A 138,222-nucleotide genomic window follows, 5' to 3' on the forward strand; every position below is an offset into this window, starting at 1 on the left:
GCTCCTGTATGCTTTAGATTTCTCGCTTTTTCCTAGTCAATCTCTCATTACTCTAATCCCCTGTTATAGTTAATAATTCTTTATATTAAACTTTATCTGTTCACATTATTGTCTTCTGATTAGACCCTGACTGGTACGCCCTGATCAGCCACTCTAGCTGGGTTCCCAGCCATGTGAAACGAGACTGTTTTGGACCTCACAGACATCCTAGCACCCCAAACAACATCACATAAAGTAGAGGAACTTCCCCTTAGCCCACAGAATCATAAGGAATGGGAAAACAGGTTTCCTTGCTATCTGAACACAGGGCATTCCTATGAAACATTTCATAAGCTGATATGACATTAAGGAAGAAGTGTCTACCATTAATTTATGTGGAAAAATTTTGTGAGCACCCCAGACTCAAAAATATAGCCCCTCTTAGGCTTTTCTGCTACCTTAGGACACATCTTGCTAAGAGCGCACAAAATAAATCAAGATAAAGCACAGATGCTTTATCAGAACAGACACAGTTCAAAAAGCCGTGGCAGCTTGATGTTGAGATGCTGAGTGTAGTTCCCAGGGAAGAAGCTTGGGGGCGCCACTCTCCCAGCTGGGCTGTGCGCTGCCTCTGTAACAGCTGGCTGCAAAACAGATGCTGAATGCTATATTTGCTTTTCACCTCTTTTTGTAAAAGGGAAAATCCGCTTTGGATTTCTTTCAATCAGTGAAAACAGGTAATACGGTCTATGTCGTTTGTAAAAGTGAAGAGTTGGAACGACAGTTTCAAAAAGCAGAGGATACCTGTATTGTTTTAAGCCTCTAAATTTTGGAGTGGTTTGTTACAAGCAATAAATATCTCACTACAGGGCGCCTGGGTGGCTCAGTTGGTTGGGCGACTGCCTTCGGCTCAGGTCATGATCCTAGAGTCCTGGGATCGAGTCCCGCATCGGGCTCCCTGCTCGGCAGGGAGTCTGCTTCTCCCTCTGACCCTCCTCCCTCTCATGCTCTCTGTCTCTCATTCTCTCTCTCTCAAATAAATAAATAAAATCTTTAAAAAAATTAAAAAAATAAAAAAATCTCACTACAACCTAGTAGGTGTTGTTATTCCATTTACAGATGAAAAAGCTAAAGCTGAGTGAGGATTAGTGACTTGCCCCATTACAGAGGAAGTAAATGGCTGAACCAGCATTCAAACATAGGTTTGTATTAACAACACCCTTTTAAATACAGAATCTCACTTAGGGAGCCAGAAGGGACCTTAGGAATATTATCCAACCTCCTTCACTCTATAGCCGAAGAAACTGAAGCTCAGACCGTGGAAGGAGTTTGCCCTACGTCACACATCTGGGAAATGGCAGGGTCAGGACTCTGAATTAGAAGCCTACTCCCGACTTTAAGCCCAATGCCCTTCCTCTCCCCCCAGTTGCTTGTCTCACACTCCTTCCTTCCATTCTCATCTTCATACATTTCCTCATGCTCTTTCCTCTCCAGGAATGCCCTTGGGGGACAAAATCATCCTGGTCCAGAATGCCTACAGCATATTTGGTCTTTTCTAGAGATATGTTTTGTTGTCACAATTGGGGGGGCGGTGCCCTTGGCATCTGGTGGGCAGAGGCCCGTGATGCAGCTAAGCATCCTGCAACGCACAGGACAGCCCCCAACAAAGAATGCTCCAGCCCAAAATGTCAATACAGTTGAAGCTGAGACACCTTGGTCTAGAGAAATCCATGACCCCACAAGATCCCCTGCATCCATAGGTTCTTTTTTATTTTCTCAAGGCTGAGGTTGCTCAAGGCCAGAGGGGCAGCACCCACTGAAGTGGTCGTAACTCAGTGCATGGGGAGGTTCCTGAGGAAATCTCTGGCAGGGAGCTCCTGTCACGGGACATCCCCGGCATTTTCAAGACTCTGAGTCACCAGGTTTGATAAGCTACAATTAGTTTATTGGAAACACAGAGTGAAACAAAGGCAAAGAAACAGACTGGCAGCGGAGACATGGGCTTTGTCGAAGCCTCTGCCGGCAGCCCTGGAAAGAGGTGCTCTTCCCTCCCACGGCTCATGGCCCTCACAGAGTTTCAGGAAAGCCACCATCAGCATTCCCCACCTCCATTCCACAGGTTCAGGCACACTGGCGGGTTACCAGGAAGTGCAGACAGCGGGATTCTGGGGCCCGCCCTGTCCCTGCAAGCCTGGGTGAAGGGGTCAGGCAGGACACGTGAATCCAGCGGGAAAAAACCAGAAGGCAGAAGAAAGGATGAATCCTGAAGACAGCAAAGCCACTACTAGGAAAGGCTACGGAGAGAGGCCAAGGCGCCGCCCCAACCTCTCCAGGGCTCAGGGCGCCCAGGGGGGATGGCCCACGGAGGGAGCGGGTAGGGAGGTCGCGCAGAGTGCGCACATCTGGCCACCGGCTCTCGGGGTGGGGTGGGGGGGGCCGGCGGCTGGCGGTCGTGGGGCGGCGTTGGCGGGGCGCTCGGGATGCGGGAGGTCCTGGCTGGAGGGTGACGGGGATGCGCGCTGGCAGCGGCCGGCGGCCCCCTAGCACTTCTGACAGCTCCGGCTGCTGGCCGGGGCGCACGAGCTGGTGCCCACCACCATGTTGTCGCTACAGGGGGCGCTGCAGACTCTGCTGGTGACAGCAGGGGCAGCACCGGAGGCGCAGAGATCACCACAGACGACGCCCCCGCGGGAGCTGCTGACGCCTGAATGGGGCACAGAACACATCAGGCTCGGCCACAGCGGGCGGCGGGGGGGGGGGGGGGGGGGGGGCGGGGGCTCAGCGAAACCGGCCCTCCCCCAGGACGTGCCCCCGCCCCCACCTGGAGAAGGGGGAGCCTCGCCCTACTTACACACATTCACGGCGCCGACGCCCTCACTCAGCCTGTTGGGAAAGGAAAAGAGACAGAGGTCGGTGCCGCAGGCCAGCCTCCGGCCCCCGCGGCCAGGGCGAAAGCGAGGACTGTGCCCTCCTCCTGGACACTCGCTGAGGGGAAGGGGCGGGAAATGGGCCCATCTGGAAGCCGTAGCCCAGCCCCCGCGTGGGCTCTGGAGACAGAAGGCACGATGTGTCTGGTAGCCCTCCTTAGCCCTGCAACCTCAGATTTGCCCTGCCTCCCTTGGCCTCCCTCCTCCTGGGAATATCTTAACCAGATCCCCTGTGAGCGTGGAATCCATGGCCCATGTAGGTGCTTAGTGCCTGCCACATGGCTCACAGTTCACACATGCTGGTTTCGATCTACTTGTACACGCATTTCAGGGGCCGCAGATTTGACTTCCTAAATCTGGCCCGATTGGTGGTCTCTGGAACCTGGGCTTCAGGAAGGCAGACGTTTCCGTCTTGTCTTTTCCCCACTGCAGAGTGGACAGTGCCTACAACAATGTTTGGCTCCATAAATTACTGTTGGCGAAATTGAATGGGATTTTAGAACCCATTTAGAACAGGTTCAGAGACTGTCTACACAAGTTCCCTCATTTGACAAATGGAGACACTGAGGCCCAGAGAGAGGAAATAACCAGTGATAGAGGCAGGGCTACGATTCAGGGCCCCTAACTCCACGCAGCCCTCATCTCCTTCCCACACAACACATTTCCTTAAGGGAAACAAATGGGAGTCCCTCTCATAGCACCGTGGCAAAGGGTTGACAACATCAGCTTCAGACATGAGGAGAATCCGCAGCCCACCACGTACTCAGCCCATGCCCAGGGTTCACAGGGAACCCACACCAAAGCTTCTGAGCTCACCCCAGGGGCCCAATGCGGCAGAGGGATGGGCTGCTCAGTTTCCAGTGCTATCTCCAGGCTTCTCTTGAACTTCCAAACTCAGTCTTGAAAGATTCTTCATTCTGGAAGTCTCCACTAATGAAACTCCCCAGGCCCAGTGAGCCACGGGGCCTCTGAGCTCTCCAAAGCAATTACTTGAGATTGTGGCAAGTCTCACCATGGGACCACTTTGATTCCAGCTATCAAACCCGTGTCCCCATCTCCCCACTGCACAGCATGCTCCCAGGGGCTCCCTCTGCCTCCTCACACTGCACTTGCTTCTGCTTGAGAGCGGGGGCCTGGCTATACACCAGAAGAGGGAGGCTCGGGGAGTGAACACCTGACCAACCCAGGGGCAACATTCTGGGAGTGATGTCCTCATAGGAGATGAGCAGCTGCCCTCCAGTCATAGGAAGGCTGAATGGTGAATGGGTCTTCCCTGCCATGTCCAAAACTAGCAATAAGCAAAAATGCTAGAACAGGACACAGCTGCCTCAAGGGACAAGTCCCTGCTGTCTGTCCCCCCTCGGTCCTACCTGCTGCGATGGAAGACCACTTAGGGGGACCCACTGTAGTTGGAATATATAACAGTGAGTTGATAAAATCCCCTGTGGCGGTGGTCATTATGGGATAAATATAAACTGCCAGGGTGGGGCCCAGGGCCAGGCTTGAGAGGAGAGCTAGAGCCTGGGTTATGTGCAACAAGGGCCAGGAAGGGAAAAGCACTTCCAAGGGAAGGTGGCTACAAGCCCAGGCTAGGGTTCTCAGGAACAACAATCCCTATGGCCTGACTCCTGGCTCTTGCGGGAGCAGATTTGCAAAAGGTTCCAATCCCATTTTAGCACATAGGTGGGCATGACTGACTCATAGAGGGCTAGAAACATACCAAAAGGACTTACTCATTACCTGTAAATGGAGGATGGGGAGATTTGGAAATGGGAGTCCAGTGATGCCAGGAGGCACATGGCACGCTGGGAACCCAGGCAAGGCTGGGAGAGAAAATAGGCTACAGTACCCACCTCTGCTCCTCGCCCTCCAGCAGCCGCCTGTAGGTGGCGATCTCGATGTCCAGGCCCAGCTTGGAGTTCATCACCTCCTGGTACTCCTTGACCAGGCAAGCCATGTCCTGCTTGGCCTTCTGCAGGGCGGCCTCCAGCTCAGCCAGCTTGCAGCGGGCATCGCTCAGAGCCGCCTCGCCCTGCTGCTCAGCCTGGGTCACTGCAGCCTCCAGCTTGGAGTTCTAGGGGCCCAGAGGAGAACAAGGTATGTTATGGTCCTGGGTTTCTCTGTCCATTTCCTGGGTGTGTCCAGTCTCTTCCCTCCCCCAGCTGGAAACACCCCAAGAACAGACCTCTCCCCTTCATCAGCTGAGTCTCCTCCAAGGGACCATAGCTAAGGACTCTAGTCATGCAGATGGGCTAGAGCATGAATGGTGAGATCCACTGAGGACACACACTGCCTGTGTGACCCTGGGGAGGCCCCAGGCAACACTTACCTGGCACTTGGCATTCTCAACCTCAGCGGTCAGCCTCTGGATCATGCGGTTGAGCTCATTGATCTCCTCCTTGGTGCGGCGCAGGGTCTCCCCATGCCGGATCACCGTGGCCTTCATCTCCTCACACTGGGGGGAAGCAGACATGCCCCTGAGGCTCAAGATGCAGTGTCCCACCCACTCAGACACCACAGATGATTGGTAAGTTGTACAGTGCTCAGCCTGTGCAACCATACGTGGCAGCCCTGCCCAGCCACTATAACCTGAGAGCTGTCTGCCCTTCTGTTACCATTCAAGGGATCGGAATCCCCAGACAAAAGAAACCTTGTTATTATATACCTGGATTCCCTGCCACTGCCATGTCTAGGAGGCAGGTGTCCTCCGCCCCTCACCTTGCTGCGGTACCAAGACTCGGCCTCAGCCCGGCTGCGGCTGGCGATGTCGTCATACTGAGCCTTGATCTCGGCCACAATGCTGTCCATGTTCAGGTCCCGGCTGTTGTCCATCTTGACGATGACCGAGGTGTCTGAGATGTGGGCATTGAGAACACGGATCTCCTGCAGACGGTGGGGGGTGGGAGGATGGAAGGATCTTGTTTACACCCCAGCCTCGTCCACCACAGTGTGGACCCAATCTTCTCAGCCCTTCCCTGGTCTCCAGGCTCTGCTCACATGACAGCCTCATGGATTGCAGCCCCAGCCCAAATCCCTGGCCAACTCCAGTCCTAGGCCAAAGCCCCCTCTTCCAGGCTGGCTGCCAGTTTTCTGCCTGGACCACGGCCCCTCACCTCCTCATACAGGCGCCGCAGGAAGTCGATCTCCTCAGTCAGGGCCTCCGCGTTGGCCTCCAGGTCTGACTTGCGGAGGTAGGCACAGTCCACATCCTGGAAAAGTGGGAGTCTTTGAGCGAAGAGGACCCATGGTGGTCATCACCCCAAGCTCCTCTCCCTTCTCCCCCATCCTTGGAGGCCAGGGGAAAGGATTCCCAGTGTTCCTATTCCCATCCCATCTTCATCTCTTCTGGCCTGCCCAGGATGGGCTTCACAACCTCCTGCTCTTCTGGGAAAAAACCCCTTTGTGCCTGGAGATGGGCCACCAGCCTCTCACTCCTCTTATGATTCCAGCTCTCCTTTGTAGCCTCCTTAATCCAAGAAGCCCATCAGACAGACTCCCTGCTTGGCCACCTTGACCCCTCCCCGGTCCCCCCGGCAGTCCTCCCAGACTCCACCTGGCCACTCCGGATTCTGCTCCATCCTCCCCACACCCTGGGGCTGCACCCCTCCTTTTTGTCAGACTTCCCACAACGTTAGACAGGATACTGTCCCTCCATAGAGAGCCTGCAGTTGCTCTGCCTCCCTGGGACCCCCGCAGGAGACCACCACTTCCGAAGCAGAGCAGGACATCCAGAGGTCAGCCCAGCCATCCACCTGCCCCAGGGCAGGGTGTTAGTGGACACTGCAAGGTTATCACCCTTCATCAGCGACCTGAATGAGCCTTTCATGACCTGATTTCTGGGATTTCCCATCTCGATGTGGCCAGGTCATGTACCCCACACTGAGGTTGAGACCCTCTGGGTCTCCCCAGGAAGAGTCTGTCATTCCAGGATCCCTGATGTCTGTGCTTCTGATCCCACATTACTCACCTTCTTCAGAGCCACAAATTCATTCTCAGCTGTTGCTCTCAGAGAAACTTCCTCCTCATACCTGAGGCAGAAGAGGACAGAGAGGGAGGTCAGGGAAGGGCAATATTAGGAACCTCCCAGCAGCCGGGACCCCAGCAGCTCTGCTGGATCTTTTCTTTCTGGCTGGATCTGGAACGTGTCTGGGATTCTCTCCCCACTTTGAATTGAGGGGTCCGGAGAGCCTATGTTCTGGGACCTCATAGCCCCATTCCCAAAGCTGCTGTGAGGTCCCCTCAGGAAGAAAATAAGGACACAGCACGCAGCCCTGGGCTAGGATTGCAGAGCAACCCCCCCTCCCCTGGGTGTCCATCCTAGCTCAGGCTGGGGGCCTATGCCACCCATCAACAACCAGCACTCAGCACCCTGGGCAGTGGGTCACCCAGAGCCCCAGAACCCATCACCCCAAGGTGCTACAGGTGGGAACTGAGAGGTCAGCGGGAGAAGGCCTGAAGCCAGCAGAAGTCCCCTCTCCCCGCCCACCGGGCCCAGGGGACAGCCTCCGAGAAGAGAAGGCCAAAGTAGGAGAGATATGTGTGCTGGGGGAGTCCCAGGCTTGGGCTCAGGCAGGCCACTGGGCACCAGTGGCACAGATGAGAAGATCCTACTGCACACGGCACCCCCCGCCCCGGCCTGCATGGCCTCTTGCCCTTCTGGGAAATTCCTCTCAAGTCTAATCCAATGGGCTCTAAGTCAAGTCCATTTCCTGTGCCCAGCGTCACTCCCGGCCGCACTCACTTCTTCTTGTAGCCCTCCAGCACCTCCTGCACGTGGTTGAGCTCCGAGGCCAGCCTCCCGCTGTCGGCCTCCACGCACTCGGCCTCCCGCCTCAGGGTCTCGATGTAGCCCTCGAACAGGGGCTCCAGGTTGCTCTCGCAGCACTTGCGGTTCTGGTAGAACTGCCACTTGGTCTCCAGCAGCTTGTTCTGCTGCTCCAGGAAGCGCACCTGCGTTCAGGGTGTGAGGAGGGGGTCAGATGGCTCCTGGTGTCCCCAAACCAGTTTGGGGTGGGGCTGGTTGCTTTAGGGTAAACTCCCAAGCCTGTAGCTCAGCAGAGATTTGGCAGAGAGGGGCAGTGGGAGACAAGGTGACTTCTGGCTTTCCTGACTGTCATCTGTGTCTGGAGTTTCCAATTTAGGGATGGGAGCCAGGGTTGGGAAAGGTCAGTCCCTGCTCTCAGGGACATTGACTTATCCAGACCTGGTGAGTCCAGGTGGCATGTGGTGTGGGGCCAGCTAGAGGTCTCTATTTTGCCTCTGACCTGGTGCCCAGCCTAGGTCCTGAGCATGGGCGGGGTACAGGAAGGCTGTGGTCTAGGACACCCACCCATAGGATGGCCCTGTGGTCCTCTTCCTATTTCTTATGTGCATTCTTGTGTCTGCGTGCATGGACTGCCCTCTTGCTCTGGCATGCCAGTTCCAAGCCTGTCCTTGTCTCTCTGTGGGGACCTGCCTGCCTGGACGGAGGTTGCATGTGATAGCCACACTATCAAATCAGGAGCCTCTGCTCTATAGACTCATGTCTTTGGTCCACGAGTGCCCTGGGTGTGCGTCCATGTCCTGCATCAGACTGGGAGCTCCCCTGGACCACATCTCCTGTCTTCAGTGCCTAGCCCAGGAACCGAAGGCTCCGGAAGGGTGTGCTCAAGGACACCCACCTTGTCGATGAAGGCAGCGAACCTGCTGTTGAGGCCCTTGATCTGCTCCTTCTCCTCGTGCTTCACGCACTGCGCATTGGGGTCGATCTCCAGGTTGAGGGGCGTGAGGAGGCTCTCGTTGACCGACACGCTGGTGATGCAGGGTGGGCTGGGCCCGCACACGCCGCCGGAGCGGTAGCCGAAGCTGCGGCCGCAGGAGCCGGCGCGGAAGGCCCCGCAGACGCTGCGGCTGCCGAAGCCCCCGGTGAGGCCGCGGTAGCAGGAGACGCCGCGGTAGGGGGCGGCCGTGATGCAGCAGCGGCCGGGCCGGGGCCCGCAGGCCGACATGCAGCTAAAGACAGGGCCAGCACAGTAAGATCCACAAGTCATGGTCCTTCTTGGGGGCAAGGGAAGCTCTGAGGAGGGAGACGTACTAATGGAGGGTACAGTGGTTGAAGTGTTTGTGTCTTGGACATCTTTGGGCCTTTTATATATGCGGGGAGCCTAATGCGTCCATGGGTTAGAAGCAATTAGATGTCTTTATTGGCTTGGGTTGTTTAGCTGCCTTGGCTCCTCCCTTAATGTGCTTAATTGGGGGCCAGATGTGGCCAAATGTTTATGGCCTTTTACCCCAAACTGCACAACTGTTTATCTTCAAAAGGCCAGCTCACCTCCCCCACACGCTCCCCATACCTCCCCATACACATTTGGTGGAACTCAGGGATTGGAGGATGGGGAGCAATGACTCAAATTAGAATGGAGGAAGGAGAAAGGCGGGGCTACGACTCCAGTACTGCCCCATTTGAAGACGTCTGTGCTGCTGTCCGTGGTGCTGATCAAACCGGCCTTGGGATACTGGGAGAATATGAGATCAATAGAAAATTATTTAAAACGGGGTGCGCTTGGTGGTTTCCCTCACATCATTAGCCCATTTCTCCACCACCAAAGCCCCAACACCCCCACACTTGCCCAAAACCCTCACCCACACCTATCAACATATTCCGTCTCTATGACTCTGTCTCTCTCCCTCCCCCCCCACCCCCACCCCCGTTCTCACACACACACACACACACACACACAGTGCATTCACATACTGGCCTTCCCACCCACAATCTCACACACACACACTCACCTTCTCATGTGCATTCTCACCTACCTCGATTTGCACACAGACCAGTCTGTAAGCCAACTTACATCATCCTGGCCAGCGTATGCTGAGAAGAGGCATTCCCTTCCTCAGACTCTTCGGGCCTAAGGGGGCACACAGTGGCTCACTGGCTTCAGGAATGCCCAACTATTTCCAACAAGGCCCCAAGAAAAGAAAGCATGTCTGGATTTCACCTCAAACTTCCATTTTCCTCCAGGGCCCAGAAAGCCTGGAGTAGACACTACTGCTATGAGTCTGTATTGCATTTGGCTCAGAATATAATAGAATAAATCTATATAGAGCCATGAGGAGGACATCCAGCCCCCTCCCACCACCTCCCCCTGCTTCAGATCTGTGCTGCTTCCTTTGCTATACCAACCCTACAATGCCCTTCCCTTTACAGCAGTTTATCAGTAATGTTGGCAGATGTCAAAACAGATCCATATTGGTGTGTTCCCCCTGTAGTGTGTATAGTGTGGACCTTGAACTCAGAAAGGCTGGATGGGAACCAAGGCTCTGCCATGAGTAGCTCTGTGTGATCTGAGGGCAAGGCACTTCATTCCTCTGGGAAGTATGTTAAGTCTTTCCTTCCAGTGCTGCCTGGGAAATTTACAGAGATGTCCACATGCTCAGTAAACTCAGTGCAGCACAGTGCAGATGTGCTTTATTAAAATCATTAAGAAGCTGGAGGCTCTGGGGCAGCATTTTTTCAGAGTTCACATTGTGGCCCACTAATAGAGGCAAACAGAATTTTTTAAAGATTTTATTTATTTATTTGAGAGAGAGAGCATGTGAGAGAGAGCACAAGCAAGGGGGAGAGGTAGAGGGAGAAGCAGACTCCCCACTGAGCAGGGAGCCTAAATGCTGGACTTGATCCCAGGACCCTGGGATCATGACCTGAACTGAAGGCAGATGCTTAACCGACTGAACCACCCAGGTGCCCAGAAGAGAACAGAATTTTAATGAAATAGACTAGAACAAAATCAAGCAGAGTAGAATAGAAAATATCAGAGTGCATTATATGTAGTAAAAATAACATTTCATCTTCTTTTTGCTTCAATTGTATGTGGTGTGTATGTGTGTACTTTGTCACCACACAAAATTATTTCTTAGTATGATTGGAAATAAAAAAATTTTAAATACTTAAAAAAGTTAAGTTTAACTTAAAAAAGTTAAATACACAGCATATCAGTTAAGAACACAGACCCAGGGTGCCTGGGTGGCTCAGTTGGTTAAGCAACTGCCTTCGGCTCAGGTCATGATCCTGGAGTCCTGGGATCGAGTCCTGCATCGGGCTCCCTGCTCGGCGGGGAGTCTGCTTCTCCCTCTGACCCTCCTCCCTCTCGTGCTCTCTGTCTCTCATTCTCTCTCGCAAATAAATAAATAAAATCTTTAAAAAAAAAAAAAAAAAAGAACACAGACCCAGATTCCAAACTGCCTAGTTTCAAAGTCCAGCCCTGCCACTTTCTAGCTATGTAATCTCAGATAATTACTTAACCTCTCTGTACCTCATGTCATGATTTATAAAATGAGGATAATAGTATCCACCTCATAAAGTTGTTGTAAGGATTAAAAGAATTAATCCTCGTAAAGCACTTAGAACAGAGCCTGACACACTCTAATTATGTAATCATATTAGTAGTTGTTATTGCTGCTAATGCTGCTGCTGTAGATATACCAGTAGGTTTGATGGAATATACCTACCCACATTCTTAAACCACCTATGTAAAATTCCCATTAATGGTGTCTATCTTAAAGGACTAGTAAAAGGATTAAATTAAAGAATACCATGGATAATGCTTAACACAGCACCTGGCACATAGCAAGTGCTCAGTAAATGTTATGTACTATTATTCTGCCACGGGGTCAGTCCAAGGAACAGGGAGGACCTGAGACCTTTCGCCATGGTTACTTCTTTTATCCTGGAAAAGAACGCAAAATCAAATGCCACTCCTTCAATCCCTACTCTAGCCCAACTGCCCCCAGGAAGCCCCAGTGATAATTTCTCCTCTTAGGCAAAGGGAAAATGTCACCAGTCCTTGAGCAACTACACTACTGGATGAAAAGAGAAGCTTGGACAGTCCAAAAAGTCTGTTATCTGTTAATAATTCATAAATTTGGGGTGCCTGGGTGGCTCAGTCTTTAAGCGTCTGCCTTGTGCTCAGGTCATGATCCCAAGGTTCTGGGATCAAGCCCTGCGTCGGGCTCCCTGCTCCTCAGGAAGCCTGCTTCTCCCTCTTCCACTCCCCCTGCTTGTGTTCCCTCTCTCGCTGTGTCTCTGTCAAATAAATAAATAAAATCTTTTAAAAAGTAATTTATAAATTTGTATGTCTTCTTTGGCCTTAACAGACCACCAGAAATCCTCAACTACAAATCAATGACGTACTCACTTATCTTGCTTTTTGCCTGATCCTAAAACCTCCTGATTGGTCAGTAGCCCAAGGATACCATGAAGTTGAAGGTGGGGGATATGACATCCATCCAGGTACAATGGAACTCCAAAGAGAGCAAGAAAAGTCAGATTTTCACTACAGCTGGACAGATGGAAGTTGGAGTTGAGGAAAACTTCCCCGGAGAGCCGGTAGTCATTGTTTCTTAAAGGAACTTGCATTATGTCTCCCATTTAGGGAAGCTTTATATAAAAGAGAAAAATTATTCTGGAGTGGCCACCATGTTTATAGAAACAGGGTGAACAAAAAACCTTCAGATCTGGGGTTACTACCTCTTCTATTAGCCTAAGTAGACCTTGGTTCAAGGGACACCTGGAAAGAAGGGGCAAATCTGGTGGTTTTAACATTTGGAAGCTCTTGTTCAAGCCTCCTTTCAGTTCATCCTTCTCCTGTGAAGAATGTTATAAGGCAGATTTCCCCAAATGGATGGTGGGTTAGATGAAATAACATCTTGTTGGAGAATTCAGTGATTCTGTGATGGCTATGTCCCTGCCATATGCTGAAGCCTGTCTTCATTTTAGAAAAAGGGAGGAAGACACTAAGAGGAGGAAGGAGACATGGATTCATGGATTGGACAGCCCTGCCCAATCTGACAGGGAAAACAGACCCACATTCATGACAAAGACCAGAAGTCTGAGAGGGCTGCTTTTCAGCTATATCATCAGATGCTCAGGAATGCAGTGCCTACTGTCAGTGCCCATTCTGGGGCAATGTAGAATGCAACTAATCTGATGGGAAAGGTAAGAAAGACTCCCTGGAAAGGGTGAGAACAGACGTCAGTAAGGAGGTAGGTGGGCAGTGTTGGTGAAAAGTGTGCATGGAGGTATTTCAGAAAGTGGACAGTAGGGAAACCTGAGCACCCTTGCAGGAGAGGCCGGGATTGTGAGACGCTGTGATAGTGGAGAACCATTTGAGGCAGAGACCTCAGAAGCAGGGAGTACTATCTCTGGGATTCTGCTTCAATGCTATAGGGTGGGAGGCAGCCTGTGGGCTCTACATCTGAGGGTACCCAAACATCTGCACACCAGGCTTGCAGGTATCCAAAGGGCTGTGCCCTTTCTAACCTTGTAGCTCATGCTTTCTGTTCACAGAAAGCAGATGCAGGCCAGGTTTCAGTGAGGGGAATTGAGGGGTGAAGGAGGGGCTATTTACATAACACTCAGGCTGTTGATGAGGGAGCTGACCCTAGGCCAGCCAACAAGCAGGACAGCTAGATTCATGAGTTGAGAGGCCCAAGTCAGAGTCCTGCCTCCTCAGCCTAAACGGCCTGGGACAGTGGCCAATTATCCATGAGAATTCACCAGAGGAAGGAGGGGCCAAAGGCCTTTGTGGGTAGCCTGGGGGAATGGGATGAAGACTGACTCAGAAGCTCTGCCCTTGGTGAGGTCCATCCCATTAACCAGGCTGAACCCCTGCACCTCCTCCAGCCTGTGAGGGTTCATTGCTCTAAAGCTGAAGCCAAGGTCGCCCACCTCTTCAGATATGTCCATACCTTGCCCTCAGTGCTGCATTCCCTCCCCCATCAACTTCCTCCTCCTCTGCTCTTCCACCCCTGCAGTGTCCCCCCACCATTCTCCCATGGGTCTTCTCATTTTTCCTCCACTGTCCTCCACTTCCCTCCCATTCCCTCCATCTCCCCCAATCTCCCCTCCCTCCCATTCTCTTTGCCCCTCCCCCAGATGGTCTTTGTCCTTTAAAAAGTAGCTCTAGAGAGTAATAGTCTAAGACCAAGCATCTTCTCTCCTCTTTTCCCTAGAAATCTACCTCCCATCCACTTCTTTTTTTCCTTCCCCAATCCTACCCTCAGTTTCTGCTTTCCCCATGGCCTTCGAGATTCTTGCCCTTGTTGGCTGGCTTTCCCTACCACTGCCATCATCATTCAGGTCAATGACTTCACTTTGGTCAAGGACACATCTACTCACTTCATCCCTCCTTCAGGCCCCAGCCAGGAATGTCTCCCTACCCAGGCCCCACTCCCAGGAATGGCTCCCCTCTGGTCTGCTTCATCTGATCCCCACCCTATCCTACCAGAAAGCTTTGCACAATTAACTACCAACCTTTGATGGCTCCATTACTCAGCACTTAATATATAGTTGGTATTCATTTCATTCATTCAACAAGTATTTATTGAGCACCTACTATGTGCCAAGCCCTTGGAATATATCCATGAACCAAACATTTGTGTTCATTGGTGTTTTGTGAGGTTTGCATTTTTGTTCACGATCTAGGTGTGTGTGTCCAGCTTTTCTCTTAGAACTAGATGCTTACCACAAACAAGGGTGAGCTCTCCTCCATCTTCTGGTCCTGAACCCTGACAGCACTATAAAGGGCCATGAAGAGTATGGTTGGGGGGGTGGGGAGGGGAAGCCAGCTTTGCCACTAACTACACAACCTAGGCAAAACTCTTAACCTTCTAAGTCTCAGTGTCCTCATCTGACACCTGCTTCAGAGGATAATTGTAAAAATTAAATTCATTAATGCATGGTGGGCAATTAGCATAGTGTCTAGTATGAAGTAAGATGAACATCAAGAGATGTTATGTTTTTTAAATTTGGAAGAATACTCATAAAATGGTTTTCTACACTGAGCATATACTACTTGCATAATTTTTTTAAATAACCACACACCCTAGAAAAACTCTTGCACAAATATACCTGAAGACACAGAAAAGAATGTTCATGGCAGCTCTGTTCATAATACAAACTCTAGAAACAACCATGAGACCATCAGGGTGGAGAGATAAATAAATTGTGGCACATTCACACAATGAGTACAATTCACTGTGAAAATGAACATTAATGCAGCTACAGGAAGCAACACTGAACAAAATAGACTAGACACAAAAGAATACACACAATATAATTCCATTTACATGAACTTCAAAAACTGGAAAACTAGGGGCACCTGGGTAGCTCAATCAGTTAAGCATCTGCTTTCCCCTCAGATCATGATTCCGGGGTCCTGGGATGGACTCCTCTGGGCTCCCTGCTTAGCAGGGAGCCTGCTTCTCTCTCTCTCCCTCTGCTATTCCCCCCGCTTGTGCTCTCTCACTGCTTCTCTCTGTCAAATAAGTAAATAAAATCTTTTTTAAAAAACTGGAAAACTAATAATTTATGTTTTAGGGATGCATACATTGGTTCTAAAACTGCAAAGAAAAGCAAGGGAATGAGCCAACACAAAATCCCAGAGAGGGGCTGTCCCTAGGCCAGAAAGGGGGTACAATCAGAATGAGGCTCATAGTAAGCGCCTAAGTTACACTATGTGTTCTTTCTTCTTATAGGTGGTAGGTACACCACCTATAAATTCGTTTGTGTGGGAACATATCTCACAATTTTACCTTCTATAAAATTCGTATTGCCAGAGCAAAGACTACAGTGGGGATCTATCCAAACTTCTTCCCTCCTCTCTTCCCCCTCCCCCCACCACAAGTCTTTTTACTCCAAGAAAACATACAGATTAAATGTCCTTTTCGGTCTTCAAAAATTATCAGCGATTAGTAAGGCTTGACGTTTAACAAAATGGTGTCACATTTGAATTTTTTAATATCTTGTCTCTTTAAATTGCTTCTTGTTTCTTTAAAATTGCTGAGGAAGGGCCAGCCATTAGTAATTAGCTCATGATTTATGCATGTCATTTTTATAAGGAGTTACACTGGTGGAGAAGGTAACACATGTGTGAGATGTACCTTGACTCACAGCGCTTCTCCTCAGGACACCAGCCAGCTGGCTTGCTAGGAGCACTGGGGCTCAATTGTGGGCAGTGCCCAGAACTGTGATGAGGATATAAAGGGTCTCGGAAGTGCTGGCCCAGCTCCCCAAACACATAAAGTGACAGCAGGTGCCACACCCCCCTCTGGATAGCCAGATGGCTGACACAGTCCATGAGCCCATGTTTGTCCTGTCACAAGGCCTCACCCCTGAATGTTTTGCACAGACAGGCCCACCCCGAGCCCTGATCTGCTCTCCTACCTTCTCTTTTCCCATCCACCGCACCCCCTTCCTCCCTCCCTAAGCCGCCCTACCTGCTTTGCCCCTAAGACACAGTAGTCACAGGAGACTGCCAGGAGCATCGTTTCACACTTCTCTTTTCTTCTCTTTCATTTAATGCAAATCTCTGTACTTCATGAGCTAATTTTTCTAGACCTGTTCTATTGGAGTGGGGTGCTTCATGGGTAAGAAGAACACAGTACCATCTGTCAAGACACTTACAGTACATCAGAGATGTACAAATAATCTTTAAAAAAATTTTTTTTAACTGCTTTTTTCTGTCCCTCCCTTCAATTCTCAGCCACAGCATCTTTTACAGATCTCCAGCCCCAGCCTCACACTGCCCCTGGGCTACACTCCCACCCCCATTGGCCCCTCCCGGTTCTAACCATCCCAACTCCCTGTGACTCTGTCCAGCTTCCTTAGACTGATTTCCCAAGCCAGAAATCCACAGCTACCCCTCCTAAACAACTTTCTCTACCCTCTTGAAATTTTCCAGAGATTGGGAAATCCAGGTGTTTTCATAGCTTGCAGGTGAGAAAGCATTGCATCTCCTGGGCTCCATTACTTACTAGCTAGGAGACATTAGGCAAGTTACTTAACCTCACTGAACCTCAGTTTCCTTATCTGTAAAATGGGGATGATGATACATACTTCATATGGTTGATGGAAGAATTAGAGATTGTTTATGGCATGTATGATATCATATAGTAGGTGGCAAAAAAAAAGAAAAGAAAGTATCTTCTTATCAAAATAGGACCTATGTTTTACTACAGTATTCTTTCTAATTATAAAAGGGAAATGTGTGCAAGTGATCTGATTTAGCATCACAGATGATAGAACAAGCTGATAATTTTGCTTCTTGGGGTGATACAATAAGAGTTATATAGCACTGTTTATGAACTATTCTGTCCAAAAAAGTTTCAGTTGAACCCAGTCAAGCCTCCAGACCAGCCCAATTCAGTAGATGCTGCTGTGATGGTGGAAATGTTCTATATCTGCTCTGTCCACTAAGTTAGTCAGTTGTTGCGTGGCCATGTGGCTCATGCAACTGGGGAACTCCAGTTTGCATTTATTTAATTTTAACCAATTTAAATTAAATAGCTACACATGTCTATAGGCTATCACATGAACAGCCCAACTCGAGAGTTAACTTCCAGTTTAAAATACAAGGGACAGAGCCACAAGTTAAGTCACATAAAACCAGTTTTTTAAAAAAATCTTAAAACTATTAGGAAAATTGAAAATGGAATGGCTAGTAAATGATTCTTTGGAAATATTAGTTTTCATGAACGTGCAGTGGTATGGTCCCAATTTCTGTACGTGTCATACTTTCTGTAACTGTCAAATAGGCAGGCAGGGATGGCACCGTGTTAACCGCTGTTCAATCCAAGTAACTAAGGGGAACATCTCAGGGTGTTTGTTATGCTATGCTTTCAGCTTTTCTATATGTTTGGAAATGCTCATAATGAAAGTTGAAAAAGACAAAAAACACAGATATTTAATAATCTGCTGGCTGCTGGCTTGATAGAAGAAACAGGATATATTTCAGGAGCCCACTGGACAGATGGAGATGGGGAAATGCAGATTTGTGTTACAGTAGCACCTCAGCCACTACTGAGATGGAAACTTCTAGACGTTATTTGTTAACACCTCAGTCTTTCCTGGGTCCCCTCCCAGCTACCCCTGACACACACACAGGTCCCCTGCTTCTCCGGTCTTCCTTCGCCTCTCCTCCCCTGGACCCCTTCCTAAATCCCCTGCCCTGCCCTTCTCTCCCCAATCTCCTCAGATGACTGCATGCCTTGCTAGGAGGGCACTTTGAAGATGAAACATGCTGAGTCCCCCTACAGCCCAGAGGTTGGCATCCTATACACAGAGGAGGGTGCGGGCCACTCCACCATTATTAAAGCACATTCTAAAGAGGTGCTGGACTCAACTAACCGCCCAAGCCCATAAAGAACAAATTGACCCAACTGCACAGCCAAGCCCTTCAGATCTGAGCATAAATAGGACTGGGGCACCTTGCAGAGCACATTGGAGTTTCCACAAGACTCCAGACCTCATCCCTGTACTCCACAACCCCGAACCTCCAGAAGCACCATGACCTGCGGATCGGGATTCTGCGGACGCGCCTTCAGCTGCATGTCGGCCTGCGGGCCCCGGCCCGGCCGCTGCTGCATCACGGCCGCCCCCTACCGCGGCGTCTCCTGCTACCGCGGCCTCACCGGGGGCTTCGGCAGCCGCAGCGTCTGCGGGGCCTTCCGCGCCGGCTCCTGCGGCCGCAGCTTCGGCTACCGCTCCGGCGGCGTGTGCGGGCCCAGCCCACCCTGCATCACCAGCGTGTCGGTCAACGAGAGCCTCCTCACGCCCCTCAACCTGGAGATCGACCCCAATGCGCAGTGCGTGAAGCACGAGGAGAAGGAGCAGATCAAGGGCCTCAACAGCAGGTTCGCTGCCTTCATCGACAAGGTGGGTGTCCTTGAGCACACCCTTCCGGAGCCTTCGGTTCCTGGGCTAGGCACTGAAGACAGGAGATGTGGTCCAGGGGAGCTCCCAGTCTGATGCAGGACATGGACGCACACCCAGGGCACTCGTGGACCAAAGACATGAGTCTATAGAGCAGAGGCTCCTGATTTGATAGTGTGGCTATCACATGCAACCTCCGTCCAGGCAGGCAGGTCCCTACAGAGAGACAAGGACAGGCTTGGAACTGGCATGCCAGAGCAAGAGGGCAGTCCGTGCACGCAGACACAAGAATGCACATAAGAAATAGGAGGAGGACCACAGGGCCACCCTAGGGGTGGGTGTCCTAGACCACAGCCTTCCTGTACCCCGCCCACGCTCAGGACCTAGGCTGGGCACCAGGTCAGAGGCAAAATAGAGACCTCTAGCTGGCCCCACACCACATGCCACCTGGACTCACCAGGTCTGGATAAGTCAATGTCCCTGAGAGCAGGGACTGACCTTTCCCAACCCTGGCTCCCATCCCTAAATTGGAAACTCCAGACACAGATGACAGTCAGGAAAGCCAGAAGTCACCTTGTCTCCCACTGCCCCTCTCTGCCAAATCTCTGCTGAGCTACAGGCTTGGGAGTTTACCCTAAAGCAACCAGCCCCACCCCAAACTGGTTTGGGGACACCAGGAGCCATCTGACCCCCTCCTCACACCCTGAACGCAGGTGCGCTTCCTGGAGCAGCAGAACAAGCTGCTGGAGACCAAGTGGCAGTTCTACCAGAACCGCAAGTGCTGCGAGAGCAACCTGGAGCCCCTGTTCGAGGGCTACATCGAGACCCTGAGGCGGGAGGCCGAGTGCGTGGAGGCCGACAGCGGGAGGCTGGCCTCGGAGCTCAACCACGTGCAGGAGGTGCTGGAGGGCTACAAGAAGAAGTGAGTGCGGCCGGGAGGATAGTCTCAGAAAGGAAAGAGGATTAAGCCAAAGCAGGATAGATTCGGGTTAGACCGCAAGAGGAACTTTCCAATAGGAAGAAGACAGTGACAGGAAGCCTGTGAGGACAAATGCTCTGGGAGTTCACACATTGGAGAGAGGGGAGCTGCTCAGCTACCTCGTCCTTATGTGTTGGTTTCATTAATTCATCAAACGTTTATTGACATCTACTCTGTTCCAGGTGCTATGCTAGGCCCTGAGGTGGGATGGGGAGGGCGGAGGGGGACACCAGAACTCGTATGGGCTTCCTGCCCCCCAGGGAGTTACAATCCAAAAACAGAAGGCCTACAAAAATGTGCACGGCACCCCCCAACCCCAGTCACCACCCACATCAGGAATGAGAACCCCTGAAACTGGAAGAGCACTGGGTGACAGGTTGGATGAGTGCCCAGAAGAAAGGGATGGACAACACACTTTTTGATTCTATGCCTACCTCCCAAAGATCCAGTTCCTGGAATGTGTTTGTCTGGGCCTTCATTCTCTTTTTTCTCTTCAAATCCCAGCCTATTAAAATTCTAGCCACTGAACCTTGTGCCCTTTATCTCCAGATATGAAGAGGAGGTGGCACTAAGGGCCACCGCTGAGAATGAATTTGTGGCCCTGAAGAAGGTGAGTGACCCCGGAATACTTGTCCCCCAACTCAGAAAGCAGGGCAGAGGCAGGAGGGAGTGATCTGTAATTCAGAGAGGCTGAGCAACTTCCCCAGAATCACATAGAGCAGCCCCCCCACCCCACCATGCCCCAGTCCTCCCGGGGTGGCCCCCCACATCGGGGTACACCGCCTGCTTCAAGCAGGGCACTCTCGTCTTCCATCCGAGGTAACTCCCATCTGGCCGATGGCCTCCCATCTCCTTCTGCCCTGTGCCTGCCAGAGAGTGGGCATTCCGAACTACTGTGAGTGAGAGTGCCCGTGAATGCTAGGGGGTGGCCGCATCCTCAGGCCGGCAGCAGCTGTGGAAGGCTGGCTGAACAGTACTGTTTTTCCTCACCCCTTAGCCTTGATCCGCCACAAATGCTATCACATGGACCCCCCCACATCCTTCCCACCATCTCCATAGGAGGAAGACAGGGGTTACCGGAAGGAAACTGAGGCACAGAGGTCAAGGGTCTTGTCCTGAGTTGCCCTGGCTTAGAAGGGGCAGAATTGATCCCTGAGACGTCTTCTTCTGACCACAGATCTAGATTGCTTTCCCTGAGGTGGGAAGGAGGGCTGGGGCATCATTAGAATGGACCCATTTTGCACCAGAGCTTGAGTTTCCGTGATAGTGCAAGGTGTGGATTCTGGAGCAATCATCCGCGTAGGTACCAGAGGAAGTGCCTGGAAACCCCACGGTCCCCCTCCCTTACCCAAACCTGCTCCTGACCCCTCTGACTGTATAAGGGATTCCACGAATGCCACGATTCCAGGCATTAGGATGAGCAGCTAAGGAGGGTCTCCACGGAGTTTGCCCAGCCCGGTGGGGGCCCTCCCAGGTGGGGAGAGCTCTGTGTGGCCTTCCCAATGAGACACCGTGCCCCCTTCTCCCCTTCAGAATGTGGACTGTGCCTACCTCCGCAAGTCAGACCTGGAGGCCAACGCGGAGGCCCTGACTGAGGAGATCGACTTCCTGCGGCGCCTGTATGAGGAGGTGAGGGGCCGTGGTCCAGGCAGAAAACTGGCAGCCAACCTGGAAGAGGGGGCTTTGGCCTAGGACTGGAGTTGGCCAGGGATTTGGGTTGGGGCTGCAGTCCATGAGGCTGTCATGTGAGCAGGGGCTGGAGACCAGGGAAGGGCTGAGAAGATTGGGTCCACACTGTGGTGGATGAGGCCGGGGTGTAAACAAGATCCTTCCATCCTCCCACCCCCCACCGTCTGCAGGAGATCCGTGTTCTCAATGCCCACATCTCAGACACCTCGGTCATCGTCAAGATGGACAACAGCCGGGACCTGAACATGGACAGCATTGTGGCCGAGATCAAGGCTCAGTACGACGATATCGCCAGCCGCAGCCGGGCTGAGGCCGAGTCCTGGTACCGCAGCAAGGTGAGGGGCGGAGGACACCTGCCTCCTTAACGTGGCAGTGGGAGAGAAGGCAGGCATTTAATAACAGGGTGTCTTTTGTTTGGAAATTTTGACCCCTAAGATGGTAACAGAAGGGCAGACAGCTCTCAGGTTATAGTGGCTGGGCAGGGCTGCCACGTATGGTTGCACAGGCTGAGCACTGTACAACCTACCAATCATCTGTGGTGTCTGAATGGGTGGGAAACTGCCTCTTGAGCCTCAGGGGCATGTCTACTTCCTCCCAGTGTGAGGAGATGAAGGCCACGGTGATCCGGCATGGGGAGACCCTGCGCCGCACCAAGGAGGAGATCAATGAGCTCAACCGCATGATCCAGAGGCTGACCGCTGAGGTTGAGAATGCCAAGTGCCAGGTAAGTGTTGCCTGGGGCCTCCCCAGGGTCACACAGGCAGTGTGTGTCCTCAGTGGATCTCACCATTCATGCTCCAGCCCATTTGCATGACTAAAGTCCTTGGTTGTGGACCCTCGAGGGCACCTGGCTCATGATGGGAGAGGGCTGTTCTTGGGGTGTTCCCAGCTGGGGAGGGGAGAGACTGGACACACCCAGGAAATGGACAGAGAAACCCAGGACCATAACATACCTTGTTCTCCTCTGGGCCCCCAGAACTCCAAGCTGGAGGCCGCAGTGACCCAGGCTGAGCAGCAGGGCGAGGCGGCTCTGAGCGATGCCCGCTGCAAGCTGGCTGAGCTGGAGGCCGCCCTGCAGAAGGCCAAGCAGGACATGGCTTGCCTGGTCAAGGAGTACCAGGAGGTGATGAACTCCAAGCTGGGCCTGGACATCGAGATCGCCACCTACAGGCGGCTGCTGGAGGGCGAAGAACAGAGGTGGGGCCCAACCCAGCCTGGCTCTGAGCTGCTCATTCCTGCCCCTTGAATAAACAGCACCCTTTCTCCTGGGTCAGGAAGGAGGCCCAGGGATCTAGGACAGCCTCTCATTCATCATTTTGGGGGAGGGGGTAGCTTGGGAGGGCTGTTCTCTCAGACCCTCTGCTTTTACCCTGACCACTTATGGACCCCACCCCCAGGGATTTGGGGAGCTCTATCTGCAACTCTGGCCGAATCACTCATGTTGCCTTTTTCTTTTTCCCCCTCAGACTATGTGAAGGCGTTGGCGCAGTGAATGTCTGTGAGTAACACAGCCCCCGTGTGCATTTATTCCCTTCTAGAAGGAATGGCAGAGTTTGGAGGGGGGGCTTCCCCTGAAAGCTAAATGGGGCTGGCATCAGAGCCGGAGGGATTTGGGGTCAGAGAGCAGGAAAGACAGCAGCTTTGGAACTAGATGGACCTAGTGTTTTAAGTAAAGATTCTCCGGACTTTGAATACACAGAGCTCAGGGCCTGGGGAGGGGCGTCCTCGGGGAAGCTGATGATCCACCCCCCCAGAATTTTGACTGAGCCTTTGGGGTTCGCAGGTGTCAGCAGCTCCCGGGGCGGGGTCGTCTGTGGGGACCTCTGCGTGTCCGGCTCCCGGCCGGTGACCGGCAGCGTGTGCGGCGCCCCCTGCAGCGGGAACCTGGCCGTGAGCACGGGCATGTGCGCCCCCTGCGCCCCGAGCACGCCCTGCGCCCCCTGCAACTCCGTCACGTCTTGCGGCCTGGGCACCGGCGGTGTGGGCTCCTGCGGCATCAGCTCCTGCGGCGTGGGCTCCTGCACCAGCAGCTGCCGCAGATGCTAGACACCCAAGCTCAAGCGGCGGGCCTCGTGTCTCTCCCACCCAGCCTCCAGGTGGAGCAAGCTCTCGACTACTTCTCTGGCACTTTGAAAGGTCTGTCCCACTCCCAGCCTCTCACATCTGTGTGTGATCCCTTCCTCCTCAGTTCTGCTGCCCGCGCTGGGAAAGGCTACCCCTAAAAAGAAGTCCCCTTGATGCCCATAGGAAGGGGGCTCAGGGGCCGGAGGGCCAGGATAAGGGCCCAACCTGCGCTGCCCTGGGTGATGGCTGTACCCCATCCCCCCAATATTCCCCTTCCATCTCTGCCGTGTTCATCTCTGTCTTGATCTGTGTTTCCAATAAATCAATGTAGCCAACTCTGAGCCTTGTCTGCACCTCTGTAATCCACAAGGGTCCTGATATGGGAAGGTCCCCAGAGTTACATGGAGCAGAAAAAGGTCTAGTCTGGGGTCTCCAGCACAGTCCTCTGTCCCTGGGCTCACAGCAGTTTCAGATTGAGCCAAGGGTTGTGCTAGGCCTCTACACGATGTAATTTTATGCACACAACTGTCATGATCTTATCCACCATGATACATCTTGCAGATGAAGAAGCCAGAGATGCTCAGTAACTGGGCCAATGCCCCACAAGTTTCAGTATCTGGCTGGTGTTTGAACCCTGTATGCACCACTCATGGTCATTTCACTAGCCCACAATTGCCTCCCCGAAAACATCCTGTGCATATCTGTAAACTGATGGATAACGAAAATTAGATTCACCAGCCACTCAAAGCTTAAGGAAACACCACTCATTGCTTTGCTGTGGAAGACTCATGCCTGAGCAATTTATGAGAATTCCTTAAAGGGTAAATACATGAACACTATTTAAACTTTCAAAAAACCTTTGATGTGGCTACTTTTTTTTCTTTTAATGAGGTCCTTTTTTTTTTTTAAGATTTTATTTATTTATTTGACAGAGAGACAGCGAGAGAGGGAACACAAGCAGGGATAGTGGGAGAGGGAGAAGCAAGCTTCCCGTGGAGCAGGGAGCCTGATGCGGGGCTCGATCCCAGGACCCTGGGATCATGACCTGAGCTGAAGGCAGACGCTTAAGCGACTGAGCCACCCAGGCACCCCAAAATGGAGTCCTTTTGGGGTTTGGAGACCCGCCATAGCTGATAAATTACCTCCAAAATAGGAAACAGCACGTAGCAAGAAGATGATGTGGCACAGAGGTGAGCACATAGACTCTGGAGCCAGATTACCTGGGTCTGAAAATGGGCTCTGTTCCTTCCTGGCTGAGTGACCTTGGGCAATTTACTTGTCCTCTCTGTGCCTCCATTTCCACATCTCTAAAGTGAGAATGATAAGAGAGCACCTACCTCCTAGGGCAGATAGGAGGACTAGGAATTTCATACACGTAACATGCTTAGACAATTCCACAAAATAACCACAATATGCACTTGCAATTAGCAGTGTACTTTTGCAGAATATAAGGTGGAAATCCCTCTAAGGGACAAGGCCATGGCCAGCCTCCCATGAGCATCTGTAAACTGATCACATTTACACATTTATATCATATTATACTTACATCTGTGATCAGAGATAGCAAACAGAGAAATCTCCACATCTTCTGGAGCCATTGAGCTCCTTCATGCAGAGAACTGTTGCCCCCTTGACACTGACGAGGCTCTTACAAGGAGCAAAGAAAGTGGGGAGATGGCCCCTCAGCTTCATGATGGGCAAAGACAAGTCCCTGAATATACATTTGTACTGCAGGGTCAATTTCTAAACTTCCAGGCCCAGACCCAGAAAATGGTAACAGAAATCTAAGTCCCCATCCCTCAGGCCAGTAGAAATAAACAAGAATGTTGAGAGACCAGAAGCGAGTGGTCTGAAAAGAACTCACTGTTTTAAGGGAGAAGATCAATCCAAGGCCTCCCATCCACCACTATGGCCCCTCTCCCCTCCTGATGGAATTCTGAGCAGGGCAGAATTCTAGAAGAGTTCCGGAGTGTGCAATTGTTCCAACGAGCCCTCCGTGCTGTGACACCATAGAGCTCAGAAGCAGGCCATCGGGAGTCTAGACCTGAGGCCCAAACCCCAGCTCCGTCACTCTATCCCTCAGTTCAGAAGCCACCCGCAACTCCAGTCCCAACGAAATTCTCAACTCTGCCAGCTGACCCCTCCCTTCCTCTCCCACGGGTCTCATCAGCCCAGCTGGGCCCTAATGACCTGCCAAACTTACTCTCAGCCTCCCTCCAGCTCTAACTTTCAGCTTTGTCCTACTCCAAGAGCACAGTCCTCACCTCCCTCTGGTTCCCACTCCTGGACAGGCTCAGGAAGAGAAGCAAGAGTGAATGAATCAAGCACATAATACTCATGATGCCGAATGGTGAAAAAAAATGGAACACCTCACTGTGTGACCTTTAACAAGTCACCTCCCACCTCTGGACCTCCGTGCATTCCCTAGTGAAATAAAATGTTTAGATAAGATGGTTGCTAAGGCCCTTTGCCAATTTAAAGCTCTGTTAGTCTTCAGAAGAGGTAGGACAGGACTAGGAGCTAGAGGAAAGTGGGGCGTCCGTGCGGTTGTGCTGGGCGCATGCCGTCTGTACCTTGATTCCGCATAGCTTACTGTGGGCAGCTGTGAGTAGAACAGTATGATTGACAACTCTGGGCATCTGTGTGGCAGCGTGTGTGTGTGTGTGTGTGTGTGTGACTGTGAGCCTTTCTAGATGTGTCTTTGTGTGTGTGAATGTGCGTATGCCTGTATGTATGGGCCGAAGAGGTGAGTTTTATGGGTGCATGTGGATAGGACTGCAGTGGGAGCGCGCAGGTGGACTCGTGCTGGTGGGGGAGGAGGGGGTGATCCCAGATGGAGAACTGGACTAAGGCGGAGTGGTAAGGGAGGTGCCGCCAATTATCACACTGGGGAGGTGCCCCAGAGGTGCCAGATCGAGCCAGTGGGTTCCCCTAGCTCCCCTCCTGCCCTGTAGACACCCTAGTTCCACCTGGGGCAGCAAGAGACCAGCCGGCTTTAGACTTATACTGCCTTCTGTAAAGGTGCCCAGAGCCCAGTACATGAGATACGAATTACATTTAAGTAATTCCTAGTATGTTTTAAGCACTTTACATATAGCAATATATTTTTCCACACAACCCTGTGACAGGTACATTTGTATTTTACAGGTAAATCATGGTGCAGAGAGGTCAAGTAGGGAGGAAAACTAAAAGGGATAAATGAATCTTCACCAGTTAGATTTGGGGAGGGCAGGACTGAGGTTCAGAAACAGGCAGCGTGTGGCCGGGATAACAGCAAGACTGGGAACAGAATCCAGACCCTTCTTTCCTTCCTCCAGGCTGGCCTGGCTGATACACTGCAGTTGGAATTACATCAGGTAGGATTGCAGTTAGATTCATCAAGAGACTCCTGAGGGGTTTCCGTGAGGTGAGACACATTAATGGTGGAAGAACGACCCAGTGCATCCAAAGACAGAGTGGACCAAACATAGAGCCTTGTTCGACCTGTTCATAACTACCATGTGGCAGGCCCTGGTGATGGGTGACCGGAACAGTCACTGGCCTTGAGGGGTTCATATGGAGATGCCCACACAGCTAAGTTACATCTGTCATGCTTCTGGGCTATTAAGCGTAAGGCAGGCATGAGGAGCCAACAGAAGACTGACCCCTAGTGGTCCCCCTTCTCCTGAGATGCGATGACTCAACGGTTGACAATCCGCCTCCCTTCAGAAGTCACCTCCACTAACAAAGCTTCTAAATAGGCTGGTAAACGACTCTATAAATGCACCAGACAGTTCTTTCCCGCCCCAGCATGGAATGTGGCCCGTGGCCAAGGGAGCCACTCAGAGAATCGGTCCCCAAACCGCAAACATGCAATGCAAGACACGCAAGCCTGACCTGGCAGCCCTTGGGATCCGAAGGGACATCAGGCTTGGGATTTGAGACGGGAAAACGTGAGCAGCCAGTCGTCGGTGATGTAGGCTGCAGAACGCTTACTATAAATCCTGCCAAGAGCTGCTGGTGATATTTCCTTCAGCACTTCCCTTGACCTGATCAGCACAGCAGCTGGGAAAACCTGACCTTGAAAAGCATGGACTATCATTACCTCTTGGCAAAATGCAGGGAACATGGAGCCCAACTGAGAAATCTCGCAGAGGGGCGGTTCTGCTTTCAGGCAGTGACTTTGCACCGCGAGTGTGGTAAGAATGTTGACCGTTGGTGTCGGTCCGTGTTGACCAAATGGGACTCGAGTGGGTCCACGTCCCCTACCCCTCAGGTTGGGAGGCAGCCTTCCAGCCAAGTTTCGGTCTCATTCCTCTTGCATGAGACTGCTCTGTTTACCCAGGAAGGGGGCCCTTTGGAGACCTGTTTTCTGGGCGAGGACCCAGGAGAACAGAGCAGACACCTGGCCCTACTGTACCTTAAAAGGTAAAGCCAGGGCCTCTGGCCAGTGACGCACCTTAACCCCACCCAGGGACAGAGAAAGCAGAAACCATTGTTCCCAGATGTGCTGATGATGTAACCCTTTGTGCAACAGAAAAGAATGTGAGCTCACCGAATGGAAGCTTCTCGTGGGCCTATGGGGAAAAGAAAGAGCCCAGAAACACAGCCCTTCTCTGGCCACCCCAGCCCCCAAACTGGCCTATCTTCTGCCCGCCCCCGCCCCCCCCCCCCCCCCAGAGTCCAGTTGCCTTGTGAAAACTCAGAGCAAACTACACCTTAGACCTAGAAGTAAGAGGCAGAGCTGGAACCCTCCATCTGATTCCAAAGACACGCCCTCCTTCACCAAGGTAATGTTGTTCCCAGCCTGCCATCAGGTCACTGGTTAGACTAGACCCCGGGCCTGGGCCACCCAATATTCATATCCCCCAGCCCCAATCTGCGAGGGCCATCTTCCCCAGGGCCCGTGCCCAAGGGCCCTTGCCAGGGCAGTAGAGAACGGTTCATCCTCATCCCCATCTCACGCCATTCTCTCTTGGGCTGCTTTCCCAGTTTCTGGCCTGCCTCCCTTCCAGAACCAGGGTGCCTTGCTCACTCGGCACTACACCTGACCCTCAGAGGCCATTCTGTAAGTGTCCATAGAGCCAGTGTGTGGATGAATGAAGGCAGTGCTCCACAGAGGGGCGCTGAGGCTGGGAATAGAATTAACCCCTTCTTTCACTTTCCCCAGGGACCCACAGTTGCCCACCCCTACCACCACCAACCCTTAGGATCTTGGTTCTGGGATATCACTGCCAACTGAAGTCTCGTGGACCCACACGCCACAAGGGGAGGGTCGCTTCCTGGTAGTGTCCCCTCCTTTTCTCCCCTCCCTGCAAACCCCCTCCAGCTTCCTCTGTGCTCTGGACACAGCTTGAGGAATCCAGACACAAACAACCCCAGGGGGCTCAGTCCACTGAAGAACTTTTTTATTGCAAAGGAGGAGTCTCAGGGAAAGAGGAGTGGGGGGCAGGTCAGAGGAGCAGGGTACTGTGTCCAGGTAAGCCACCAGGCCTCCCCCGGTGGCACAGCGTCCCGGCTACCTTCACCCAGGGGACAGGGCAGTCACCACCCAGTAAGCGAGATTCCAAACTTTACGCTCCGGGGTGGGGTGGGGTGGGGCGGGGGGAGCAAGAAGGAAAGATGAAGTGAGGGCCAGCTCCGTGGGAGGGGGCGTCTGAGGTACATGGTCAAGTCCTTGGGGCAGGAACTAGGGGTCTCTGACTTCTCCGGAGCTGGGCGGGAACCTTCAACATCCGCGGGCGCCGCCGCAGCCGAAGCCGCCGAGGCAGCCGGGGGAGCCGCAGAGCGCGCAGCCGCCGCCAGGGGCGCTCGTCTCCAGGGCGCTGGAGCCCGCGCCGGGAGGCGGCAGGCGGGCGGGGCCCGAGGCTGAGCCGAGCCCGCAGGGTGGAGCGCTGCCCAGGGCTGAGAGGACAGTGGCTGTCTGAGAGAGCCGCTCCGCCCCGGAAGGCAGACAGACTCCTCCCGCAGAGGGCAGATGCAAAGACCCTCCTCCCCGCCCCAGACAGATGCAAACTCCCCAAAGTAATGATACACAGACCCCTTCCCCCAGGAAACAGACTCAAGAATGCCCCCTCCCTGGAGTCGGACACACAGATTCTCCCCACGCGAGAATGAAACAGTCTCTTCCACAAGGACAGACCCCACAGAACCTCCTCCCACACCCCAGGACAAACCAACAGAACCTCCCCAAAAAGGACAGACCACAAGACATCCTCCCCGACACACACCCAAAGAATTACCCCCACGAGAAGAAACAGTCCCCCCAAAAAAGGGAGACACAGTGGAAGCAGAGCCCTTCTCCCTTCCCAAAAGACTACACCCAAAGGAGAGGGGATAAGATTTGACTCCTCTAACCCAACCTAGGTCTATTATTTACTTACAGAAGCTCCCTGCCCCAAATCCCAGACCAAGCCTGCAGGGGAGAAGGAGGAAGCAGGTGAGTGAATATACCTCCTGGGTATAATAATCCCCATTCTCCAAAACAAAACTCTCCTGGCTTTCCCCCACAGGCAGAGATCTGTCTGTCATGCATGCTCCTGGTTCTCTCAGATCCCCACAGCCCTTTTGCATCAGACTCCTCTGGACCTTAAACTCAATCCTTCCTCCTTAAACTCAAATAGCTCAGTTTTATTGATGACTTCCTGGAGGAGTTTCTCAAGAAGGCTAAAGAGCTATGCTTTCTTTGGCCTAAGTTTAGCCTTTTAAAGGGGGCATTTTAAAGGACACCACAGAGGAAATAGCTCAACTATCTGAAGAGTACTGGTCAAGCCTCACCCGGGCACTTTCTACCTGTGTGTCCTTGAAGGGGTCCTTTACCCTGAGACTCAGTTTCCCCATCTGTAAAATGGGATTGACAGCACCTCCCTCCCGGGGGTGTTGTGGGATTGAAAGGAAAGAATAAATGCAGCCTGCCTGTTGCAGGGTGGGCTCCCTTTCCCTCCCCTCGGCCTGGGGTACCCAGCTGGAGCTAACAGCCCTTGGATCTCTACTGTCTAAGGTTAAAAGCCAGGCCCTACCTATTCCCATAAACCCTGCCTTCCCCAGGCCTGGGGGAGAAGGGCAGAACCGAGGAGAAGGCCCTCTACATGGGGGACCTTATTTCCCCCTGGCTGGGCCTTGGTCCCTGCAGCTGTCTCGATGGACAGAGTGACCCCAGCTCTCTGCCCCTGAAGGTGAATGACTTCACAAGTTGTCCCATCGCACGTGCCAAAGGTGCTCATCGGCTGGAACGTTTTGTCTAAAGGGCCTCAAGCTGGTGGGGAGAAACTGGCTCCAGGAGAACAAGTCCCTGGATACCCAGATCATCTCTCCCCGCCCCTCTCCAGCTGGTGAGGACCCAGATAGTGACCTCCCTGCACCCCCTGCACCCCTCACCATGTGCACATCCAAGGCACCGCCCAGCCCTCACCTGCTCTCCTCGCCCTCCAGCAGCTTGCGGTAGGTGGCGATCTCAAAGTCCAGGCCCAGCTTGACGATCATGAGATCCTGGTACTCGCGCAGCTGGCGCACCATGTCGCGCTTGGCTCGCTGCAGGGCGGCCTCCAGCCAGGCCAGCTTGCCCTGGGCACTGTCCGAGGCACCCCCCTCCTGCTGAGCTCGTGGCTCCGTGGCTCTGTCTAGTTCACAGGGCTGGGGGCAAAGGGAAGACCACGGACAGGACATCTTTGGCTCCCACCCTCCCCCACTTCAAGGATCCAGACCTTTCTCAGAGGGCCAGTGAGGGAGTAGAGATCATTGTAAGGAAAGAGCCTGCCTGTTCCAAAAAATATGGTGTGTGTCTGCTCAGCTCCCAAGATGGAGACTTGGGGCCAGCCCAGGCTGGCTGAGAGAGAGCCTGTCACATCCAGTATGTGACTCTTCTAATAGGAGCTACGATCCAGGGAGCATCAAATGCCCCTGAGCACATCATGCTGGGATTATTGTTCCATCAGGAAAATTAACTGGAAGAATATCCTTTCCTCACAGGAAACCAGCATCTGTAGTCTCTGTGGAAATACAACGATGATGAGGATGATGATGGTGATGATGATGATAAACGCTTGCCTTGTGAGGTGTGCTTGCTGCTTAGGAAACTGGGGTAAGAGGGGTGGGTATCAACACAGCTGAGGCGGGCAGGAGACTGAACCATGACAGGGACACCAAATCACTGTGCCACCCCCTGGAACCTGAACAGCTTGCTCCTCCTCATAGCCATCAGTTCCTAAAGAAGAGCGAAGCCCTCCGAGCCTGAGACACTTGTACCTGCAGAAAGCAGGAAAAAAAACAGGGAGCAGATGCCCTTTCCTCTACAGGTAGAACATGAGCCTGGGGGCTCACCAGGGCAGCTGGGAGGAAAGAGAGGAGGTTGAGGCAGAGAAGTAGGGAGAAAGAAAGCATTCATGTAGGAACCTCTCCTTTCTAAGGCCTAGAGCCTGAGCTGCAAATCTGAATGCCTGCAGAGGCCTGGCTGGAGGCATCAAAAGGTAAAGGCCAAATGTCAGCTATATATCAATAGTATGAAGTTCCAGAAAGAAGTATGCACATTCTCATTCTCCTGCAATCACCGGGACCCCTTGCACGTTGTCAGTCTCTCACTTCTCTAACTTAGAGACATGGGTCAGGTGCATTTTGTCTTCCACAAGGATAACAGGGCCGGCCAAGATGATGATCAATGGCAAAGAGCCCTCCACTTCTGTATCAAAGGATGCAACGTGGGGCGGTGGGGTCTGGGGCCCACAAAAGGAGCGCGGCCCTGTGTGAAGGCGACAGAGAAGACAGAGGCCTCTCTTCTCTAGCCAAATGTTGCCAAATCTGCACATTTTTAAAGAGAACCCAGAAAACTGGATTTCTAGGTAAAATCTTGCAATTTCTAAAGGTGAGCTCAAGTTTAATGCTACGTAGGACAAACATAACACACAGATAGCAAAAATGCACATATACATAAAAAGTGATTTGCAAACAAGCATACATAGTTATACATATTTACCTACATGTTAATTACTTGCCCACACGAAAGACAGAGAGTCCTAGGCAAATGCAGCATGATGTACACATACAGCCACGCTTCCGTTTGCTCAGACACTCACAAGGAGAAACTCTATCCATCTATTCCAGAGGAGGGGGGGTGACCAGTCTAGTTGTCACATGATAATGGACACTCTCCCACCATTCCTCCCTCACTGGTGCGCCCCCCACGCAGCCACCCCTCACCTGACTCTTAGCGCTGTCCACCTCCGCAGTCAGCCGCTGGATGGCCTGGTTAAGCCTGTTCAGCTCCTCCTTACTGTGCCTCAGGCTCTGCCTGGGTTTCTGCACGGTCTCCTGTACCTCCTCACACTGTGGGGTGGAGGCAGCCCAGAACAGGGGAGGGTCAGGGAGATGAGGAGAGCCAACAAGGCCCTACATTGGGCTCCCTACTTGGCGGGAAGCCTGCTTCTCCCTCTCCCACTCCCCTGCTTGTGTTCCCTCTCTCGCTGTGTCTCTCTCTGTCAAACAAATAAATAAAATCTTTAAAAAAAATACTTTTAAAAATCTAAGAATGGGGGGCACCTGGGTGGCTCAGTCGTGAAGCGTCTGCCTTCGGCTCAGGTCATGATCCCAGGGTCTTGGGATCGAGCCCCGCATGGGGCTCCCTGCACAGCAGGAAGCCCGCTTCTCCCTCTCCCACTCCCCCTGCTTGTGTTCCCTCTCTCGCTGTGTCTCTCTCTGTCAAATAAATAAATACAATCTTAAAAAAAAAAAAAACTAAGAATAAGAAGAAACTTCCTTAATTTGATGAATGCTATTAATCAGTGACAGGGATCCTGATTCCAGTTCCTTCCCCAAAGCAAGGCCACTGTGGTGGGAGTGCTGTCTGCAAGGGACAAAACCAGGGGGCCTTTCCCCTTCCTGCACCTTGTCTCCACATGCCAGTCCGTAACCAGCCTGGGCTTGGGAGGACACACGGTGCCTTATATCGTTCAAGGTCTTTTACCTCCACCATCTCACCGGGGCTCATGACCACCTATGAATTAGGCCAGGTGGATGTCACTGTCTCCATTATCTTTCCTTGGGCGAGCTGAGGCTCACTACCTCTACCATGTGAGGAAGTAGGGACCTGGCGGGCCACGAGCGACCCTGCCAGCCAGTAGCTGAGCTGGACTGCATCTGAAGCCCGTGCTCTTTGCTCTACACTCGGAGGAACATAAAGTCACACACACTCTTTAACCCAGAGAACAGACACTGTTCACACCAGCCCAGTGCAAATTGCTTTCCAGGGCAGATGGGGTGTGGGAAATGGATATGAACAATCAGCGAAACATCATCTCCTGCCTATCTCTGCCCTCGTCCCACAGCCCACCCTTTCCTGCTTCCATTCCCAAAAGCTGCAGACACAGCAGACAAGCGTGTGCCTGGCTGGGTCCAACAGATCTGGGCAGAGTCTGAGACCCCCTTATCCCATGTGTCCCAGCACGCCACGTGGACAAGTCTCACCATGATGAAGAGAGCTGTAGTCTCCGCCAAGCCTCCAGTGAGCACCTAAGCCCAGCTCCAGCCCAAGCAGCTCCCAGAATCCTTGCCGCTGAGGACATAGCCTCTCCTTCCTGGGGGCTTTGTGACCTCACCTTATTATAACTGCAGAGTTCTGACAGGGGCTGGAAGGGGCAGTTCTGTCAGCCTGGGTGGGAGAGTAGAGGTCCCTGGGCTGGAATGGACCTTGAAGGAAGGAGGAGGAGAAGGAAGGAAGGGTCCTTCAGGTGGAGGAAATGTGTGGAGCCAAGGAGTTTGGGCATATGGAGTTAGAAATAGGGAGCCACAGAAGGTGCTCAAGCAGACCACCACCTTGGTATGCGATGAGGAAGACCTATCTGATAGCAGTGGGAAGGGAGAGAGATAGACTGGGCCTGGGGTTCCAGTTCCAAGACTAGGTGGAAAATTCTGGGTAGGATGATGCCTCCTAAACTGAAGGAGTAACCAGGACCCAGAGAGCACAAGCTGAGCAGCATTGTCTTTTTGTTTCATAAACTTTTCATTCATGCAAAAGAGGATATATAACATACATTGAATGATTTAAATTGCAGCAGTAATAAAACAAATCCTTGTGTACCCATCCATACCTTCGAAGCCCCATGTGGGACTCTTCCTAATTACAGCATCCTCTGTCCCTAACCCCATCCAATCTCCAAAGTAGCCACGATCCTGGGGTTTTGTATTAAGCATTCCTCACCTGTTCTTTATTATCGTGTGCATATGAATCCCTAAGCAATTGTTTACTTCTGCCTAACTTTAAACTTTTATAAAAATAGAATTACACTGTTTCTATGACTTGCTTTTCCCTCCCCAACATTCTGTTTGTGAGATTTTGATGCATGTAGCGTTATTTATTTTTCACTGCTGTAAAGTATCCCAGCGTGTGATTATGTCTCCATTCTCCTACGGGTATACATGTGTATACTTTTGTTTTTGTGCTAATAAAACTGGTAGGAACTTTTAGGTACCTATCTGCTGCTATGCTTTGACAAGAGGTAGTTTAGGGTACTGGCTGTCAAACCATCTTTTAACCACACTCAAAATAAGAAATATATTTTATATCGTGAATCTGTACCTACATACATATTCACACACATAAGCGGAAATAAGTTTCATGAAGAACTTCTCACTCCTACTGTGTACGATGCACTCTGACCCCCGACCATTCACCTTAACATTGAATTTATGGCCTTATGTTTTAGGTAAGATTTTCTGTTTAGGTTTGTTGGTTTTATCTTTAGGTTTTCAATTGGGCCTTCCGTTGAGGTTTCATGTCTTATAAATAGTATATTGATTTTATTATGTATTTAATAATACAATGAAAATGAATACCCATGAGCCCACTTATGAGCACAAGAACCAAATGTTAGTAGTAACTTACATGTGCCTGCACACTCCGTCCCCCGCTTGTCCCCCATTCCTTCTTGCTCTAGGGGCGACCACTTCCTTGAATTTGTGTCATCATGCCCTTGCTTTCTTTTCTTCTAGTTATATCACACACATGCATATATCCGAAAAAAAAATTTTTTTCAGTTTTCCTTGTTTGGTTGGGTTTCATTTTTTGTTTTTTTAAAGGATATTACTTACAAAGGGACTTGCTTTTTTTTTTTTTTTTAATACTATGGAACAAGGAGTCCTCCACTAGGATTCATAGCATCCTATTACGTAAATACACAACACTTTATGTAACTCTATTATTGTTTTGTTTTGTTTTGTTTTCTCTTATAAAGATGGTGCTATGAATATTTTTCTGAATGACCCCTGATGGACATAGGTGAGGATTTCTTTGTGATGCACATGTAGGACTGCCATTTCTGGATCAAATGTTCAATATTACAAGACAAAAATTATTTTCCAAAGCTGTTGTAATAACGATTTACACTTTGATCAGATTCATATCTTTTCTGACACATCTTAATTTTCAACAATGAAATGATACAAACAGTCTTATTTTTGGTTTTGCTTTGCATTTTCATGATTCTTATCTAAGCTGAATATCCCTTTAAATGTTTATTATCTGTATGGATTTCCTTTTCTTTTGCCCATTTTTTCTTTTGGGTTTTTTTGCCTTATTTTTATTAGATTCTAAGTGCTTTTATATTTCTATATAAGCTTCTATTTCTAGATATTACACTTTGTCACTTATATGTATTACGAATATCACCTTCAAGTTTATGGTTTGTCTTTTCAATTTGTGCATATTTAATAAACAAAAGTTCTTAATTTTAATGTGTAATTTTCCCACCTTTTCCTTCATATTAAACATTCAGTGTGCCTTGCATAAAAATCCTTCCTTATCCTAAGTGGCTCAGTTGGTTGAGCGTCCGTCTTCCTCTCGGTCATGATCCTGGGGTCCTGGGATTGAGCCCCGCATTGGGCTCCTTGCTCAGCGGGACATCTGCTTCTCCCTCTCCTTCTGCCTGTCCCCGTGCTCATGCTCTCGTGCTCGCTCTCTCTCTCAAATGAATAAATAAAAAAAATCTTAAAAAAAAATCTTTCCTTATACCAAGGTCAGAAAGACATTCACCACCTTTTACTTCCAAAAATTTTAAAGTTTTGCATTTGACATTTATAATCTGAATTTACCTGGGATTGATTTTGTATATAACAGAAGACAGGAATCCAGTTCTGTTTTTTTTTTTCCTCATGTGTTTAGCCAATGCATAGTCCCTTCTTTACTACTGATCTGCAATATCACTGCTGTTGCATATCAAAGATATTGCTATAGATATATAAAGTATATATATAACTTTATATAGTACATGTAACTTTAGTTATATATGTGTGTATATATATACATATATATATATATATATTTTTTTTTTTTTTAAGGAGTATGCTTAAAAGAATAAATATGCCCAACACAGGGCTCAAACTCATGACCCTGCGATCAAGACCTGAGCTGAGGTCAAGAGTCACTCAACTGGGGCGCCTGGGTGGCTCAGTCATTAAGCGTCTGCCTTTGGCTCAGGTCATGATCCCAGGATCCTGGGATCGAGCCCCCCATCAGGCTTCCTGCTCTGCGGGAAGCCTGCTTCTCCCTCTCCCACTGCCCCTGCTTGTGTTCCCTCTCTCGCTGTGTCTCTGTCAAATAAATAAATAAAATCTTTAAAAAAAAAAAAGTCACTCAACTGACTGAGCCACCCAGGGACCCTGTTATATATTATATTTACACATAGTTAGCATATTTAATATATTTATATAATATATACACACAAGAACAGACAAATTGATCAATGGAACAAACTAGAGAGCCCCTAAATTGATATATATTATGTATTTTGTATATATGAAACATATATGTTTATAATATATGCATAATATGTTTTATATATAATGTATGTTGTATTATATATCATAATAAAACTATTATACATAAAACATCTAATATGTATATAATATATATGCTATGTTTTTATATATATATTATATGTCAATTAAAGGGTTCTCTAGTTTGTTCCATTGGTCAATTTCTCTATTCTTTCATGGATACTACATTGAATTAATAGCTTTATAATTATCTCTGAAAGGGCAAATATTCATTCTTTATTATCCTATTTATTCTTATTTATTTATTTATTTATTTATTTATTTATTTATTTATTTGAGAGAGAGAATGAGATAGAGCATGAGAGGGGGGAGGGTCAGAGGGAGAAGCAGACTCCCTGCTGAGCAGGGAGCCCGATGTGGGACTCGATCCCAGGACTCCAGGATCATGACCTGAGCCGAAGGCAGTCACTTAACCAACTGAGCCACCCAGGCGCCCTATTTATTCTTTTATAGTGCCTTGACCATTCTTGATTGCTATTCTTCACCATAAACTTTAGAATCAACTTGTTAAGATTTAGGTACATCCTTATTTGGAATTTGATTGTAGTTGCATTGACCTTGTAAATCAGTTTAAGGAAAATTAATATTTTTATGATAATGAAGCTTCCCATCTATGAATATGATCTAACTCCTCATTTAGTTAGCACTGCTTTGTTATCTTTCATTTCACATAATGTTTATATTTCTCTAGATATAGGTCTTTCACATATTTTCTAGACTGGGTTTTTAAGTCATTTTATTAATTTTTATTAGCTTTGTTGAGATAAAATATACATACAATAAAATGTATACATCAGTATACAGTTTGACACGTTTTGACAAATGCATGCCCCATTTAACCACAACCGAATGAAAGTATAGAACATTTCCATCATCTCAGAAAGTTCCCCGATGTCCCTTTGCTGCCCATCTCCCCACCCCATCCCAGATAACCACTGATCTAATTTCCACCCCCGTAGGTTAGTATTGCCACTTCTAGAACTTCGTAGGAATAGAAACATTCAGTATGTGCTCTTTTGTGTCTGACTTGTTCACTCAGCTCATCCATGTCATTTCATGAATCAGTAGGTCATTCTTTTGAATGTCTGGGTCATATTCTGTTGTATAAATATATCTCAGTTTTGTTTGTCCATTCACGTGTTATTTCCAGTTGGGGGCTATTCTAAATGAAGCCCCTATGAAATTCATGTACCAGTCTCTATGTAAACCTATTTTTCATTTCTTTTGAATAAATAACAAAGAGTGGAATTGCTTTGCCATTTGGTAGTATACATTTAACTTGATAAGAAATTGCCAAACTGTTTGCCGAGGTGACTGTACCATTTTACCCTCCGTGAAAGCTCCAACTGCTCCACACTTAATGTTAGCCTTCTCCTGGGTGTTGGGTTTTTCTCATAGCAGATTTCCCTGATGACTAGCTCCCATGTGCTCATTGGCCCTTAACACATCTTCTTTTGTAAAGTGTTGATTGATATCTTTTGCCCCATTTCACTGAATTGTTTGTCTTCTGTTATCGAGGGGTTAGTTTTTAACATAAACATTTCATGTAATTATTATATAATTGGATTTGAGTCAGCCATCTTGTTTTTTGTTTCTCACTTGTCTCAGGTGGGTTTTTTGGGTCCTCTATTGTTCTTTTCTGCTTTCTTTTGAGTTCATCAAATACTTTTAAATATTTACTATTATTTATTCTACTGAAATATCTCTTTTGGGGGGTGCCCAGGTGGCTCAGTTGGTTGAGTGTCTGCCTTCAGCTCAGGTCATGATCCCAGAGTCCTGGGATGAACCCTGCATCGGGCTTCCTGCTGGACAGGGAGTCTGCTTCTCCCTCTGCCCCTCCCCCTTCCCCTGCTCATGCTCTCTCTCTCTCTCTCTCTCTCTCCCCCACTCTCTCTCTCTCAAATAAATAAAATCTTTTTAAAAAAATAAAATTTTTTAAACATTTTATTTTTATTTATGATAATAAATATTTGTTTTTAGCGGTTGTTTTAGAACTAAAACTATACATCCTTAATTATCAAAGTCTATTTGGAGTTAATACTGTGCTACTCCACACTTCACAATAGTGTGTTCATTGACCCGCCTCCCCACCATCTGTGTCATCGTTGCCAGATCTTTTACTTCTATGTACATTATAAACAATATCATTATTTTTGCTTCTAACAGCCAGTTGTCTTCTTGGGCACTACAAGGTTCTTGGATCCGTAAATTGCTGTTTTCCACCAAGTATTCCTTCAAATACTTTCCCACATCATTCTCACCCTTTTCATTCTGGAACCCTGAATATGCATATGCTAGATTATTTGATACCGTCCCACAGGTCTCCAAGGCTCTGTTACTTTTTCTTCGATCTTTTTTTCTCTGTTGTTCGGATTGGAAAATTTCTATTCATCTGTCTTTAGTATACAGACCCTACCCCTGACATCTTCAGTCTTTCGTTAAGCCCATCCATTGAACTTTTCATTTCAATGATTGTACTTTGCAATTCTGGAATTTCCATTTTGTTCCTCCTTCTAACTTGCCATACCTTTTTGCTAGCTCAATGATGCATTTAAATATATTTTTAAGTATATTTTTCAGAACCTTAAGTGACTAATGACAAAAGGGTTTTTCAGAGGTCCTAGTCTGACATTTTGCAAGAAAAGAAGTTCCCAGTGGCATTTTTCAAAGGAAAAAATAGGCAGGGTTCTGTGACTCATTGGGTGGGGAAAATGATATCAAAGGGTTTGAAGCTGGAATATTAGAAAGAACTGGTAGAAAGAGGGAAAGCTGACGAATGGGCATCAGTACAGGGGAAAATGACGAGGTGATTTCAAGGCATTTTGAATTCCAAATATCAGTGCAACATTCAAGTGGAGATGCCCTGTGGGAAATTGGAAACCTTAGAGATGAATTCATTTATTCTCTTAACATCGATCAGTACCCACTACAAGGCAACAGTGGGCCAGACACTTCCTGACACTGGAGCATTCCCTCTGGAGTCCTGAGCCATCAGAACACCTCTCCTCAATGTCCCCAGCCTTGACACTCACTTAAATAAATAGCTGTCATGGCCTTAGCAGCCCCCACCACATTGAATGCCCTCCTGGAGATCCCACCCTTTCCAGGACCAAAATAACGGACAGAAAGATTGAAAGCATGACAAGAACCATGTGACTTTATTTTAAGCGCCGACAGCAGGGAGGGAAGGAAGATCGGGGAAGGGAAGGGAAGGGAAGAGCAAGAGTTCGGGGAAGGGCAAGGTTGAGGGATGGGGGCTGAGGGACTGTCCTCTTCATGAGTCAAGCGGCCCAGATTCCTCCAACAGAATATATCCATGTGCCTCTCCTCCCAATAACCTTCCTCGGCCTGAGGAAGACAGGAGACAAGGAGGGAGACTCCCACACAACAAGAAATGAGAAGTGGAAGGCACGGAAGACGGGCCAGGGTGAGACCAAGCGGTTACACCCCACCACCACGGTTGGGTTGGGCAGAGGGCCAGCCGGGATCCTCAGGGAGGGTGAGAGCGCTGGGGGCCTGGTGTTTCATCAAGCCCAGCCAGCTTGACACTTCTTACAGCTGCGGCCACAAGCTCCTATCCCACAGTATCTGATGCCACCGGAACGGATGGATGACTGAGAGGTCCCCACATACAACTCCGCCCGAGAGCTGCTCACACCCCACTGGCACAGGGATAATAACAAACCCAAACCTTTGGTGGGGGTGGGGACCTGGTTCCAAAGAGCTCCCCACCACCACTTAGAACCCCCTCCCTACCAGCCAAGAGCACCTAGGTGGATGGGATGGCTCCTGCTCATCCACGTCTCCAACGATAAGTAAAGCCAACATGAGCTTCCCTGTGGCCTGTCCCCCAGACTCCCACCCTTTACTGGAAGGGAGTCCATCTTGTGGTTTAATCTCAATCCCTTCTTAATCTCTTCTTCTATCACTGACTTCAGGAAGACCTCCCTGGGGACAACCAAGCTGATGAAACACCTACTTTAGTCCAGAAAATATTTGACATCTTCAACGTGGACAAGTGTGCTTGGACAGGGAGAGAATGCGAGCTTCCTAACAATGGGAAAGTAAGACTTCCATTCCAACAGGCGTGGTGTGAGGAATTAGTCCACTCACGACCTGTCATCCAGCCCCGTCATCATCACTGTGGGGCAGGAAATGAAGGAAACCCCTTCTCCCTGGGTCTCTCCACCCTCAGAGCTAAAACGTTCTTCCCACTGTCTAACTGCAGTGTCTCCCTCCAGAGCCAGATTCAGAGCACTTGCTGCCCTCACACCACCTGATGTAGGAGAGACAAGGTAAGCGTTAGGTGTGGGCACAGAAGTAATGTGGTCACCAGCTCGGAACCCAGTCACCCAAGGAATCATTCAAGATTCCCCAGAAGGTCAGAGGAGAAGGCCTGGGGTGCAGCAGCCCCAAAGGCTCAGCATCTCTCCAACCCTGTCCCAAAAGACCATAGGGGGCAGGCTCTCCCAGATCCCTCTGAGAAATGGGACCCTCCAAATGCAGTAGGCCACAGAGACCCCTCTACCTGTCCCCAGGAATCCAGCTCCGGATTGCCGCCCCACCCACACCGATGGGCTAGCTGGTCGGGAGCAATCCAGTCTCCCTGAGCTGTTTCATCTCTCCAATACAGTAAGAGAATCTTCTGTTTGCCCTCTCTGTTTGAGGCCTCCTTTTCTCCTGCTTTCTAACCAATGGTGTTCTGGAACCAATTCACAGAGCCTGTTTTGCACATTTCTAGCCCACCCTCCATGAAGTCGCAGTCGGCCATGACAGAAGAGTTTACACACTGAAGTTGGCAAGTACTGTAAATAGGGGTGTTTTCTTCCTCTGAGAGCCGGTTCTTAAACATTTATCAGCCAGCCACTGTCCCAAGAGGCATGTTAGAAATCAGGCAGTGGACCTCAGCTAAAATTCTTCTCCTTAGCCTCTCAGGGCTGGCAGGGGCCCTGAAGGTTTCCAAGATGGCAGCAGAAGAAGAAACAGGTGCTCGAGAAGTCCGGGAGCAAACAACGGATCAGGCCTATGCTGCGCTGCCCCCAGCAGCCCTGGCTGCACCCACCTGTGCTCCTCGCCCTCCAGCAGCCGCCTGTAGGTGGCGATCTCGATGTCCAGGCCCAGCTTGGAGTTCATCACCTCCTGGTACTCTTTGAGCAGGCAGGCCATGTCCTGCTTGGCCTTCTGCAGGGCGGCCTCCAGCTCAGCCAGCTTGCAGCGGGCATCGCTCAGAGCCGCCTCGCCCTGCTGCTCAGCCTGGGTCACTGCGGCCTCCAGCTTGGAGTTCTGGGGGCCCAGAGGAGAACAAGGTGGGTTATTGTCCTGAGTCTCTCTGTCCATTTCCTGGATGTGTCCAGTCTCTCCCCTCCCCCAGCTGGGGACACCCCAAGAACAGACCTCTCCCCTTCATCAGCTGAGTCTCCCCCAGGGACCACAACCAGGGACGAGGTCAGGCAAATGGGCTGGAGCATGAATGGTGAGATCCAATGGGGACACACATTGCCTGTATTACCCTGGAGAGGCCGCAGGTGACCCTTACCTGGCACTTGGCACTCTCAACCTCAGCGGTCAGCCTCTGGATCATGCGGTTGAGCTCATTGATCTCCTCCTTGGTGCAGCGCAGGGTCTCCCCGTGCTGGATCATCATGTCACCGTAGCCTTCATCTCCTCACACTAGCCAGGGTGGGGGGGGAGAGGAGGGGAGCAGAGATGGTTCTGAGGCTCAGGATGCAGTTTCCCACCCACTCAGACACCACAGATGATTGGTAAGTTGTACAGTGCTCAGCCTGTGCGACCATACGTGGCAGCCCTGCCCAGCCACTGTAACCTGAGAGCTGTCTGCCCTTCTGTTACCATCCTAGGGATCAGAATCCCCAGACAAAAGAGGCCTTGTTAATATATGCCTGGCATCCTTCCCACTGTCATATCTAGGAGGCAGGTGTCCTGTGCCTCTCACCTTGCTGAGGTACCAGCTTTTGGCTTCAGCCTGACTGCATCTGGCAATGTCATCATAGTTAGCCCAGATCTCAGTCACAGTGCAGCCCATGTTCAGGTCCTGGCTGATATCCACCTTGATGATGACTAAGGTGTCTGAGATGTGGGCGTGGATGACCCACCTGTCCTGTGGGGCCAACAGCCATTCACGTCACCTATACCATCCAGAGCCAGGTAGAACACTGCTCACATTCCTCCTTCACACACACACACATACCACAGAGCCACCATTTCCAAAGCCCTCACGCCTGCAGACCCCTCTGTCCGTTTCCTCTGTACAAAGGCTGGCCTGGGACAGAGTGAACAGGGATGACTAATGTCCTCCCGGCCAGTGCTCACCTCCTCACACATGGCGTTCAGGAAGCCCATCTCCTCCACCAGCCCATGGACATTGGCCTCCAGGTCTCCCTCGAGCACATAGGCACCATTACCCTTCTGGAAACAATGTGTAGGCAGTTCCTAGTGAGATTTTCCAGGGCCCTACCTCCCCCAGTCCAACCCTAGAAAATCTCCAATCCCATTCCGTGCCTGCAAAGCAGGTCAGAGGCAAAGATCCAGAAGCTGAGGGGTGGAGAACTAAGTTCTCCCTTCTGCTCTAGCAAAACACAGTATGAGACTTTGGGAAGTTCTTTTCTCTCTCTGGGCCTCTCTGTAAAGGAAGATCCAGAGAATTCCTGCCTTGGGGATCTCCCTGGGTGTGAGGAGGAAAATGTCCTTCCATGGGTGGAAATAAAATATGAACATGTTAACTAAAGGAGGGAGTACTGGATGCCCCCGAGGGCGGCCACAGGCAGACCCACTCACTTGCTTGATTCTGACAAGCTCATTCTCTGCTGTGGTCCCCAAAGTGACCCCTTCTTCATACCTCCACAGGGAAAGGGCTTTGGAACGAGAGAAATTATCAGAGATTTGGCTAGGAATGCAAGGGAGGAGAGACCACCCAACATGACCTATCACACCCCTCCCCCGGGATGTCTGAAATATGCCTCTCACCCACATCCCTAATAGTACATTTCTCTAACTTAAATAAGCATTACTCATTTTAAAGATCCTGGTTTTTTTATTACTCTAATAAGCTGATTGCCTGAGCTTAGATCTGGGAAAGTGGGTGGAAACAGCAACAGGATCCAGTGAGTGTGAAGAGTGGAGCAGAGGCGGTGTCTTTTCTTTGCAGCCCTGGTCCCTGGTCACCTGGGGCCTCCCCAGGGTAATACAGGCAGTGTGTGTCCGCAGTGGATCTCACCATTCATGCTCCAGCCCATTTGCCTGACCATCGTCCCTGGTTGTGGTCCCTGGGGGAGACTCAGCTGATGAAGGGGAGAGGTCTGTTCTTGGGGTGTCCCCAGCTGGGGGAGGGGAGAGACTGGACACATCCAGGAAATGGACAGAGATACCCAGGACCATAACACACCTTGTTCTCCTCTGGGCCCCCAGAACTCCAAGCTGGAGGCCGCAGTGACCCAGGCTGAGCAGCAGGGCGAGGCGGCTCTGAGCGATGCCCGCTGCAAGCTGGCTGAGCTGGAGGCCGCCCTGCAGAAGGCCAAGCAGGACATGGCCTGCCTGCTCAAGGAGTACCAGGAGGTGATGAACTCCAAGCTGGGCCTGGACATCGAGGTCGCCACCTACAGGCGGCTGCTGGAGGGTGAAGAACAGAGGTGGGGCCCAAATCTGTGGGAAGAGTATCTCTTCAATTTCCGGAAACTGTGCTTTGAGCCAGGCGCATATTTGCATGTCGTTTGCATGTCATTTGCATGTCGCTTGCATGGAGGAGGGAATTTGCAAGGGTTGCTCTCCCCAACTAATTTTTGTCTCTTTGCTCTCCCTACAAGGTTGTGTGAGGGCACTGGTGCTGAAAATGTCTGTAAGTAATCTGTACTGTAGGTTCTGAAATAAGGGCTTGGGGTTCCTGGTGGGCAGGAGAGCCAGATGGCAAATATTTCAGGCTTGTGAGCCACCTAGCCTCTGTCTCAACTACTGGACTCTGTCACTGTAATGTGAAAGCTACAGCCATAAGCAACACCTAAGGAGTACGTATGGCTTGGTTCCAATGCAATTTTATTTACAAATACAGGAGGCCAGCACAGGCTATCTTTGGAAACCCTGAAAGGAAGGGGGTGGGTGGGCAGTGAGTGATTGTAAGTTAGATAACTATTTATGATTACAAGTTAAATAGCTATTTCTGCCTATAGGGAGGACCCGGGCGAAGAGTTTATCAAGGATGCTTGAGGCCAGAGGGCAGGAAGGAGTGCGGGGTGGGGGTGGGGCGGAATGAGGGTGTCTGGAGGGAAGGGAGGAATAGAAATGGAGGGAAGGAGCTCTGGGCTAGAGAAGGGGGTGCTGACCAGGAGGCAGGGAACTAAGCCCTGTTCTCCTCCTGCAGGTGTCAGCAGTTCCCGGGGCGGGGTGGTCTGCGGGGACCTCTGCGTGTCCGGCTCGCGGCCGGTGACCGGCAGCGTGTGCAGCGTCCCCTGCAGCGGGAACGTGGCGGTGAGCACGGGCATGTGCGCGCCCTGCGGCCGGAGGTGCAGCGGCAGCTCCTCGGTGCGGTTCGCGTAGCACCTCCCGCTCGGTCAGCACACCGCTCTCCCAGTGAACAGTCCCTGCCTCCGGAGGTGGGGCCCGGAGCAACCGAAGTCCCTGGGCTCGAAGCGGAAGGGCTCGGAGAACCAGCCGGCCCACCTGCACAAACTGCAGCCTTATCGTCCTGCATCTCCTCCGCCTTCCCCCCGCCCTTGCTCTTCGCGGTTTCTTCGGGGGAGGCCCGGGCTCCCCGCCCAGCTGGCAGCTGCGCTCGTCCTTCCCCCGGCCCAGGAGGCTGCCTGCCCGGATCCCTGCGGCCCTGCGGGGAGATCCCATTCTGACTCAGGCTGCTCGGGGGCCTGGCCTGGCAGAGACCTGTGGCTTCTTTTTTTTTTTTTTTTTTTTTTTTTTAAAGATTTTATTTATTTATTTGACAGAGAGAGACAGCGAGAGCAGGAACACAAGCAGGGGGAGTGGGAGCGGGAGAAGCAGGCTCCCCGCTGAGCAGGAAGCCCGATGTGGGGCTCGATCCCGGGACCCCAGGATCATGACCTGAGCCGAAGGCAGACGCTTAACGACTGAGCCACCCAGGCGCCCGAGACCTGTGGCTTCTAAGGGACAGACTGGCCCGGGGCCTCGGCTGTGCACGGCCCTGGGGGGTGTGGCCGTGCTGCTATCCCGCAGGCCCTCCCCTGCCTCCCAAACCCTCGCAATGACTGAGGCTGCAGCTCCACGGGGACATCTTTCGGTGGCTGGCTCGGCTCCCTCTCCCTCGTGCTTAGTGCTTGGTCTCCACGGTTCCAATAAAGCTCATGGGTCATATATAATGTGCTCAGAAAATCTCCCATTTGTGCCTCCACGTGGACTTCCAGTCCAGTTTTTGCCCCTCGGAGGCTGACAGAGAAGGCGTTTGCAGCCACACGTCCTCGTCCTCGCAGCAAGGAATGCACTCTGGCAGCCCAGAACCTGGGGGTAGGGGAGTGTGCGAACAGCCCTCCCACTCCCTCAGCGGGAGAGGACTTCAGTGCCCCCTCCGTGGCAGAGCCCCAGCCCTGGGAGGAGGCCAAGGCCTCACACAGGCTACGAGCCATGCCTCTTGAATCACCACCAGCACCATGTCACCAACGTGCTTTCCCAAGCTCCTGCACAGATGGCTCTTCAGTATTCAGAACATACCCAATCCTAAGGCCCCTTCCTTCCCCAGCCCTCTCCACCCAGCTGATGAAGCCAGGATACCAGGTACCAGGCTGGGCCTCACCCAGGCTTCAGAAAGGCTGCTTTATTGGAAGCTATTCTGACATTTTTCAGACTGCCAGGCAGTCTCGGGAGCAAGGATGGAAGTCCTCCTGTGACTGCCAAGGCAGGGGGGTGGGGGGGTCTCCACACACCGGGGCTCATTTTCGTATGCTCCTATGGGTGGCAGCTGAGGTCCTGCTGGAATAGGACCTGAAGGTCCCAGGCCCGCCGCTCGAGAAGCTCAGGGCATTGCTGCCCATGGTTCCTCCAAAGGCCACCCGGCTGCCACCTCCACCAGTGGAGTTCACCACAGCTAGGAGAAAAGGGAGGAGGGTTCCATCAGCACAAGGCCCATCACCTGAGGCCCCAGTCTTTCACTCCACCCCACTCTCCTGCTGTGCCTGCCCCTCTCCCTCCCCGCTGCCTCCCCTCCCCACCAGCCTCCTGGGGCCAGCCCACCCCCCACCCCCCCCCACCCCTCCACCCCACTCCCCCCCGCCAGAAAGAGCCTGGGGCAGCTGTGGGGGTTGCAGCACAGATATGTCCTGCCTCACTCTGCCCTCTTGCACGGCTCCCCTGGGCCCTTGAGCCTGACTTGCTGGGAGCTCTGGGGCACCTGCTAAAAGCTGGTGAGGGAAAGAAGCTCCTGGTCCAGACAAGGCCAGGTCCTCAAGCCAGTGTGCCATCCTGCAGACCCAGCCTAGTCTGGACAGCACAGGAGATGGGCCACAGCCAAGGACTTACAGATGTTCACAGCTCCCACTCCATCTCCAGCCAACCTGGGGGGCAGAGGAGAGACCTGTGAGCAGCTCTTTCCTCAGAGCTGGAGGAAGCAGTCCCAGGGCCCCCTCCACCCAGGAGCCAGCAAGACTGGTATTCCTTCCTCTATCCCCACACCTTAGTCCTCCTTCAGCCTTGTTGCAAAATAAGGGGGAGCGAGAGGAGTTCACGTAGGCCCTCCTACCTACTGGCCATGTGACCTTGGGCAACATCTCAAAGCCTCCATTTCCTCACCTGACTTAGTCCTCGCCTCACAGAGTTGTTTGTGAGGGCTGAATAATATCATTTATCTAGAGCCCTGGGTGCACAGGATCTGATGAATGGTAGCCGTGATTATTTATGAAGACAGCTGCCTCCCCTAACCAAATCATAAAACCCTCAAAGTGGGCTGTAGCTTATTGATTCTTGGATCTCTGGCCCCTAGCATGAGGTCTGGCATGTAGCAATTATTCTGTATGTACTGAAATAATTCACGAATTGTTGCTTTCGTGAATGCAGCTTAAGGCTGGGACTGAGGAGGGAGCAGAAGGTAGTCGGGGTGGCTTTAAGCAGCCCTACCGGAAATAAAGCCATGGGAGACAGTTGGGCGTATTTGTTTTGTGACTCACAGCTCCATTGTCACTAAGCCCTTGGCCTTGGGGTTGAGTTTACTCTGCCATGGGGAGCGGAGACCTCACTTTGGTAGATCGAGTGAGGGGAGCCCAGCTGGCCTCATCAGCCCCAAGTTCAGGAAGAGGGCAGAGCGAAGGACAAGGGCAAGAGATAGATATGCTAGGAAGCTTCCAGGCCCCTTGTTCCACGGGCCCCTGGGAGTGCTGGGAGTCACTGGAAGTTGTGGGTGGGGAGGGAAGCCAGGGTGCAGTCAGGTAGCAATTCCATGTAACAATTTCTGGTGCCATGCCGAGGAAGAGACCTGAACATCTAAAGCTCTGGTGTGGAGTGTGATTTTTCTCTTCTCATCCTAAGTAAATATTTGTTTTTGTGCCTAATTTTATATTCGTAACTCTACTTTGTAACCCCAAATTGCATGAGCTTCTAAGACCACAAATCCTAGACCTGCCCCTGGGACAGGTGGAGGGGTTATGGGATCAAAAACAAGGAGTCCATCTCCATGTCCCCTAAGAGGTGGAGAGGGGACAGTTGCCTCTCAGAGAACCGGGATCTAAGCCCCAATGATGACAATCTACACTGAGATTAGGCTTTCAGACAGAATGTTTCCATTCTCTGTGCGACCTTGGGCATGCCACTTGCCATCCCTGAGCTTCACCCTGCTCAGCCGCCCATGGGAGGAAGTGGATCCGGCCCCATTCTATGCATCCCCAGCTCTGGTTCTATGAGGAAAAAAAGCCCAGGGTATGTGTTCCCAAGAGAGCGTGGCCCCCGCACCCATGGTGGCAGAGGGTGCAGAGAGGCATCGTGGCTGGGACAGTTGGGCTCTGGGGCCGCCCTGTGCCCCAGATCAGCTGCTCTCTCTTCCCAGGGGCCTTTGGTATTCAATTCCTCTTCCCATAAAGACCAGATGCCAACCCAGGCAGGGATGGGTCAACTGCAGTGGCAGAGACCCATCTTCCTCTCCTTCCCCAACTCCTATCCTGCGGCTATGTGTCTTCTCTCCCTCCTCCCTGCATCCAGGCACTCTGCCCTAGCACTCCCTCGTTCCCCAATTCCTTCCTGTCCACGCCATCCTCCAGCCTGTCTCCCCATACCCTCAGGAAAAATGCTCCCCAAAGAAAAAGTTCTGTAGACATTCAGCATTTTACAAATGCACGTGAGTGGTCTCTAGGTGTTCCCTTTACACATGTTTGGTGTCCTCAGACCATGCGCAAGCTCCCCGAGGACAGAAGCACGTCTTCCATATTCTCTGTCTCCGAGCTGGGTCCCAACAAGCCAAGCCCTGATGAGTCCTACCACCAAGCCTTGGCCCACACTTTCCCTCTCACCCTCTCCAAACCCTAACCTTCGCCCAGGGCACAAGTCTAAAGCCTGGCAAATTGTCTGAATGAATCAACCAACCCATCCAGGTGAGAATGAAGGCCCAACTTCATGGACATAGGTTCCATGTCTTTCATGAAGAATTCCTATAACACCAACCCAGCCCAGCCTGCTCTCTGGCCGCAGGTATGCAAATTACCTGTGGGACCTCCCCACATTCGGTCAATATCATGTGACTTACCACTGAGTGATGTGGGAGAAGCAGCCTGGCATCATGAAAGATCCCTGGACCAGGAATCAGCAGAGCTTGACTGCACACTGGCCCCTCAATTCATAAAACTGAACCACAGTTTCCCCTCTGTAAACTAAGCAACAATACCTGACCTGCTTACCTGAATATATTGTGAGGATCAAATAAGGTGACCCTGCCCACACATGAAGGGGACATTTTTATCTTCAACTTTCCCATTGAGCTTTACACCACATGGTCTTTCCTACTAGAAGGGCATCTCATCAAGAGCAAAGAAGCGAGCATCATTTACCCTCCCTACACTTTCCATCCCTGGTGCCTTGCAGAAGAGAGGCCACAGAAAATGTCTGTAGATGGATGAATGTCAAGCCCCAGGCCCCACCAAGCCCCAGAAGGATCCCCTTCCTGGCTTCTGTGTCCTCACCAGCTCTCCTCGCCCTCCAGCAGCTTGCGGTAGGTGGCGATCTCGATGTCCAGGGCCAACTTGACGTTCATGAGCTCCTGGTACTCGCGCAGCTGCCGGGCCATGTCCTGCTTGGCTCGCTGCAGGGCGGCCTCCAGCTCCTCCTGCTTGGCATGTGCATCCTTCAGGGCCAGCTCCCCACGTTCTTCGGCCTCGGCAATGGCAGCCTCCAACTTGGCACGCTGTGGGCAGTAGTGATGACTGTGAGCTGGGGGGCAGGCCTTACCAGTCATTGCCTTCCTGCTTCCCCATCCTGCAGCGAGCACCTGGGCAACTTGCTCACGGTGGTTTCACTGGCACCAGTCTATTCCCCCAGCACCAGGGAATCCCCAAAGGTTCAAAACATGGGCTCTGATAGCCAATGCCTAGGCTCTCATACTGGCTCCACCACTTACTAGCCACGTGGTCTTGGACACATCAACCCTTCCAAAGTCTCCTCTCTTCTAAAACAGCAATAGTCACAGTGTCTGCCTCATCGGGATACTGCAGGGATTAGATGAGGTAATACACAAGTCCCTGGCCAGTGTCTAGCACACAGTAAGTGCTCAATAAATGCTATTATAATTGCTATTCTTTTTTTTGTCAACCACCAATCTGTTCTCTGTTTCTAGGAGTTCTGTTTTTTTAGATTTCACCTATAATGGGTGCCTGGGTGGCTCAGGTGGTTAAGCATCTGCCTAAGCATCTGCCTTCGGCTCAGGTCATGATCCCAGGGTCCTAGGATCGAGCTCCGCATGGGGCTCCTGGCTCAGCGGGGAGCCTGCTTCTCCCTCTCCCTCTCCCTCTGCTTCTCCCCCTGCTCATGCTCTCTCTCTATCTATCTCAAATGAATAAATAAAATCTTTAAAAAAAAAAAGATTCCACCTATAAGCATACAATATTTGTCTTTCTCTGTCTCTGACGTATTTCACTCAGCATAAATGCCCTCAAGGTTTGTGTTGTCACAAATGGCAAGATTTCTTCTTTTTGATGGCTGAGTAATATTCTATTTTATGGCTGAATAATATTATATTATATTATATTATATTATATTATATTATATTATATTATATTATATTATATTATATATATAATCACATTTTCTTTACTAATTCATCCACTAATGGATACTTTGTTTCCATGTCTTGGCTATTGTAAACAATGCTGCAATGAACATGGAGATGCAGAGATCTCTTTGAGATGGTAATTTTATTTCCTTCAGGGCGCCTGGGTGGCTCAGTTGGTTAAGCGACTGCCTTCGGCTCAGGTCATGATCCTGGAGTCCCGGGATCGAGTCCCACATCTGGCTCCCTGCTCAGCAGGGAGTCTGCTTCTCCCTCTCCCGCTCCCCCCTCTTGTGCTCTCTCTCTCTCAAATAAATAAATAAAATGTTTTAAAAAATAAAAAAAATAAATTTTATTTCCTTCAGATATATAGAAATTGAATTGTTGGATTCTATGGTGGTTCTATTTTTAATGTTCTGAGGACCCTCCCTACCGTTTTCCACAGTGGCTGCACCAGTTTGCGTTCCCACAGAAAGTACACAGGGCTCCCTTTCTCCACATCCCCGCCAACACTTGTTATCGCTTGTTATAATCACTATAATTAGTAAATGCGATTATAATTTTCTAATGCCCATCCCGCCCCCCCCAGGCCCCAGCCGGAAGAGATCCAAAGCCATGGGATCTTAGTTGAGTCCCCAAATTTTGGGCAGCTGACAAGAACAAAAACCATCTTCAAAACAGGCCCAGAACAGGGGACTTGGAGCAGAGAGATACTGCTTGGAACCCCCAGCCTCAAAATGTGTGACCAGCAGCCCCCTGGTTTGGGCCGGGTTGGTCAGATTCACGATGGACCTGAGCCGGGGCTGCCACTTCCTGCCCACCAGGAGCATTCCTTCTATCTGTGCCCCATCCGCACACCAGGAACCTATCTAGCCCTGGGCCTCCTGCTGTTGGGCTCTGCGAGCTACCACTCCCACCCCTGCCCAGCACTCCCCCTTCCTTCTCACCAGCCGCTCTCCGTCCTCAGACCCTTCCCTGTTCCAGGTGTGCTCTGCCTCTCTACCAGCCCTCCTAATCCTTCAGAAGGCCCCTCGCGTGCCCTCTGCCCCTCGTCCACCTGCCGGTCCCCTTCCCTATCACACTGGTGCCCCCTCGGCACTGCCTCATCCCACTGCCCCGGGGCCCCCCCATGGCGGTGGACACCCCAACTCTGGGGCCTGCTCCGCCCCGTTGTACAAGAGGAGAAGCAGATGTGGCAGAAGCAGCAGGGTCTGGGAAACCACCATTCAGGATTCTGTGCCTCCCCTCCCGGCCTGGAAGCTGCCTCGCGGCACCACCGGGACTCATAGCCCCGCCTCCGCGCCAGGAGGCAGCTTCCACCCTTATGTAAAGTGGCCTGCGGGGCTCCAAGGGAGGACATTCTGGGTAAGTCACCCCCACATCCCATCCCCCCAGCTCATCTGGAGCTTAGCCCTCTGAAGCTGCAGCACTGGTTACCTGCCCTCCCTCCCCACTGCAGACACCTGCTCTGGCTGGCTGCCCCGGCCCTCCCCACACCTCGGCCAGGGCCTGTCCCCCTGCCAGCGACACAGCACATCCTCCCAACAGTCCGTCATCGTCATCGGAGGCCCATGCCCCACCACGTGCCGGGTGCCGAGAAGGAGCGGTGAGTCAGACAGATGGGGACCGGCTCCCAAGGCATTATTTGGATTTCAGCAGGGGTGGGGGACGGCCAACCACTTAATAAGCCAGAAAACTTCAGACAGTGATAGATGCTTCCAGAAAGTTCAGACACCCTGCTGACCGAGTGGTTGGAGAAGCCATCTCTGAAAAGGGGACTCGTGTCCAAAATCCCAGGGATGACAAAGGGGCAGCCATGTGCTGAGCTGGGAGAACCACATTCCAGATGGAGGGAACACCAGGCGCAAAGGCTCTGAAGCATGAACGTGCCTGGCAGATCCAAGATACCGGAAGCAGGCTAGTGAGGCCAGAGCACAGTGAGATGCAGCGGTGGGAGGTGAAGGACGGGGCCTTATGAGCCACCGTAAGGGTTTCTGCTGGCCTCTGTCCCCCCAATCCCCACAGACTGTAAGCTCCCAGGTACAGCATATTGCACCCAGAGCGAGGTGCAAGGACAGTGCTCAGTACGAGTTTGGTAATGATTGGTGGTTTTTCTCACGCTGGCCAGGCTGAGGCTCCCTCCCCAGGCTGTATGCCCAACTACGACTCCTCTCCTCCCTTTGGCCTGAGCCAGGACCTGGCCAAGAACATTCTGTCCTGGAGATCTCACAAGTGGGCCCACGAGACTGAGCTGCACCAGCCTCAGCCTGGGAGAGCCTCGGGCTCCTCATTCTCAGATGGCTGCCCTTCACGGGCCCCAAGAAACAGGGAGGAGGAAGCGGGGGGGAGGGGGCTTTCTCCCACCTGGTTCTTGATGTTGTCAATCTCAGCCTGCAGCCTCTGGATGGCACGGTTCATCTCTGCGATCTCGTTCCGTGTATTATGGAGGTCGTCCCCATGCTTCCCAGCCTGCGCCTGGAGGGTCTCAAACTAGAGGGGCCACACAGAGAAGTAAGACAGGGGATGGTCAACCATTACAGGGGACTCATCCCTCACCCCCTCCGAGGAAGGCCCAAGGTTCTGAGTGATGAGCCCTCCTAGCTTATCTTCCCAGGAAGCGACAGTCTGACTCCCAGCAATCTTCACCCACTGCCGGCAAGCCAGACTATTGGGCAGTGGGGTACAGCTGGGGTTTGCTTTCCTCCCAGTCAGGACAGGGAGGGCCAGGATGGCTCCCTAGGGCCCATCCCCATTGATCCTGGGGCTCTGCTCATTCCCATCCTGTCCCAAGTGCTGGAGAATCACTAGAAGTCTGAAATCTTCACCTGTTAAACAACCCCCTAGTAAAAACACACTTGTTGAAAACATCAGCACCACCCATTTCACAGATGGGAAGAATGAGCTCTGGAGAATGGAAGGCACTGCTCAAGGATCACACGGCAAGTCTGAACCCACGTCTCCTTGCTGGCATATCTGTGTTCTCACCCCGTGTACCATGGATGACTCCTTATCTCTGCAGAGACCTCCCTCTGCTGCTTTTAAGCCCTGCCTCAGGCTCCCTCCCCCAGAACACTAGTTTACCCCAGCTCCTTCAGCACCTGCACAGTCAGCTGCCCTTCCTCCACATGGCACGTAATGATCAAACCTCCCTGGTCTGGAGGCCTAGGACCCAGGATCTAGTCCCTAACTCTTCCATCTACTAGCTGTGTAGACTTAGGCACATTACTTAACCTCTCTGTGCTTTGGGCGCCTCCACCCTGTCAGCCCATCTGGCTGGGATCTCTCCCTGGGGAGGGACCTGGCCTTCACCTCTTCTTCACCTCTTCTGTGGGCCTCGGAGAGCACCACAGACTTAACCACTGGTGCCTGTCAGAACAGCGGGACCCAAGCCCTAAAGGCTTGAGACAGAGTGAGGAGTCAGGGCAGCTCCCACCAAGGACCCTGCCAGGAAGAAAAAAGGGCCCTCCGCAGCCTCACACCTTGGTCTGGTACATGGTCTCGGCCTCGGCCCGGCTGCGGTTGGCCATCTCCTCGTACTGGGCCTTGACCTCGGCGATGATGCCGTCCAGGTCCAGGGAGCGCCTGTTGTCCATGGACAGGACCACTGACGTGTCCGAGATCTGGGACTGTAGTTCTGCCAACTCCTGCAAGGATGGGACAGAACGTCAGGACTTGGGGCGTGACCCATCTCCGTTCCCACACCCATCCTGGGACCCTCTTCACACTAGGGGAAGAAAAAGGGAGAAGAGGTCAGAGTGAGCGTGAGTCACCAGAAGGCAAGGGGACACAGACCCAGCACCTGCTTAACAGTCCGCCCGCCCCCGGAAGCCCAGGGAGGTTAGCAGCTTCATTAGCAACTTCTCAAGAAAAGAGTCTGGTGGGATTACAGCAGATAAAGAAGTGACAGAGTGTGGGGGACTGTGATGGCCCCGTCTGTGAGCTCTGCTGGGGCAGGAGCTCGGCTGCGAAGCGCATCACTAGGGGGTGGGTGGGTCAAATAAAATATCCCACCCCAGGATGGAACTCTCTGCAGCCTTTAAAACTGATGATACAGCTGTATTTATAACCATGGTACACCATTACATAAAAAAACATGATCCTACTTTTACTAAAATACATATTACTATATCTGTATGTGTATACGCACAGTAAGAGTTTGAAAAGGTAGATACCAAGGTGATAAGAGCACATGTAAGAGACCTGTTTTCAATTTTATGCTGTACTCAATTTTCTGGATTTTTGGCAATGAGTATGTGTTTCTTTCATAATGAGAGGGAAATAATTAAGTATACATATACATATGCACACACACATATATATACATAGACCTACATATATATAACGTGCGACAGACATATAAAGACCCACACAGAGATTAGAATGCCCGAAGTAAACCTCAAGGAGCCTGCCCCTAAAATTAACACACGTGGAAATTCACTGAGGGGCTCATGGAGGCTGGAGGTTCAGAGGAAAGCTAGACAAAAAGGAACTGAGAACTGGCCTGTAATTAGCCTCATATATAACAGTGTCGCAGACCAGCGCTGCCAGATGACTGGCTGTCCTATCTTCCGCTGAAGGCCAGAGACTAACACTGATAGGAGTGGAGAGGGTTTTAAATCCCCCGGAGAAAAAAGAGGTAAAATCCCCAGCTAAGGCAAGAGGGAGAGATGAGACCGCAGGGGCAGACAGAGTGGCCTTTTGCTGGGCGGCCACGTATCTGGTCCCTCTGGCTATAAACTCCCAGACACTCTCTCCTGACTCGGGCCCCCCTGGCCACCGCACCCAGCCTACCTCTTAACTCTGTAACAGCCCAGGATCCCTAGACATCCTCCTGGTTCCTTTCAACCCCTCCGAACACCCCTCCTAAAAAATGGTCATCCCATGTCTCTGGAAGGCCAAACCTGGCTAACCCCACCCTGCTCTGCTACCCTCAGCTCCTCCTAGACTGCTTGCCCACCACGGATTCCTGAGTCCAGAAAGGATAAAGAACAGGATAAGTGCATGCACACACATTCACCCAGGCTGGCCCAGACACAGGGGGTTAACCAGATGGCCCCTTTGTTAGGACATGGAAGACATGACATGTCTCCCACACCCAGGGTCCTCACCGTCTCATAGAAGGTCTTGAAGAAGTTGATCTCCTCATTCAGGGCATCCACCTTCACCTCTAACTCCACCTTGCTCATGTAGGCGGCGTCCACATCCTGAGGGGTGGTGGCAAGAAGGGGTAGAGACATCGTGGCCTCAGTACACAGAATATTTAGCAGGGATGGGAGCCAAACAGCACTGTCCAACCCCCAGGGTCAAACACCAGGGCCCTACCAAGAGACATGCCATTTCTCCAGGCTGCCTGACCTGGCCACGGTAGCAAGTTTCCTCCACTGGGCCCTCCGAAGCTGCGTGATAGGCATCATTTCCATGCATCCCCAGGAACACAGCTGCCTACCCAGCACTGGTAGCCCAAGCAGCCTGTAGCCCCAAACCTAGCACTTTCCTGGTTCCTAAAGGCTTTGGTGGTCTGGACACAACCCTGGCTCAACCACCTACAAGCTATGTGACCCTGAACAAGTCACTTCAACTCCGTGAGCCTCAACTTCTGATGAAGGAGGAGAGCAGAAAATCATTCCGACTGTAGGATAAGGCTCTCAGAGATGGAAGATCTTCAGCCTACGTGTTTAACATGCAGCTTAGTGACGGCAATGCAGGTGGGCCATGGAGAACAGCACAGGCCCAGGGGGCATCAGGGCCCTTCTAGCCATACATGCCTGTGTTCAAACTTGTGTGGACAGGGTCTGCTTTTAGGCATCCTCGAAGCACCTAAATCTCTAAGGGCCCAGCACTCTGGGGCAGGTTGCTGTCATGTGGACGGGCCTAGAACCCTGAGCTGCTCAGTGAGTGTACTGAATCAGAATCCTAAATCAAGCCCCATTAAGATACTCCTAAGGCCTTCTAACCTCGGCTTGCACATCTCCAGGGACAGGGAGATCGCTCTGCCTCAGGCCCATCCCCTTCATTCAGCACATACTTCAGCCCTGCCGGGTGCCAACCCTTGCCTGTCATGAAACGTTCTAACGGTGATAGAGCACTCCCGTATTTGGGTTGAAATCTCCCTTTCTAGCCTCCATCTTTTGATCTGAATTCTAGTGCCCCCAGGCCAAAAGCAAGTCCAGTGACTCACCAGATGCGCACATACACACAGGACAGGCTGTGCTATGAGGTTTCCAGATCTCTCCTTTTCCAAGCCCCTCATTCCCAGACCAGACTTTGGCCACAGGTCCCTACCGGCTGCTCAGGTGCGAGGGCCACGTCCCCCTGTCCTACACATTTTCAGATGATCCCCCCCGCACCTGGCCTAGACACCTGGCCCTCACCTTTTTCAGCACCACGAACTCATTCTCAGCAGCCGTGCGACGGTTAATTTCATCTTCATACCTGCAGTAGAGGGAGGGTGCATGGTGTGGGTGAGGCTCTGCCTCCATGCCCCCTCCTACCCAGGGGTGAGAATCTGCCCCGCATCAGCTTCCCCCCTCCTTACTGACACACCTGGAAAAGTGGGGATCAGCTATGAAACCAAACGTCCCTGACTTTCCCTTGTGGCTATTCCTAAGGCTGGGAGTCTTGGCATGGGATGAAAGGTGGGAGAGCAGGGAATGTACATGAATTAAAGGACAAAAGCTGCATCTACTGGGAGGGAGAAAGCAAATACTAATAACCAAGCTTAGGGACCACTTCAAATAGGGCCCGCACTGTTATGTGCTTTCCACGAATTAACTCACCTAATCCTCTCGATGATCCTATAACAATGGTACCATGCTTCGCGGGAAAGGAACAGAGGCACAGAGAAGCAGATAATCTGTCCAGTCACTACGCTGCTAAGCGGCAAAGCCCAGACTTCAAGCCTGGCAGTCTGACCCCAGGCCCACGCCTTAACCACTACTTAATCCCACCCCCTGAGGGTGAAGAAGGAGCCTGAAGCAGAGCAATCAGGAATAGGGTGCAGCAAGTCCTGGAAGAACCAGGCCCCAGCTGGGTGGTCTGGTCCCATCTCTACTCCCACAGCCCCCACCCCCCGCCAAGTCCCTTTTTCTCCCAAGGAGCCAGTCCCACTTATAGGAGGACACTGGCGATGCAGGGCACAGAGCAAGGAAACCCTTGGGCCTGACCCAGTATTTATTTGGGAACTTTTTTTAAAAAAGTGTTAGAAACAGGAACTCAGTAGCACCCACAGGCTGGAGGAGGGCAGCAGGGCAACTATGGTGGGGAGCACGAAGTTCCTGCAGGCAGAGCCCCTCGAGGAGGAGGCCAGACTCACAAGGGCCCATGCCCTCAGGTCCTATAGAATAGTTACAGAACCATCCTGAAGGCCACCTCTCCATCCCTGCCCTCGCAGCATGCTGCTGAGCCCAGAGAATGCACAGACAGGAGCTCACTGGGCAGCGGCACCCAGGACCCTTCCAGGTGCCCCTTCCAGGCCTCCCTCAACCCCAGCCTGGCTCTGCAGGGAAGTGCTCTACGGGGGGGGGGGGAGTGTGTGAGCACACACAGGCACACGCACATGACAACAGAGGCTCACTGGTTGCCCAGAGCCTACTCCGTCCTGCACCTGTCTGTTCCCACCTGCTGGGGGATTATCCTGTTGACTGTTGCTCTAGGGAAGTAGGGGAGTGGGTACTCTCCACAGAGGCCTTTTTGTTTGTTCTACCTGCAGTCAGAGCCAGTGTCCCTGTGTGGCTTTAGTCATCCACCTCCAGGGCAGAGCACAGAACTCACTTGCTACTCCCAGGACTCCTGGGCAAGCCTGCTGGGGTGGGGCCTAGGCCAAGACTCAGGCTTCGGTTTCTCTTCAATGGGAAAAGAGACCTCAGTGGGGCCCTCAAAGGCCTGTCCTTCCAACCCCAGTCTTCCAGGCCCCTACACTTCCTGCCCTGGTTCCTGCGCTGGCCAGAGCCCCCCCTCAGCCTCGGCAACCCTCCATGGCCCACCACACATGATCCCTCTCTCTCCTTGCTTCTTTCTGTCCCAGGCCGGCTCTGTATCTCCTCCTGGGAGTCAGGGGTCCAACATTCCAGTCCCAGCTCTCCCAGCAACCTGCCATGTGATATCCCTCAGGACCTCGAATCTCTCTGGTCTCTAACTCCTCACCTGAACAGAGGGGCTGTTTTAGAATAATCTGTGAGGGCTGTGCAAGTTCTGAAGCTCATCTGTCATAGGACACCTTCTGCCCTACCCTCTCCTGGGGCCTTGGTGAGGCACCCAAAGGGAACAGTGCAGGTGAGGGCTAGGTGGGGATATTTTCCTGGCAAAGTCAGGTGACAGGACTTGGAAATACCTCCCAGGGACAAAGAAGGGAGAGAAGAGACAGGGAATGTGTGGGTCAAGGCCTTCCGTTTGGGGGTTACTGTACCGAGCAGCTGCACCCTCTGACCCCTAGCCCCAGAGGGGGCCTGCCAAGGATCAGCTGACAGGGGGCGCATGCACCCAGGGTGCCAGCGCCGCCCCCCCCCCCCCCAGGTCTCACGAGGGTCAGTACTTGTTCTTGAAGTCTTCCACCACGTCCTGCATGTTCCGCCGCTCCGCCTCCAGGCGGCCTCCATCCAGCTGCAGTCCCTCAAGCTGCCTCCGCAGGCCAGCAATGTAGGCCTCGAAGATGCTGGGGACACAGCTGCTCTTGGCCGACTTCTGCTCCTGCAGCAGGGCCCACTTGGTCTCCAGCAGTTTGTTCTGCTGCTCCAGGAACCGCACCTAAGAGGGGAACAGAGGAGGAAACTCCTGAGGGGCAGCCCGTGCCACCCACACTGGGGTTGGGAGCGTCTCCAGCTCCCCGCCACCCAGCGTAGCCCATGCTCCCACTGGCTGTTCCCCCAACCCGGACCCGGCCCTTGGTCCCCTCCTCCAGGAAGCCCACGCTGAACCAGCCTCTCCTCCAGGACTCTCTGTCTTGAGTGCCTTACCCTGTGACCCAGGAGTCAGATCTGCCCGGTCGCCAAGGTGTCTCCTGCCTCCTATGTTCCCCATCACATTACAGATGATCTTCTCTACCTCCCTCTCCCCCTCCCTGTCTGTCCTGGGCCTCCCCTCTCTGTATCCTCCCTCTGCTGCCCCTTTCTTCCAAGGTCTCAGGACAGGGTGCTAAAATAAGCAACTATTATCTGCTCGGTCTGGGGCCCAAAAGGCTCCTTGGATGCATCCAATATGACTGGGAGTAGGAAATAGCCCTCCTCAGAACTAGCAACTCGAAGCAGCAGGGCCTGGGGGCTGCAGACTGTAAGAGCAGCTCAGCACCAGGGGCAGACCCTGGGCCTGGGGAGGCTTCGGCAGAATCTTAAGGATTTGTAAGGTCTGAATGATGAAGGAGAGGGCATGCGGGGCTGGAGAAGCAGAGAGCTACACCAAGGCAGGAGAGGGAAGGTCTGGTCTAACAGTCTAACACCCCCAAGGGAGGAGGTCCTGGCCAGAGGGGCCCAGCTGGACTAGCCCCTAGTTCCTGGTCCAGCCCTACTTTGCTCCCCTCCTAGACCCACCAGTCAAGTCAGCCCCTCTCCCTCCAACCCCTTTCCCTCCCCCACTCCCTCCCTGACCCCTGTGGGACCCAAACAACCAAGAAAAACCTCCTCCCAAGTGACCCTTTCCCAGAGCCCCTTAGGGCTCCTTCCCTGGGCGCAAATGGGCTATCTCCAAGGGCAGGTAGAACCTCACCTCCCACCACCAAAGGGAGGCTGGAGGACCAGGTCGGTGGGCAGGTGTGGCAGGGAGCCTCCCTCCCTCCCTCCAGCCCTTTATTTTCAGCATCTGCCATAGCATAAGCAGTGGGAGGAGGGAGGGAGGAGATCCTCAGCTGGGAACAGTGTGTCATCCCTACTCCGTCTCTCACCCCACGCAGCCCCCTCTCAGAGAAACTCCTGGCCCTGGCCTCTGGAGCTCCCAACCTGAATGCGCTCGAGAAACGCAGCCCACTCCCAGACACAACCTGCGGGGTCAGCCGGACGGACTCAAGCACACCTCCTGGGAGGAAAAAGGGCGATCTGGTCAGCTCGCTGGAAGAGGGCATTTGGAGCCCGAAGGGGAACAATGGTCACAGGGTTCATGAGGAGGAAGGTTCCCGGTCCCGGCGATAGGAGAAGGCACCAGACCTCCCAGCGCCTGGCCCGCACGCAGTCAGGGCAGGTGGCTGCTGTGGCCCGAAGCGTGGCGTGGGGCAGGCTGCGGGGCTCACCTTGTCGATGAAGGAGGCAAACTTGTTGTTGAGGGTCTTGATCTGGTCGCGCTCCTCCTGGCGCACCTGCTGGATGGACGGGTCGATGTCCACCCGCAGCGGGGCCAGCAGGCTCGGATTGATGGTGACCTCGCGGATGCCGGCGCCCACGGGGCCCCCGTAAGCGGAGCGCACGGCCACGCGCGGCCGCGAGGCGCCCAGGCCGTACAGGCTGCGGCTGCTGAAGCCCCCGGGGCGCACGGAGCTCAGGTGCCCCTGCGAGCCGCGCCCGGGGAGGGCGGAGGAGCGCGAGCCGAAGACCTGGGAGCTTAAGTGGATGGACATGCTGGCTGGACCGGGTTGGACCTAGCGGCGGGCGCGACAGTGCCGAACTCGCTGACCTCCGCCGGCCGCCGCCGCTTTTATCCGCTAGGCGCGGGCCGATCCCCTTATTTGGGTAGGGGCGGGGCTGGCCGCCGGCCACCCTTCTCTGCTCGCTGGGGCTCCTCCCCAGGCCAGGCTTCCGCTCTGCGCGCCCAGGACGGGCTTTGCGGCCCAAGCGGAAAGTCCCGAGTGGGGAGGAGGGCCGTAGTCACCCAGCGCCCGGGATAGGAGCTGACAGCGAGCGGTGGGAGACGGCCATCTGAGCAGATGTGAAACAGGTTCAGTCTGGGAAGGCTTCCGGGTGGAGGCTTCAGAAAGAGTCCTGCAGCCAGAGCAGAGAGATCGAGTGATGAAAGACTGGGGGAGAAGGGGAACAAAAAAGTTCTAGTCCAGGAGTCAGCACCCAGCCCCCTTCCCCAAGCATTCCAGAAAGGCATTCCCAGACAGCCTCCTTCCCCCACGTCCAGTTCCTCCTTGAGAGATCAGCTCAGTTCTTGAGTAATCTGACCCCACGTGGCCTGGCCTAGCTGGTTTCCCTGGCCACTACACCTCATTCCCATATAGAAACTCAGCCAAGTGGGGCATGACCCCTCTTCTGGCCCCTCTCCTCACTCCAGGGGGCATCTGAAGCCCAGAAGCCATGTGTGAATCGTTGCTTTGGGTTCGCGCTTCCCCTCCCCCTAACACACTTTCCTATCCACTTATTTTATTTGTCCCTGTAGAGGCAGGGGACACCTGCGTGTCCTTGGGACACTTTGCGGATGTCTGCACACTTCTGTGTGGACACACCTGCAGGCCACTGGGCTTCGCTGTGTGCTCACCCGAGACACGTGTGTGCATGTCTGTGAACCTTCTTGCACAGGTGGGGGTCTTGTACTCAGTGTGTGGCGGGGTGTCCATGGATACACAGCTGCACACTTTTGGATGCAGGTCTGTGAGCCTGCTTGTATTTACACTCAAACACTCCTCCCCATCTTCCACTGCTGCCATTTTCCTGCGGAAAGGTCCCCAGCTCTCATCGTGTCGCCCACCAAACAAGTCCCAGCAGTCTCGAACCCAGCCCAAGAGGGGGAGAAACCGTGCTGGAACAGGGAGCACCAGACAGAGACAGCTCACCACCCAGCTTCACTTCCCAGGAGCCTCCAGCCACGCTTGCCACGCCCTTGGCCTCTGCCAGGCCCTGCCCCCCATTCTCCCCAGACCCTTTTTGGTTAGAGGGGCCACCTAGAGAGCCTTTGGAAAAGACAGTTGACAGGCCTGCTGCCACCTTTAGCCTACCTCCAGCCCCGCATGAGCTGGCCGGCTTGTCACCTCAGACCAAGCCCTCGGGGACATCCTGGGTGGTGGAGGGTGGGGATGGAATGTTCTTCCTGGTTTTCATTTCAGTTAGATAAGAAGGCCTTCCCCTGAGACTAAGGGAGCCGCAGCCCCTGTTCAGTGACCTCCATGCAGGCCCATATCCCTGGCCCTCCCTCTCTCTGTACTGGTGTGGGACAGCTCAGGCCAGAGGCAGAGGGGTGCCTGAGGAGACCTTCAGTGGTCTCTGCTGTAGGCTGTGTGTGGGTGGGTGTGGGTGGGTGTGTGGGTGGGAGAGAGAGGGGGAGAGAGATTGAGATTTTACCTGGAATTCTCAGTTGTAATTTAAAGAGCACACAAGAGTTCCTGGCCTTGTGATATTTGCAGGCATGGGGATCCCACTCCTCCCCAGCCCCCACCCCAAGCAGGCTGAAGAGACCAACTGTTTAATTTCCACACATACATACATGCACACTCACACGCCTACATACCACATCACTCACATATATTCACACACACATGCACCCACATACACACATGCACACATACCCCATGGCTCGCACAAACACACACACACACTCCAACTTCCTTACCCCTCAGGGCACATCCTCAACTCTCTCCTACCACCTGCCATACCAGCCCCCTACCTCTCAACCCCCACAGCCCCACCCGTGTTCTGCGGCTGGACCCTCCTTCCCCCTCCCACCTGTAGCCTCCACAGGATCTGTGACCCCCCCCCCAACACTTCCACTTCTCCCCTAGAGCCTGGCCTGAGAGATCTTGGACAGAACACTGCTGGTGACCTGCCTTGTGACCGTGGACAAGTCACTGCCCCTCCGTGGGCATGGTTTCTTCACCAGAGATGAAATCCCTGGGTTCCATGGGGAGAGGGAGCTGGGAGGACATTGCAAAGAAGAAAAGATCTTCAGGCTTGCCAGGCCTCAGCCCCCTCTCGAGTGGCATTTCCCCGTTGCAGGGCCTGCCCAGTATCCACCCCTCAGCCTCCCCACCCCCTCCCTGAAACATTCCTGGCAGCTCCAGCCCCGCCCACCCCTCTCCTCCTATCTCTGCATCTACGGCCAACAGCACGGCCCACTCGGTGCCAGGCCACTCACACACACACCCTCTGGAGGGCTTCACGAGGAGCTGTCGACACCGAGAGAGGCCTCGGATCACATTCCTACCTGCAGGGTGCTCGGCACAGTGGGTCATCTCAACTCCATCTGCCACCCCAGCCCGTGCCTCTGCTGGCCTCACAGAGACCCCCTTAAGGCATTCTGGGCAGAATCTTCTGATAAGATCATCCTCAGCGCCTTTCCTAGTTGTCCCCTTACTGCTCAGAGGCTCACCCCTATCTCTGTAGTGTTCAGTCACACACACACACACACACACACACACACCCAAGCACACATTCGGTGACCCTCCGGCTCCCAGCCTGGCTTCACACTGTGCCCTCTGGACCCCAGCGAGAAACCAGCAAGCAGCCTGGCCTCATGAAACCTGTGAAGACACAGTGGTCCTGCAGCCCCTGCAGGGGGAACGGGCTGCTCCCCTCCGGAGAGTGGGGGAAGATAGTCTTTGGCTTCCCCACTGCACTTTAGAGCCATGACTCGTTGTCCATCCCATGAAAACACAGCCTCTGATTCCTAAAAAAGAAAAAAAAAGCATGATCTGTTTTCAGTATCTTAGAATTCAAATGTTTGTTATTATAACAAAAAGCATTTCACATTTCTGCATGGAATGTAATACTTTTTTTTTTATGTCAAATAATGAAAGACAAGAAAGCAACATAAATGACAGCCAGCAGGCTGCTCTCCTGAATACACGAACCCCTAAGCAAAAGACAAATGATGTAGCAGGAAAGTGGGCAACAGACAGAGATAATAAGAGCTAGCATGCTTCCAGAGTACTTACTCTGCAGGTGCCCGGCCCTGTCCTAAGCACACGGCCTCCGTGAGCCCGGGCAGCTCCCACCACAGCTCTTTGGCACAGCGTGATCATCCCCATCTTAAGGAAGGAGACAGAGGCACAACAAATTTAAGTAAATGGCCCAAGGTCACACAACTAGGATGTCAAAAATCCAGGATTTGAACTTTGGCAGTTTGAGCCACTAGATTGCCTACAAAAAAAGAAAGAAAGAAAATCAAATAGCAAATATGAAAAAAAATGTTCAACCTAACTCAAAGAAATACAACAAGGGGCGCCTGGGTGGCTTAGTCAGTTAAGCGTCTGACTCTTGGTTTCTGCTCAGGTCATGATCTCAGAGTCGTAGGATCGAGGCCCGCCTTGCGTCGAGCTCTAAGCTCAGCAGAGTGTATGCTTAAGGATCCTCTCTCTCTCCCTCTCCCTCTGCCCCTCCCTTGATTGCATGTTCTCTCCCTTTTTCTCTCTCAAATAAATAAATTTTTAAAAAATATTACATACATTCAAGGGGTGCTATCTATTGAAAAAAATGAAAATAAAATCCTTTCTATACTGATTGAGTTTTTGCCTTTATATATTTATTGTACAAATCACTGCTATTTTTTAAAACCCAAGAGGCTCACGCCATCCAACTACACCACATTTACCCCCTCCCCTGTGGCTGGTCCCTGCCAGGCCCAGAGTCGCCTCCTGACCTCCTAGTCACTCCCTCACACTCGCCAGGGACTCTGACACCTGGTTGTGGGGGCTCCTCTCCAGCCTGGCACCTCGACTCTCCAGACAGATAACCTGCCCAGCATCTTAGCCTGACCGTTCCTTAACTCCTCAATTCCAGTGACCCTCACATCCATCCCTTTCCTCTTGTCTCTGCCCATGGCCATGCTCTAGAACCTAATCTGCTCCATCTCTGGAGTGTCAAACTCTGGTCTCACACTATGGGGCTGGTCATAACTGTCCCACTCAGCAGATGGGTTCTTCACCTGCACCAGCATCCCCAGGCCTGAACCCCATTATTCTGTTTTCTCCCTGCCTGCTACGCTCCTTCTTTCTTTCCAGCTTGGACCCCTCGGACTCCTCATCTTTGAGCTCTTACCTTTCAATATCCTCCACCTAGACAAACCCCCAGCCTGGCTCAACCTAAATGCTGAACTCCACTTGAGTTCCGAACTGCAGACCTCGGTGAAGACCGTACCCTCAAGATGTGGTGTCATACCCGTTCACAATCCCCAGGCTCAGCTGCATCCTCTCTGACTGGGCTCCTCTCTCTACCTTTGGTTACCAGGCTTTTCCAATCCTCCTACTTGCTATGGCAAAGCTTCTCAGCTCTCTCCCTGTGCTCCACCCTACCCCCTCCACCCTCACCTTCAACAAAGTCACATAGCATTCTTCTTCACTGAGAAAATCAGGCCGTCTGCTAAAAACTCCTTACCGTCCCTCCTCCACCCAGACTTACCTCCGTACCCACCTTTCTCATCCTCCCTCCAGGCTCTGAGGACAGACGGTCTCTCCCCCAGGACACCAGCCTCCCTCAACACCTCAGATAGAGCATTCCATTCACCGGTCCCTACTTCTTCATACTGTCACCTTCTCTTTCTCCTCCCCCTCTGACTGCCTTCCCATTTGTCTGCATTCACTTCACTGGAGCTGTGGGGTCACCAGCCACATGTTAGCGGGCAGAGGTTCGAATGGGGCGAGGAAGTAGAAACAGTGAGTGCCAACTACAATTTCTCATGAAGTTTGGCAGTAAGAGAAAGCAAGGTGGGAAGTTAGCTTGCCTGGGAAGCAAGCTAAAGGAGAGGATGTTTATAGGTTGGAGAGACTTGAGCGTGCGAGTTGGTGGAGGAAAAGAAGATAGACCATAAGGAGAGAGGTTAAATATGAGGGTGTGGGAGGAGCTAATTAATGGGGCGGGGGGTGCTGGCTTTAAAAGTCCAGGTGAGACCAGCCTTGGTGCAGAGGAGAAACACCTCTGTGTGGCAGGAAGGAGCTAAGGATGGATAAGGATATAGATACTTAAAGGTGGGCGGAGGAGGCTAGTCCAGAGAAGTTTCTACAGACTTTGAGAATGGCTATTTCTGTTAAACGTCTTGTAGGGTTGTTCTGTCCAAATTCTCTACACCTGATCACCCTATGCATGTACTTTCTCTGGTCTCCGTCTGAATGACAATTACTCCCCCTAAAAGAGATCAGCGGTCTCAGGGGAAACCATGCAATACCAGGGTGGTGATCTGGTTTCACTTGGACTGTCACTTCTTCCTAGCTGCACGACCTTGTTGCTAACCTCTGTGGGACTCTGCTTCTTCTTCTGTAAAGTGGGAAATTAAGAATGTCTGTCTCATGGGTTCTTTTAAGTAGCAAAGAAGATCATGTTATAAAATGTACTTAAGGAGTCAGTAAACGGGAGTTGTTGCTGATGTTGAAGTTACTGTGACCGACGAGCTTTGGGACATCTGCCACCTCTTGGCGATTCCTATCCTCTCTTTTCTGGTAAGAGCCTAAGGAGACTAGGACTTGAGACACTGCCTCTCTTGATTTGTCCTTCATTTGATGACTCTGTGAAAATGGGGGTGTCTGCGGGGTCTTACATTCATTCTGGTGGTGCCACCACTGCACCCTGCTCCCATCCTCCATCCCCAGGGTTCTGCGCTCTCCTCCCTGCACACCGGCAATCTTCACCCACCTTCTGGTACATCCATTTCCCGTGTTCCTGCTGAATTTTCTAGGCTTGTGGAACCAGATATGCAAAAAATGGTTCCCCTACTTCATGCTGAGGTGCTCCGTGATGTACAACCAGCAGATGGCCAGCAAGAAGCAGGAGCTCTTCAGCAACCTGCAGGACTTCGTGGGCCCCTCCGGGAAACTCTCCCTGCTGGAGATAGGCTGCGGCACCGGGGCCAACTTCAAGTTCTACCCACCCGGATGCAGCGTGACCTGTAGTGACCCCAACCCCAACTTTGAGAAGTTCTTGATCAAGAGCGTGGCGGAAAACCGACACCTGCAGTTCGAGCGCTTCGTGGTGGCTGCCGGGGAGAACATGCCTCAGGTGGCCGATGGCTCCATGGACGTGGTGGTCTGCACCCTGGTGCTGTGCTCCGTGGAGAGCCAGGAGCGCATCCTCCAGGAGGTGCGCAGAGTGCTGAGGCCGGTGAGTGAGGGGTTGTGAGGAGAGACCCATCTTCACTGCGTGCTCAGCTGGACACCTGTGGGCTTCAGGCACAGTTCCCACGAGGGGTGACCTTATACAGGTCCATTCACTTGTTCCTTTAACCACTTATATATTCAATAAACATTTGGATGGTGCGCCTGGGTGGCTCAGTCGGTTAAGCATAGATTTTACTATGATTTCTACAGATTTTACTAGATTTCTTGCTCTCCACTATTTCACATTCTCTGTGTCTACTCATATCTTTCTGCTCCAGTCATGATCTCGAGGCCCTGGGATAGAGGCCCACATCGGGCTCCCTGCTCAGCAGGGAGTCTGCTTCTCCCTCTCCCAGTCCCCCTGTTTGTGCTCTCTCTCTCTGTCAAATAAATAAAATCTTAAAAAAAAAAAAAGATTTGGAGAATGTTGACTATGTGCAGCAACCCAGTATGTCTGGGGTGATCACTTCATCTCAGGGAGGTCAAATGACTTGCACAAAAGTGCATAGCTCACAGAAATGTCAGAGACACAACTAAACTTTGGGCACCTTAACCTCTAGGTCAAGAACTAGGCCAGAGATGTCACTGCGCCACTGCTCTGGTGACTTCCAACCCGGTGTCTTCTAAGTCCCATCACAGAGTTCAGTCTCCTAAAGATGAAAACAGTGAACCCCCCGCAGGGCAGGCCAGAACATTGCCCTTCTCCAACAAATGAGGACCTGTAAGTACACAGATAGCCATCTGTATTTATGGCGCATGCTCAGTTTCTACTGTGGGGCCTCAGGAATTATCTGCATGCCATTCTCTGGGCTTTTTTTTCTAGTTAGTCATTATTCATTTGTGGAAGAATGAAAAATTACCCTGGAAAAGAAAGGAGGAATTGAGGAAAGTATCTCCAGAGACATGGCATGACCTTGCACCTAAGAACACTATTAATTTTTCACTGTTTCTTATTCCATTGTCTTTAATTTTAAAGGCAATTGATCAATGCATCCCCCACAGTTCAAAAGAATTGAATAATCAAAGAACATAGAGGGGAAAAATGCAAATTCTCCCTTAGTTTCCTAAAGCCCTCTCCCCCAACCTGTCCCTTAGGTCGCTACTATTAATGGGTATCCTTCCAAACTTTTTTTTAGATTTTCTTTTTTAAATACTTTCCTAGTATTTGGAAGTTTGTCTATCTATCTCAAGTTTACTAACAGTTACTGTTATATTTCCAGTTATATTTCAACCTGTATTTCACTATCAACACACCAAAATTATGTAGTTCAATGACCTCCCTCAACTTAGAGCAGACATTTAACACTTTCCTTCCCAATCCTCATCCCCTCTTTCCTCACCATCGCATCAATCTCTCCATCCCATAGCCTAGGTTTGGTCAACCTGTAACTTTAGTTTCAACCTATTACTGAGGATTTTCCCCCTTGGGTTCTGTTTCAAAGATCTTTTCTAATTTATAACATAGCTTAGAATCTATTTATCATCATCCATCTATTTGCTACAGATTTTACTAGATTTCTTGCTCTCCACTATTTCACATTCTCTGTGTCTACTCATATCTTGAGGTGTTTTTGTGTTTTTTAAAATTTAATTTTCACTTGTCTTAACCATCTTCTTGAATCATTTCTTAAGAAATGGTTCATGGAGACTTCCTTGAAGATCTGAAAATGTCTGTCTCCTCCCTCACACTTCAGAATATTTTGGCCAAGATTCGTAGATCTGAGTCCTTTCCCCAGAAGCGGTGGGCACCGTTCCACATTCCTGGAGCTTTTCAAGTTGTAAGTGGTAGTCTAATTCTCTTTCTCTGTCCTTTTCAGGTCACCTGTTTTTGTGGTTTATTGTTTTTATGCCTGGATTTTTTTTTTTTAGGATTTTCACTTTTTCTTTTTCTTTCTTTTTTTTTTTAAGTTCTGAAACTTCACCAGCATATGATGAGGTATATAGTTTGTTTTTATTAATCTTGGTAGGCATTCAAAGAACTGTTTTTATGTTAATACCCAAGCCTTTAGCTCAGAGAAGTTTTCTTGTCCTGTTTCTTTCTCGACTAGTCCTTCTCTTTTCTCTTCTCTTCTTCTGGAACAACTGTTATCCAGATGTAAGATCTCCTAGCTTTGGCATCCTTGTATTCATCTTTTCACTCAAAATTTCCATGTCTTTACACTTTTGTCCTGTGTTGCAAGGTAGTTCCTCCATTTGATCTCCTGGAAGACTTCCTCTGTTATTCAGCAGTGTTTGTTCTACTTTTTCTTTTTTTTTTAAGATTTTATTTATTTATTTGAGAGAGAGAGTATGTGTGTGCTTGCATGTGAACCTGAGCGGGAGAGGGGCAGAGGCAGAGGGAGAAGCAGGCTTCCCGCTGAGCAGGGAGCCCCACTCAGGACTTGATCCCAGGACCCCAACCCTGGGATCATGACCTGAGCTGAAGGCAGACGCTTAACCCACTGAACCACCCAGGAGCCCCTGTTCTACTCTTCATTTTCCCTATTGAATTTTAAATTCAGGATTCTTTTTTAATCGCCAAAACCTCTTTCTTATTCCCAGATCATTCATGGCAATATGTGGTTGAATCCTCATAGAAGTCCTTCTGTTGGGGCACATTGGTTTTCAGTTCTACCTTACTTGTTCCCATACATTTTCCCCAGTAGGAGGCACTGGTTCTGATTGTTCACATTGGTGTCCTCCCTTCAGGCTGCTGTGAGGGTGGGTAGACAGGACTCCCTTGCCTGAAAAATGGAGAGAGCTTCTAGGCTCTTTGGGGGCTCCGGGCATGAACAGTTCTGTCCCAGCTCAGGCAAACAGAGTGGGATCTCTCTAGGGCGACCATTGTCAGTAGGTTTAAGGGGCTTCCCTCCAGATGTTGCAAAGTGGCCAGGGCTGAGTCCTTTCCTTGCCTTGAGGGAGTGGATCTACCCACTCAGGTGCAGGGGCCGGGGGGGGGGGGGGGGTGGCGGCGCATCTCTTGGCCCTGCTTAACAAACAAGCTTCCCTGGGCCTTTGGTTCCAGGGTTGAAAGCTCTCTCTGTGCAGCACTCTTCTTTCTCACAGCTGGCTCGACATTCAATTTATTTGGGTTAATTAGTGTGTTAAAAAAAAACAACCAATTCTCCTCCAGTGCATCTCCTTTACCACTCACACAGAACCCTTCCCTTATGACACTTCCAGTCACCAGTGTGGGGGGTTTTCCCCATACCAAGCAATTCTGTGACACCAGCTGGGTGTCCTACACAACTTAACTCAATTTTGACACTAGACTGGAGATGGTGTCAGATCCCACAGGTTTAAGGGCTCAGTCCTACAAGTCTGTCCCACTTCAGAAATCTAAGTTTCCCATGACCCCCTCCTTGGATTCAGTTAATTTGCTAAAGTGGCTCACAGAACTCAGAGAAACACTTATGTTTACCAGTTTATTAAAGGATATGGTAAAGAATACGTATGAACGGGGCGCGTGGGTGGCTCAGTCGTGAAGCGTCTGCCTTTGGCTCAGGTCATGATCCCGGGGTCCTGGGATCGAGCCCCACATCGGGCTCCTGCTTGGCGGAAAGCCTGCTTCTCCCTCTCCCACTCCCCCTGCTTGTGTTCCCTCTCTTGTTGTCTTTCTCTGTCAAATAAATAAATAAAATCTTTAAAAAAAAAAAAAAGAATACGTATGAACAGCAAGATAAGACAAAGGGCAAAGTCTGGGAAGGTCCTGAGTCCAGGAGCTTCTGTCCCCATAGAGTTGGGGTATGTTACCCTCTCAGTACGTGGATATGTTCATTAACCTGGGAGTTCCCCAAAACCCCTACTATTGGGATTTTATGGAGGCTTCCTCACGTAGGCACGATCAATTATTAACTCCATTTCCAGCCCCTCTCCCCTCTCTGGAGGATGGAGGTGGGGCTGAAAATTCCAAGTTTCTAATCATGGCTTAGTCCGTGACCGGCCCCCATCCAGGAGCCATCGAGGAGCCCATCCAAAATCGCCTCAATAGAATAAAAGATGCTCCTAGTGCTCTTATCACTTAGGAATTTACAAGGGTTTTAGGAGTCCTGTGTCAGGGACAGGGTCAAAGACCAAATATTAGAAGAAGAGATGCTCTTAATGTTCTTGTCACTTAGGAATTTACAAGGGTTTTAGGAGTTCTGTGCTGGAAACTGGGGGCAGAGACCAATGTACACTTTTTTTTTTTATTATCTCACAGTTAGTTACAAGTTGTTCTACTTTCTAGCTTCCAGAAGTGTTCTACGATCATCTCCATTGCTGTTTTCTTTGTCTTATGGATAATCAGTTCTGCTATACCATAACATACGCATTCCTAAAAATCACCACACTATGCAAAAGCATGCAATACAACCACAGGGCTTATGGAGGAAAAAATCGGGTTGGGGCACAATACTTAAGAACTTCATCAGTGACACATTAAAAAAAAATAGAAACCTAATGAAAAAGGTAGCACAGTTTTACGCATATTAAACAGTTAAGAAGTTCATAATGACTACCATAAATTAGGCATTTTATCTGGCAAAAGACTAAGTTTGCTTGTGGACATGGGCATCGGATGGGTCACAGCTTGTCAGTTACCGTGAAGTTACTGTGAGTTACTGGCAGGAGGAGGGTGATCTGAAGTCCAGGGAAGGGTGGTACCACCTGGTATGGAGGGGTGGCAGCAGTAGGTGTTAAGGTGTTAGAGTTGTGTGCATTTTGTGTATGCCTCCATGACTCGGTGAGACTGGGTGCAGTTTTCTTCATTCACCCATGTTCTTGACGGACAAAACTGTGCATAAGGAAATGCGAAATTCACACTATGCACAGATTGATCCATAATATATCAATTGTGTGGAAACCAACTCTCATTTTCAAAACAACCGACTGTATTTGTATCTAAATAAATTATTAAAATAAACAAACTTCACTGCAGTTTTATGGATTTCAGAAGGGAGTGGAGTTAAATATGTGTGTCCCATCTGCCAGATTTCACTGGAAGCTGTCATTTTTTTTTTTTTTACCTGAGTGTCGCCCACAAGTAGACAGTGAGATCTTCGAGGCTAAGGACTGGTGACTCTCTCTGCATCTCCCTGCTGGCCGGCACCGCATCTGACCTTTATTTGGTGCTCACTAATGTTTATTAAAGAGTTGAAATGAAAGTTGTTGTGGAACCGGATCATGCATCAGACACAAAATATGTGTGGACATTTATGAAGACAGAGTATTTTAAATAGATTCCCATCTCCAGGAGATGCCGGTGACTTCAAGGAACATACAGCCGCCAGCCGGCCCAGCTGGAATTTCTCCCGTCCACAGTGGCCCAGCCCAGCTAGACACGGCCTATTTGAAACCTGACAAGAGAGCCCCAGAATGCCCCTGAAGAGGCTGCCTTCCCTCAGCCAACGTGGCAGCCCCCGTGGGCGCACTGGCCCAGCAGCGCTCTCTTCCCCATATCTGCATCACCCTGACATAGGGAGAGAGCGTGGAGGCACCCCACCAGCCTCTGCGTGCCAGGGCTCAAGGCCTGCCCTCTGGCAGCCAGGCTCCGATAAGGAGACAACAGTCAGGCCAGCTATCTGAGCGGAGAATTGTTAACTAGGCAAAGAGTGTTAACTGGGCCCCTGAAAGGGTAAAAAGAGAACCCTCTTATGTGCCAGGCCTGGCACGGGCGGAGGTAGCTGCCATCACCAGGTCTGAGGGAGCAAAGAAAAGAGATTAGAACTATTAACTCTTAGGAACTCAGGGGAGGGGCCCCGGGGACCACAGGCAGGCCTCTGAGGTGGAGGCTCTGAGCGACCCCCAGCTTCTAGCCGGGCCCTGGGAGCCTGGGGCCCAGACCTCCGACAGGGGGCGCTGGCTGGTTCACTGGCACTGGTATCCCCGGCGGGAGGGCACGATGAAGCCAAGTCTCCAAGTGTTGGGAAGACTGCCAGCTGGATTCAGCTGCTGCTGCAGGAAGGCACTGTGGAGGCCAGGGTGAAGGCTGTTGTAGGGCCAAGCTCCCGCGAAAAGCCAGTCGGTGGGGAGGGGGAGCCCACAGAAAGCAAACACCTTGCGGGCCCCTTCTGGTGCCCCCTATTGGCAGAAGCTAACAGAGCCTGCTGGCAAAGCCCGTCCCAACCCCACAGCACAGAGCCGAGTATGTAAGTGAGGGTCTGGCGCTCAGACCCAGCAACAGGGCTCTCACACCGTCAGCTGGGAATCCCATCCGCCCCACACCATTTCTCCTGAGCTGGCAAAAGCAGCCCATGACTTTGGTATCTGAGCCCCACCTCACCTCTCAGCCTCTCGGTGAGAACCTCACTGGCACGGCCCCTGAAACAATCGGCTGTAGTCTTGGATTGAATTAATTAAGACACCTTGGTGTTGGATTTCTAGCTGAGCTGTATAATAAAAATTTCTTGGTATCTTCCATTCTTGCCATCATTCCTGATATACAGCTGGTACCCCTGAGATGTTTCTTGAATAAAGCCAAAGGTATTCACATGTGTGCTCATTAAATCAAGATGCTTTTTTTGCCTATTAAAGTATTGGCTATCTTTTGAAATAATAATATGTCAATGTTGTTTGAGTGTGGCATTCAAATTAGGTCAACCCGTTAGAAAACAATTAGCGGGGGCGCCTGGGTGGCTCAGTTGGTTAAGCAACTGCCTTGGTTTCGGCTCAGGTCATGATCTGGGGTTCCTAGGACCGAGCCCCCATCTGACTCCATGCTCAGCCGGGAGTCTACTTCTCTCCCTCTCCTTCTGCCCCTCCCCCTGCTCGTGTGCCCTCTCTCTAAAATAAATAAACCTTTTAAAAAAAATAGAAAACGATTAGTGAAAAACCGTATCTATGAAGATGTTCATCATTGTTTATATATTGTTTATATAGCCTGAGAGAGGGCGAGAGGGAGGGAGGAAGCAGCCCACAGATTCTACAATAGGGGAGTAGTTGAGTAAGTTATGAAACAGTCCCTCATGAGTATAAAATGCCTGCATTTAAAATCAGTTACGCAAATAGTGCTGTACTATGGACAAAAATACTTAACTTTCAGAGAGAGTGGATAGAGAGACACCTGGGTTCCAGTCCTAGAAGGGTCACTTTGCACTGTCTCCCTGAGCCTTGATTTCTTTATCTCTAATATCAGAAAAATAGCTACTTCGCAAGATTACATTAAGGATTAAATGAGACAGAGAAAACAACCCATGCAGAGCCTGGCACACACTAGGGTATTTCATACGTAGTGAATGTTTTTCTTATTGCCTTCGGTAAACATGCAGGATGGGAAGGTATAGCGTTTCAGTTCTAATTATATTTAAAAGAAAACTGAAAACTGAAAGGAAATACGCTGAAGTCCTAAACAATGGTTGTATTCGAGTGGTAAAATTATAGATAACTTTTCTCTTTCTGTTTCCCAACTATTAACCATGCAGTTTGGCACTTTAAAAACGGCAAAATATATATCACTTTTAAGGACAGGTGTTGAACAAAACCTTCCAAAGATCAGAACAAGTCATAATTTATTAGCCAGTAAAAAAGTTCAACGTGTTGCCTGCCTACCTGCCTGCCTTTCTTCCTGCACAATTCAGTCCCCACGCTATTAGATGGGGGAAGCAGGCATCCAGGCCAGGGTGCGGTAGGGGGTTTCCTCTCCCAACACGGAAGACGGCATTTCTGCTGGGGACAGTGGCTGCGAGGGGAGATTGGTTATACACACAGGGATGATGCAAGGGGAAAACCAGAATGAACTGTGTGGTACTGAAATTGAGATTGAAGGTGTAAGTGTGGACTCGTGGCCTTCAAGATTGACAGGTAGATGAAAATACATAGACTTAAGCCATGTCTGTGTATATACATACACACATAGACCTATATGTACATATATTCCTTAACTCTCTCCACTGATGATGTTTTAGATTCTATAAAATATTACATTTACTTGATATATCATGTATTTCCACTAAAAGTCTCTTTATTTCTACATTGTCCACTACCTGAACAGATTTTAGAATCACTGGTCTGGAACGTTGGTCTAGAGTATTGGAGCCTGAAGGCAACACTCTTTCCTGTCTTAAGGGTCCAAAAATCACTGGCAAGATTTCAGAAGCTATCAGCCCAGATCGTGGTTTCTAAATACCATTCCTCCCAAAAGGAACCAAAGTTCCTTGGAGAAATGGCTAATTCCGGTGCTGGCGCAAAGATACCACAAGATGAGTCAGGATCATCTTGTTCCAGAAAGTTAGGAAGCATTTCAAGAATGGAGGAGGTACGTCAAAAGAACACCAAAGCCAGCTTAAAGAAGCACCCACGGACCAAAGCTGGGACTATCTGAGCATCAAAATAAATGAATAAAATAGGAATCCCTGAATCTATACTAATATAAATAAATAAATGAATAAATAAGCATGAAGAGAAACAATTTTTTTCCATACAGAAGATGCTAAACTAACAGATGTAGAAGTAATCATGGATTCGGCAGACATCATAGTAATAATTAAGCCAGAAACATCAGCGATTTTAGAACTAGCAGGAGGTTTAATGAGGTTCGAGACATGTACACAGCCTCAAAGTATCTCTCCACAACATCATTTTAATTACAAAGAGGGAAAAAAGTAATTTACAGTGGTGGAAGCTGGAAGATACTATCTGAATCGAGTCATCAAGTGAAGATCACCAGAAACGGGACAAATTGAAATCTCACACTGCGTGATAAGATGCAGTCACTTCTGTGATATCCCTGCCGAAAATGCATAACCCAAGTCTAATCACGATGAGACATCGGACAAGCCGAAACTGAGGGACATTCTACAAAATCACTGGCTTATCATCCTCAGAAGTGCCAAGGTCATAAAAATCAAGACTGAGGAACTGCTCCAGACTGAAGGGGACCAAGAAGATTGACAACCAAATGCACTGGTGCATGATTCTGAATGGAGTCCTTTTGCTATAAAGGACATTATTGGGCAACTGGTAAAACTTGAATGGGGTCTCAGTGTTAGATGGCAGTAATGTATCCATGTTAATCTCCTGATTTTGATGGCCATCATGTGACTAAGTGAGAGAGAGAATGTCCTTGTTTGTAGAAGATACACACTAAAGTATTTGGAGGTAAGGAGGCATCAGGTCAGCAACTAACTCTCAAATGGTCAGAAAAAAAAAGTTCTTGGTACTATTCTTACCATTTTTCCATACATTAGAAATGATTCAAAAGAAAGCAAATCCAAAAAGTTTATTTCAGCTGTGGCCAAAAGCTCTGACTCTGTCTTTATCTCACTAAAAACAAAAGCTGTAGCCAGTTTGGTCAGCCAAACCTGTTCATCCTGATGGTCTGGAACAGGCTGTCAGGTGTGGGCTGGGCAAACAGCTCTCTGTCCAGAGGATCAGACTGGAGGCTGGGAGGGGGAGGGCTGGAATGGCAGCTTGGGCCGTGGCTTACGCAAGGAACCTCAGCATTGAGCATTCAGGAGGACATTAGAAGCTATGGCCTCTAGGGCTTGGGATAGGAGGAGAAGCAAGCCAGTGTTCCTTCCACACCCCACTAGGACCAAGGTCATCCTATCGGGCCCCAAAGGCTCAGAGAAGGGGGAACCCAGGGAAGAGAAGGGGAGAGGGTGAGGGAGAGTGAAGAGAGAATATAACCTTTGATTTCTGGTATTGTCATACTGTTGACACATCAGTATGTATTTAATCCACAGAGTCATCAAATTCTGTTGTCCTTGGACCTCCATGCCATTTCCCTGGGCTGTGTCCCCAGCAGGAACAGGCAGGGGCCCTGCTGGTGCAGTAGCCAGAGAAGCCAGAAGAGGGCTGCTGGGAGCAGGGATTCTAGCCACTAGTCACTGAGGGTTTACGAGGTTTGTTTCCACCCAGCAAAACTGCTGCTTCATTTTTTTGCATATTTTAACAGTTCTGCAAATTTCATAAATGGGAACGCTCAGTGAACGATTTTTTTCTGCCTGTGTGTGTTTCAGTTGACTTTCTTCATGTCAGGGTGGCAGGGATAAGTCGAATCACTAACCGCTTCCCTCCATTTTTCCACCTGCAAAGGCTGTCTGAGGCACCTCATCCTAAATCCTATCATGTATGTGAATGCCTAGAATGGTGTGTTTAGTTACTGAGAGATGGATAAGCCATAGTTAGCTGTCCTAAGAAACCAGTAAGTTCTGGCTCCGGAGATAAGAAGCCAGGCATTAGTGGATACAACTAGCGTGGCTAAAATATTGACTACTGCAAGGAACGGAGACCCTCCTCCCCACCATGCCCTCCCCACGGGGTGCTGTCCGTTGTGCTGAATGGTCAGTTTGCAGCCACAAGGAAAGATTGACCCCTTGCTTAGAGTCAAGAGTATAGGAGAGGGGCGCCTGGGTGGCTCAGTCGTTAAGCGTCTGCCTTCGGCTCAGGTCATGATCCCAGGGTCCTGGGATCCAGCCCCGCATCGGGCTCCCTGCTCCGCGGGAAGCCTGCTTCTCCCTCTCCCACTCCCGCTGCTTGTGTTCCCTCTCTCGCTGTCTCTCTCTCTGTCAAATAAAAATCTTAAAAAAAAAAAAAAAGAGTATAGGAGAGTGAGCTGAAAGTAGGGTTTTCCCATCTTAGATACCCACTAAAGCCTGGAGAAAGCTCATCTGGGCCCTGATTGGAAACTGCTAGAATCTAGATAAAGAAGAGAGGCTCTCAGGGAACTAAGATGGGGCTCCAGATCCGGGGAGCTGGATTTGGGAGCTCTGAGGGAGGTAAGGGAGTCCTCAGGGTTTGCTCTGCCCCAGGGCTAGAGGTCCTGTAGCAATAGCCACAGCCATGAGCACAACGCCTTCTAGGGCATGGCCAGGCCCTTTTCAAACTGTTCTATCTGAAAAGCATCTACATATCACAGAGCCTGAGTCAACAACACCTTCAGCCCACAGAGCTGGGGGGTGCTCCGTTCCGCCCCAGGGCCTTGCCTACCCAGCCCCTGAGATCCAGTTACTGGCAACGGACATCACATCCGATCGTGATAAGGTCGCAGCCAGGCGCGTGTCTCTTCCTGCCTGGGTCCAGCATCTGTCCCCAGTGTGAACTTTCTCCTCCCCAACCTGGTCTTGACTCATGCTTCCAGAATGGGAACTCGGGGATTCCTGCTGCCCAGCAGGAGCTGACTCATTGCTGGTCCAGGGGTAGCTGTGGAAGGGGCTCAGGGCAGCCGACAGCGATCAGGGAGGAGACACCTCTCATTTCCTGAGCACATACCATAGGTCACACTGCCACATTTCATTAGTATAACGATGGGGGGCAGGGATTTGCCCCTTTTTGGACAAGAAGAAAGTGAGTTTCTGGGGCACCTGGGTGGCTCAGTAGTTAAGCATCTGCCTTCATCTCAGGTCGTGATCCCAGGGTCCTAGGACCGAGCCCCACATCGGGCTCCCTGCTCGTCAGCAGGAAGCCTGCTTCTCCCTCTCCCACTCCCCCTGTTTGTATTCCCTCTCTTGCTGTCTCTCTCTCTGTCAAATAAATAAATAAAATCTTTTTTAAAAAAGGAGGAGGGTTCCTGTGTGGCTTGTTGGGCATCTGCCTTCGGCTCAGGTCATGGTCCCAGGGTCCTGGGATCGAGCCCCACATCGGGCTCCCTGCTCGGCAGGAAGCCTGCTTCTCCTGCTCTCACTCCCCCTGCTTGTGTTCCCTCTCTTGCTGTGTCTTTCTGTCAAATAAATAAATAAAATCTTTAAAAAAAAGAAGAAGAAGAAAGTAAGTTTCAGAAAGGATCATGCAGAAGTGAATTCAAAGGCCAATCTCTCAGCACTAAGCAACACAGCCACCCACTTAGCCTCAGGGGATGGGACTCCCTGGGGCAACACCCCTGGGAGCTGCCATTCGCTCTTCGTTCCTTAGCCAGCATCTGTGCGGGGCTTCCTGCCCTCTGCTGCGTGGCTACTCAGTCCCTGAGGGCAGCCTGCACAAGGCCCACCTAGCTCTCCTGGAGGAGCCACGCTTGGCTGGTGAAGGGGGCACCAAGACAGAGATTGGTATACCCCTCCTTGCTGGCTCACTGCTCCGGTGGTCGGGGAGGGGGTCTCCGGCTGGGACTGGAGCGTCAGTTGGGCAGTGTGGCCCTACACCCAGCAGGTGCTTCAAGGCAGGGGATGTGCTTGCTTTCCCCTGGCCTTGGCCTCAGCCTGCGGAGGGTGGGCAGCCTCCTCTCGTTCCTATGGCTTCAGGTGCCTGAGTGATGTCAGGCGTGGGACTCACTGAGTCTGGGGACCGGTTGGAGGCTGAGGCATTTCTTTCTTTTTTTTTTTTTTAATTTTATTTATTCATTTGAGAGAGAGCACGAGAGGGGGGAGGGTCAGAGGGAGAAGCAGACTCCCCGCCGAGCAGGGAGCCCGATGCGGGACTCGATCCAGGGACTCCAGGACCATGACCTGAGCTGAAGGCAGTCGCTTAACCAACTGAGCCACGCAGGCGCCCTGAGGCATTTCTTTAAAAGCTTATAAATCACTACTTCCCCTTTCAGCCCAGCCCTCCCCCTGGCCTGGGAGGACTCATCTCCACATACACAAAGACAGCTTCCCCCAGGCCCCCCAGGCTGCTCACACATGTGCTCACGGAACCAAATGGCCACCCTCCTGGCCCCCACACCACAGTGAAAACACATGTACCCATCAGCCTAAGTCCCACAGGCAGGCCCGTGTGACACGCAGGTGTTGGCGGTGAGCAGCCCTCTCCCTCCTTCACACATACACTCATGTGTCTTCTTGCTGTTCCTTGCTCACCGGTGTCCCCAGGCAGAGATGAGATCCCACTGGGCAGTGCCCTCAAGCTCCTGCAGGCACCCACAGAAACGTGTGCCTTTCCACTATTGAACATGCTCTCGAGTGTACACACTCATAAGTAGACAAGGGGCTTACGGGCAAAGCTCCGCAGAGCCCACATTCCACTCCCACACTGCAGTGTGCGCTCCAGACTCGCACACAGATAGCAGGCGGGACGTACACACCCGAATCCCACTACCCACCGGACACACACATGCATGCATGAATGACTGCGCACCGTTCCCATACCCACTTGCATCCTAGACATACAGGTGTGGCCTTGGGGGTGCCTGGGGTGAGAACGGGAGCAGGGAGGGACCCGAAGCTGGCAGGAAGCCACCATCCCCAGCCCGGCCTCCAGGGGCTCCGGAGAGTGAGACCTGGTCTCAGCCGAGCCCTCCCTCCGGCAGGCCTAAGGCAGCAGGCGGCTGGCTGGGCTTCAGGAGGAGACAGACATTCTGGAGAGAAGACAGCCAGACTCCCTGTCTTAGGTTGGCTGACCTCCTGCCAAGATGAGCTCCAAGAGGGGAGAATAGGCAGCTTGAACTTGGGAAGGGGAGAGTCAGAGTTGGGGCAAATGAGTAGAAGAGAACCTGAGGGAACAGGGAGGAGATGAGAAAGGGAAGATGAGGAGGTACTGAGGGGGACAGAGAAGCCAGGGGAGGGACGAGGGGAAGAAGGAGAAGAGAGAAATTAAGAGAGCTAGAAAGGAAACCATAGGGAGAGAAGTAAAGGAGGGGACTAGGAGAGAAGAGGAGGGAGAAAAAAAAAAGTGGAACGAGGATTCACAGAGATGGTGCAAGGAGCCTGAGAGAGTGCCTTTTCCAGAACCAGGAGCCCCTCGTGGGGGTCCTCCCTTTCCCCTCTCCTGGGCTAGACAGACTAGACCACCCTCCACCTTGCCCCACTGGCCTCTATGCCCCGGGGGCTGCATGCTCCCTCAGCACCTTGGCCAGCCCACAGGAGGGGGGCCGGGGTGCTGGGCCAGAGCATCTTTTGACCCCACTCACTCAGCTGCTCCCCCAGGGTACGGAGAAAGCTGGGACCCCTAAGATGGAGCTGGAAGTTCTTACTGCCTGAACCCACCCCTGCCCCACTGCAGGTGGGCCTTTTTTCCTCCTATTCCCGGTTCTGTAGAGTAGAAGACAAGCAGTAAAATGCAAAGATTTGGAGACTTTCAGAGCTAGGCGAGTCCAGGTTCCTCACTCTTTCATGCCTAAACCATCACCCCATCTTCCCTGCCCTCCCAGCCCTGGGGGCCTGGGTAATGAGAGAGCAGCTCAGGTCCCAGAGGGGAGAAGGAGGCCTTGGCCGGGACCGTGTTCACTGTTCTTCACCCTAAACGCTCCCCCAGAACCCCTGTCCTCCAGCCCCTCCCAGAGCACTCCAAGAGCTCGGTCATCATGCCCAGAGCCCACCTCGAGCCATTTTATGGCTAATGGGGAACTGTATGGCCATGGGCTCTGCCCCTCCCCCTTTCTGTACCCTGGAACCAGGCCCAGGTAGAGAAACAGTGCTTTTAATTGGATACTCCAGGTGGCAGGGAGAAAGGGGTTGCACTCTCCATCTCTCAGATGAGAACACTGAGGTTCTGAGAAGCAGCATGTCTGATCTAAGGCCCTGTGGAGCAGACCAGCCTTTGAGGCCTACAGCGAAGAGGTGGTGTAGCCAAGGCCACGGTCAGGACACTGGCTTACTCTTCCTCCTCTTCTGCCCCCTGCCTCAGCCCTCCCCTCCATCAGAGCCTGACTCAGCCCCTGCCCCATCCCACCCACACACCTGCCTGGGCTCCAAGCCCCCTTCCAGGGGAGTCCTACTCCACCCATGCCTCCCACCTGGGCAGGCCCATCTCAGCTCCCCGTTCCAGATTCATACCCACTCCACAATCATCCCACCCCCTTCATCGCTCCCTCTTCCATGACCACCCCATCCTTCCCCAGTCCCAGAGCACGGCAGCCCTTGTGTCTGACCACATCTCCGCCCTACCTAAAAAGCCTTCAATGGCTCCCACCTCCCCTTGAGACATAGTGTACATTCCTCAGTGTGTGCATTTTACGTAATAGCCCGCGTAATTTTCTGGCCTTATCTGCACCCACTCCCGCCCAACACCCCCAGTGCCCTCCAGCCACACAACTGCTCTCAGGCCCCTGGCTCAGTCTGCAGAGCTCGGCTACACCTGACTCCTCACCACCATCCTGGGCAGTTCAAGGGCAGCCCTCAGAGCTCCTAGAGCCCTCCGAATGCCTGTCTGAATCCCCCTCTAGGCAGGTCGAACTCCTCAATCTTTGCCCAGTGACTATCCTCAGCACCTGGCACACCGCTCAGCACCTAGTAGGTGTTTTATAAATATTGTCTAATAATGGTTAGACTCTATTCCAGTGATGGTGTGTCTGGCTCCCCTCTCCGCCAGTACAGACCAAGAAGATGCTCGGCGGGTAGGGTAATTGGCAACCAGTCTCCCTTCAGCCCCCCACCCCATGTTCCCTCTCTGGGCACCGAGCCCGCCCCTCCTCACGGGCTTCACAACTGGTGCAGGCCCACCACCAGTGCCTGAGGCCCTGAGCCCTATACCCGGGAGAGCTGACTCAACAGCCCAGCAAGAAAGTTGGGGGCACACCTTGTCAACATCAAGCTCCCTTCGTACCTTAATCCCCTGGGACACTACAATGGGTGGCCAAGGGGGCCTGAGACTCCCCTCCCACCACCTGGCTGCAGGTCTCTGGGCCTCTGCAGAGCCCCCTAGGGGCCTGAAAGGGTAACATCACCTTCTTCTCAAGAGCTCTGCCTTCCTTCACTTCCTGCTGGAGCAGGGAGATGAGGCATGTGGGTCCTGCCCTTGGGAAGCTTCCAAAGTGAGGAATGAGGCTGTCACCCTGGGCCCAGACAGACCCAGGGACAACACCAGGCCAAGATGCAGGCGGACATGGCATTTGGATGATGACAGCCCACAGTTCTAATGGCTACTCCTCATTAAGCACTTACTAAGTACAAGACTCCAAGCTAAGCAATTTATAGATGTTTTCGCACTTAATCCTTCCCACAAGTCTCTGGTGCAGGCATAATCCTTATTTTTGTAGACTGGAAAAGGAAGCTCAGAGAGAGCTAGGAATCTGTGAGGCATCACAGAGTGGGAGAACCGAAATTCAAATCCAGATCTGCCAATTCCAAAGCCTAGGTGCCCTTCTGACCCCATTTCATGGCCACCCCAAACCCGAGGTGGGGGTTTCCTTAAAAGCCTCAAGGACTCCTCACTGTCAATAGCAGAACGTGTCCCAGCTGAGGTGCCCCACAACCCAGCCCCTGTTTGCCTTCCCACCTTCACCCCCACCCACACCCACCACACCTCAGATTTCATTCTAGACGTTCTCCAAGTCAGGCCCTCTGAGCTTGCTTCTGCTGTTCACTCAGGCTCAAATGCCTGTCCCATTTTACAGATGAGAAAACAGAGGATTAAGAATTTGAAGTACCTAGCCCAAGGTCACACAGTTGGTTAAAACCCAGGTCATTAGAGCATCAAGTAATAAAGCATTAATTTGTGTCACAGACAATTAGGGAATGGGAAGTAGCAGGATGTGCTGCTCGTGTTGCCAAAGAAAGTAGAGGAGAGAGATTCGGTGAATTCCAGAGCAGAGGGCAAATTCCAGAGCTCAGGGCACCTGGCTAAACTTTGAGGAATGGCAGGATTTGGATGGGCTAACTTGAGAGAGAAAAGTGTAAGAAAAATACAGAGACAAGAGAAAAAAGAGAGGGAGTGGAAAGTGTGTCAACATTAGGGAGGCAGTCGCCTGGGTGGCTCAGTCAGTTAAGCGTCTGCCCTCAGCTCAGGTCACGACCCCAGGGTCCCGGAATTGAGTCCTGAGTCTGGCTCCCTGCTCAGCGTGGAGCCTGCTTCTCCTGCCTGCCACTACCCCTGCTTGTGTTCTCTCTCTCTCTCTCTTTCTCTGACAAATAAATAAAATCTTAAAAGAAAAAAAAATAGGGAGGCAGTGTGACATGGGGAAGGCGCTGTGACATGGGGGCCAGGAGACTTAATGTGTCCCGAGGATTACTATGTGATGTTGGAAGAGGCCTTTCCCTCTCTGGGGGATGCCCTCTCTGTAAATGAAAGCCCGAGGAGACCTGGTGGTCTCTGGAGTCCCACCAGGCCCCGACATCCTAGGATTTTGACTGTGTATGTTGCTACTGGAACTCAAAACCCAAGGTTTAACCCCAGACTCACTGATGTGGGGCACAGACTTGGGTTCCAAGAGCAGGCAGGCGCAACATGGCACCTGACGGGACACAGCTGAGGGTTGGCCCCATACACACCAGGAAGGACCCAGGGTTCCCTCTTTTCCACGCATCCATGCTAGAAGTATGTTTGGGCTCACCACAGTGGGTCCAGTCCTGAAACAGTGGTGAATGAGGTCAAGGTGGAATTGTGGGCTCATGGGGAAAGAATGGGCTATGCCCACCAGTAGCTACAAGCCTTGCCCCAGTTCCTCCTCAGGAAAGGGAAGGAAGTGGGCGTCCTTGGAGAAGGGGCAGAGAAAACTTTCTGGGAGTAAGGGTGGGGGTGTCAGGACTAGAATAAGTGGTCTGCCAAGTTGGAGGACATTTGGGGAACAAAAATGGTCCCCAATTAAGACAGCACTGCTCCCAAAGAGAGACTACATTCCAAACCACCCTCCCTTGGTGTCTGCGACACAACACAGGATGCCGCTGGGGGACTCAAAGCCAGCCAGGCCAGAAAGGGCTTCACTAGAGACTGTGGACACGTGCACACACACACATCTGCACTAAGACCCCCAGATCAGGTCACCCATCTCCCCACCTCCAAACTGAGCCGGTCAAACCTCTCTCGCCCTCCAGAGGACATGCCCATCGTGTGCCAGTGACATGGCCCTGAAGTCAGAAGGTCTTGCCGCCCCGCCTTGCTCCCTCTTGCTGCAGTTCTGATGTGATGCTTCCTTTCTGACTCAAGAAGCGCCAAACAGAAACAGGCCCACCCGCCTCTGCGTGGCTGACTCCCGCTGTCTGGAATGTGAATTCACCTCTTATCTTTCCTGCCTGTTTGACCTCCAACTCTTGCCCTCAAGAACGCTGTCTTATTCACCACTGAACGCTCAGTGAAGGAATGAGTGAGCACTTGGGAGCCCAACTCACTGGATCCTCATGATGGATCAAAAAGCTGGAGACTCGGGTGCAAGTACCAGCTCCCCCATGTACCGGCTGTGAAACCTTAGTCTGAGTTTCCATGTTCTACAACGTCATGGTGAAGACTATGTAACTGTCTGCAGAGTGCTTAGCACAGAGCCCCAAGTAAGCACAGAATAAGCCTTCGATGAAGAGTGTTACCCTTATTATTGACATGTATCCTTAAATGGAACTCTTCCTTCCTTTGTCCCACTTGCCCATCTCTTGAATGGAAAGTCCTTCTTGAAGTCTAATCTCAAGCCTTCATGACATGGCACAAGCCAGCGTTCCGCTTGTGTTAGAATCTGTGGACTGAGGCGGACCAGATGAGGCTGGCTGCTTAGAGAAGGCACCTCCCTGGAAGGGGGTGGGGCCAGGAGGGAGATTACAGAGGCGCCGGGCCCAGGGCTCCGCCATGCACCTGCCACGGCTCCAGTGAAGATGAGAAACCTGCCACTTACCCCACCCCATGATCTCATGGCTGTGCTTGCCAGGGCCTGGCTCAAGGAGCAGGTGCTGATGGCAGGGCCTGGGCACAGAGCCCAAGGACAAGAAGGCGGGAAGTCTGCGAGGGACAACAACAGAGCTGTCTCCAAAGGGCTCAGATGCAAGGTCCCTCTGGCCTCCGTGTGCCGCCTTTGGCCAGTGACCCTCCGGGCTCCTCCTCCCAGGGGCCCACCCGCTGCCCAATCCTCAGGAACAATGGATAAGGGGAAGAGAGGCTCCCTCTTCTTCCCCAAGGGTCAGTCTCTCCTTTGGCATCTCATTCAGCTCCTCTCTGCTCCAAACTGTTGGCCTCGGGCAGGATGCCACTGTTTTAAAGCTCGGAGTTTGTTGGGTGGGAGACGGATGGCCAAATCCTGTCATTCCTGAGGCTGCTGCAGGCACGCATCTAAATGCCAGTTTATCAAGTGGCCTTGCAGCCCCAAATAGATGTGTCTGTCCCAGTCTCACGTCGTAGCTGGAGGTGAGCACAGAGCAAGAGTCAACCTCAGTCCCCACGTTCTCCCGTGTCTTGATCCTCAGCCACTCCTTTCCCGGCCCACCCCGAATGCACCTCCCCAGAGCTCCCCTCCACCCACCACGAGATCCACAAAATCCACAGCTGGGGTCAAGAGATTCCTCCACCCAGCCCTGGTTGGATAGGCTGCAGCTTGCAGAATATAGCATGGGGAAACCCGGTGCTGAGCTCAGCCTCGGCCCTCCTGCTCCCAGGGGTGAAGAGTCATCAGGGGCCTGGACCCTCCGGGGCTCCATCTGCCTCTCCATTCAAAGGTGAAGCCCTCAGCCTGGACCCAGAGCTCTGTCCCTCGAGGTGCTCTTTCCGCTCCCCACCTCACTTCCATCTCAGCCAGGCTCCCTACAAATCCTCCCTTTCCCCACCAGGGAGCTCCTATCCAACCCTAGGGAAGCCCCGAAAACCACAGCGGTGCTCTTCCTCAAACCCTGGCTCTGTCCTTATCCCCACCCCCACACACAGTCCATCCTCCTCTCCCCACTCCTGCCCTCCAAGTCCCTCTCTGTAAAGGAAGGGGGTAAACTGAGGCCCCTCCCGCTCAGGAGCTCTGTGAACCTGGGGTTTCTCTCCACTGCCCCAGGCCCAGGCTCAGCCCTGAAACAGCCGAGCATGGAGACAGGCTGACTGTGGGTCTGCTGTCTTCCCATTAGCCCCCTGGCCCCTTGAGAAGGAGGCAGCAGGCCTGATTAGCAGCCGCGGCACTTCTCAGAATCCCTGTCAGCCTCCCCAGAGGCTCCACACTCCTCCCGCATCTCTCTCCCCAGATATCCCAAGAGAAGATATCTGGACGGACTACAGGCCAAACTGGGCCAAACTCCTGGAGAGAGGACCTGCCTCGAGGCCACCCTGTCTTCCCATGTCATTTCCAAGTGGCACCAAGTGGGCCGGGCAGGCATGTGGCTGGACGATCCCCACCCAGGAGTCAGGGCAGATTCCCAGGGGAGCAGGTCACGAGCCAAGGCTCTGGGGCACGGCTCCTAGGAACTGGCTGGTTCCGGAATGCTTGCAGCTGCTGCTGAGGTATGAGGTGCATGCTGCTCCCCCTGCCTACCCGCACCCCAAGGAAAGCCTTGTCCCTCCCCAGCCTGGTTCGCACACACCCCCACCCCTCTCTGGGAAGCTTTCTCCAGCCAACCCCACCCAGCTCTTACCACCGCTTATTCCGCGTCCCCTTGCCACTTAGATCCAGAGTTTTCCCTGTATTCAGTTGCCCTTGGTTTATGTGTTGCTTTGCAAATGTTCTCATAAAGCTTCATATTCCACAGTCATCACTAGTGTGAGTCCTTCTCTCTGTTAATTAAGCCCATTTTGCTGGGATATTAGTCCCTGCCCTTAAAAGTGCCAAGAAGACTCTGGAATCTAAGTCACATCTCTCTTCCTACATTTTTTTCCTCTTGATAATCAAGCAATCTCACCAACGAAATTCTCAAAAATAAGCAGCTTCTCCCCACGTCCAAGTTCTTGCCTTGGTTGCCAGAGAGACCCCAGACAAGGTGGTATCAGGGCAGGAATCTCTGGGGAGTACCTGGCGGAGGTCAGCTTTTCCTCAAGGGAAGCTTCTCCCTCTGGAGCACTGCAAAGCCTTCAGAGTTCCCTCTTCCTGGCTTCTGGAGCCAGGCATTATTTACGTGCTCTGGACCTTAGTTCCCCCATCTATTTAATGGGCACAATAATAAGAACACTTGAAAAGGTTAGTAAAGACTGGAGCTGATATTCGTAAAGCCGCCTGCAACAGGCACTGTCGCATCCCCATTTTGCAGAGGACCACGGTGCAAGTCACCTCAAGGTCACATAGCCAGTTGAGGGGGTGCATTCATTAACCCGGAAAACCTTCAGTGAGTCCCCACTGAGCCCGGCAGAGTACTAAGCTCATCTGCTTATCTAGATAAACTTACAGCGGGAGGAGACAGACCTGGTGGGAACCATGGAGGATGAAGCAGGCTCGAAGCTCACAGAGAGTATGAAGGAACAGGCTGTGGGCTCACAGAAAGCCACCAGCAGCCCCTCCCCAGCTCCCCTATCCAGTCCCAAAGGCTATTGAGTTTCATTTCAGTCCTAAGAGACGGATCAGTGGGGTCAGCAAACGAGGCTTCAGCGCTGGGACGCCACACGGGGTGGTTTGCCCTGGACCCTGTGAACTCCTGGGCCATCCAGACGCCCTCACTGTCCAGGGGAGGCCCCGGGGCAGAGCCTCTTGGGCACAGCGGGGCCCGCTCAGTGGCCATCTGCCTTTACAGAAGCGAGGAGGGGCTGGGGGTCTGAAGGGGGAAAAGCCGGCTCTGGTCTATGGGAGCTGATACAGGCCGGGCTGCTGGGGTTCCAGGGCACCTTGTGGGGAGGGGCAGCAGGTGCCTCCCAGCCCTGCCGGAGACGGAGACGGAGGGCAGGGCGCAGAGCTGGAGCTGCCCGCCCAGGAATGCCATCCGCCAGCGGCCGGGATTCCCAGCCTACACTGGGCACCCCAAGGGCTGCGGGGGAGGGGGGGGCTGTGCTCCTCCCCGCCCCCTCTGACACCCAGTGGGAAATGTGTTGAGCTCGTCAACATCTCTCTGGCCACAAGCTGAGTGCTCCCGTGGCTCCTAAATGATGGGGCAGAAGCCAGGTCATTAGACAGCGGAGACTGTCATTAGTATGGGTGATGCCACCGCCGCACAGACGGTGACAAACAGTCATTAGTGGCTGTGTCACGGGGCTGGGGCAATGTTGGCGGTGTGCAGGGAGCCGGGCTGGGGGGGCACACGCTTGCACATGCACACGCTCACACCCACAGACAGTGAGGAGATACACTCACGCAGTCACGTGGGGGTGAGCAGACACACATCCGCACACCTGCGTAGTTACACACTTAAACGTTCACACACTCCCAGAGGGGCCTAGGTAGGCAAACTGGCGTGATTCCAGCTGGCACGTTTACAAGGGATGTGAATAGACACACGCTGCCACACCTGCACGCTCACACGGGGACACCTGGGTGCGACTGCACACTTCCCTGCTCACTCGTTTATGTGGGCGTGCAAACAGATACACACTCTCATATGTTCACACTCATGTACGGGAACATGAGTGGACACACTTGCACACGCACATGCTCACACACTCACATAGAGGTGATACACTCACACATCCACACTCTCACGGGGGCATAAGAGACACATGTTCTCACACTCACACAGCCGCACAATCATTCATACACACAAGGTGTGAGGAGACACGCACACCCCTAGGGGCATGGGGAGGCCTACTCACACACTCACACATTCATACAGGGGTGTGTGTGGACACACATTCACACACTTGCACACTCACATGTTCACACACACACACACACACAGGTGAAGAGACACACTGCCCAGGGGGGCCCACAGGATCTGAGATGCCCCCACACACACACGCCAGAGGGGCAGGGCCCTAGATCCTCCTACAACCAGGTACCCAAATACACAGATATCTCCCCACTGCCTTGAGAGGAACACACAAGCCATCAGGGGCCCCAGGAGAGACTCTCAGACACCCCCTCCCATCTCCCCCACCCCCCGCTTCAAAGGACCAACACCCAGGATGGAGAAACCGGGCAAAGCGCAGAGGCAGACAGGCTATGTGTGCCCTAAGGGAGGGGCCAGGGTTGTTTTAACACTGTAGGCCCCCACACCCCAGCCCTAATGGCTAGCAATGCCCTGCCTCACTTGAACCCTCCAGGAAAGGGGCTACCTTGGGCATGTTTCCAAGAACTCCTGAGCCCCACGGTAGGGGACACGCAGGAAGGGGAGGCTGGGATCCAAGGAGGAGGAGAGCTCCTATAGGGGAACCTCCGGAGGAGATCTTTGTCCCAGTTCCGACTCCCCTACCACCCTCTTCCTCAATAGTTTTCTGTGTGCAAGCCGTGGGCCCAGCTTCCAGCTCTGAACCTGAGGGCAGGGATGGGAGGGCAGAGAGGCAGTCTCGAATGGTGGGCAGAGCTTACTCATCAGACGTGGATGGTGGAAGGGAGCCGAGTGGAGGCTGAGTCCAGGGTTCAGATCTTAGCTCTGCCCCTATTTGGGCATGTTGGTTTCCTGTCACCGCTGTAACTAATGGCATGGCCGTGAACTTAATGGTTCCAACCAACAGAATTTCATTATCTTACAGTTTGAAGGTCAGAATTCCAAAACAGGTCTCAATGGGCTTAAAATCAAGGTGCCAGCAGAGTTGCGCCCCTTTGGAAGGTATTAAACAAAGAGTCATTCCCTCATTTCTCCCAGCCTCCATCACCAAAGCCCCCCATCACATGGCCCTCCAACACGAAAGCAGTGGCCAGATGAGGCTGTCCCATAGCGTCGCCCTTCTGCCCCTCTCTTCACATTTAAAGGACCCTTGTGAGGACCTGGGGCCCACCTAGATAATTCCGGATAATCTCCCCACCTCAAGATCCTTAACTTCATCACATCAGCAAAGTCCTGACAGGCTTGAGGATTAGGACAACGACCTTTGAGGGCATGCACTATGCTGTCTACCACACTGGGGGATCTTGGACAAGTCATTTCACCTCCCAGAGCCCCAGCATCTTCAACCGTGATCTGGAAATCACTCCTACCACATGGGTGGTCATGGGGATTTAGAAGGCCACATGACCAGGAAGGACTGTGCCTCACTGGGGGAGGTAGGGACGGAGAGCGCCAGGTCAACAACACTACCTTCTCCCTTTTGGGCTTCCTGAGGACAAAGGACTCAGCATGCTGCAGGAGAAAGGTGGCTGAAGGGCCGCAGAGGCTAGTGAGGGGGTGTCTGTGGGCTTGGGCAGGGGCTGACATTTGGAGCAAGGACCGGGAGGAGCTGCGGGTGTCTATGAGGGTCCCCGGATCTGGGAGGCCAAATGGAGGGAAGACCATGAGGGGAGCCACCCCATGAGGCTGGGGGCACACACACCAGCTGTGACCTGAGCTAAGGAAGCAGGGTGGGGCTGGGCCTGCTGCACCTGCTTGTTCCTGCCTTCCTGTCCCTCATCTGCTACCATCTGTTTGCAGGGCCCCCGGGGCCAGCGGATGGGCAGGAGCCCCAACCCAGGCTGCTATTACCCTGTTAAGTGCAGACGGCAGAACGATGACCCAGGAAGATAAACCCCACATAGAGGAATCGCCCGCTGAAAAACACTCATTAGTCCCCAAATTTGCCCAGTGCTGTTTGCCCGCTTGGGAGGGAGACAGCAATGGCATCTCAGAGAGGAGCTGAGGTCATCGGATTCCCACTGGCCGCCCTGCTCCAACCAGTGGCCCAGGCTGGGGGCTGTGTCCAGAATTCCCCCACCTCCACCGCCCCCCCCCACCCCCGACCCCACCGGCACCTCACTGGCTCAGCCCTACACCCTGCTCCCTCTGCTCCTCTACCCACCCTCCCTTCCCCTCTCTAGCCATGCTACCCCAGCTCTTCCCAGCAGCAACCCCCCCACCCCGCGCTCCTCCCAGCTCCCGCCACAACCTCAGGGTTTAACCCAGAGACTCCCATCGGCAGGAGGAAGCCTGGGCTGGGGGCTGCGCGTTTGGAGGCAGAAGATCTGAGTGCAAATCCCACAGCCCTGCAAGCAGGCAGTGCAGAGATGGCCAGCCCACTGAGTAGCATCAGGGAGACAAAATCGGGTCACCTGTGTGAGTGCTTTCTGTAAGCCCGAGTACAATTGGAGTTACGGGGGCATCTGGAAGGACTTCGCCCTCCTTGCTCCCTGAGACACAGCAGCCCGGGCTGGCCTCAGGTCAGCTTTTCATGGACCGTTGCTTTAGAGACTCCCCACATCTACCTGCCTCAGAAGATCCCCAACAGGTGCTAGAGAAGGACACAGAAGGATGGGTAGGGGGAGGACCCAGCGGCGGGCACATGGTAGGTCCCGATAAATAGGTGCTGAGTACGTCAAGTGCAACCACTAAGCTCCCACTGAATGCCAGGCACCGTGCTCAGCGCGGGGGAGACAAAGATGGATGAACCAGAACCATCATAGCTCAAGCTTCAGTTCTCTGAGAGCCCCACAGCTCTGAGGACCCCTGGATGAGGGGGCATCCCTGCTACGGGGCGGCGTGCAGGCGGGTGGCTAGCCGTCCGGCCGCAGCTGCCCAGGGCTGGCAGGCCTCCGGCAGCTGGTTCAGTGCCCAGCACCACGGCGGGCTGCTGCCATCCTGGCAGGCTCCCAGAGGCCGGGCGCCGATCACTCGATAGCAGAATATGGTTTCGGTCTATTATCAGAGCAGATAAAGGGAGCCACTGAAGCTTGGGGAGCAGCCTGGGCTTACAAATGAGCATCTCCAGATGCCCTACCACTCCCCCATCCTGCCTTTGTCAGCCACCCCAGCCTTCCAGTCCCTCTTTGTTCCTCTCTAAAAGCAGCCCCAGGGAGGGGGACACCTCCTAAATAGCTGTGTGTGGTGCCAGGAAGGGCAGGCTGAGGAGGCTGGAACCAGCCGGGCAGCAGGCCTGGAGGCAGGGGCTAAACAGGAAGATTCCAGAGTTCACAAGGCACTGGCCCCGGGGAGGCAGCGGGGGCCCCAGAGTGGGGGGAGAACAGCCAAGTCACCACCCTGCCTCCTTTGTCTTTGTATTGGCCCCACAGCTCAGCACAGCCACAGGCGATGGGCAAGGCACGCCGGAGAGATGCGGGACGCAGTTCCTGAGTGAAGGCACAGACAGGCGGGGGCAGACAGGGTGGGGGGCTTTCTTCCGGTGACCAGGCCTGGGCTGGGGGGGTGGAGGGACTCGAAGGAGAGGAAATAGGGCTCCAGAGCTTGTCTAGTGGGAGAGGGAAGAAACCTTTGCCCAAGTGAGCCAGAGAAACAAGTGCGAAATAAGAGAAGGCACGCTGGGCATTCGTTCAACAGCTATTTCTTGCACACCTACTACACACCACTGATGAAAGCACAGTGGACAAAGTCCCGCCATCCAGAAGGCTGCTTTTGAGAGGTCTCCGGCTCAGAGGACAAGTGAGGGGGCTATTGGGGAAGACTTCCCGTGGGGAGGGAGCTGCCTGGGTGGCGGCGGGAGGCTCCGAGCAGATAGAGGGCTGTTGGAAGAAACTGTCCTCAGGGGTGGAAGGGCCAGACACAGTGGGTGGCAGAGTGAGGGGAGGCCACCAAGACCCCTGTTGCTGGGGGCAGCAGGCGGCAGGTGACAGGGCAGGGTTCTTCCCAGGGAACCAAGGGGCCCCTTAGCCCTCCCCGGGAGGCGGTGAGCCACGGAAGAAGCAGGGCCCTCCCACCAGCTTCCCTTTGTGCAATTCTTCTTCCCGCTCCTCTCCACCCAGAAGCAGGCCCGGCAACCATGCCGAAATGCCACTAACATGAACCCAGCACCCACACAGCCAGACACGGGCTGGGGTTCCCCAGGCAGGCCAGGCCTCCCCTCCCTCGGGACCAGGGGAACCTAGGGCCATGCATCCCACCCTCAGACCCTACAGCGAGGGCAGGGCTGGGGAGCTTATGGCTTCATCCCTGCTCTTCCCCAAAGCATGTCTGACCAAACCCGAGGCCTATTAGAGCTTCTGCCAGCTTAGGCAGGCTGCTTTCTGCCTCTTTCTTTTGCGGGGAGGACCATCGATCTTCTCGCCCACCTAAGGCATTCGGCCTGACAGGAGGGCATCAGAGTTTCTACCCAGGGCTGAGTGGGAACCGAAGGGACAGGAAGCCAGGCATCTGGGAGTCAGCCCATGGTGGGATGTGGGACACCCCAGGCAGAGAACCCAACGTGAACCCATGAACCCATGCGCCCATCCCAGTCAGCCCAGCTCAGCCTGGCAAGGAGGCAGCCAGATCCTGGAGAACAGGGGCTCCGGAACCAGCTTCCAGAAATGGTCATCGAGCCGCCACTATTTGCCAGGCACTGGGACACCGAGGGGACAAAACCACCACACACTTCCTGTGCTCACAGAGCTTGGCAGGGGAAGCAGGGACAAATAAACAACCAACAACAAATAATTACAAATTGGGTTAAGTGCTATGAAGACAGGAAAGTGTAATTAGCCTATGCTCACCTCTCCCTGGCCCCCGAGGCCTGCCCTCATTATAGAATACCCACACCTCTGTCTGATCTCTCCAGCACACTGCTAACTGAAAACCTCGCTTCACCCAGCAGAGCGAGGGAGTTGACAACAGTTTGAGGAACATTTGTTGAACAAAACGGGAGGGGAAAAAAACCTTTTAATTAAAAAAACAGCCATCGTCCACGTAGCTTATACAAGCGAATTTGAGAGCCCCTGAGGCCCAGAGAGGCCAAACATGTGGCCCCAAGCCACACAGCTGGCGAGTGACGGAACCCAGACCAGAAACCAGGTCTCCCGTGCCCAGGTTCAGGGCTCCGCCACCACCGTGCGGCCCTGCTAGCGTCTCCTGAACCCCTTCCCGGCCTGAAGGAATCTGCAGCCTCCTGGCCCATTCAGATGCCTACTGGCAGGGCAGCGCCGTCCAGTAGCATCATACTCGAGGATAGAAATGTTCCACACCTGCGCTCTCCAACACGGACTCATGGCATCACTCAGCAGGTTCTGGGGAAATGGGGCCAGGGTGGTGGGGGTGGAACTTGGCAGGGGCTGTGGGGAGAAGGAGGGCAGGAAGGAGATGAGACACAAAGAAGAAGGGCAGTAGGGGCAAAGGATCTTGTTTGATGTCCCAAGGAATCTTCTAGACTTTAGCCCATCATCCACAGGGAGCCACTGAAAGACTTCATGCAAAGTAATGAAATGCCCTGAACGCAGCCTCCCTGGGCCCCCAAGGCGGTCACTTGCTCCTCTGAGCTTCGTGGCACCTCTGGAACTCCAGTAATAGTGGCTGTTGTCATTGCCACCATCCCCGACGCCATCCCTTATGCCACAGCTCTTGCTGCTATCTCAGCCTGAAACAGCCTTCCCTCCCCTCCTGGACAGCTCTTCCCCTCCCTTCAAGTCTTGGCTCCCTGCCCCCTCTGGGAAGGTATCCCAGACACCCTCACACGGGTCAGGGTCTCTCCCGGGTCTCTGTAGCCTGCCTGGGGTGTGAAGGAGGCGTAAACAGGCATTGTTTTAATTTCTCCATCCTTGCTGTTAGGTCCCCTTTCTTGGCCCTTGCCCCTCCCAAATCTACTCGCAGCTCCCCAACCCCCAGCTCTGGAGCCCTCAGAAATCCTTTGCGCAGAGCCTAGGTCATCCCATTCCCGAGACCTGCCACGGGGCAGGGCCTCCCTCCTGCAGCCTCGGGACAGGCCCGCTCAAAGGGACAGTCCAGAGAAAGGAGGTCGGAGTTTCTAGCCTCATCAGGCAAGAGGGCCCTGACTCAGTGCACAAAGATGTGGATGTGCCTTTGGGAGAGAGGAAGAGACACCAACAGGAACCTGAGCAGGCTCATCTGGGAAGTCTTCCTGGAGGAGTGACCTCGCCTTCCCACCAGGCCACGGAGTGAAACGAAGATTCTTCCCTGCACAGAAAGTCCCTGCCTGTCTCCCCAAGAGCCACATCCCGCCCCAGAGCCCCAGCTGGGCTAAGATGTGTTCACTGGGACATTCATCCAGCAACTATGCATTGCTATTCTGAGTTATTCCAAGCCTGTTGGCTCTAAGGGCCAGGCCTCGGGCCAAACGGGGAGCAAAGCATAGAGCAGAAACTGAAACTGTGACACACGATGCCATCCCCATAAGGCCACCTAGCCAGCCTGTGTGGACCAACTCAGACACCTCTCCTCCCCAGGGCTGAGAGGCAGCGAAGGAGCCCTGCACCTGGACTCTGAGTGGGCAGGACACTCTGAGCGCAATGGGTGGGCAGGGAAGCAAGAGAGAAGAGGCGGATGACAAAGAGGGAGACAGACCCGAGGTTGGGAGGGAGTGCCATGGAGAGATGGAAGAAAGGAAGAAGCAGAGAAAATGAGAAAACCCCCCTTTTCTTCTTTGAGGACCCATTTCAGGGGCCTGTGGGACAGCCCAGCCCAAGCCAACCCCCTGCCCTACCTTCAGCCAGCCCTTGCCTCCTGGAGAAGCAGAATTACATCTGTCACCAGTTCCAGGAGACCAGGGGCAAAGGAGGGAGGCTCAAGGCAGAGGGAGGGGGACTGAGATTTCTGTCCCTGGACCATGTAAGGACCAACCGGGACAGGCCTCCAGAATCCCAGAGGGGCCTGGGACATCCAGATGCTATCTCCAGCTGGGGTCACCCAAGCTCACGCCCCACCTGAAACCCAAAGTAGGTTTGTTTGTGAGTACATCTAGGAGGGGTGTGGAGACTGTCCAGGTACCTGAGCATCCCCACAGAGACTGAAAATTCCACCCACCTTCCATTTCCCCTCTCCCAACCCCTCCCCTGCCAGGCTTCCTGATCCCTGGGAGGCTTGAAACCCTAGGTGGTTCGGCTCCTAACCAAGGCCAGGTGAGGGTCACATCGGGTCCCCAGTGAGGTTGGAGAGGCAGGGTCCTGTACAGTTGTCCCCCCGCCCAAGGATGTCAGCGTGGGGCTAGAGGCTGGTGTGGGTGGAGCTCGGAGAGGGAAGGGAGAGAGGCGGGCGGAGGCGGAGGGGCTGGCTGCTTCCAGGAGTTGTGTTCAGAGCTTTTCCGCTGCCCTTCCTGTTCGGCAGCCAGAGCTGTGACAGCCAAAGACACCTCCAGGACTGCACCCAAGAGAGACTGCGGGGCCAGAGAGAAGACAGCAGGACCCATGTCCCACCCCCTCCATGCCTCCAAGAGGCCCGGCCACCCCAAGGAAGGCCATGCAGTGCTCGAGGGCCCCAGAGACGGCCCTGGCATGCCGGCCGTGAAGCTCGGCCATTAACTGTGACTTGTTACAACTCAGAGGCTGACAGATGTCAGCACAAGTCAGCAAGAAACAGCAGACTTCAGTGATGCAGAGGCGCTTTTGAGAACTGGGGCATCAGCTCAGAGAAAATGAGGAGGTACAGCCAAGGCCCGGGCAGCGAGAAGACAGTTCCTCTTGTGTCCCCACTGCCCTTTCTGGGGTCTCCAGGCTTAGAGGCTAAGATAAGAGGGAGGGCTCATAACTCCAATGGTCTGCGTTCGAATCTATCCCTGATAAACGATATGACCTTAGACAGGCACTTAACCCCCTCTGAGCCTGTTTCCTCCTCTGTAAATTGAGGCTGATGAGAACTAACTTGTCCACCTCGAGTGTCATAAGGACTAAGGGAACTAATCCAGATAAAGCATCGGGGACATACCTGACATGTCAGCCATTGCCTGCCTCCCCTATCCCCACAGAGCACGCATGGGCAGCCGGGGTGGGGGAGGATAGGCCACTGAGGTGAACCACATGCCATCCAGATACCAGGTCAGGGAGGCTGGGGTGGGCCAGGCAATGGGTGCTGAGTGGAGAATGGGGCAGCATGTGTCAGAAGTGGGGGACACAGACACCATCACAGTGACCTGGTCACTCAGAAGTACCTGATGCCGGGGACTCAGGCTCAGGATACAGTCTCGGTCTCGGGACAGCTTGCTGTGCCCTGGGGAGCCAGAAGTACCCACTCTGTGGGAAAGAGGGCTGGCCTGGGAGGCGGGAGGCCTGGACTGGGCCACGTGATTGGGGCAGTGGCTCCCCATCTCCAGCCTGTCTCTTCCTCCAGTCCCAGAGGGGCCGAGAGCTCTTCCACCCCTGACCACCTGAGTCTCTCCCTGCTGTGGCCCCACCACCCCAGAGTGGCATGCCAGGCCCAGGGAGGGCACACAGGGCCAGCTGGCCAGGGCAAGAGTATCCAGGGACATCAGGCCAGGGAGGAAGGAAGAGCAGGCCCCAGAGAGCGAGTGACCACGGAAGTGAGAGAGAGGGGCCTCCGGAACCGAGGGAAGGTGGGATGGAGGGGACACTGTGGGCTCACTGAACCTTCTGCCGCCCCACCTGAAGCTCTGTGGGAACCACGTGGCATCTTTTCTATAGATCCTTCATTCTTAAGATGAAACAGGGGAAAGAGAAGGGAGGACAGAGGAAAGGAGGGAAGGGGGTGGATGGGGGTCAGGGACCCTTTCCCATAGCCCTTGAGGAAGAGCTGCATGCAAGCCCCGCCATCCCCCCACAGGCAGGCCCCAGGTCTTAGCCACCATTCACCGAGGGCTTCGTGTCCTGCCCTCCACTAAGTTCTGTGCATACGCTGCCTCCCATGGCGGGGGTTGGGGGGCGCCTTTCCATCCTTGACACAGAAGTCAGCTGACCTGCCTGAGGTCACCCCAGGAGCAAGCAGCCAGGCTGAGTCTGGAGCCCGAGTCTCACCTGTCCAAAGCCAAGGGCTCTTGGTCTTGGCCATCTATTTCCTCTCCAGCCTCTGAGACAGTGGGATGTGCTAGTAGGTGCTCAATAAACCCGAGGTCAAAGGAAGGAAGGGAGGGGGGGAAGACAGGAAGAGAAGATAAGCCAGGGAGACTCTTAGGCAGCTAGAAGATAAATAAAAAGGTGTTGTTTCCTAGTGCCAGATGGCACGCCGCCCAGGACGGCTGCCCTGCACTCTGGGAGCGCACGGCCTGCGCTTGCCTCATCTTTTCCAGAAGTATGTGAGCCCAGATACGTCAGCCTTCAGGTATGCAGTGAGGTCTGCAGAGAGAGGTGCTCTCTGCACGCCTCTCTCTCCTTCCTCCTGGGGTCTGTGCTTACTCTGCCACCACCGCACCCCCACCCAGCCCGCCAGCCAGCCCAGCCTCGCCGCCCCCCTCCCCGGAGCCAGACCCAGCTCGATAGGGGGGCCTGTGAACAGCCCCCTCAAGCAGGCAAGTCTCAGGCCCCAGGGAGGAGATGTGTGCGTGGTGCCGGGGGAGGGGCAGGAGGATCGCATCATCTAACAGGTTGGTCAGGCTGGGAGGCGTCCCGCCCTCCTGGAGCTAATGAGCACTGTAGGACAGGTGTTTGCTCCTCAGTCCCCAGCCTGCCCTGCCTGCGACCAGAGCCAGCTGCCTGCCACCCCACAAAGGCTCACTCACACCCCCGTGCCCTCCCGCGTCCCGGGCCCGGGGGCCGCGATGGCCTGCCACTCCTGCGTCGTTGGCTTCAGCAGCCTTAGCAGCTGTGAGGTGACCCCTGCGGGCGGCCCCCGGCCTGGGACCTCGGGATGGGGCAGCTGCGGGACCCCCGGGCCGGGCTTCAGCTCCCGCAGCTTCACAGGCTGCAAGGCACCTGGTACCATCCCCAAGGTAACCGTGAACCCCAGCCTGCTGGTGCCCCTGGACCTCAAAGTGGACCCAGCCATCCAGCAGCAGAAGAACCAGGAGAAGGAGGAGATGAAGGTCCTCAATGATAAATTTGCCTCCCTGATTGGCAAGGTGAGCTGAAGTAGGGGGGTGGCGCCTGAAGTAGGACGCCTGCTGGCAGAAGGGTTTGATAACTGAAAACTAAGGACCTTCAGACCTGGGCAGGTGGCTAAGCTCTGTATTTCTGGAGCGTCATGCCACACCCCTGACCCCAGCCAATGAGGAGCCGGCAGGCTAGCTCTGAACAGAGAGCTGGCGAGAGAAGTCCCCAGGATTGGCACTGGGGGAGAAAGAGGCCCCGGGATGGCTCTGAGGGATGTCTGGGTAATAATGTGCTTCGTGGCTTGGGGTCACTGTCCCGCTAGGCGGACACTAGGGAGGAGCTCCAAGTGTGGCCAGGAGGATACCCCCTCATAGGAATGGCTGATGGAGACATGGTTTGCCGTCCGACTCCAAGGCAGGCGGACAGAGGAGCTGAGCTCCCAAGGGTCCGCCCTCCTTTCCAGGCCTTGGCCCTGCTCAGCTTCCGGAGGTCAGAAGTGTCAGCAGGGCCAAAGGGGCACCTGGAGCCTCCAGAAGGAGGCTTTGGATTAGGGATGCCGCAGTAGCATGTCAGGAGATAGGAATGTAGAGAATCGGTGTTGCGAGTCAGAAGCAGACAGGCAGCCAGGCCTCCCCGGCACCCACAGGAGAGAGGGAGTGAGTCCCCAGCACCCAGACTTCCTGTACCCCACTGCCGTGGCCGGTATGCTGGTGTGAGGCACTCCTGTCCACCTCCACCCCAGGGCATTGGTTTCAAGAGCTCTGAGAAAGTCCTGCCCACCCCGAGCCCACTCCTCATTCACCTCCTCCAAGAGACCTCTCCAGATCGGCCCTCCCAGCTCTGCCCCCCTGCCCTGCCCAGAAACAAGGATCATAAGAGTAACAGCTGCATTAATTGCTAACTACATGCCAGGCACCGTACTGGATGCTCTACATAGTTACCTCAGTTTCCCTCAACAACCTTATGAAAGAAGTCCTTTTATGCCCATTTAACAGATGAGGAAAACTCAACTTCTCCCTCCTACTCAGTACACCGGAGCCCCATCCTTCTGCCCTCACCCTGGTCTTTGTCTGCATTTGTCCCCCTGCCTTGGTGTTCCCCTGCATGTTGCTAGGGTCCCCTGTAAGGCGGGCATCCATAGAGAGGGGCAGAGGGAAGAAGGTAACACGTATGGAGCATCTGCTTGTGCCCAGCTCTCTGCAGGAACTTTGCAAATGTGTGTCATTGGCTTACACGGCCACACTCCCCAGTGGCTATTTCCCCTACTGTAGAGATGAGGAGACAGCATCCCAGAGGTTAAGTGCCTTGCCCAAGGTCACACTACCACCAGGCATACAGTCTGGACTTGAACTCAGGTCTGTGGGTTTGTTTTCCCCTCCCCCCTACTCATGTGCCCAGACCAGCGTTCCTGCACCTGCACCTAGGGTGTGACCAGGGTCGGGGCATGAGGAGGGGAAATGACAGCTGGAGAAGGACAACTATCCACTGAGGTGGCGCGTTCCCTCCCCCGGCCCCGGGCCTGGCCGGCTGTGCAGAGCCCTGCACTGCTGGGCTGTGTGCCCTAGGAAAACAGCCTGCTGCCCTGGGAGGCAGGTCCCTGCAGAGCCACCTCCTCTCGAAACCGCTTTAATCCCTTAAAAGGAATGCTTCATGAGCTATGTAATTTGGCTCGGATGGGCGGCTTTTCTCTCTGAACGCCAGGGCTGATACCACCCTGTGCCTTGGCCTTGGGGACAGGAAAGATATGTAGGCACAGGGAGGGGGCCCAAGGGGCTGGGGTCCGGTGCCCGGGGGCCAGGGCGACACCCTCTGAGGTCTTTCGCAGAACTAGAGCCTCCCAACCCTAGAGCCTTGGCCTTGAGACAGATGCTCTTCAGGGTAGGACGCTGGAGCCATGGGTGCCCGCCTCTTGGGGACCCTGATCGCTGGGGCCAAAGAGCCCCAGCTGATCCACCAACCCTACAGAGAAGGTCGTTAGCTCAGTCTGTTAACTTATGTCCTCCCTGTCTCCTTGTAAAGGCCTCAAGGGCCCGAGGGAAAAACCCCATTCCTGGACTTGAATCCGGGTTCTACCTCTGACCAGCTGTTTAATCTCAGGCAAATTATTTGACCTCTCTGCTTCTCAGTATGCATCCGTGTAATGGGCTGGTCAGGATCAAATGGGATAATTTTTGAAAAGCATTTAAAAAGCACTTACCATGTGCCAGGTGGGTTCTGTTTGTTAAATAAAAAATATCATAAATGCGCCCAGCCCGGGGAGCTCTTGAACCTAGGTGGCCCCTTGCAGGCAGGAGCCTGAGAAGAGCCTGAGAAGAGGGTGGGAGAGCTTCGTGGGTAGCAGTGGTACACGGGGCCGGGGCCGGAAAGAACTGTATGGGCCCAGGGGCAAGAAGCCATAACCAGCGCAGGCCTGGGGGGCTCTAGGCAAAGGGAAGAAACAGACAGGGGCCCTTCAACTCCTCGTCCCCTCTGGGCCCTCTGAGGCCCCAAGAGAAATCAGAGCACACTGAGGAGGAGAAGGAGGAAGTGAAGGAGGAAGAGGAGGATGGGGGTGTTGATCCCCAGGAGTCGGCCGAGGGTCCCTGGAGCCATGTTGGGTCTTCCCTCTGCAGGCTGTGTTTCCTTGAGCAAGCCACTTACCCTCTCTGAGCTTCAGATTCCGCCTCCCTGCTCTGCTCCTGCTCTGTAAACGGCCCTGAGCTCATGCCAGAGGCAGGGGGGGTAGGGGCACAGCCCTGAGAGGAGGGGGAGAGAGTAGCAGCAGTAGGAGGGGAGGTTGAGGCAGGCCGGGAGAAGGCTGCAGTGCCATCCCACAGAGGCACGTGCAGACCGCAGACGGAATGGAGATGGGACAAGAGAAAGGACCGCCAGCAGCCCACCTGAGGAGGCTGTGGAAAGGGGACCTAAGAGGGGCAGTGAAAGGCCCGGGGACAGAGGGATGGGCACAATGTCTTCCCGTGGGCCTGTGCGGCCTCTGGAAGTCACCGGAACGACCACGCAGCAGGTGCCTGCTGGCGGGAGGGTCTGATAACCGACAACCACCCCCCATGCCCCGGGGGGTCACTGCCAGCGTCTGAGGCCTCCCTCCCTGGGGAGCCCCCAGCCAGGAGCTCCAGCTGCCTGGGGCTGCTCGGTTCCCAATACAGAAAGCACATCTCTCCCCACCCCGGGCTGGGCCTGCTTTTCAGCTGGGCGGTGGGGCTGGGTCACAGTGAGTTCTGTGTTTGTGGGCTTCAGTTTCCTCCCCTGTAAAACGGGAGGCAGGTAGACCAGGGGTTTGCTCTCTGAGGCCCCTCCTAGAGTGCTGCCTATGATCTCAGGGCAGGGGGTCAGTCAGAACGGGGAGGAAGGGCACTAAGAGGTGAGTGATCAGCAGCCTTGATAGGTTAGAGCGATTAACTGCTTCCCCAGCCCTCCCCGGGCCTTTGTTCCAGAGAGGGAGGAGCCTTGTGCTGGGAAGGTCCTGGATAGGGGTGACTTTCCATCCCCACCCACTGAGACAACAAGAAACTAACCCCCCCCCCCCCCCACACACACACACACACAGCAGCAGGGGAAAGGGCTGCCCCATGTCTCACAACCAAAAGTGCTCTCTGGCTGGACTGGCTGGACTGGCTGGCCAAACGCACACCATTCCCCAGCGGCTGGTACTGAAGCATAGGAAACTGAGGTGAGACTAAGGGAAGGACTTCCTGGTGTAAAGGGTGTTTTGTTGCTTATGGGTGGAGGAGGGAGCCTCACATCTCCCCTCTCACCTCACCCTCAATGTAAACACAGGGCCCTGGCTTGTCAAATCGGAAGGAAGGTGGAGTGAGCAAGGATCTCCCCCACCAGACATCCCTCTCACACACGCCGGTAGGACAGAAACCCTCTTGACTGCCATCCCTACGGAACCTGTTTGGCTGTAACAACAGCAGACTGTAGGCTTAGGTTGGCTGTGAGCTGAACGTCCCAGCACAAATGGGAGCTAAGCAGGGCGATGACAAGCCCACAAGGCCATGGCCCAGGGTTCCTGCTGGCGTTGTCTACTGTGAACGTCAAAGGGGACTTCTCAAGGATGGTAGGGTGTCACAGGAAAACCCAAGAATGTGGGCAGGGCAGGAAGAAAGAGGAGGGCCCACCTGGCCCCCAAATTCAAAAGAAACAGGGAGTCCATGAAGGTCCAGAGTGGGCAGCGGCCATCAGGTGGGCCTGCCTGAGAAGCTTGGCCACCAAGTCCCTTGACCGCCCTGGGCCCTCACCTCGCCCTCTGTAGATGAAGAGTACAAACCAGTGACCTGAAAGGCTCCTGCTTATGATTCTGGCTCTTTCAGCCGTGATCGTGAGAGCTAGAGCCATCAGCGGGCAGGGGGCAGCCAGCAGCCTGGGGAACACCCCGGGGCTGTTTGTCACAGCACCCTCGTGACCACAGCCTGCCCAGGAGCCAGGACCCAGCCGTCTCTTGCAGCTGCCCCTGACGTGGGCACCAAGTGGTAGGGATCCCAAGAAGAGAGCAGGTGGCTCCCCATCTGACGGGGAGGGTGGGAGGTCCGGACAAGTGAGGAGCATAAACTGAGGACCTCAGAAGGAAGGGAGGGGGGGCCTTCTTCTGAGCTGCGATCCTTTTTCTTTTCCTTTTCTTTTTTTTTTGTTTTTTAAGTTTATTTATTTCAGTAATCTCTACCTACACTCAATGCAGGGCTCAAATCCACCCACAACCCCAAGGTCAAGAGTCGCATGTTTCCCCCCCACCCTCCCCCAATGAGCCAGCAGGGTTCCCTTGAGCTCCGATTCTTGGAGGCTTCCTGCAGGAGGGGAGCTGGGAGCGCAAACGGGGAGGGACGGGGATGGTAGAAAGGACAGTCAGAGGAAGGCTGGAGCCTGGAGAGAACAGGCAGCCTGGGCAGAGGCAGGGGGCCCCCCAGGCTGCCCTGGGCTGGACTGGGTGGAGGGCAGGAGAGGATTCAAGAGGGATCCTGACAGCGTGCAGTGGTTGGGCCGGGAGCCGCGGGAGGCCCTGCAGCAGTGTGAACAGGAGAGAGGGAAGGAGGCAGTTTGAGAGAAGCAGCTGTGCCCAGAGCCCTCCCCGCTGTCACCCTCAAGGCAACGCCGGCCCCAACTAGAGGCAGACGTCAGTCCAGGAAGGGCAGGTGGGTCCCAGGGCCCGCGGTGACTCCAGCCACAGACAGAGCCCCATGTTGTGGGGGTTAAAAGAGTCTAAACCCCCACTGCCTTGGATTCCACACCTGGCTCTGCCACTTGCTAATTTTGTGACCTTGGGCCAGTTATTTGGCCTCTCTGTAAAGTGCGGCGGACAACTACACCTAGCCCATCAGGACGTGGGGACTAATGAGGCGAAGATGTCTAGTATCTAGAACGAGGCCTGGCTCACAGCAGGGAACGCATAAACACTTGCTAGTATTACTGTTCCAGAGCACGGCCCCAGCTTCCTCTCCCAGACAGCCCTGAGAGGCGGCCAGGGCCAGGCCGTGTCAGCCCCGACTTCTAGCTGGGGAAACTGAGGCCTGGAGAGGCTACAAGTCCAGGGTTGTCTGGAGCATTAACAATGAAGTCCTCGCCAGGCCCTGCACTGCTGAGCTTCCACGGCAAGATGAGACTAGGCTTGTCAGGTTGGGGGGGTGGGGGTGGGGGGGACGGCAGACAGGCCTCTGACACCCTGTGTTCCCTGGGATCTCCCAACCAAGCCCCAGGCGGGCATGGAGGGCCTGTCACCTCATGGGCCCACTCAGCCCCTTCCCTCCTCTCTTGGGCCCTGCTCCTCCCCGAAGAAACCTTGGCTAATTGGCTCCACCCCTTTCTGATTCCCTCCTTATCTTGCCATCTTCTGTGTGAACCATCCGCAGTTGGAGATGTGATCCGGCTGCGCCCAGTGAGGGCCCGGGGGCGGGTGAGCGCAGAACAGATGAGCCGCCACTGCCCGGGGAGGCCCCCATGCGGGCCAGCTGGCTGTCCAGGGGCCTCCGCGCCCGACCTGTCCGCGCCAGGCCCTCTCACCGCCGTTCCCCTGCTCTCCCAGGTGCAGGCCCTGGAGCAGCGCAACCAGCTGCTGGAGACCCGCTGGCGCTTCCTGCAAGGCCAGGACTCCGGCACCTTTGACCTCGGGCACCTCTATGAGGAGTACCAGGGCCGGCTGCAGGAGGAGCTGCTCAAAGTGAGCCAGGAGCGGGGACAGCTGGAGGCCAACCTGCTGCAGGTGCTCCAGAAGGTCGAGGAGTTTCGAATCAGGTAGGGTGCGCCCCACTGGGGCTGTGGGCAGGGAACGAGGGTGGGAACCAACCTGCACCCGGATGCAAGGCCCCGGGCACCCAAGCCAGAAAACGAGAAAACATCCTTAAAGAACATCTCTTGACTACAGACGTGCTTACTGGGGACCTACTATGTGCCAGCCAGTATTCTAAATATGGGGAGGAGATGGCCGTGAACCCACAGCAACCCTCCCAAATAGTGCCCCTGGCAACCAAGTCAGTCTCATGCTGACGACAGCTAAGCCCTGTGCTTGCCGGCCCTGGGTACCGTTGCAGTCCCTGTGCCCTGTCCCCTCCTCCCGTGCCCATAAACACACTTGCTCCCGCCCACACATCCCACTGGCAATGGGAGATTGTCACCAGCTAGAACAACAGATGTTTGGAAATTTGATCTCGAGTGGGCTGGAAAGGGAAGGCAGGGGGCAGAACGGGGGGCGGGGGGTCTGTCGGAATAAAGAAGCAATCCCCTGTAGGTAATGCATGCCTGACCTCAGTGGTCGCCTTGGGATCTAGAGAGATGAAAAACCACAGCCCCAGCCTGTGAGGTGCCCACAGACTGGAAGGGGTTCACTCCTGGCCTCCACTCCTCACTAGCTCTGTGACCTCGGGCAAGCGGCTCAACATCCAAACCTCAGTATCCCCCTGTGCGGAGTGGGAGTGATGGTGCTGAGCCATCCTGAGGCTGCCGTGAGGAGGAAGTGGGGAGCTCAGCATGGTGCCCAGCCACCATAAACGGCAACTCTTCTACCCCGTAGAAGGCTAGCAGTAGTCCTTGACACAGGCTTGCTGAACTGAACTGGGCAGTGAGGAGAGGCAGACCAGGTGCTTGGGTCCCTCAGAGGACAGGTGACATCTCTGACTAGACAGCAGGAAGAGCTTCAAGGACATGGAAGCTGAGACCGAGCAGAGAGGCTGTGTCCCTGCGCTCCTTCCTCTGGTCTGGTGTCCTTTTGAGGAGGCCCTCGGCCTGGGTGAGGGAGGGTGGGATGTGCCTGAACCCCTCCCCTCCCTTCCTCCAGCGCTTGGCCCAGCACCAAGCTCTGCCAACCCAAGGTGAGGCCTGCAGTCTTGGGAGCAGCCAAGGGACTGGGGCAGCCTGTCAGGAGTCCAGTTCTGCGCTGTGGCTCAGCTTGCCCACCACCTCTCCTTATGACCTCCCCTGCTCAGGCCATAGTCAGAGATGGTCGCGTGGCAAGTTCTCCCCACTCTGGGGGCTTCAATATCCTCATCTGTGGATCTATCTGGAACTTTCTGGCCAACAAGCATGATCTGCAGCCCTGGCCTGGGCTCCTCCTCATAGCTGGGCCCCTCCATGGCCAAGGGGCCCTCTCCCCCAGCCCGCCTTACCAGTTCCTAACAGAAACCCATGGGGAACCTCACTGCCCGTTCCGAGCTGCCTAGCTTCAACATCTGACCATGATGAGGGGAATCGTGTTGGCACACCAGAATCCAAGAGTGGTTTCACTGATGTCTGGCAGCTCTTTGGCTCTCAAAAAACCAGAGAATGGCTGGATGGGGGCCTGGGATCATCCTTTCATGGGGAAGGAAACACAGGCCCAGAGAGGGCAGGGAGTTGTCCTCAGTCACACAGCCATGTGCGCTAAGCCCATCCGTAACCCCAGCCAGCCGCGGGAGAAGGCTGCTCCCATGAGCCCAGCCAGATCACATCCATGGAAGCACTTTGTAACTGGAAGTTCTGTACAAACACTGCTTGTTGTTTTAATCTGCTTCAGCCTCCTCCATTGGCCTGTTGCCTGGTTTCCATCTGCGGCCTGAGCTTGCTATTTTGGCTCAGAGCCTCTCTTCCCCTCTCTGGGTAGGAAACCCACCAGGCTTGGGGGAGGTGAGGTTGGAGGGCTTCTAGATCCACAGGCCACAGCCAGAAAAGCTGCAGCCTGGCTATGTAGAGCCTGGGGGGCCCCAGGAGCCAGGAGACGCCAGGCCAAGCCCTGACAGGGAGGGGTGTGCCCTGCCCGTACAAGGCTGATGAGATCAGCTTCACTCCTAGAAATAAACAAGTGGGGGGGGGGGGGGGCGGGGTGGGTGTGACAAGCTGAAAAGGGCTGAGAATGGGTTTGGGAACTGGCGGCTGGCAGACTGGCAGGGGATTAGGAGTGGAGTGGGGGAGATAGCATTTACCTAAGTCTCTATAATGACAGAGACTTCCAAAAGCTTTGATGTAGCCAGAACCCCAAGGATCAGCTAGCTAACCCTTGTATCTATTAAGAATGAAGCAGAGGCCCCACAAGAGGAAATCATTTGCCCAAGGCCACATAGCAAGTGACTAGAGGGTGCCATATACTGTTGTGCAGGAGGTTCACTGCACAAGAGCTTCTGGTGGAGGGGGTGAACTAGGGCTGAAATCCAGTGGAGTTGGTGAAATGGGAGGAGGGAAGGCTATACAAAAGGATTGGAAGGACAGTGAGGGGTAAGGAGGAGGTTTGACACCTCAGAGAACCCCCACCGGACAGCTCTCTCCAAGGTCCTGCCCCCAAGCAGGCAGAACTCTGCTATCCAGATGGGAGGGGAGAAGGGGAGAGCCTTGACCACTGGGCTTACACAGGGAGGGCCAGCCAATGAGGGGCTTCTCAGCTTGGGGCTCTCTAGACCCCCACCCCCAGGGCAGGGAAGTCCTCAGAGGTCACCAAATTCCCAGTGGGAAGTCTGGGATGGAAGTGCAGAGAACCATCCGCTCTCTCTGCCATGAGGCTTCCCATGGTTTGTCTCCAGAAAGGCTAGAGGCCAAGGCAGAGGGAATGAGGGCCAGAGCCTGATGTTAGATAGAGCAGAGCTCAGGTAATAATAATAGCTTTATCAGGTGCCATGCACTGTTGTAAACACTCCGTGTATTAACTTATATAACCCTCGTGACATCACTATTGTCATGACTGAGGCACGCACAAGCAGCTTAGCCAAAGTCCCACAGCTAGTTAGCAAGGAGCCAGGACCTAAACCCAAGTAGTGGGGCTCTGGAGCCCACTTGCACAGAAAAGGGAGCAAGAAAAGCTTCCTGGGCATATTTTTGGCTCTGGTAGGCCCCAGACTGCAGACCAGTCCCCCTGGCCCACCCTCCACACCATGCCCGTGACCCACATCCTGAGAGCCCCTTGCAGACTCTGGGAAGCCAAAGCAGCAGCCAGGAGTCCGTGCGCTAAGCACACTGAGTCTCAGAGACCCAGTGCCCGACAGGCTCTTAGCTGGGGCCTGCTCCCCTCAGCTTCTCAGGTAAAGCCTGGTGGCAAGCAAAGCCTGAGTGGCAGCAGGCCCAGCCAGCTGACGTGGGCGAAGGGTGACGCTGCCCCTGCCATGAGGTCAGGGAGCGGGGCAGGCAGGCGACTATAATTAGAGCCGCCAGTGATTCAGGCATTCCCTGGAAGCCACAGAATCCCCACATCCATGGAGGCAGGCAGGGCTGAGGGCAAGAAGTCTGTGCTGGTAGACACCCACCCCGGGGAGGGCCAAGACAGAGGTTTGATTAGAGCAAGGGGTGAAGGTCAGAGACCCAGAGATGCCGTCTCTCGTCCAACAGTGTCCTTGTTCCAAACACAAGGTGGAGCAGAGAAAGGAGGAGGCAAAGCTAAGAGAAGGAACCCACCTTTGTGGAGTATCAACTATGCAGCCCTGTCACTGTACCAGGGGTGGGCTTGGTCCGACCCCCGCACGTGCACACACACACCCCTAACAGACGGGCGAGCCGAGGAAAGAGGGGTGCAGTTACCTGCCCAAGAACACACTGTGGGTCTATCTGACTGCAAGGTCCACACTCTCGCCTTGGGAGGGAACATGATGGAATGGTGTCCTACCAGCTAGCAATGCAGAGGGGAGGCGGGGAGGTGGGAGAGGATGGGCCGTGAGCAGACAGCTCGGAGCAGATTCAACCAAAGGCACGGCTTGTAGGAAATGGAGATTCTTGGGGGAGGAGATAAGGAAAAGATGAGAGAACAAAGTTAGGGAGACAGGGCTGCGCAATCAGGAGAGGCTTCCAGGAGGAGGTGGATATGAGGAAGAGCCAGGAAGGGGACAGACGAGCCCTGGGAGAGAACTGGCTGATCATCCAGGAGTGACAGAATGGTGTCATGGGCTTAGAAGGGATGTGTCATAGATGAGGGGCTGCATCCACCGAGGCAAAGGCCACTTTTTTTCTAATTGGCATAAGGCACCAAATGGGACAGCAGGGGCCCTGAGCCCCACTCCAGAGGGTTAATCATACCCCAAGCTCCTGCCACCTGCAGCTGAGCAGCCTCTCTCTCTCTTTCTCTCTCTGCCGCTGCCTCGCTCCCTCCCCCCCTCCCAGGTATGAGGAGGAGACCTCCAAGCGCACAGACATGGAGTTCACCTTCGTCCAGCTGAAGAAGGTAGCCTGCCCAGCCTGCCCCAGGGGCTCCATCCTCATGGACCCTCTGCCCTCGTTCCCTCAGTCTCCCCAAGCAAAGCCCTCAGAGGCTTAAGTCCCGGGACGACAGACAGACATGGGTACCTGTCCTCACCCTGTTGCTTCTCCCAGGCACTGAGCCAGGGCTCCCTTGGGAGTCACCCCCATCTCCCTCAGGAAGATGAGCACCCCACTCCCGCCCTGAGACGCCCCCTCCCCTGGCACTCACCACTGCTCCCACCCCCAGGACCTGAATGCAGAGTGCCTTCGTCGGACTGAACTGGAAACCAAGTTAAAAGGCTTGCAGAGCTTCATGGAGCTGATGAAAAACATCTATGAGCAGGTGAGAAAATGAGACCAGTGTCCCACGGAACCAAGAGCTGACTCGTCCGCAGGTAAGGGATGCAGGGGAGGGAAGGATGTCCAGTGAGGCATGGAACCTTCGGCAGTCATTACAGACATAACACAGACATAACAATCTCCCAACCCCTTCTCGCGCTGCAATCAATAACCCAACACGTCCCCTCATCCCTCCATTCATGGAGGACTGGCAAGTTCCCAAGAGGCCTCATGCTCAAGGAGGACCTGTTTCTTTGAGTGTGCTGGGGTGCGGAGGGCATGTCGGGGGCCGGTGCATCCAGGCAAGGGTTGGGAAGTGGCCTGAGAGACAGGGAACCAGGGGGCCTTGAAGAGCTGTTCTTACTGAACTCATCTCTCCCCATACCTGCAGCCTAAATGGCAGGCACCCACAGGCCTAGCACGGACGGACATGCCCTTGGCCCTCCCCTGTTTGGCAGAGAAGACCTGTGGTCAGATTCTTGAGTTCCCAGACAATGCTAGCTTCTGCCAGAACAAAAAGGACCCAGTAAATGCAGAGGAGCCTCCGGATCCCTTTCTGATTGTGTCCCTAAGTCCTTGCCTGAGCCTGGGGGGACCATGACCCCACAAGGCCTAGCCCACGGCCAGGTCAGTCCACAGATGAGCCCTGCTGCTGACTGCGGACGCTCCCCTCCCCTCCGCTCTGCCCCCGGGCACCACATCCCCTGTTTCGGGAGCCAGGAGCTAGAGGGGCTCCTAGAAGCTGCAGGTGACCTAGAAGCAGGCCGAGCCACTGTGGGGACGGCAGGACTTGGCAGTCTGTGTACCGCAAACTGCTGGTGCCAAACTATGGCCCTGCAGCCAAGATCAGAGCAGGGGTCAAAGTCATCACGGCCATCAAAAAGTTCTGCTAAAATGGGGGCACCTGGGTGGCTTGGTCGGTTAAGGTTAAGCATCTGACTCTTGGTTTTGGCTCAGGCCATTATCTCAAGGTCGTAGGATCGAGCCCCTTCTCCGCTCCGCGCTCAGCAGGGAGCCTCTTGAGATTCTCTCCCTCCCTCTTACTCTGCCCCTCCCTCTGCTCTCTCTCTCTCTCTCTCTCAAATAAATCTTTAAAAAAAATAAAAATGAAATGAAGAGGTCTGCTAAAGTGGCCCTAGGGGTTGCTGACCACAGCTTGGCGGCCTCGTCCTGTGCAGAGGGAGATTGGGCCTCATAGCTGCATATGGGCCACACTGCTCTCCAGCAGGCTCGGCCCCCGGCGGGGGCTTCCATGGGCCTGAGACCTGTTTGTGGCCATGGGAGGTGGCCTGGCGGAGAGAACAGCGCAACCCTGGGGAGCAGCAGGAAGGTAGCCTTTCCAGGCGGACCAGGACCTCCGCCGCCCTAAGAAGCTTCCCGCCCCCGGCCGAGCCCTCTGGGGCTGCGCAGGGCACCCGGCCCACTGACCGGCCTGAGAAGTGGGCTAGGAGTTCCTCTGCCCACACTCCCTGTGGAGCCAGGCAGACGGCAGCAGGGCCAATGTTTCAGAATCCGCACTGGGCTCTGGCTCCCAGCCAGGACAGCGGCCCAGCCGGCGTGGAGACTTAACTGGAGGTAGGCCAGGCATGGCCAGCCATAGGCGTGGGCATTGCCGGAGTCACCCCCACAAAACTTCGTGGCCCCTGCTCCATCTGGATTTAGCAGCCCTTGGGCCCCAATCCTGGCTCTATCTTCTTTTCCGTTTCTGTGACTTTGGGCTAGTTATTTCTCCTTTCTTTGCCTCAGTCTCCTCATCTGTAAAATGGGGAGAGTCGTAATACCAGGCTCATCGGGTTCTGCTGATGACTAAATCCGTTCATCCGGGTAACAAATGTTTATCGCTCCCCCGCTGGGTGCCTGGCACCAATATAGCAGTGAGTGTGATGGGCAAAGTCCATGTTCTCAGGGGCTGCCACTGAGCTAAAAGGGGAGACAGGTAATAAGCAAGTCAACAAACATCTCAGCAAGATCATTTGGGAGGGTGAAAAGGGCCGGGCTGCACAGAACCCGATGATGTGGTAGTGCTGGAGCGGAGGGGAAAGTCAAGGTCAGGGGGCATCTCAGAGGAGGTACAAGAGAGGGAAGGCCCAGCCTGGGGAGGGCCAGCCCAGTGGAGAGCTGAGAGGGCTTCGGGCAGAAGGAGGGCCAAGCATCAAGGGCAGGAGTGAGTCTGGTGACGAAGGGGGGAAGGAAGAGCTCTGGCTGGGGTCAGCTCACAGAGGGCCCTGGGCCCCGAGTCGGGGTTTGGATCTTATTCTAAGTGTGATGGGCGGCTCCTGGGGGTACTGGGGGGGCGGGCGGTACAGAGAGGGTAAAGGTATGGCAGTGCTGCGGAGAAACGGGACCGCTGCGGACGTGGGGTTGTTCGGTGCATGGCGCAGGGATGATTACTCTGGGGGCAGCAAGGCGCCAAGTTGGTGTCAGGTCATAAGGTTTGCGTCTCTCTTCAGGCAGCGCTGCAAGCTGAGAAGGCGGCCCTGACCCTATGCTAAAAAGTCCCCACACCAGTGGGTCTCTACGCTGGCACTAAGAGAAATACAAAGTGAGCCACACATGTAATTGTTTTTTCTAGTTGCCACATTTTAAAAAAAGAAACAGAAAAAATTCACTTTATTTATTTATTTTTTAAGATTTTATTTATTTATTTGAGACAGAGAGAATGAGAGAGAGAGCACATGAGAGGGGGGAGGGTCAGAGGGAGAAGCAGGCTCCTTGCTGAGCAGGGAGCCCGATGCGGGACTCGATCCAGGGACTCTGGGATCATGACCTGAGCCGAAGGCAGTCGCTTAACCAACTGAGCCACCCAGGCGCCCAAATTCACTTTAATAATACAATTTACTCAGCCCAATATATCCAAATGTGATTAGTCAGCAGGTAATCAATACCAAAAAAAAAATTTTTTTAAGATTTTATTTATTTATTTGAGAGAGAGGACAAGCGGAGGGGAGAGGGAGAAGCAGACTCCTTGCTGAGGAGGGAGTCCAATGCGGGGCTCGATTCCAGGACCCTGGGATCATGACCTGAGCTGAAGGCAGATGCTTAACCGACTTAGCCACCCAGGCGCCCAGTACAAAAAATTAATAGGCTGTCTTACAATCTTTTTCTCATGCCAAGTCTTCAAAATCAGTGTGCATTTTACACCTACAGCTCATCTCAATTCAGACTTGCCACCTTTCAAGTGCCCACAGCCTCATACGGCTCGTGGCTACCACATGGGACCAAGCAGGGCTCAGCAAAAGAAGGTGCCAGCCATGGCTACCTCAGGTGAAGGAAAAACATGGCAGGACGTGAGTAGCCCCAGGAGGGCTGGACACTCTAGTTTCAACTCTGGAGCAGATACCAGGTCAGAAAAGCACAGCTGTGGAGGCCCACCTTGGCATTTCAGAAAACAGCCCTTTCCTCTTGCACACACATACACACACACACACGCATGCACATGGCCAGGATAAATTCTCAGAAGCCAATGGCCATGGGCTGCTCAGGGCCTCACGGATACACCGCAGCTTCCCGGGGAACCCCTCTGCCCCCCACCTCCAGAGACACAAGCCGGTGAGAGGACCCCGGGGCTCACACTTCCCCTCAGCTTCCAAGGTACACGCCAGCTCCCAGGTGCTTTGGGGGCCTGGCTGCATCCAGCCAGAATGCCACCTGCCCCACCCATCAGCTCTCATTCCAGGGAGATTAGCTGTGCGATCTCCCGACAACCCCCCTCCGCAGCCGGTTGCACCTCCCAGAATGCCCTTCCCTGCAGAGGGAGCCTGGTGTGTCTAAGCTGCTTTGGCGCCCGCCTTCGTACTGCCAGGGAGGCTGCTCGGCCCCTGGACCCTTCACCCCAGCTTCGTCACCTGTTACAACAATAGTGTCCTTAGCTACTATCTACTGAGCACTTACTCTACCCCAGGCACTGTGTGAACTGCTTTCCAGGTGTAATCTCATTTACTCCTCACGGCAACCCTATAAAGGTAGGGGTCATGATTAGGCGAGCACAAACTTTAGAGCAGCTTGGGTTTGGATCCTGGCTCAGTCATTGTGTGAACCCTAGCACGTTCTCTCTATATATATCTCAGTTTTCCCATCTGTAAAATGGGGAAAATGATAGAGCCTAGCTCACTGGCCTGTCGTGAGGATCTATTTTGTTAATATATCCTAAAGCAGTGAGAACAGTATCTGGTACATGGTAAGTATTAATAAATGTTAGCTGGTTTCAATTTGATAATCATACCCGTTTTACAGATGAGAAAACAAAGGCTCTGAGAGGTTTAAAACCTGGCCAGGGTTACACAGCTACTAAGAAGGGGTAGTATTCAGCTCCTGGTGCCATTAAGCACTACATTTTACCGAGCAGCTCTAAATTACCCCTCAGGGTCACTGCCTCCCCTGACCCAGAGACCACAAAGAGGGTGGTCCCACCCACGGCTGTCTCCTCAGGCTCAGGCTCTGAAGAGATTTAAACTTCACCTTGGCTCAATTCTTGCCAACCTGGAGGGCCTGTCCCGTAGTAGCTGAACACAAGCTGGCATCATTATACCCTCTGCGGCCCAGCGGGGGCCGGCGTGCCTGAACAGGCCTACGGATGTTCTAAACCCTCCGTTTCCTACTCCTGTTTACCAAGCTCACACTGACCCTGCCTCCTTCCAGAAAGGATCCGAGGCTGCTCCATCAGCTCTGTTTTGCCAATCCCTTCTCCCTGCTAGGAGAAGCCCTGCTCCAGTGCATTCTGACAATGCCCTGGCCTTTTCCTGGCCCATAACAAATGCCACCTCAGGCCTGGGCTAAAGGGCTTTCTCTGGAACTCTCTATGCCCACTGACCCCCCCCATAACATGTTGACCAAGGAAGCCTCAAAGCTGCATTCCTCAAACTGTCCACAGCCAAGGCCTGCCTGGGATCCTGGTTCCATGTGGGAAATGCCAGTCTCTAAGCATGACCCGGGCGGCAGAGGTGGGACATGAGTCTGTAGGTACCATCGACCTTATTCTGCCAAGGGGCCGGGCCTTCCCCTGCTTTTGCCCAGAGATGTTTGCTAAGTTCTTTTGAAGATCAACCAAAATCCTTCATCTGGAGTCCTTAAGGGGCAGTTGGCCACTAGGCTCAGGGTCCTGTCCGCTCCGGGATGGAAACAGGTTGCCCCCAGCAGGCTTCCTTTTGCAGGAGCCGATCCTTGTCACCAGGGATGCGGGTGGGCAGGGTCAGGCAGCTCGCAGACAGGGAAGGGGCGGCCTTCCTCAGCAGGTCTCCGCAGCCACCCCTGGGGCTCTAGCTGACCCAGCCCACCCCGCAGGGCACAAGCTGTGGGTCAGAGCACCAGCCTCGCTGCTACAGACTCCAGAGGCTCAACCAACCGCAGCCACTCTGCACATAAAGCCGGACCGAGGGTCAGGAGGGGTCCAGAGGTAGCACCCAAGGTCAGAATGCAGTCATGAGACAAAAACTGAACCTGGACGTGAGCAGGCCTCCGCCCCAGCTGCCAGGTCTCAGGACGTGCCCGGGGCAGAAGAGCGGGGTTCCACACCAGCAGACGGGGCAGCCAGTAATGTCCAGACTGTGGGCGGTGCTACGAGCAACCCAGTGTTTTCAGTACGGAAAATAGCAAAGAAGAGAGAGAAGGGGAGAGAGAGAGAGAGATGGAGGCACAGCTATAGGATAAGAGAGACTTAGGGAGGGCGCCTGGGTGGCTCAGTTGGTTAAGCCACTGCCTTCGGCTCAGGTCATGATCCTGGAGTCCCTGGATCGAGTCCCGCATCGGGCTCCCTGCTCGGCAGGGAGTCTGCTTCTCCCTCTGACCCTCCCCCTTCTCATGTGCTTTCTCTCTCTCATTCTCTCTCTCAAATAAATAAATAAAATCTTTAAAAAAAAAGAGAGAGAGACTTAGGGACAGACGGACTGATTGCGAGATAGGGATCTGCTTTGGATCCTGATTCAAACAAACAAACAGAAGAAGAGCCACACACATATATGGCATATATAAATACACACACGTATATGAAGCAATCGGGAAAATGGGAACACTGGCCAAAAGTTGCTGACTGGAGTACTTAAGTGAGGGTCAGGGTGAACTGTGAATACCAGCAGGAGTCATTGCGTGCCCCACACCCTCCCTCCCCCAGGTGGGCCCCACCCCTGCCTCCCAGGCTGCCTGGCTCCCTCCCTGCCACCTGACTCACTCTGCCAGTACAATGCCGGCCACAGCCCCTCGCTCCTCCTTCCCGCACCAGCCCGGCCCGGCCTGGGTGGTTCGGCTCCTCCGGGGGCAGCGGCCCAGGGCCTGAAAGGTGACACCTGCAGCCCCTCAGGAAGACCCTTGTCCCCACCTGCCTCTCTACACACCCCTGAGCGTTCAGGCCCAAAAGCTGGGGCTAGGAAGACAGACCCAGGTTCCGGCTCCTGTCTCTGCCCCTCTAGGGGAGCTTGATGGGAGCAGCAAGGCCTCTGGGGGCCTGCTCTGCGCCCACAGCTGTCTCCCTAACCGCTCCATGCCGCTGCATCTTTCCTCTCTGTAACCTGGGGCGAGAGGTCATGCGGGCCTGGCGAGGACAGCGGATAGCGGGAAAGCACTTAGCTCGGAGCCTGGCCTGTAATGAGTCCCCCGGGGGAAATGAGAAGTTTACCGCTTCCAGGGCTCTCTGAGGATGCGGGCTGGCATTTTCTAAGCAGAGAGATGGACAGAGAGGAGGAGGAAAGAGGGATCCTAAAGGATGGGGAGAAGATGAAAATATTGAGGCCAAATTGCGTTGTTGCAGGCGAGCTGGTCAGCCAGATGGGGAGGGGCAACGAGCCTCCAGGGTGACCCTGAACTCACCTTGGCCTCTGCCCCTGGCAGGGGAGCAGGGAGTACAGCCCCACTCCTGCCCCTCATCACTCATGGGCTCCCATTCCAATATGCAAACTGAGCTGCTTGCTTCCAGATGCGGGGGACCCAGAGAGGCCGTGGCTCCCCAGGCCCTCAGGGAGCTCCCATCCAGAGGGCGAGGCCAAGCTGCACACCACTGAGCCATAATGGAGCAGAGGGGCCAGACCTCCTGGACCTTTGCCATACCAGCCGGGAGGAAAGTGTCCCGCCCTGGGAGAGGTGGGGACACTGAAGAGAAATCAATAGGCTTGTAGTGAGCCTCTGGAAGCAGGAGTCCCTTGCTGCCCTGTCCCCTCCACCCAGAGAGGGAGGCCAAGCTGCGGATGAGCAGGAGAGGCCAACTGCTTCCCAGAAGTCAGAGCTGAGGGCGCATGGCAGGGAGGCCTTATCATTGGGTCATCTCTCTGGGACACAGAGAGGGCCACTCCCCCTGGGGAGGCAGGGACCATGGCTGGCTGAGGGTCTGGTGCCCCCCACCCACCAGCCCTGAGCCCCCACGTCTGTGCCTGGCCAGGAGCTGAAGGACCTGGCAGCCCAAGTGAAGGACGTGTCGGTGACCGTGGGCATGGACAGCCGCTGCCACATCGACCTGAGTGGCATCGTGGAGGAGGTGAAGGTCCAGTATGACGCCATCGCGGCTCGCAGCCTGGAGGAAGCCGAGGCCTACTCCCGGAGACAGGTTCGGGGCTGACGGAGTGGGGCTGACCAAGGGGGCAGGAGGCTGCCAGCCCAGGAGGCGCCGACCCAGGGAAGGCTGAAGTCACCTTCAGCTCTGAGCGCTGAGAGTCTGTGAGAGAGCAGTGGGGAGCATGGGGCGACGGAGAATGTGAGAGCCCAGCACTGCGGGGGCCGAGGGGCCATGCGGTGGGGGAAAGGCCAGGGTCCGTGCCCTCCGGGAGCTCACAACGGTGCCACCACCTAGTAACACCAGGCCAGGGGTGGGCCCAGCCAGAGCTGGGCGTGGTGGGTGTCGGAGGGCGAGGCTGGCCTGCGAGTGTAGGGCTGCAGAGGAAGAGGAGGGGCTGGGAGGTGAGAGAAAAAAGGAGCAGCAAGGGGCAAGGGTGCTGGGAGGGACCCAGTGAACTGCCCCTCACTGTCACCTCCTGCATGCCCTCCAGCTGGAGGAGCGGTCTGCCTGCTCAGCTGAGTTTGGGAACAGCCTCCGGAGCAGCCGCAGTGAGATCGCTGACCTCAACGTGGGCATCCAGAAGCTTCGATCCCAGATCCTCTCCGTCAAGAGTCATGTGAGTATCTGGAGGACCCACCTGGGGGTGAGGCAGGGAGGAGTGCAAGGGCACACTCTCTCTCTCTCTCTCTCTCTCTCTCTCTCACACACACACACACACACACACACACTGAGTACATGCAAGACCCTGGACAGGTCACTTACCAGCTCTGTGCCTCAGTTTCCTCTCCTGTCCTCCTAAGATGGCTGTGAGGACCGCGTGAGTGTCACAGGTGAAGGTGGTCTGTAAACTGGCCAGGGCTGTGGGAACGATACAGAGCCCCACCACCACAAACCCCCAGAGCCCACCTCTTCCCTCCCAGGCCTTGGGCCAACAGTACTAAGAAGGGGCTGGAAGCCTAAGCCCAGCTTCCAGCCAGCACTTTAGAGGAGGCGCCGCCCTGTCAGGACAGCTGGGACAGGCTCCTCTGGGTGCTGTGCATCTTCCCTCCTTCATGGCCTCTGGAAGGGGTCTCCTAAGGTCTAACTGAACTCCCTCCTGCTGCAAGGCGACCCCCTGCCACACCCAAGAACACTGTTGCTCAGCCCTCCCTGCCCTGCGCACCCCCACAGAGGGCAGAGGCCAGCTCCTGGGCCCACTCTCTCCTTCCCCCCAGTGCTCATGAACCCCTTCCCTCTGCAGTGCCTGAAGCTGGAGGAGAACATCAAGGCGGCGGAGGAGCAGGGGGAGCTGGCCTTCCAGGACGCCAAAGCCAAGCTGGCCCAGCTGGAGGCCGCCCTGCACCAGGCCAAGCAGGACATGGCCCGGCAGCTGCGCGAGTACCAGGAGCTCATGAACACCAAGCTGGCCCTGGACATCGAGATCGCCACCTACCGCAAGCTGGTGGAGGGCGAGGAGAGCCGGTGAGGGCTGGGGCCAGCGGGGTGGGGCCGCAGGAAGGCAGGACCAGAGGGCCAGCCCCACACAAAGCCAGCCTCCGCCTCCAGCAGGATACCATGAGCCAGGAAGACCTGGAATCGTGTCCGGCCTCAGCCACTTACAAACTGGGACCTTGGCCCATTCATTAAATCCTCAGTTTTCCTATCTGGAAATGGGCTGATCATGACACAGACTATGGTGGGGAGGACTGATACTATTCTGCACACAAATATCTGTCACAATTGAGCGCTCCGTAAATGTTAGCCGTTTGTGCAGGGGAGAAGAAACAGAGGCCCAGAGAGGACAAACTGGCTAGCCAAAGTCACACAGCAGGGCAACCCGGGGCTGGGAATAACAACCAAGAATTGCCCTCCACCTGCCATTCCCCAGGGCCCCCAGGCCCAGCGGGGGCTTGAGCCACAGGCCCCCTTCAAATGCCCCCATTTCCGTCCTCCCCCAGAATGGACTTGCCTTCAGCCGCCATGGTCAGCGTGGTGAAGTCCACATCCAGAACCGGTGAGTCTACTTCCCTAGGAACCCATGGCGGGGAAGGGGATATGGTGCGGGCAATCATGACCCTAAAGGCGTCATTTTAAGTGGCCCCCCAACCTCCAGCCCCTTCCCTGCCCCACCCCTTATGTTCCCTGTAGCTGCCTCCAAGTCTAGCCCTTCGAGAGCCCCCTCCCGGAAAAAGAAGAACAGAAAAGGCCCTGTGATCAAAATCACCGAAATGTCTGAGAAGTTCCTGTCGCAGGAGTCAGAGGTCTCAGAGTAAGGCAGCTGGAGCCCCGGAGCCTAGGTCGCCCCCCTGCAGCTGGAGGGACTTCAGCTAGACTCACGCAAGCAGCTCGGGACCTCTGGGTTGGGCGGGGAGGCAAACCTGATCCTGAACTGAAAGGGGGAGGGTTCAAAACCAGGACAGCTTTTCTGTAGGTGGCTGGGGGTGGTACAGGGCTGTCACCAGCTACTAAGAATCATGCCGCTCCATCTCAATATCTCAGTCCTACCCTTCTAACCTTCTTGCCAGAGGTCCGACTAGGTAAACTGAAACTGGGGGTCAGTTTTCTCTCCACCTCCTTTCTCTTCTGAGGCTCCTCCCCAAACAGAGGGCTTCCACCAAGGAACCTTTTTTGACCCTTTTCGCCCAACCCTTGCCCTAAACTCACTTACCAAGCCTTACCTTGCCTCTGCCTCAAGACCGAGGCTGGTGCCCTTGCTCACCCAGCCCCAGCCAGCCATGAATCAGGGGCTGAGGGGACTGCCTGGGCACCCTCTCCCCATCTGGAGCTCCTGGGGAAACTGAGTGCTGAGCACCCCTGGGTTTCGCGCACCACCTGGGCACCTCCAGAGACCTGACAGTATTAGGGAGTGAAGGGAGGAAGCTCCCCAGGTGTGTGGGACCTGAGCATGGACCTCTGAGGTCAACCCAGAGACGTCTGTGCAGCTTCCGTCCTCCTGTGGGGCCCTCATAGAGGGCCAGTCAGAACTGGACAGGCTACGCAGCCAGCTCCTGGCTCCTTCTCCAGAAGCTATTCTTGCCATGATAAACCCCCTGTGAGAGGGAGGCTAGATGGCAGCCTGAGACCAGGCGGGGGAATTTGGCCCTCCCTTCTCCTCCCTGCCATCCTGGGGTTCACCACCCTGCCCAGGATCCAAGCTCTCTGCCCCCCACCCTCCACACCCCCCTCCCCACGCCTAGGTGTTTCCCAAGCCTGAAACCTGGCTTTGGTAGACCAGGCCCTGGAGACCCCTAGCCCCACCCCCAGCACCAAACCCTGGGCCACTTCCCATGAATCCCACCTCTCCGGGTCCCTGCTCTCTCCATCAGGCCAAACAGCCCGGCCCTCCCCTCCATCCTTCCTTGCATTTACTGAGGAGCCCAGGAACACCCCGCACCTGTGGGGTTAGAGCTGCTTCTTTTCTTCCCCTTCTGCCCCCTCTCCCCACCACACCCACTTCCCTGCCTCCCGAGCAGGGGCCATGAAGAAGGCACAGTCCAGGCAGGTCTGGGAGTTTCTGAGCCCTTCCGGTTGGGCTGGGGAGCCCCACTGACAACCAAAAAGGAATTCTGCCTCCAAAGAGAAGATATGGTGCTGGGAGGAGCATTCCTCTTTCTTCGTCTTGGCTCTCACCTTTGAGGCTTGCAGGGGGATCCTGGCATCTCCAGCCACCCAATCCACCACCCACCCTCTCTCCTTCCCTCCCTGCTCCGTCCCTGTCCCTTGCCTCACTCCTCCGCTAGCCCCAGTCTTCCGTTCCTTCATCTCACTTTCCGGGACATCGTACCCCTAGGCCTTGGCCCCAACAAGACCGCAAGGTCCCCCATGCCTGTGGGGGGCGCTGAAGGGCTAATGACGCTCAGGCCGGAGGGAACTCGGACGTATACTCATCCCGGAAGTCCCAAAAAGGGCGCTGATTGCTGCCTATTTATTGGTTTCCAAGGGAGCAAATCCTCAGTGGGGATACAAGATATATAAAGTATATGTATTATTTTTCGTAACTTATGTGGCTTTTAACTTATTGCTTCCCTTCCTGTTTCTGCCTAATCAGTACTGTATTTACTCTCTGGGTAGACAACACATATCCCAGCCACTCCACCCGGCTGGCTGACTATCTTGGGGCAATGCCCCCCTTCTCCCTGCCAAGGGATGAATAAAGTGCTGAGATTTGTCCGTGGATAAAGCTGTGTGTTTTTGTCTCTCCTCTCAGGATTGGTCAGTCACTGGTCAAACAGGTTGACCACAGAACTTTGGGGATTCTCCAGTTATGGGGAAAGGGGCCCAGGGACTTAATTATACCTTCAGACCGGTGCAACTTGGACACAAAAAGGTCTCCGGCCCCACCATCCTATAAGGAGATTTTCCCAGTGTGGACCTATGTTCCCAGCACTCCCTGACGAGTCCAGGAACCACGTGGCCGCTTTAGCAAGCACAGACATGGGGGATTCCCCAACTGGTGGCGGGTTCCTTCTCAACCACTTTTGCTGAACCGTGGGGTTGGCACAGCCCAGAATATATTCTGATGGGTACAGGTCTAATCCTGCCAAACCAAATTCTAGATCAACAAACAAGGACTGAGGATCTTCTCAAACCCAGCCCTGCACTAAGACGCTTACAACTGTACCCCACCCCTCTGCCTCAAGAAGCTCACAGTCAAGTTGAGAGATAAGCTATCTACCTAAGATAGCCACCCCAAACTTCCTAACCAAGGGAGAAGTTCAGGGAAGAGAATGGCTTGTTCTGGAAACCAGAGAATCAGCACAGGCCTCTTGGAGGAAGTGGGCTTTAAGTGAGCACCAAGGAGCTAGCTAGACTGAAGAAAGAGCAGGTGTCTCAATGACAGGAAGCTTGGGAGCAAAGAAGGGACTTCGAAGCTTTTTGGTGTCCTGACTCACCCACTCACTGAGACCTCAGACAAACGGAGTCTCAATTTATTCATCTGCCAAATGGAGCATAAACCTTCCCTACCTATCTGATAGGGTGTTTGAGGATCTGATGAGATAGCTGTGTTCATTCCTATCAGGAATACCACACCTTCCATTTCCAGCACTCAGTGTAAAGGATTATTGGTGATATCTCTATCGTTATGATAGGCACATGTTGTGGATTAAAGACAACCCACTAGTTTGTATACCAAATACAGGCAAGTTGGGCCTCGGGCTGGCTCTCTCAGGACACAGTACAGCCAGGCCCTGGGTCTGGAAGTTCCGAGACTTCTGCTCAGAGTTTGTCCATTCTTCTGAGGCCCCTGTGGAATGGGCCCTGCTCTCAAAACTCAGGAGAAACTTATGGAAAATCCACATTCCCCTCCAGGAGAGGCCTAGAACTGAGACCGACTCTCTACTTATTTTTTTCTGTGGATTTCTGACTTATGAATTTCTTGAATACTAATCTGAATCTGAATCTGAATCTCATAGCCAAAAAATATATAACATATTTGTTATTTCCTTCCACTTTCTTTGAATTTATTTTTTTTTAAGATTTTATTTATTTGAGAGAGAAAGAGAGCAAGAGCGTGGGGAGAGGCAGAGGGAGAAGAAGCAGCAGACTCCCCGCTGAGCAGGGAGCCCAATGCGGGACTTGATCCCAGGATGCTGGGATCATGAGCTGAGCCGAAGGCAGGCACTTAACCAACTGAGGCACCCAGGTGCCCCCTGAATTTATTATTTTTATCATTTTCCAACTTCCTGAGTTGAATGCTTTAATTTTCCATCTTTCTTCTTTTTCAATATAAGATTCTCAGAAGACCATAAATTTCCTTTTTTTTTTTCAAAGATTTTATTTTTTTATTTGACAGAGACAGCGAGAGAGGGAACACAAGCAGAGGGAGTGGGAGAGGGAGAAGCAGGCTTCCCGCTGAGCAGGGAGCCCGATGCGGGGCTCGATCCTAGGACCCCGGGATCATGACCTGAGCCGAAGGCAGACGCCCAACCGACTGAGCCACCCAGGCGCCCCAACCATAAATTTCCTTTTAAGAACCATTTTGACTGCTTCCTATTGTTGTCATATGTAGCATTTTTATTAGCATTTTGTTAAAACAATTTTATTCTTTAACTCATAAGTTGTTTTTTTAACTTGAAGATTTATTATAAGTACAAGATTATTACAAGTACAATGATCAATACAATGTGATATACAATAAGGATAGACATATACACAAATGAAACTAAGTAGACTCAAAGAATAGCAATGAGCACATAACAAGATATTCGAACATCAGATTGATACAACAGATATATGCAAATTAAAACCAGAATTAGGTATTCTCCCATACCTACTAGAATGACTGAAATCTTTAACTCATAAATTATCTAGAAATTTCCCCACATCTGGGTCACTGATTTCCAAACATTTATTGAGCACATATTTAGTCTGTGCCTAGACCTACGGATGCTTAGGGAGACGTTAGATTCATCCAACACTTATCCCTAACCTTCTGCTTTAGCCATGTTTCACTTGCCTACTCTTGAGCCTTTTATCTCCAGAAGACTCTAAACTCCTTGGGGGCAGGGATGGCATCTTATGACCTTCCCAGGGCCTTGCCCAGGGCCTGGCACATAGTAGGTTTTCAATAAATGTGAAATTGATAAAAGAATGAATGAATGATGTACCTTCCCAACTGAGGCCTCCTAGCCTAGATGAGCCATGCAAGTGAGGGCACATCTCCCTGCCCTTTGTATCCCCAGGGCTAATGCAATGCCTGGCACACTGGAAGAGCACAGTTAGTGTGGGAAGGAAGGGAGGAAGGGAGGAAGGAAGGAAGGAAGGAAGGAAGGAAGGAAGGAAGGAAGGAAAAGAAAGAAAGAAAATTATTTCCCTCCCCAAACAAGGAAATTCTCCTGCCCCTTTCCCACTAGCTGTTCCTGAACAGTTCTCTGGGAGACTCAGAGTTGGCTTCCCCTCCTTGTGCAAGCTTCCTCCTTCCTCCTGCTTCCCACTCCTGCCCTCCAAAGTGATTCGTGAACACCTGGCCAAGGATGCCACCCCTGCTCTGAGTACAACAAAACTAAGCCCCTACCTGGGTTTGGCTCTTTCTTCTCCTTGATCTCTGGTCCTCCTAACTATCTGTGAGACAGACAGGACAGGTATCATTAGCTGAGGCCCAGAGAGGCCAATCACTGTAACTTCGGTCACCCAGCATGTAAAAGGAAGGATTTGGGTTCCATAGAACTATTTGTTACCTGCAGACTGCCTGCCATAGGGCGATACAAATGACCAAACCCCAGAGTTGGAGAAATGGAAGCCAAAGGCCCCATTCTCAGACACAAAGGGTGGGGCCTCCAGAGAAACCTTCCTCTGAGGGGGTCCTAGGGCCAGAGCCCAGGACAGGCCCTGGGTGCTAGGGGTGGACTGCACGACCTCCCCTTCCTGCCCCTTCTCCTGGACTATTTAGGTCTGAGAAAAAACAACTAGAAGGGAGGTGGTCCCTATATTTGGGGAGCCCGAGAGGTTGATTGGGGGGACACCTACACAGAAACAGAGAGACAGAACCAGAGATACCTGGGCAGAGCTCAAGACCTCCGCACTGAGGTCTACAGAGCAGGCAGGGGGGACGGTAGTCAAAGAGGGCTTGGGGAGGGGAAGGAAGCAGCTTGAAAGGAGGGGGTGTTATGGCAAGCAAGGAATAAGGAGTGGAAATGGCCCAGGAAAGGGAAGTGGAGCAGATTTGCTCCCTCCAGCCAGGGCAGAGAGCAAACTACAAGTTACCAGACGCAAACAGAGGAAGCCCGCATTGACAGTGAGGAAAACTATGGAAGTATGGGTCATAATGTGGGGTAACCCCCGAAATCCCCCCTGGAGGATAAGCCAACAGTAAACTATATCATTCAACCATGCCCCGTATCTAGCAAGGAGCCAAGCACACAATCAGTGCTTACTAAATGCTGGACGAAGGAATGAGGGCGTGAATGGCAGGTGATTGCAGTTATGTCAGGATGAAAGATGCACCCACCACGGAGGACTTTTTGAGCACCTACTGTGTGCTACACCCTGCGCTAGGTCCAGCAGGAAGGGAGGAGGGAATAAAGGGTATAAAAGGAGTCATTGCCCTCAAGGGGCTTCTGGCTTCTGGCCAGGATCTGGGTCCTGGTCCCCTGTTGTGCCCAAGTCTCCTCTGTTGTGGTTGGCCATGTGCTCTCTGCGGGACCTTCCACAAGTCACTGTCCCCTCTCTGGAATTGTTCCTCCATCTGTAAAATAAAGGAGTTCACTGGGTGACCCTGCAGGTCGCTCAGATGTCCACACCTTGACACCTGCTCATCCCCTCCCTGCTCACCTTGATTCCATGGGCAACTCACCCTCCTACAGAGGCAGCAGTCAGAGCACTGACACATGGCCTGAAGAGCAAACCCTGCTTCTGGTTGTGTGGTGTTGGGCAACTCTGGAGATGGAGCACCTGCCTCCTAGGTCTGTTGTGCTGCTTTCAAGAGATGATGCGCCATACAAGAATTTAGCACAGTGCCTGGCACATGCTATGTGCTTAAAAACAGCACTAATAGCAAACATGCTAATTATAAAACTCTTCCCCCTTATCCCGAGGGGAGCTGGCCTCAGCCCCCTACCTGGCCCAGGTGGTGGCGGGGAGCAGTCAGGTGAGGGTCCACACCATCTGCCCAGCCTCACCTGCACCTTACCACCACCACCACCGCACCCACCGCCCCCGCCCCCCCCACCCCCCCCCCCACCCTCCCCACCCCACCCCCGTCCAGGAGAGACCAGGGCTCAGAGCTCTGGGGGGGGGGGGGAGGGAAGAGCTGAGGATTAGAGAGGGAAGGGACGGGTCCCATCCCTCTGGCCCTACGGGAGCTGACAGCCCACATTCCATTGGGGAAAGGGCAGCGCCCGGCCGGCCGCCGCGCACCGCGCACCGCGGCAACCACTGCCCTCCGCCGGCCGCGGCGAGACCAGCACTTCTCCGGAGCCCGAGCCCGAGCAGGCGGCGAAGAGGGGAGGCGGGGCTGTGCTTCCCAACGCTCAACCGGGAACTCAGATCCCCACACACTTAGGTCAAATCTTGGGCCTAAGCGCCCAGAGGCTCCCGGGCATCTCTCTGCCCATCTCTGTGCCCAACCGGCAGGGGCAGCACCCTGCACTAGGGGGGCTGCCACAGCCCGCCAGCCCCAGAGAGCCCGTGCCCCCCAGAAATGTCACTCCCTCACGTGTCAGACCTCTCACGTGTCAGCTCAGATGTCACCTCTTCCGAGAGACCCGCCCACCAAAAATAGCCCCCTACCACGACCACACTGCTTTTTATTTCTTGCTTTACTATTACCCCATCTTGTGTTCTTCATAGCATTAGGCACGATCGGCTTTGCTTGAGTTTGCCTTCTCTGGTCTAGCAGTTGGTATCCAGTCATTTCACGCAGAGGGGATTCCATGCAAGTAGCTGATAGTGTGGGTATTGGAAGCTTAAAGAACAACGCGGTAGGAGGGGGTGGGGGGATGCTGAGGAAACACGGGAGGCAGTACCACCTCCAGGGCTGAGACAGGTGGGCTTACCCACACGCAGGAGCTCAGGCGGGGGCCCCAAGGACACAGGGGCAGGGGGATTGGGCGGAGTAAGTGCTCTTCTTCTACTGGAACAGTTGGGACTTAAAGCCTGGGTGATGGTTCTGACAAGATGGCAATGGTCCCCTGGGCTTCCAGAAGGCAGCGGCCAACACATATGCTCCAGGTGGAGAATGTATAACACCTGCAAATCCCCTGCTGGAACCTCTCTGTTCAGAAATGACAAACATCCCCCCCCCCAAATATACAAGCGGGACCACATGAAACTAAAAAGCTTCTGCACAACACAGGAAACCATCAACAAAATGAAAAGGCAACCCACGGAATGGGAGAAAATATTTACAAAGCATGTACCTGATAAGGAGCTAATCCAAAAGATAGAAAGAAGTCATACAACTCCATAACAAAAAAAGCAAACAACCCAATTTTTTAAATGGGCAGAGGTGATCAACAGGTACCTGAAAAGGTGCCCAACATCACTCATCATCAGGGAAATTCAAGTCAAAACCACACTGAGATGCCACCTCACACCTGTCAGAATGGCTAGTATCAAAACTACAGGAAATAAGTATTAGAAAAGGACAGAAGGAAGGGAACCCTCGTGAACGGTTGGTGGGGATATAAACTGGTGCCGCCACTATGGAAAGTATGGAGGTTCCTCCAAAAATCAAGAATAGAGCTTCCGGGCGTCTGGGTGGCTCAGTCGTTAAACGTCTGCCTTCAGCTCAGCTCATGATCCCAGGATCATGATCCCAGTATCCTGGGATCGAGCCCGCAGTCAGGCTCCCTGTTCCACCGGAAGCCTGCTTCTCCCTCTCCCACTCCCCCTGCTTGTGTTCCCTCTCTCGCTGTCTCTCTCTCTGTCAAATAAATAAATAAATAGAATCTTAAAAAAAAAAAAAAAACGAATAGAACTTCCATGTGATAGAGCAATTCTACTTCTGGGAATATATCCAAAGGAAACAAAATTAGTACCTCAAAGAGATCTCTGGACCCTCATTTTCACCGAAACATTATTCACAATAGCCAAAATATGGAAACCTAAGTGTCCATCTATGGATGGATGCATAAAGAAATTGTGGTATACCATACATATACGATGGAATACTATTCAGCCATAAAAAGAAGGAAATCCTGCCATTTGTGAACATGGATGGACCTTGAGAGCGTTATGCTAAGTGAAATGTCAGACAGAAATCAAATACTGCATGATCTCACTTATATATGGAATCCAAAAAAACAAACTCATAGAAGCAGAGAACAGACCAGTGATTGTCAGAGACGGGAGGTGGGAGGAGGGAATGGGTTCAAAAGAAATAGAGAGAGAAGCAGGAAGGAAGGAAGGAAAGAAAGAAAGAAAGAAAGAAAGAAAGAAAGAAAGAAAGAAAGAAAGAAAGAAAGAAAGAAAGAAAGAAAGAAAGAAAAAAGAGAGGGGGAGGGAGGGAAAGAGAGAGAGAGGGAGGGAGGAAAAGGGGAAGGATCACCTACCATCCCCCTTTGATTGCTAGATTTTTTACATTTTTAGTTTTTTTCAAAGGGAGAAACCTGCCTCTCAACTATATCCCAACTAAGACATGTGAGTTTGGTGGAGGTTAGTTACCATAGCCACTCAACTTCTGTCCCATAAAGAGCGAGAAAGAACCAGAATACTCCTGCCTTCTCCCCATCCCCCAATCCCCCAGCCCCTACCAGGATTGTACCAGCTGTGAAGTCAGGCACCTCCCTCCAAGGAATGCGTGCTCCCATCACCAAGGAATGCATGCCACGTCAGAGCCAACACTCGACATTCACCTGACAAATATTTACTGATGCCTACAATGTGCCAGGCATGTTTTAGGCTCTGAAGACACAGCAGGAACAAATCTGCCCAAACCCTGCTCACATGGAGTTTATATTCTCACGGGAGAAGAGAGATAAGAAAGAAATGTATTGTAAAAGAGACAGTTGGCCAGATGGCAATAATAAATTCTCCAGGGAAACATAAAGGAGGCAGGTGCATGGGGAGTGCCGGGGGGTCGGGGTTGTTGCTTAATCGGGAGGGCAGGGAAAGCCTCACCAAGAAGAGGACATTCCATCAAAACCCAGGAGGAGGTGAAGAAGCAAGCCACGTGGATGCCTGGGGAGAGCATTCCAGCAGAGGGAACAGCAAGGGCAAAGTCCCTGAGGCAGGACACTGCCTAGTGTGTTTGAGGACCTGCAAGGAGGCCAGTGTGGGGGGAGGGGGGCAGTGGAGGGAGAGGGGAGAGTGAGAGGAAACTGGCCAGACGCGAGGCCAGACTGTGCCAGGCCCTGTGGGCCACTGTTGGGCTCCAGCTTGGACTAGGTGCGGAGAAGGTCTGGAGTGGCCAGTGGTTGGATCTGACACTGTGCTAAGAGGTGGAGGGCTGGAGCAGAACAGTAAGATCTGGAACTCTCCCAGCCCTGCAATTGGAAAGAAATAAAAGAGAGAAAGGCCCATCTCTGCCAGTCTTTCTTTTAATCCATAATTTCCATTTTAAAACACCGAGGCGGGGGGGGGGGGGGGCTAGTTTTCATTTCAGCAAGCCTTAGGACACCTCCCTGCCATCAGAATGTTAGCTCCTTGAGGCAGGTGCCAGCCTATGTGACTTGCGCATCACTGTACCCCCAGCGCTTCACAAAGGGCCTGGCACTTCGCAGATGCCCATTAAATATTTGTCGAAGAAAGGTGAGGACATCCCCGTGAGAGCCTGCTCAGGCAACTTGTCATAACCTCCACGGCCAGGTCGTCTAGCACCCATTTCAGGAGAGGTTGAGTGACTTGCCTAAGGTCACTGGGGACAGAGCTGGTATCTGCCCCAGGCCTATCTGACTCCAGAGCCCCTGCAGTCTCAAAGCTGTCACATTGTCACAAAGGCCCAGCACCCCTGTCAGGTCACTCCCACCGCCGCCCAGCTTCCCCACCCCCCACCCCCCCCACCCCCCACCCCCGCCTTCTAACACCTGCCGGGAAGGCTCCAGAGGGGGAGGAGACTGTCCCTGTGCCTGTCCGTCTAAGTGAATCTATCAGTGGAAGGATTGATCTGTTCCTCTGGGGAGGGGATGTACATCCGTCCCCCTGGGAGTCTGCCCCAAGTGGTGCCAGGTCCCTGCTCCCACTCCTATCCCCACCCCACCTGCGGCCTCGTCGGCCGGCCCACAGCGCTGCTCCCCGCCATCCGCAGGCCCCGAGCGCCCCCTGCTGATCGCTGCTCCGCCGCGCCTCTCTGCCCGCAGGAGCAGGAGGGCGCAGTGGGCTAGAATTTGGCTTCAGCCCTTCTCCCCCACACCCGAGAACCACAGGGGAGTCCCTTCTTGGGCCCCCCCCACCTCTCCGTTCCCTTGGAGGTTGAGGGGGATTACCTGGCACACACAGATAGGGGGACAGGACATAGCCAAGTCCCCCAGGCCCTGGGACTGCCTGCGGTCTCCTGGAGCATTTCCCTAGGCAGGGGGTTGGGCCTTGAGAAAAGTGGGCAGAGGAAGCGGGACAGCCCAGATCAGCCCAGCCTTAATCCCTCTCATTCTAGGCACCTTCCTCTTATTCAACCCCATCCCTACCCATCCTATCTCCCCAAAATCCCCTTCCTTCAAATCCTCCGAAGTCCCCATGCCACCCACAAGGCCGTCACATCCCACTGGGGCACTGACGCCTGTGCCAAGGCAGGAGCCCAGGAAGGGGACAGAAGGTGGGCGAGCTGGCGAGTGAGGGCAGCCTTTGAGAGGACCACGTGGGCACAGGCACAGGGACGGGGCCATGCGCAGACGTGCACAAGTGGCCACCTGATGTATGTCACGTGCTCCTATGTGGGCACTGTGCGCACATGGGTGTCTACCCCGAAGCAGGCACCCTTAGGCGCAGACCAGGGCATGTCCACCATCAAAGCCCCCACCCCAGGCACATCCCCCGTGGATGCTCCTGGGCACACACATCTAGGGGTAAGACTACACTCTGCAGTCAGACAGACGTCAGTGTGACCCCTGGCTTGGCTTAACCACTCGGCTGCTCTGTGCCCTTGGGAGCGTGTGACTTTCCAGAGCCTCCGTTTCCCTGCCTATAAAAGCGGTAAGAGGGGTGCCTGTCGGGGTGTAAGGATTAAAGGAGCTAATGAATGGACCAGACCGGTACACGGTGAGTGCCCGGCAAGTGTCGGCAAGCCGATCGCCCACCCCCAGCCTGCGTGTGGTTGCGACTATAAAGCAGCAAGTTTGAGGCAACGGGTCCCCTGAGCCCCGAGGCCCCCGGCACGGGCACACACATGCACACGCACACAGGGGCTGCCTGTGTGTCTCCGCTGTTTACACAGGCTGCTTAGCGACGGACCAGGCAGGCTGAAGAGCCTTCCCACCCCAGCCTGTTGGGACAGGGCTTGGCCAGGATTCCTGCATTCCTGCTGCCTTCCCTCTTCCTCTTGGCCACAGACACGGGTACAAAATGGAGGACTCGGGGACCCACTCACCCTCCAAGCCACCAGGGGCTTTGCCCTGCCCACCGCAAGTTGGGGATGCCTCAGGGGCCTTCCCTGAGACTAGAAAAACTGGGTGTCTTCCTGGGGGTTCTCCAGCCTGCCTGACAGCCTCCTCCCCAAATCCATCGCTCCACAAGCATGAGGCTGCTGAGACCACGCCTCGGGCAGGTGAGAGGTGGGAGGCCCACAGGCCCACAGTGCCCTGCCCCACACACATGCTGCCCCCATGGCCTCCTGAAAAAGGGAAGCCAGCCAATATCCCCGAGACCTCCTCTCCCTAGGACCCAAGGCCCCTCACAAAACTCTAACAGACCAGGTCACCCCACACCCCATGGCCACCCCAGTTCCTGGGCCCAGAAGGAGAGGAGCTCCTTGGCAGAGAACAGCCACATGGCAGGTCACCCCTTAAAAGTATGCCATTCAGGGCGCCTGGGTGGCTCAGTTGGTTAAGCGACTGCCTTCGGCTCAGGTCATGGTCCCAGGGTCCTGGGATCGAGTCCCGCATCGGGCTCCCTGCTCGGCAGGGAGTCTGCTTCTCCCTCTCCCCCTGCTTGTGTTCCCACTCTCGCTGTCTCTGTCTCTGTCAAATAAATAAATAAAAATTTTTAAATAAAAAATAAAAAAATTTTAAAAAAAAGTATGCCATTCAGTCACCAAGCCCTCAACCTATCAGGCCCCAAAGGACTAATCTAGGACACTTGCCCCTGCCCATTATCACCCCCAGGTGGGCTGGGAGCACCTAGCAGGAACTGCTGCCTCGTTTAGCGGACAATGAGAGCCACTTTCTTTTCTCCTCTGGAAACTACACTGGCCCAAAGATAGGCTGTGTGACCCACTTAGGCGCTTCCCCTTCCAGGTCCTTCCTTCCAAAATAGTTCCAGGGCACCCCAGATGTGGGGGTGTAGAGGGTAGCACAGGCATCCCAGGGGTGATATCCCAGCACCGTAAATATAGCCTACTGCCTCATTTTACAGATGGAGAAACTGAGGTCCGGAGAGAGGAGGGGCCTTGCTAGAACCACAGGGTGGAGGTGAGCTTTAGGCCAGGAGCTGGGCCTCCTGACCACCCCACCCCCCCAATCCCCTCTTTGGAGACAGCCAGGGCTCCAGTGAATCTCTCTGAGCTTTGCTCTATGTGCTGGGACTGTCCAGCTGGTGGGGTAGAAAGGTAAAGAGGGGACACACACACCAAAATCCATGGGTATTCTGTTGGGGGGAGAAGCAGACTGCAAGGAGACTTCTTCCCAGGGCCTAGCCTTAGAGCTGACAGGGTTAACACTGCCCAGACAGGGTCCCTTCTGGAACGTCCGGGGCCTGGAATATGGCCAGAATAAGCAAGTCACTGGTGTGACCACAGACATACCTGAGTTTGGGAAGGAGGACCCTGAACTTATTCTGAGATCCACGCCCTCTCCACCACTATGGCTTTGCAGTTTTAAAACAACCCCAAAAAGCGTGGAGGGGAGGAAATAAGAAAAGAGTCTTCATATACCTGTCAAATGGAAATGGGGTTTGTACTCTCCCTGCCCCCCACCCCACGCCATGCTGCCAGAGGCTGGCCCCCTCGCGGTCCGAGGCCCTTCCTCCAAGCCAGGAATGAGCCTCCGCACTCCTCTGTCTTAGCCCTGCAGGCCAAGGTCAGGGTCAGCAGGAGTTGAGGGGATGAGCCACTGTCCAGCACCCTCGGGGCTCCATGTGCCCTGCCTCTACTCAGAGACACCAGACAGAAAAGACTAGGCCCAGCCTATAACCAGAACAGACCAAAGCTTGCACTTCTCTCTTCAGCTACCCTGCGTCCCCCACCCCCACCATCCATTCCAACGTGAGGGCCACAGCCGGCTATGGGATAGGATGGGGGGACCATGAGGCCCTATTCTGGAGAGCTGCCTGGTCAGGCTGCCAGTCTGTTGAGGGGAGGTGGGTAGGGACCACCATCCTTTGTTACTGTCCTGGACCACTGTCCATGAACATCTATGGGTCCACAAGAGTCCTGCAAGATAGGGTCATCGCCCTCTTTTAACAGATAAGGAAAATGAGGCCCGGAGCCAGGACTCCCACAGAGCTCCAGCTGCCTTCAGCAGGACAGGTGGGAGGCCACTTGAAAGGAGCCACCCACCAACGGGGCAGGTGTGTGTGTTGGGCCGCTGCCCGAGGAGGGTCCCTCGGACCCTGAAACTCAGTAACTGGGGGCCCGTGGCCCCGGCAGCCGGGCCAGCGCCAGGGCCCAACTGCACGGCGCCCGGACGCGGCGGAGGGGAGGGATGGCGGCGGGGCGGGGCCGGGTGTGGCGCCACGTCCCGGGGCGGGGCTCGGGAGCCTCTGTTCCCGCAGCGCCGACACCTGGTGTCCGCCCAACGGCGGGTCGGCGTGCCCGGGCACGGAGGCCGCTCAGGGCCGCCCGGACCGGACGGGACGGGACGCGGGCGGCGCCGCCACATCTGAGCCCCGCCGCATTCCGGGGCGCCCGGCCGGGGGCGGGGCGGGGGGGGGCGGAGAAGAGGAGCTTTCCAAAGCCTGTCGGGCACCGCCTCCTGCCGGCCGCCGCGGGCTACTGCAGGTCCCGGAGACGGTGGCCTCCCAACAGGTGGCGAGGGGGGCCTCCAGCCCTGCCGGCCGGGCTCCGGGGCGCCTCCCTGGTCCCACCACCCCCACCAGTCAGTCATCAAACACTTCCTGCTCGTGCCTGGGGCGGAGGGTACTACAGAAGGACAAAGCCAGAGCCTTGCAGAGGTCTTGCCCTCTACCGTCTTTGACTTGCCAAGGCTCCGAACCAGCCCCCCAAGACCACACTCGCCACACCCTCTGCACACAGCCAGGCGGCAGAAGTGGCCTCCAATTTCTGGACTCCCCTTGTCTCTGAAGGGAGCAGAGCTGGAGCCTCCTTCTCTCCCGGACTCTGAGCTGCTCAGAGACCTTCCAAAGCCCACCTGTCATGCTGCCCTTGACAGCCTGTACTCCTGCCCGCCGCAACCCCTGCCCACAACCCAGCTGGGCCCACCGGTCCTTGCCTGGCCGCACTAAGACCCCTCAGCGCACCCACAGCAAAATGCTGGCATAGCAAACGCTGTTCCTCCTGCTTTACAAATACGCATTTAGCAAGTCTGCTCAGAACCAAGCCTGCATGGCCCCTGCCTTTCTCTCTCTCTCTCTCTCTCTCTCTCTCACACACACACACACACACACACGCTACTCGTGCCTGTCAGTAAGTCCACGTTCCTGGGTGGGCTTCCGTGGATTTCCTGTCCCGGGCCCCCCACCAGGGGCCCCTGTGCTTCAGAATGCTGGGCACCGCCTGTCTTTCCTCAGCCAGCGCCCCCTTCCCCGCCACTGTGCCCAGTACTCAGGCAGCACTGTGGGACCAGGCGCTGGGGAAGGAACAGGGACTCTCGTCCCAGCTACCGTGGGGGCTGTGTGACCCAGGGCCACGCATGACTCTCTCTAAGCCCCAGGTTCCTGAGCCGGTTGGAAGAGGCCATTTCTACAGCCCTGTCAGAGCTACCCATCTGGGATTTAGGGTGGCCCTAGGCTTGTTGGCGTCATAACCTGCTCTGTCTCCCGGGGTCATGGTGCTTTGTATACAGTAAATGCTCACTGAATGCATGAACTAACAGTTGTTCACAGCCTGTAACCCGATCTGAGCCCGGGAACTGGGAGGAACATCACCCTCTGCCTCCCATGCCCTGGCCTTCCTGGCTTCTAGAACCTCCTGATGGATCCAGGTCCAGGCCCAGAGAAGTCAGTGTCGGGCAGGGAGTGATGATCTGTGAGCAGGCCTGGCAGTCTCCTCCTCCGTCTAACCCCCTAAGGGGCCTAGCACCAGCCTCCAGGCCAGGAGGGAAAGCTAGCCCAAGTTCACTCGTGTTCAGATGCCCCCATTAGAGCACTATGAACCAAAGGTCCCTGTGGGCAGAACCTACAGGGTCTACCCTGGAACTTCCCATTTGGAAAGTCTGAGAGAGTCCATTGACCATGGTTTTCAGCATGTGTTTGGAGAGCTGCCCTTCATAAGCCTGTTACAAACACTTACTGAGCACCAACCGGCATCAGGAACTTCCCAAGGCACTGGGAACACAGGCTAGTTCGGGACACAGAGAAGATGCTGGAAACCAGCTCAGTGCAGAGTCAAGAAAAAATCCAAGGCATAGGCAGCACTTCCAGGAGAGGGGAGTGTGTGCAAGGGATGAAAGGCCAGGACAGGGCCAGCAGGCTGTGGAAGGGGCATGGAGAAGGGCATTCCCCGTGGGAATTCAGAATGGAGCCTCAGGCTTCCCCTAACCCTGCAGGTGGAAGAGACAAAGAGGGTACTTGAAATCCTGACCTCCGAACTACTGTGGCCTGAACACTGGGCAGTCTGCCACTTGCAGTGGACATGGCAAGAAGAGAGGGGGTTCAACACACAGCAGGAGAGACTAGAGCCAGACAACAGGCAGAACTTCCTGCTAGAACTTCTAAATCCCAAACTGGCAAGAGACTGTGGGGTTCCCTTCAAGAACAGGTGTCACCCTGGGGGCTTCAGCAGGGGTCCTTTCTGCACTGTTGCTGGGGGCCAGGGGCAGGACTCCAAGGGCTGCATCACGCAGGGGAGGCTGGGAATGGGAGAGGACACCTCAGCCATTCTCAGTGTTTGGCCTGGTTTTCCTTCACACAGAAGCTGCTTCGTCAGCTCCCTGGAAACCCTCAGAGCAATCACTGTGCTGGGAGGCTCCTCTACCAGAACAGACGGAGGAGAGGGAGCGACCAGGGGCAAGGCTCCTCCCTCAGGCCAGGCTTGGTCCCTGGCCCCCACCCTGTCCTCTGCCAGCAGGGCCATGTGGGCGCACTCACCAAGCAGAACCCACTGCCCCTCAGGCCCAGGCCCAGCCAGACAAGGAGGGAGCAGGGAGAGAGCACACAGCCTGCCCGCCCCCAGAAACAGGCGGGACTGGGGGTCCGGAGCCCTGGGCTCTAGTCCCGGCTCCGGGCCTCAGTTGCCCAAGGCCCACAGTGAGAGGTTGACTTAGATAATAGCCAAGGATACTCCCAGCTCCGAAATTTCTAGGACCGACAGGAAGACACGCTCCCTTCCTTCACTGTGCCCACACAGGCTGCAGGGCCAGAGCACGGGCTGCCTCCAGGCCCGGCTCTGCCCCCGCCGTGCTGTTAAATCTCCCTGGTCAACGCCGCACCACGGGTCCCGGTGGAGGGCTGTTGCGAGGGCCAAATCCAATCACGCTTGTAACGTGTTTTAGAAATTTCGAGTCAGTGCTTTTATCTCCAGGGTGAAATTCCAAGATGGTGCATGTGGCGCACACAGGACGGCCATCACAGGACGATACAAAGCACAATGCACCCAAGGGCTGGGGACAGCACGGCCGGGGGTGGGGTGGGGGCTTCGGGGGAAGGTCAGCTTCTCAACGGAGGCCCTTGGGGGGGGGCTGGAGAGCTGGAGACAGGCGTATGGAGAGAG

The 138,222-nt window shown here is 53.7% G+C and overlaps 7 protein-coding genes across 14 annotated transcripts; 4 read left to right on the top strand and 3 right to left on the bottom strand.

Moving 5' to 3' along the window:
* Positions 1 to 1,953: 1,953 nt before the first annotated feature.
* On the bottom strand, positions 1,954 to 36,250 carry LOC123842593 (keratin, type II cuticular Hb6). 2 transcript variants are annotated; one of them, XM_064591206.1, is made up of 12 exons: positions 36,045 to 36,250; positions 32,501 to 32,775; positions 30,720 to 31,296; positions 8,567 to 9,400; positions 7,648 to 7,856; positions 6,874 to 6,934; positions 6,020 to 6,115; positions 5,625 to 5,789; positions 5,236 to 5,361; positions 4,760 to 4,980; positions 2,831 to 2,862; positions 1,954 to 2,683 (listed from the first exon to the last, which is right to left on the bottom strand). In XM_064591206.1, exons 4-12 carry the CDS (start codon positions 8,933 to 8,935, stop codon positions 2,520 to 2,522), a joined length of 1,443 nt encoding a protein of 480 aa, XP_064447276.1. In that variant the 5' UTR covers positions 8,936 to 9,400; positions 30,720 to 31,296; positions 32,501 to 32,775; positions 36,045 to 36,250; the 3' UTR covers positions 1,954 to 2,519. The 2 variants fall into 2 exon arrangements, with proteins under 2 accessions (XP_064447276.1, XP_064447277.1); XM_064591207.1 differs by lacking the exon at positions 30,720 to 31,296.
* Positions 18,232 to 23,311, top strand: LOC123841332 (keratin, type II cuticular Hb1). Of its 3 annotated transcripts, none has more exons than XM_064591209.1 (10): positions 18,232 to 18,600; positions 19,311 to 19,519; positions 20,126 to 20,186; positions 21,110 to 21,205; positions 21,436 to 21,600; positions 21,864 to 21,989; positions 22,242 to 22,462; positions 22,732 to 22,763; positions 23,049 to 23,184; positions 23,272 to 23,311. In XM_064591209.1, exons 1-10 carry the CDS (start codon positions 18,232 to 18,234, stop codon positions 23,309 to 23,311), a joined length of 1,455 nt encoding a protein of 484 aa, XP_064447279.1. The 3 variants fall into 3 exon arrangements, with proteins under 3 accessions (XP_064447279.1, XP_064447280.1, XP_064447278.1); XM_064591210.1 differs by having other exon boundaries at positions 23,049 to 23,105; positions 23,250 to 23,311; XM_064591208.1 differs by having other exon boundaries at positions 23,049 to 23,311.
* A 2,867-nt stretch (positions 36,251 to 39,117) lies between the features above and the next one.
* On the bottom strand, positions 39,118 to 44,451 carry LOC123842541 (keratin, type II cuticular Hb5-like). Its single transcript, XM_064591212.1, has 3 exons — positions 43,460 to 44,451; positions 42,666 to 42,799; positions 39,118 to 42,412 (listed from the first exon to the last, which is right to left on the bottom strand). Exons 2-3 carry the CDS (start codon positions 42,771 to 42,773, stop codon positions 42,053 to 42,055), a joined length of 468 nt encoding a protein of 155 aa, XP_064447282.1. The 5' UTR covers positions 42,774 to 42,799; positions 43,460 to 44,451; the 3' UTR covers positions 39,118 to 42,052.
* A 49-nt stretch (positions 44,452 to 44,500) lies between these two features.
* On the top strand, positions 44,501 to 45,676 carry LOC123839487 (keratin, type II microfibrillar, component 7C-like). The gene is made up of 3 exons (XM_045868995.2): positions 44,501 to 44,775; positions 44,950 to 44,981; positions 45,501 to 45,676. The coding sequence occupies exons 1-3, from the start codon at positions 44,501 to 44,503 to the stop codon at positions 45,674 to 45,676; spliced, it is 483 nt and encodes a 160-aa protein (XP_045724951.2).
* Positions 45,677 to 46,904: 1,228 nt separating this feature from the next.
* KRT7 (keratin 7) lies at positions 46,905 to 61,944 on the bottom strand. Of its 2 annotated transcripts, XM_045873387.3 has the most exons (9): positions 61,558 to 61,944; positions 59,875 to 60,086; positions 57,716 to 57,776; positions 56,453 to 56,548; positions 54,824 to 54,988; positions 53,709 to 53,834; positions 50,263 to 50,483; positions 47,621 to 47,655; positions 46,905 to 47,189 (listed from the first exon to the last, which is right to left on the bottom strand). In XM_045873387.3, exons 1-9 carry the CDS (start codon positions 61,879 to 61,881, stop codon positions 47,035 to 47,037), a joined length of 1,395 nt encoding a protein of 464 aa, XP_045729343.1. In that variant the 5' UTR covers positions 61,882 to 61,944; the 3' UTR covers positions 46,905 to 47,034. The 2 variants fall into 2 exon arrangements, with proteins under 2 accessions (XP_045729343.1, XP_064447281.1); XM_064591211.1 differs by lacking the exon at positions 47,621 to 47,655.
* A 5,894-nt stretch (positions 61,945 to 67,838) lies between these two features.
* Positions 67,839 to 68,852, top strand: LOC123839495 (thiol S-methyltransferase TMT1A-like). The gene is made up of 2 exons (XM_045869006.2): positions 67,839 to 68,284; positions 68,841 to 68,852. Exons 1-2 carry the CDS (start codon positions 67,904 to 67,906, stop codon positions 68,850 to 68,852), a joined length of 393 nt encoding a protein of 130 aa, XP_045724962.2. The 5' UTR covers positions 67,839 to 67,903.
* A 28,889-nt stretch (positions 68,853 to 97,741) lies between these two features.
* Positions 97,742 to 122,979, top strand: KRT80 (keratin 80). Of its 4 annotated transcripts, XM_064591215.1 has the most exons (11): positions 97,742 to 98,060; positions 99,580 to 99,689; positions 100,297 to 100,425; positions 106,413 to 106,621; positions 110,936 to 110,996; positions 111,261 to 111,356; positions 118,716 to 118,880; positions 119,320 to 119,445; positions 120,070 to 120,290; positions 120,767 to 120,822; positions 120,957 to 122,979. In XM_064591215.1, the coding sequence occupies exons 3-11, from the start codon at positions 100,384 to 100,386 to the stop codon at positions 121,079 to 121,081; spliced, it is 1,101 nt and encodes a 366-aa protein (XP_064447285.1). In that variant the 5' UTR covers positions 97,742 to 98,060; positions 99,580 to 99,689; positions 100,297 to 100,383; the 3' UTR covers positions 121,082 to 122,979. The 4 variants fall into 4 exon arrangements, with proteins under 4 accessions (XP_064447285.1, XP_064447283.1, XP_064447284.1 ...); XM_064591213.1 differs by lacking the exons at positions 97,742 to 98,060; positions 99,580 to 99,689 and having other exon boundaries at positions 99,717 to 100,425; positions 120,904 to 122,979; XM_064591214.1 differs by lacking the exons at positions 97,742 to 98,060; positions 99,580 to 99,689 and having other exon boundaries at positions 99,718 to 100,425; positions 120,922 to 122,979.
* Positions 122,980 to 138,222: the final 15,243 nt, after the last annotated feature.

Source organism: Mirounga angustirostris, unplaced genomic scaffold, assembly GCF_029215605.1.
Source record: "Mirounga angustirostris isolate CCGP_5_RB_7025 unplaced genomic scaffold, mMirAng1.0.hap1 SCAF_5, whole genome shotgun sequence".
NCBI lineage: Eukaryota > Metazoa > Chordata > Mammalia > Carnivora > Phocidae > Mirounga > Mirounga angustirostris.

Coding starts and splice junctions, on each gene's coding strand:
- KRT80 (XM_045868199.3), top strand. CDS start 99,991: ATGAGCACTGTAGGACAGGTGTTTGCTCCTCAGTCCCCAGCCTGCCCT. Junction 111,357..118,715: donor TGAAAAACATCTATGAGCAG/GTGAGAAAATGA, acceptor GTGCCTGGCCAG/GAGCTGAAGGACCTGGCAGC. Junction 120,291..120,766: donor GTGGAGGGCGAGGAGAGCCG/GTGAGGGCTGGG, acceptor GTCCTCCCCCAG/AATGGACTTGCCTTCAGCCG.
- LOC123839495 (XM_045869006.2), top strand. CDS start 67,904: ATGCTGAGGTGCTCCGTGATGTACAACCAGCAGATGGCCAGCAAGAAG.
- LOC123842541 (XM_064591212.1), bottom strand. CDS start 42,773: ATGATGATCCAGCACGGGGAGACCCTGCGCTGCACCAAGGAGGAGATC. Junction 42,413..42,665: donor TTGAGAGTGCCAAGTGCCAG/GTAAGGGTCACC, acceptor CTGGGCCCCCAG/AACTCCAAGCTGGAGGCCGC.
- LOC123842593 (XM_064591207.1), bottom strand. CDS start 8,935: ATGACTTGTGGATCTTACTGTGCTGGCCCTGTCTTTAGCTGCATGTCG. Junction 6,935..7,647: donor CTGGAGGGCTACAAGAAGAA/GTGAGTGCGGCC, acceptor CTTCTGCCTCAG/GTATGAGGAGGAAGTTTCTC. Junction 2,684..2,830: donor CGTCGGCGCCGTGAATGTGT/GTAAGTAGGGCG, acceptor TGCCCCATTCAG/GCGTCAGCAGCTCCCGCGGG.
- LOC123839487 (XM_045868995.2), top strand. CDS start 44,501: ATGGACAGAGATACCCAGGACCATAACACACCTTGTTCTCCTCTGGGC. Junction 44,776..44,949: donor CTGGAGGGTGAAGAACAGAG/GTGGGGCCCAAA, acceptor TCTCCCTACAAG/GTTGTGTGAGGGCACTGGTG. Junction 44,982..45,500: donor CACTGGTGCTGAAAATGTCT/GTAAGTAATCTG, acceptor CTCCTCCTGCAG/GTGTCAGCAGTTCCCGGGGC.
- LOC123841332 (XM_064591208.1), top strand. CDS start 18,232: ATGACCTGCGGATCGGGATTCTGCGGACGCGCCTTCAGCTGCATGTCG. Junction 18,601..19,310: donor TCGCTGCCTTCATCGACAAG/GTGGGTGTCCTT, acceptor CCCTGAACGCAG/GTGCGCTTCCTGGAGCAGCA. Junction 21,206..21,435: donor TGCGGCGCCTGTATGAGGAG/GTGAGGGGCCGT, acceptor CACCGTCTGCAG/GAGATCCGTGTTCTCAATGC.
- KRT7 (XM_045873387.3), bottom strand. CDS start 61,881: ATGTCCATCCACTTAAGCTCCCAGGTCTTCGGCTCGCGCTCCTCCGCC. Junction 56,549..57,715: donor AGTTCGTGGTGCTGAAAAAG/GTGAGGGCCAGG, acceptor ACCACCCCTCAG/GATGTGGACGCCGCCTACAT. Junction 47,190..47,620: donor AGTGGGAGCTGTGAACATCT/GTAAGTCCTTGG, acceptor CTTTTCTCCTAG/CTGTGGTGAACTCCACTGGT.